At 42.1% G+C, this 144,179-nt stretch overlaps 3 protein-coding genes across 5 annotated transcripts; 1 reads left to right on the top strand and 2 right to left on the bottom strand.

Annotated features, from left to right (window-relative positions):
• Positions 1-3,592: 3,592 nt before the first annotated feature.
• adora1b (adenosine A1 receptor b) lies at positions 3,593-10,007 on the bottom strand. The gene is made up of 2 exons (XM_035158255.2): positions 8,932-10,007; positions 3,593-7,212 (listed from the first exon to the last, which is right to left on the bottom strand). Exons 1-2 carry the CDS (start codon positions 9,270-9,272, stop codon positions 6,411-6,413), a joined length of 1,143 nt encoding a protein of 380 aa, XP_035014146.1. The 5' UTR covers positions 9,273-10,007; the 3' UTR covers positions 3,593-6,410.
• A 28,362-nt stretch (positions 10,008-38,369) lies between these two features.
• dclre1b (DNA cross-link repair 1B) lies at positions 38,370-43,373 on the top strand. The gene is made up of 4 exons (XM_035160217.2): positions 38,370-38,885; positions 40,045-40,210; positions 40,321-40,503; positions 40,679-43,373. Exons 1-4 carry the CDS (start codon positions 38,688-38,690, stop codon positions 41,863-41,865), a joined length of 1,734 nt encoding a protein of 577 aa, XP_035016108.1. The 5' UTR covers positions 38,370-38,687; the 3' UTR covers positions 41,866-43,373.
• A 13,814-nt stretch (positions 43,374-57,187) lies between these two features.
• On the bottom strand, positions 57,188-128,230 carry cpne5a (copine Va). 3 transcript variants are annotated; one of them, XM_035160322.2, is made up of 21 exons: positions 127,752-128,230; positions 113,874-113,914; positions 113,031-113,077; positions 107,823-107,926; positions 106,677-106,716; positions 105,682-105,696; positions 105,430-105,506; positions 92,166-92,229; positions 87,395-87,498; positions 87,032-87,136; positions 83,908-83,949; positions 83,532-83,607; positions 81,009-81,062; positions 80,392-80,453; positions 69,806-69,852; positions 68,735-68,916; positions 67,053-67,180; positions 64,965-65,067; positions 61,944-62,001; positions 61,695-61,768; positions 57,188-60,158 (listed from the first exon to the last, which is right to left on the bottom strand). In XM_035160322.2, the coding sequence occupies exons 1-21, from the start codon at positions 128,030-128,032 to the stop codon at positions 59,970-59,972; spliced, it is 1,893 nt and encodes a 630-aa protein (XP_035016213.1). In that variant the 5' UTR covers positions 128,033-128,230; the 3' UTR covers positions 57,188-59,969. The 3 variants fall into 3 exon arrangements, with proteins under 3 accessions (XP_035016213.1, XP_035016214.1, XP_035016215.1); XM_035160323.2 differs by lacking the exon at positions 105,682-105,696; XM_035160324.2 differs by lacking the exon at positions 105,682-105,696 and having other exon boundaries at positions 105,430-105,491.
• Positions 128,231-144,179: the final 15,949 nt, after the last annotated feature.

The raw sequence follows: 144,179 nt of genomic DNA, 5'->3' as shown, positions 1-144,179 counted from the left end.
CGTGGAGCAAAGCCTCCATAACGTTTTTTAAAGAGTAGTTTTTAAAATCTTCTAGGAAAACAGAGAGCCTGTAAACTAAAACAATTAAAGTGCTGTGTTACAGTTGACGTTGTGTGAGCTGTCATTCAAACAATAATAATAAGGAGGTCATGGTACGCTCCATTCAACATGTTTTTAAAAACAATCTTTCAGAGAATGGGAAGAGGTTGGGAATTTACCCTTGTTGACAAAGGACAAGCAGCTGGTAGCAGGCGGGAAGTGAGTCAGGCTCAGCACTTCAGCTGCCTCTGCACACTCTGGCTCAGACTTGTTGAGGCAGGCACTTATTTCTCCCTCTGATGTGTTTGCTCAAAGTTCCCGCATGTGGGGTTGCCGAGGTTTGAACTCGCACGGACCTTAAATAAATGCAGCATTTTCCCTCCGGCACAATGACGTGGCTTGTTACGTACAAACTGTGTCATTTTCCTGCAATGCAGAAAAACAACTTGTACCTTGACATTACTCCTGGTTGTTTTGTTAGAGGTTGTAAAAATCTGCTAATGTCACTGCAGCTGATAGCAATAAATCCAGCCTAACACCACCCCAGGCATATGGCATTTTTACCTTAAGTTACCTGTTTGAAATGCCAGAGGAGAGAAGCAATAAATAAAACCCAAACTGGTTTCATTGTCTTTTTAGTCGTACGTTATTCTGAAGTTCGTCAGTGGGTCCCTGTGACAGCATGTGAGTGATCTTGATGTGGGAACATTTTCGGGGACCTTCCTTTTAGGATCTTTGTGAGATAATCAACAACTCCAGCCAGCGGTTTGCTGCTTACAAATCTACAATGATAACAAAGTTAAAAGTTGTTTATGATAAAAAGTAGATGATAAACTGTCATTTATACTGTGCAGCCTTTTGAAGTGCAGATTCTTGTTTTGGTGTTTGCTCTGCTGAACAGTATGAAACAGGCCAGTTTAAGCATGTGGTCTAACTGAACAAGAGTGGCTTCAGAGTCTGTCTGAGCACAGTGGATCATGTCAATTAAAATGTGGAACAGTGTTTTTTTTTTAAATTTCTAACTTTTATTCCCATTCCAAGATCTCATTGTAGATATGTCTCTAGGTTATGATTAGTTTTTTTTTCAAGAAGGTCTTTGGAAGTGCCATCAGAAGATTTTGAATAAAAGCCTTCGGATACTGAACTGGTCACCAGGACCAGTGGGAGAAGCTTGATGAAGGAACCAGATGTGATCTTCTTCCCCTTCATCACACAAAGAGCCAGATACACAGTCCTCCTGGCCCTGCTCAGTCTGACTCAGTGGAGCAAAAATCATCTTTACCAGCAGGGGGCCCTCTCTCACAAGCACAGTCAGTGGTGAAATAGAGCTCTGGTACAGGGAATTAGTGTCAGGAGGAAAATGTAGCATCAAGCTTTGACAGCCACATACTGTATGTGGAAAATCTCTCTTTGACCCGAGGGTGTAAATTATGTAGCAAACAAAGCAGAAAACATCGCTGCTCGATTTGTTACATAAAAACGTCCTTTCCACTGAAATAATGTGAACCATTTATTCCAAATTGTCTTCGTCAGGGTTGACGCAGGAGGAAATGTTTCCATATTACAACCTTTCTTCAAGGCTGTGCGCTCAAAATGCCTCCTGAGGCAGAGATTGGATTTAAGACATGATTGATGTTGTTTTAAAAGCCTGTTTGGTGAATGACTGATTGTTTGGGTATATTTGTTTTCTTTGTTTTGCGCCCCGATGCCATTATATTGAAGGGTATTCACGCATGCTGTGATCCGTCATTGCTGTTTTTTGGTTTGTAGAAGACAATTAATCACAGAGTTTCAGCACTTTTAGATTATATTCACAAGGAGGAGTGATGACATTAATCTAATAATGCTTATCTAAGACACGTTGCATATTATCACGTCTTCATCGGCCCTGTTCAGTTGTTACAGCATGGATGCAAATTTCCCATCTGCTGTAAATTGGCATCCACTCGTTTTCTTTAAGTTTTCAGTTGCAGATTCTCATTAGTGACAATGCCAAATGGATGGTCCCACACAAACACAGATGCTCTCTCAGCACAATCGCTCTGTTTTCATGAATGATTGCTTTTCTGTGAAATCACACAGAAGAACGCCAGCAGTCAACCGTATACGTGATGGCGGATGTTGCCCTGCGTTATCTTGTGTAACACCATCATACTGTAAATGCTGATGTGACGTAATCCAAGACAGATGTTGTGGTGGTGCATAAACTGTTCTGACAAGGAGCCTTGTTTCCAGTTGTGCAGCAGCACCGGGGGCACAACACCCTTGCTTATTCATGATGCCTGATCAAAGACCAGGTAGATCAAAGCGCTCCTCCATTTTTTATGAAAAAAAGCCCTGCACTGGGACACAAATATCATTCCTTACATTTTCCCCTCAGCCTGCCCCCCCGTGAAGGAACAGATAGTCGTTGGGGAATTGAAACGTTTTTTGTCTGTTAGAGCTTCGGCTAATGTACATAGCAAAATATTGACCTGAAACATGGTAGATATTGATCCAAATAGGAGTATTTCACCAACGGAGAAAAGGGCAGGCGTGGAGGTCACTTGCATTCTTGTTATTACAACCCTCTGATGTTAATTTACCTTTGTTCCCAAACACATGATTACCACAACACATATTTCTTGTGAATTTCCTTTGCAAACCAAACAAATGCAAATAAACTCTGACATCTTTACTCTGATAACAACAGGCCAGTGCTGTGGGCTCCGCTCCTCCCTTCAGGATCCGCGGTTAATAGCCACGTTAGCCCCAAGGACAGGAGGTTACCACAGGGAAAGGTCACCTCTGCTATATTAGAAATACGCAGCAGTGGTATTTCCTTTCCTCATTTATTTGTAGTTCTTATCTTTAGTCTCCTTCAACCTGATATTCAGTCCTGCCCTGAAACTTTGCATCTTTGCCCAGGAAACTGAGCCAACATGATGAGAATAGCCTCACAGGCTGAATATGTAAAACATTCCAGCAGTTGAACCAGATTATTGATTTGCATTGCTTTCTGGTCAGTATTACATTGCATGAAAGTGCATTCATGTTCAGTGAATTTTTTTTATGGATTCTGGACACGTTATATATGAAAGAGGTGACAGAAGTGAATAAATTGACAGCTTGACTCAGATTACGTGCTCTCTCCAGGAAAATCTTACGTTGCCAGATATTAAAGGAATTCACACACAGAGGAGAGAAATGGGCTGTCAGAGCTGTGACAACTCTCGACTGTTATCCAAGAGCCGCTTTCTGCATTATTGCACCGTGGTAATGAGAATTCTAACAGCGCTGCTGAGCTGCAACAAGGTGCCAATACAAAGTAGAGATATCCGGGGCCTTATGTGTTGATTGCTGTGGGAAAATTATAAATCAGGAAGGGCTTTCTTGTCAAGAGGAGTGAATGGGTAGAAAATATGACTGATATAGTGTTCTGTTTAAAAAAAAACACCTGAATTGATGCACCACGTAGGAGGGTGTTTGTATGAATGAGTGTATCATCAATTTGCAGACAGGAAGTGGTTTTGTAGGAGGGAAAGACTGAAAAGCATTTATCTTTAGACCCGCATTTAATTTCTCGTTTATTCACCTGTGACATGATATCACCTTTTAAGTTAGTATGGCAAAACTGTTTCCAAACAGTCACAGAAACATCAGTACTCATTTCGGAGGCATAATCTTGGGCACCTGATGAATACAAGTCAAATGTTTTCATTGTCTGGCTCTTCATTTGCAAGAGGCTCAAATTTCATCACCAGCCAGAAACAATACACCTAGACTGCAACATGCACCATTGGCAAATGTTTAAGGTTTACCACGTAAACGCAACTTCTACACATCCACTTGTGTAGAACCGTCTGTCTGTCTGTCTGTCTCTACATTTAATGTCAAATAAAGCAACAAACCAAAGCAATGCAGATACATCACTTCAATCGACCCCTTTAGTGAGACCAACTGTTAACATAAAGAATAACAAGTAGTTGTTCTTATGAAATTAGTGCACTCAGAATGTGTCTTCCAGAAGTTGTGTATATCACAACAGTGTCAGGTGAGGGACATTTTTGTTAAATTGTAATAAATACATGTCTGATGCTGAAAATCAGCTGAGACTTTTTCTGTGTTAAACAAGACTGTGTTGTGCCTTAAACCATACAAAGTTTCATAAAGTTGTAGTCACTGCGAGCAGTTACAGTGCAAGATTGGCAAAGAAATACTTGACATCAACAAATAACTTGACATTCTGTATCTACATTTTTACCGGACCAAATGACAACATTTTGAAACCAGGATGTTATTGAAAACATAATCCAACAAGAATGTTATTCAGTAGAGTGGACACCTCCACCAAGGCCCAGCAGTCCTCTTAAATTCAACTGAGCCTCACCAACTTCCACACACTCATTGATATCAGTCCCCACAATGTGCCTGATATGTTACATCAAGATCCATGTATCATTTCCCTGCGAAATGGTGAAAATGTTGAAAGAAGCCCTATGTCGCAATCTTAAAAAAAAGTCCACACAAAAATTGTATGTAATCTTGCTTACAATCAAACAAATCAACCTAGAGACAGGGGTGAAAACATAACCTCTTTGGCAGAAGTAATCAGCATTACGTTTCTTAGCTGTCCAGGGTGTACCCCGCCTCTCGCCCAATGTTAGCTGTGATTGGCTCTAGCTCCCCACGAGACCCCCAAAGGATAAGTGGTAAAGATGATGGATGCATGGATTACATTTCTTGCACATATTTGCTGTTGCAAATTAGCTGCATATAAACAAGATTCCTGGCAGACAGGTTTGGATTGTGTGCTCAGTCCTCACGTTTGCACCACAAGTCATTCATCAAGCTCAGAAAAAACATAAAACAGTGAAACAAATTTGTATTTTCCACTGTCCTATGGGGATCAACATTGTAAAGGATACTTAGAAAAAGAATTAGTTATAGAAAGCACATGATTATCATACATTTATTCATCCACTGTTTTCCTCACATCTGTGATATGTACAGTCTACCTGGCCTGTATGATTTGTAGACAGGTGGTGCGGATTGAATTAAGGTTTCAGTTGACACTGTCACGTCGGTCGTCAAAATGTTCCCTGCTCGTCCCTGACAGAAAGATGTTTGTCAAGACAGCGAGAGAAAATGTCTTACATAAGAGATTGTCACCCACTTAGGAGAACATCAGTGAAACCAGAGCTCGGAGGCTTCACAAGAGACACAACGAAATGACTTTACATTCTTACACAGTCTTTTCTTTTCATGTCAGCGACACTGACCATAGTTTAATCTCTACACACTCCAGTTTGGCTGTATGCAAGAAAAGTTGAGCTTGTAGAGTGGTAAAGATACTCACAATCTTCAGGTTGTCCTTTCTAGTCCAGTCCATCTAATTGAAATACTGAATAAGGCAATGGAAGCCACTGTCTCTAGTGGTCAGTTGTGATAAGGTTATTATCAGTCCACGTGGGGGGAGCAGAAAAAACACAAGAAACAAAAAGCCCGCTCATAGCACCAGCTGGCAAGGAGGCTGGATAAACAGGGGCTTTAAGTGCATCTTGTCTCTCTCCCCTGTGACTTGCTTTCGTCTTGCAGACACGAGTTTCCTGCACGCAGCTTCTAAAAGGTTAGAACCTCCCATTCCCTCCAGCTGTTTGTTTCTTATCCCTGGCCACCTCCGTTTTAATGGATCCTTGCTGTTGGGTGACTGAAGGTCTCCGCTCCAGTGGGGAAGAGTTATGGGAGGAAAAGACATGCACACGGCCTCGCTGCAGAGAAATATATCCCCATAGTGCTACTTGCTCTGCCACTGTTGTGCTATTAAGACCCTGAAGAAGTGATGAGCATTCACAGCTGTGCTGCCACAGTCTCCTATTTACATTATTATTACATTCATGTTCTTCAGCCACTGTCAGTTGAAACACACACACAGTATTACAGTAGTAAGATGATCCTGCTCCACACTGAACTCATGAATGTTCATTCTACAGCAAGTTTGGATAATCTGATACTGAGCAACCACAATAACTTACATTGCACGTTTTTGTAATGTTCACACCAAGTTGTTTCACCAAAAGGAACCAAACTGTTAAAGCTTAATATCTTCAGTCCGTTACTAAGATAGACGCTGTCACTGTCAATACAGCTTCCATTATTGCGAAGGTTTATAAATACCCTTTTTGCCTTGTTTTTCTTTTCTCACCAAACCCTCAGTAAATCCTCTCCTCCTGAGATAAAGATAAATGACCTTCCTGTATTTATTATCCAAGTCCTTTCAGTCACTTCATCGCAGCGCTTCAGACTCCTCACTACATTCAGGTGAGGAGCGAGCCAATGCATGTGTACTGATCATTACTTTTTCAGCCCAGTAATCAGTTCCATCCCTTGGCTTAGACTGTGTTCTGCTCCAGTGAGGGTGGATGCTCTTTGGGCTGCTGCAGTGGTTCGGGCCTCTGGTTCTGCTGCTGCTCCTGCTGCTCAGGTGGAGACTGCAGCTGTTGTGGTGGATCAGACTTAGGGACTTCCTTCTGCGGTGACAGGGCCTGCAGTGGCTCTGGATTGGGCATCTCCTTCCTGTCGCTGGGCTGAATCTCCAGAGCTGGCGTGTCCTTGCAGCAGAAGTACTGATACCAGATTTTCCGGAAGGCTGTGCGGAACTTCTTGATGCGAAAAGCGTAGATGATTGGGTTGACAGCGGAGTTGCCGTGGGTGAGCAGGATGGCGATGTAGATGAAGACCATGGGCTTCTTGCAGTCAGGGCAGAAGAGTGTGATGCAATTGATGATGTGGAGGGGGAGCCAGCTGACAGCAAAGAGAAAGAGGACCAGAGCCAGGGATTTAGCAAGATTCAGCTCCTTGTTGTAGTATTTGTTGGGGTCGGTGTGGCTGGTGGTGAACTTCTTACTGTTCAGTTGCTTGTGGATCATGTAGAAGATCTCTGCATAGATAACCAGCATGAGGAGCAGGGGCGGCAGCACCCAGCTGAAGAAGTTAAAATACACCATGTAGTCCATGCTGATGACATTTTCAAACTGGCAGGTGATAATGAGGTTGGAGCTGTTCAAGCCGTCCTGCTGGAGGCGCCTCAGGTTGTTCCAGCCCAACATGGGTGTGAGGCCCACGATGAAAGCCACCGTCCAGCACACCACCACTGCCAGCCCCGCTCGCCGAGGGGTCACCACCTGCTTGTACCTGCAGGAGCAAACAACACAGCCTCATGTCAGCACTTTCTCGCACAGCACTCCCGGGGAGAGCGAGCTTTCTCTTCTGCCTCGATTTTCATTTTTTGGCAGTGTCCATGTATTGACAAAAAGCGAGATTCAGAGGAAAGAGCTATCATTTAGAGCAAAAACCCCTGGACTCCCTCCACAAAGCTTCTTGCAGGATATTTCCGCTTGAACAAGCCAGCCTCTGAAAACCCTTGTCAGTCAACCTTGCCCTTTTCAGCTCTGCTGGGTTTCATACTTCTTTCGTTCAGAGGAAAACTGAATTATAGTTGGCAAAAGTCAATATCATCTACTAATTTACAACAGCAGCACGAAAAATACAAGCTGCAGTGTTTGGCATGCTACAACCGCCTTTCATTGTTAACAGTGTTTATGGATAAGAAGCAGGGGGTAGAGGAAGGTCGAAGATGCAGAGGCACTAAAATCTTATCACCGCTTGTGACACAGAGGGAGACTCAGCCTTATACTTGCCTACAGCCAGAGAGGAAAACAGTTATCTGATCCGGCATGTTTGGAAAGTGTGAAACAATTAATTCCTCTTGGATAGTGAATGGTTGATATGTTTTAATTGTAAGGGAAACACTAGTAACGATAACCTCAGCTTTGTTTAAGTATAGCCTGAGAAAAAGGCTTTCATAGGTTCTGTGGGCTGGAATATAGTATTGATTAGGGATGCATGTGTTAAGTTGTGTCTACGTCTGAAGATCGTTTTTCACACTGAGCCTGGAGACCGGCCTGCTCGGAAAAAGATCAGATAATGATCTAACAGAGAGTATGGCAAAAAAGAAAGAAAGAGGAACGTTAGTGCTTCGTGAACTGAGAAGCTGATGTTTGATTTGAATAACATGTGCAAGGCATCGTTGTCGTAGTGATGAAGCTTGTTATGACAGACACATCTATATGTACGAAGCTGTTTTATACAAATGAGACTAAAAAGCTAAAATGCATGATAAAAGTGCTATCATGTACCTGGAAGACCTTCTGGTGTCTTAGACATGAGATTAAAGTCTGAGGCCCTCACAGACAATATTCCGAGACAATATATTCCCTCTATTCTACTACAGGCTTATCTGTGGAGCCTTTCAGCTCCACTGCTCAGCCTTTTGTTTCAGCCTGGCATGAGAAACCACCGCTGGTGCTGTGCATCCGATACAGAAAGGGGTAGACTGAACAGCGTTGACAGCAAACCTGACCTCTTTTGTTTCCTCCAGAAACACAAGAAGAGATTCGTGTGAATACAACATCCCTCCCAAACCCCGAAACGTTCTAAATCTGTCACTATCTTACTGTTCCACACATATTAGAGATCCTGAGGAGGGAGGCACTAATCAGAGCTGTTAGGTGATCAGCCATGTTCTGGTTAGCTGTCATGTCAGGACTGGTGAGTCACATATATGTGCAGGTAAAGGGACTGGCATCCTGTGAAGTGAAACAAGACCCATGAGGGAAGCAATGCCTACAGCACAGGAGCTGTGTGTGACTTCTGCTCTGTGTGCTTGTGTGTGTGTGTGTGTGTGTGTGTGTGTGTGTGTGTGTGTGTGTGTGTGTGAGAGAGAGAGATAGAGCGAAGGCTTGCACATAAAATAATTATAATCAAATATCATCATCATCAGGATCATCTTTTCATGTGGCACATCCATGTCTCTCCACATAATGTGCATGTGCTGTGAAGTCCCCATATTACCTGGTCGGGATCTTGACCCTGAGATAGCGGTCAATTGCAATGGCCAGGAGGGCGAGGATTGAACTTTGCGTCAGCACCAGCACCGTGCACGCCACGAGCAGGCAGCTGTAAAAGTGAGTCTGAAGTCCGATGCTGATGGTGATGGCCAGGGGGATGACGAGGGCGCCCACCGCAATATCCGCCAGAGCCAGAGAGACGATGAAGCAAAACGTGTTATCTCGCAGCGACTTGTTAATTTTCACCGCCCAGACCACCATCACGTTCCCGATCACAGACGCGACCGCGATCACCACCTCCATCCCGATGTAGAGCGACTGCGCTGAGAGAAGTGCCCCGGGCATCCTCGCAAAAGCCCCTATGTCCTTAATGATGAGAATAAGATTGATTTCAGTGAAGCCGACTGTGCGCTTTTGTGCGTAAAACTGTTTTCCAAACGAGGTGTGCGTCCATCACTTCGGTTATAAGTTGCAGGGGGAAGAATCCAGTAATTGTTTACAAGGGAATAAAAGCGTTAAGAAGCAGCAAATCTGAGGATGAAGGCTTTTTCCTTTGCAGCAGGTGTTGAGGTCTGCAGGCTGCTGTGTTGTGCGTCGCTCCTGCTTCTCTGCGCCCTGCGTGCGCCTCCGCTTGGCCGAATACACCTGCCCCGTGCACCGAGGGCAGCGTCCGTCCCCCGCGCTCCTGCTCATCCAGTGGAGGGCTTTGTCTTCAGCTGCGGTTTAATTAAAAAAAAAGCAGCTCTTTAGCAAAGCAAATGAGATATAGTGGACAAAAGGCACAGTTGCAGCTCCATGCACGCACAGGCAGACAGGCAGGCAGGCGGGTACTCCCTCCTTCTCTCTCCCCCTTGTTGCGATCTCGGTAAGAACAATGATGCAGAAATAGCAGAAAGGCGATTTTTCTCCTCTCTTTGTATGTTCCTTTCAGATTTGCTGTCTGCGGGACATATAGGCCTCCTCACTAATCCCGGTCCCACTCGATACTGATCTATTTGATGTGGTGGTGGGCGCCACAGCCTCATGTTCGGTGCAGAAATATAAATGGTGCAGCTGGAGCCTTCTGCGGGACTGTCCCAAGGAAGTCAGGTAGTGCCGAGTTCATCCACCTACTCCCACTTGTTTTCACGCCTTACTCCCACACCCTTGCACATGTTTGTGAACCTTGCTCACCATTGTTCAGATAAGAGGCCAGGAAGTGAAGTGCCAGGCAGAACAATAATACAGATAAAGGTATTTAAAATGGCAGCAATCATTGTGGCATAGTTACTGAGTGACAAAGAAATGAGTCAACAGTGGTGCAATTGATTTAACAATTCACAGCCCACTTGTTTTCCTGACTTAGCCAATAACTTACACTTCATTTAATTCAATTCAAAACACCTATAAGAGAAGAAAAAGAGATATTCAGGTGATTCTAAATATATCTTCAAAGACCTCCACTCAGAGCTTGAAGCCTCCAAACTAATGGGAAATCTACAGCAAGGTTTGGAAACCTTACGACGGATATAGACTTATTGATCAGCCAGGTCTGTGAAAAGAATTTCCTGCCTCCGACTCTGAACATTCTGGAACAGGACAGCAGTGACACAATAAGCCATCCTGTCACTCCCTGAAAAACCCCAAATGAACCTTAGGCAACATCCATACTAATACGTTTTGGTTTGAAACCACATTTGAAACCACATTAACAAACGTAAATGTTTGGAAACAATGACTAGTAGACACTCATAACCGCTTGCTGATTGGGTCTTTTTTCCGGACATGACGTGTTGCCTTCCCTGACATGACCCTATCACATGACCCCCTTTCGAAAGACAACAACCGGCATTACCCTTGAATAGCAGTGGAGAATGCAACATGGATGATTAATCACAAGGGTTGCTGACCCTGTTGTCTTTGCTGACAGCTGCTGTGAAGTTAAGTTCTGCCAGTGTCAATGACACAACTGCTTCAATGTGTAGGAGATGGGCTATTATTCGAGCAATTTGTGTGTTCACAGGAACACACCTAACATGCCTTCCTGTTTACACTGGCACGAGCATGCCCAGTGTATGCGAGTGGTCACGTGATAGCTGAGCGTGTCATGGTCGAGGATTAAATCTGATACAGACCCAATACGCCTTTTTTCAAATGAAAATGATGTAGCCTTAAACAGCCAAGTACTGAAAACATACAGGAGAAAACAACAGCACTGGTGTCTTGGGCCTTTTTCCGCTGGGGTTCAAAGGTCAACAACAGGCAGCAGCGTGAGCTCTGACCATGGCATGGATCTCTGTTTTTCACATCCAGGCAGGAATGACTGCTGGATGTAAGGGGGTCCCAGGTGGTGCGTGACTGTGTTCGCTCACTGTTCCTCATGTAAGATGCAGGAGAGGGGAAGTCGAGAGTATCTGCTGAGCGTCGGCATGTGATTCAGAGTGAGACAAAAACAAATGGCGAAGTAGGGTAATACTGTGGTCGTGAGTTCACACCTGCAGGCACTGTGATGGACGGCCAACAGTTAGCAGAAGCTCCAGTGAAGACAGCTTCCATCTGTGGCCAGCGTCACGGTCGGAGGCATTAGCGTGAGGTATGAGGTCAGCCAACATGCACAGAGGAAGGAAGCAGCCATATGGTCTCGTTGCAGTGATTGGCACAGGACCCGCTTTTGACATTTTAATGAGCATATCATTGTTTCAGCATAACACATGAGAAATCTGTCATTATGGAGCAAATGCTGTGAGATAACACACTTGGGCTGAAAAAAACAGAGAGATTTTTAATGTTTTCACCTTAAATTAGGAATCAGTCTTTATGACAGCCACTGTTATATTGAGTCAAGCCTCAGTTGAGAGTAGGCACAGGGTTCTGGAAATAGTATTACTCCATCATCTCAGACTGTTGTTTTCTCAATGTTTCTTTTAGCAGCTTAGAGACTCAGAGCTCGGAGCACGGCCATGCTCTACACGCGGAGAAGCCAATACCTCACGATGCTGTTTGTGCTTGTCAGTTCAACCGGACAATGTGAAAGAAGTAAAACTATCCTAAAATAACTTCATCCCAGCAAGGTTTGAATTTCAACAACCCTGAAGTTCTTCTTAGGCAGACAATTCACTTACAATAGCTGCCTTGTTCACAGAGCCTGGAGATAAGGAAAGGCTTCACTAAATGTTTGTCAGATTTTGCCACTCGGGGCCATTGAGGCCAGTGAAGTGCAGTGTGCATCAGTTTTATGAAACAGATTCTACAGTTCAGTGCTCTTTTCCTGACTGAGCCCAGAATCAAAGATATCTCAGCAACTATACAAATCCACAATTTATGTGTGGCCTTCAAAAAAACCACTATCGGAGCTTTTGATGTGTAAAAAAGACGCTGTTAGGTTATTAGGTTAACTGGCTCTTAGCAAAACCTCTTCATTGAACCTAAATCATCCAGGAAGATGACATAGAAATCCCTCTAATGGGCACAGGCACACTGGGAAATCCTGACAGCTTGTAACGCACATCAACCTTAGTACACTGACAATTTATACGAAGGCCTGAACTGCCTGGACGGAGAAACCAAGCACTGAGCCATGTCCGTATTCAAATGAGAAAAGATCACATAGCGTCCTCCTCCCCAGTGTCTTCTCTGCTGAACTGGCTTAAAGAACTATATTGCTCAGTCATTAGAAAAAAAGCCCCATTGATGAACAGCAGTGGTGTTCTCAGTGGACGGATGAACCAGACGGCAGACAACATTATTAAAACTGACAAAGGCTTGGGACCTCGTCCTATTAGCCAGGACTCCTTCCAAGAAAACAGTTTAAACATTTCAAATTAGACCGGACACACTGAGGAATAAAGGTGCAGCGTTATTATACGGGACACTGCAGGGGGAAAAAACACACATGATGGATAGCCTGGGCTCCGTTGTTTAGAAAACCTTCCATGCAAATCTCAGATAGAGAGCAGAATGTGAGAGCACTCAAGCTTTCGTGTATTCCCTGGACAATCCAACAGGCACCCTGATAGCTGCTAAACTAATACAGGTGCTGGGAATTTGTGGTCCTCTGTAATTTATATTGAGACTGGCTCAAAAGAAAAAAGAGAAAAACAGATATGTTCCAAAGCATATTCATCTTTTCCATACTAATTATTTTCTCAAACAAACAGCAATCAATTCACCTTATTACTTCTACACAACTAAAATAAATTGCTATAAAGGTAATGGTGGATATTAGCAAGATCATCTGTATACACATGGAACATGAGAACAGGAATAATAGATTTCAGTGCTGAATCGATGACTGCATGGAAAGACACATTACTCATTTCATTCCAGGGCAAATACAATTTTTATATTTTCTTCGATATCATCCAGACTGACAAGAATAATAAATACATATTGCTAATGTGGGGTAAAAACAACCGTATACTGAGGAAAGTAATGTTTTCCAACCGTGTGGGCACATGCTGGTGTAAGGGCTCCTCTCAGCGCTGCCAGCTGGCCGCTCCACATCGTCTCACCTGCTCATGGCCCATAATGAGTCTGGGAAATTAAGCACTACACTCGCTTGAAGCTTGAAGGTGAAAATGAAAAATGTCAACAGCTAGTTGTCATTCTGAAGAGAGTCGGCCTTTTTTTTGAGCTCCAGGTGGTTACCTCTTCCTGAGGTGGCTGGCAATGAAAACACTGTGTTCAAGGTGTCCATGGAGCCGAGAGGAGCACTTGGTATGCGTTGCTAAGCAATGATATTATTTTACCCCGTCCTGATGAAAACGCCTGCAGTGTATATAAGCTCATAGATGTTCACGTGCATGAAGGGGCACTGCACTTCAGTTTGAGTTAGTTTCAGGGATTGAAAATATGGTCATCCTCCAATAGAGGCCACGGGCAGCTAGTTAGCTTAGCATAGCAGTGGAAGGGGGGGGAAACAGCTAGCCTGGTGACAAAATCCACTGACCAGGATTACTCAAAAACTACTGAACTGATTTCCATGAGAGTTTGTGAAGGGGTGGGTTATGACCCATGCAGGATAATATTGATGTTTAGGGGGTAGGTATCAATGAGTGTGTGCGATTCCTCGCATTTCCAGATAAATATCTGAATCTAGTGCATTTAAATGTGGTTTTATCTGCGTTTAGGCTATTTTCAGCCACCATATGGTAACAAATAGGGCCAGAAACTGGGAACTACCACCAATATGTAGCTGAGAAACGTAATGTGGCCTTAGCGATGAGGCTTGTTTTAAGGGAAATGTTGGGACTTGGCAGAGGTATGTGCTCTACTGAGTGCAATCCTAGTTCATACTAAAACCAAATACTTTATTATTTAGAAATCACATCCACCCATTCACACACAAACCAATACAGAAATACACTTTCTCTATCACACACCATACAATGTCGGCAAAGCCATCAAGGCCAATTTGGGGTTTGGTATCTGGGATTGAACCACCAACCTTCTGGTTTGTGGAGCTGGCCCCAATACGGTCACTTAATTGCTAGGGATCACACAAGCAAGATGATAATTAGTGAGGTCTATATTGCTGTGTTAGATTTCTGTTTGTATGATTTCTGTTTGTATGACTTCAAGCCAAAGTTTCTTCTCATTTAACTTTTTCAGAGTATAACTTTAACTATATCTGTCCTGTAAGATATTTTCATGTGATAGAAGGCTTGCATGCAATATATCTGTTTGTATGTTATGTCTGTACATATTCAGGTATGTTGCTTCAAGATTATTTGTTCTCCTTCTGAAGGTTTCCTCAGTTGGACATATAAGGGGATTCCCAAGTGTGTTTCCTTCCCCGTGTGCTAAACTGTGAAGAAGAGGGCGACTCCAACTGAAACCCAAACCCCAGAGCTCCCTCATGCAGCTCTGTGGGGAGGGCATCTCTACGTCATCCAACTCTTTGCCCCAAATAAGATTACGGTGCATAAAATACTGAGCCTCTGAAACGTTCCACTGTATCTCCCACGACGCCGCTCTACATCCGTCTGCACACAGAAAAACAGTCGCTTTCTGATTCTCTCAAAGTAAAATGTGTAACACGGCCATACCTTGGATGTTGAGATGTTCAATATTCAGTGAGCGTTGCACTGAGCTGCTGCTCCCACAGATGATTTTGCTGTAGCCTTCAAACCTTTCACAGATTTGCATACAGAGCTATATCTAATTATGTGTTGCTCTGTGCTATTTTTCACATCACTTAAATTTGCCCCCGTGTCCCGGGTACAGCCGATGCTAACCCTGTAGAGAAGATTTATGATTAGCTTCAATTTCTCCTCATGGCTGCGCACATATCGAAAGGGGTCTGGATAATGAGGAGGAATGTTTAATGTCTTTTCCCAACATGTGCTCCTGTTACTGCTGCATAACAATAATTGGAAGCACTTTAACACCAGCATGTACAGTAACGTACCGCCCATGATCACAGCTTAGACATGAAATATTGATGCTTTATGTTATATCAGCCGTTGATTGCCATTTTCTAATTTGTCAACAAAGATGGTAATTAGGGGGAGAACAATGTGTAATGGCACAGGGGCTGCATAAACAAGTCTCACAATACAATTAGATCACTTTGAATTCAGAGGAAGCGAGAGGAATAAAGCTAGACCTGAATAACTGTAGTCAGCGTTGCCCTTTGAAATCAGACTCTTGTTTTGCGCTTCAACAGCAGTGAACTCGCTCTCTGCGCCAAATATGGAGGCAGCACAAAAGAAACTGGTGGAGTTCCAGCGAAAGAGAAGGATAATATAATTAGTTTGAGGAGTAGGAGAGAGGCATCAGTTAGGATCAGATAGATGAGAAAGCAGATGAAAGGAAATGAAGGGAGAGGTGGAAAAATGTGTGGGTTAATGACAAATCTCCGAAACTAATCTATTTCTAGAGGTGTGGTCAATCCAATCAAAGGACTTCCTGTGGCCTCTTGAGCATTTATCTCTTCCGAATGTGTCTTTAAAGCCACGTCCGTTGTCTGCCCACTTTGCTGCGATGTTACTTTGAAAAGACTCTTTGCAAAACTGGATCCTGAGGAGTAAAAAGAAAACTGGGTCAAACGTATAGTTTTGGTTCCCTGTGATGCTCCAGCTCCTCTTTCATGTTGGGTCAGTGATTTTGGAGGTTGTCGGGATCCAGTGGTGTAAAAGACAGGATCAATAATAAAGTCTAATTCTATAGCGGAGTACATCAAGAGGCTTCACTATTCAGTATGCAGTCTGTGTACTGAAGACTGTTTGAATTGTGGACGTTTGTTCCAATTGCTCTAATGCAAAATAAAATTGGGCTGGGACCATGGATTGGTCCGGGTCTATCATGCACAACAGTTTGGCTGCCACTAATCAGACGCTGGCAGACGATGGGGAATGATGGATCATACGCAAACATGTTCTCGTTGCTGCTGATTAGACGGGTTGGACGCATTTTAATCCCCTAAATTACTCTGATTTGTGTGCCTCAGTGTTTGTCTGATTGTCTACAGCTTGTTTCGTGCATGATGAAGTGGATGTCGATGACTTGATTTGGACAAAAAAATCATCCCCTTCATTGCTGTGATCTATTGTTTTCTAAAAACTGCCCTGATTGGCCTAAGTAGGCACAGAAGTGTTTGTTTTTTGAGCTTGGGCGAAGACGTTTTGTTGCCAAAGTGCATCCATTTGATTATTCTGGGAAGAAAACTTACTGTGAATCAAAATCAATTTCAGCCAATGCAGTATTTATTTATCTATTTAGTTAGTGACCCTACCTGTGACCCTCTGCGTTTCCATTAGGTTTCCATTTTTATAGTGTTCATTATCAATACAAAAACCCTATTGAGATCTATTGATTTGTTGACCCCTTGGCCTCAAACGATTTGACTAATCCTGAATAACTATTGCCTCCAGCTATACTGACTATAGAAATCATAGGATTTCCGTTTCTTTCAGATTGAGAGCAGAACCTATTGATTTTGCATTCAGATTTTTTATTGCTTTCACTCAAAACCCAGAGCTCACACTCAAACAGCCACTGCTTGTACTAGGATTTACTCTGCTGGTTGTTTGGACAGATTTCCTTCGCTCAAGCTTAATTCAGCTCCTCTCTTGGTGCTCATGCTGCTTCAGTGCTCTTGGATTATTTTTATGTGTGCGCTTGGATTTGTTGGTCTGTCAAAATTATTCATTGCAAGGTGTAGTGTTGACAAAGGAAATTGCCCCTCCCTCGTTGTGGGTGCGTTAGCTTTACATGAAGAGTCCCTTTAGCTCCTTTAACCGCGTGCATGCCGTTTTATTTACACAGCTAACACGGCAGAAAAAATTAAAGAGCGGAGGAGAAATCCGAGAACAGACGTTTCACGCGCACACAGATGCAACGTGAGAAGCTGGAGCGCAGGAAATCTGTCCAAGCAAGCGCACGATTAGAGCACAAGCAGAGCAAATCTAAGGACAAGCAGGGGCTATTTAAATGCAAGTGCAGGGTTTTGAGTGAAAGCGTTACAAAAACTGAACATGAAATCAATGAGCCCTGCTCTCAAACTGAAAGATCACTCCTAAATAAAGACAGGGAAAAAAACAAAAGGATTACGCTTCCATGGCTTCTTGGGTGGAAATGATTCAGAGTCTCTCTTTACTGCATCTGTCACACATCTGTACATGAGGAAGATGTGTCGCCCATTCTCCTTAAAACAACCCCCCAACAACCCTCGGGGGGATTTGCTGGTGTATATAAGACCCGCCTCAAGACCAACATCTGCACTGCCGACAGAATTCACGAGGCAGGATACTTTTGCTTCATTGAATGTGCGCTGCATTCCCACTGCATGCCAACCTGCATGGGTCACTGCAGCACTTTTCCTCTTCACCACCTCTCAGTCATTAGAATCCTCCGAGTTATGTGGGTCCTCTGAAGCTTTTGATATATCCGACACATGGAGTTAACACTGTGGGCACGACAGCATCTTCTTACGTTTGCAGCCTCCAGCAGTGACAAGTCCCAATGAATAAGACATTGTGTTTTGTGCAAGACGCAGTCCGCCTGCCTTGTTTTTCTACTCCTATTCTCCCAATAAAAACAAAAAAGAGAGAACATAGCTGCATGGTCCAGAACGCAATATTCTCTTTGGTCTCTCCATTAAAATTGAACCGCCTGGGGGAAAGAGAATATTACTATCTGCAATATTTGAAAACAAACCACCACTTGAGTCAGAGAGGAGGAAAAAAGGCGTGCAGATGTAGTTTTACACGACGACACGTTTCCTCCTTGTCAGATTTATACAGCATGTGCATGTCCACCCCCTTAACGCTCCCTGTAAGAGACACTGAAAATTCATCCTAGAGGTTGTCTTTAACTTCTGCCACCCTGAGTTCCTCTCAATCATCTGAGGCCTGAGTGGAGGCAAGATAGTTTATTACTGTGATAAATCCCTGCACTGCAGGGGCCATTTGCCATTTCCATTCAAGTGCAATATTGCCAATTAAGGAAATTGTTGGTTCTGGGATTATAAAGCACCATTTTGGAGAATTACTAGTTGACACAGATGGGAGCGCTAAATATTGGAGCCACAACAGGAAATAATTACAGCAATGTGAAATGCATTAATTCTCACTTATGTGTGTGGATGTGGGAAAACGCCAGGCAATAAAACTTCTGCAATGTGAGCGCTTGTGTCACAGAGTGAGGGGATAGAATCCCAGTGAAATATGAGGATGCATTATTAACTTGCAGAGAGGAGTGAGTACAGGCATCATTTTAGTCTGTCATTTGAACTGTGATGATTAAATTATCAAGGCAATCATGTGGTGCACTGTGCCCTGCATCTTTGAACCGAGATACACTTCACCGGCTTCAGCTTTGACGGATTTAATGTGAGCGGGTTTTCATTAGCTTCATTAACAGTTAAATTGAGGAGTTTTAGCATCAAGGCACCCGAGTGCAGCTCCTGATTAGGATTAGGATGTAAACAATGATGTAGCTGGTCATCATTTAACTTGATTTAGTTTCCACTGATGTTCAAGCCATCCATCAATCCATCCGACCATTGATTTAAATTGATTCTGGATGATTTGTGTACAATTTGCAAGGTTCTCGGTGGCAGTTCTGTGAGCTATTCCTCCTAAGTCACCGATGAATATTCACCAACACGTTGCCCCACATTGAGTGTAGATTGATGTGACTGCTCCCCACTCAGAGGTTACAGTATACATACAGTATGTGTTGCAAGTTGCTACATGGCTTTGCATGTTCATAAGAAATTCTCTCTGATTACTTCTTGACCCACAGTGCTTGTGACAGCCGTGCAAAAGCTCTTGATTAAATGCTTTGTTCAGAGTCAAATGCATTCCTTATGCACTGGTGCATGCGTCCTCCATCATCTCCCACCCTCCATATGGGAATTTGTGTGTTTCTATGGCAACAGATATGGGAACGAATGCATTGTAAACATTTTCAGTTGAGAAAACATTTGCAGTGTTTAGTGATACAATCACTCAAAGAGACTGAAGTCACACTCAGTTCTTATTAACTGCAGTGAAGTCAAGCTGGAGGTTTTCTGTGGAAAGGAGCAGGGACTGCATTTCCAAAACCACTCAGTTTGCATTTTGTCCCTCATTTGCCCCAAAACCTTTTAACCCAGGCATGTGGAGCGTGGCTGCAAACAACTTAAATGTTTTATGCCTGGGCAATCCCAGTCTGTTCACACAGTCCTGGAGAGACTGAGTAAGGCCTGTGAAAAGAAATAAAGTGAGAAGGTGAGGTGGTCTTCAGGGATCAAGACCTCATATTTGCAGGTGTGTATGGGTCCATTAAGAATCACATAGACGGTGGGTTGTTGAAAGAAGAAACCAGGCCAAATATGAGGACTGCTGCCTGGTGGGATACAAAAAAAGCAGAACCTGTCATTAAATGTGACGCAGTGAGGAAAGAAAGGTAAGTGAACCACCTCAGGATTCAGCCAGAACTGCTGTCACTGGAAAAAAAACCAACATTGGCATTTACTTTAAATGACAGCTGAGTTTCCAGTGGCTATTGGAGTGCCCGTGCCTCATTACACAGAGCGAGAGAGAGAAAGAAACAGAGTTTATCGGTCACCACAGAGAGCCGCTGGAATGCATTAAGGACACTCCGCGCCTCAAAACCGATCAGTGTTAACGCTGGCAGCAGACAAACTGCTGACGGACTCAGTGTTCCTAAAGCAGATGTGTTACAAGGCTGTGAAACCAGCCAGTGGCATATTCCTCTCCATTTGCATATTCATGTGCAGGAATTGATTCTGTCTGACACAACAGAACACAGACACACACATGCATGCACACACACACACACACACACACACACACACACACACACACACACACACACACACACACACACACACACACACACACACACACACACACACACACACACCCGCACACTGCAGCTGCAACCTGAGACTCTGTGCTGCATTATGTGATATATTAAATTAATTAACAGGGGCCTGTGTTATATTCTCTGGCCACAGAAGTGCTGAATAACACCTTTACAAAACATTTCTCTTTCCATTCCAGTCTGTTTGTCTTGATATTTATATTAGACCCACTTAGCCAATGTAAAATACCTTCTTTACATTAGTGCATCACCACTTACGGCAATGCAATTTCATCAAGATAAAGACTCTGCTGGCTTGAACTGAACCCCTCAATCACAGAGGAACCGGGCTGACACACATTAATTATACCTGAGACGAGAGTGATAGACAGCCTTGGAGGACCTTTCCCCTGTCTCATCAAATCCAGACACTGCATTTATAATATTGCCACTTATAAAGCTATTTCAAGCATCGTGCTAAAATAAAATGACAAATTCCTTGAGCCACAAACAAGTACAAAGTAAACAAACAACATCATCAGAGGAAATTCATTATTAACCGCGTAGTCTATATGGGCCCAAATTGTAAATCTTTTAGTGCATTTGGCTTCACTCTACAGCTTTGGAATCCCCAGAAAATCTGTATCCGTGCATCTGAAATTATATCGTTTTTTCCACAGAGATATATCAATTAAATAGTGCAAGGTTTGATTTGCTGTGATGTTATTTTACTCTTGGAGACCAGAGGACGTTTGTCCTGTCTCCATTCTAAACTAACTAGAAGTCAGAATAAAGAAGAGTTGATGTGAGATGAAACAAAGTATGTATTTTTATCCAGAACAACATTCACAATAACATAATAAATATCCGTCTTGTTGCTATGACATTAAAAATACAACAGCAGAGTGTAGTTTGCACCCTACACCCACAGATCCACAGCACAAACCAAAACAAGAGTTTGCCAGAGTTATTTTCACACTTGTGTCATCATCTTCTGTCCCTACAGGCATTTTAAATTCTGATAAATGTGCTGCAGAAGTCTATGCTATTAAATGCTCCTTAATTCATGATACATTGTCAGGGTAAGAGTGCACACACGATGAAAATTTGTCAATATTAATATTTGATAAATACATTTACATTCAAATAGGGTGGTGCACTTTCAAGGTTCAGGAGGGCACGGCCAGTATTCCTGCAAACAGTAATGTCCATGTCGTATCATGTGCACTGATAAATATGCATTGCACAGGGCTGTCATTCCTTTTCTCGTTCCTTTACTTTCCCTTGGTTCTGTCTCATTGGACGGAGTTTTACCATTCCATCAGAAATGAGTTACAGGGGATTGCATGAACGCTGACAGAGATTAATTCACGTGTTAAAAACATGAATTTTCACAAGGAGACAGTGGCTGAAACATGACTGAAGATATGAGCTTGATTATCACGACATGTAACATAAAGGTCACTGTTTGAAAACTGAGGGATTGTATTAGTTCACATGATGGATTCCATTCTATCTCAAAGGCATTCAAATGATGTCCAGGTATGTTATACTATCTGTATACTGTTATTATAGAAAAGGCTTTATAACCAACCAAATTTCTGCAGTCATATGTATATTTTGTTGGCAGAAAAGTTTTGACTTAATTACGTTGTAGTTTGTGTTTCTAATATTTTCCTCTCTCATTTGCATCATTGTTAAAAAAGATTACAGGGTACAGGGCTTTCTCTTATTTTGGTCACTCTGTATCTGAATCACTCTTGTCATGAAATCCTGTACAGATATTATCACAGGATGTTTAACAACCCGCTAAAATGTCCACTTTCTGGCTGAAATAAAAGTCATCACATGTTATTGATGGATCACATTGACGATGGATTTTCTCTGGCATCTGGCGATTTTAAGACATTTCCTAAAACCTAAAAAGCCTTTCATTATCATATTGCCATGTAGTAGCTGGATGCTGGGCAGTTGAATTAAATTAATGTTGATCTCTCCATGTAAAATACTTAATGTTTATTCAAAAGGTGCAATATGAATGAAGTATACTGTTATCCATTCATCATTTTATTTATACTTATGGCTCCACTTCAATCGTTTGGTGTTTACATTTTTACATAAAAGGATGTAATACATATTTCAGCCTGTAGGAGCCACCGGTGGAGCTTTATTCCTCTGGTCTCCTCCACTTGAATGTACAGCACTTTGTTGATGAGTCGTGATGCAGATGGTCATCTCTATTCCATTATTTGTTTTGTTTGTTTGATTTGTTTTTCGTGGGTATTTCTTAGCCATATTTCTGCCACACAGAAAGATAAAGATGATCCCAGTTTTATAGATGCCCATTCCTCTCATTGACAGGGTATGGACCAGTTATGTTATAATGCCTTCAAACGTTTCGTTATAAATCCGAAAAACCTCAATGACATGGCACACTGAGCACTTCCTTTTAAGGAGGGATGAGATTGTCTCGGCTGGAATCATGTTGTGTGGTTTACTGACAAACGAGGGCACAGATTAAACACGCAGGCATGTACACGTGCACGCATGTACACGTGCACGCATGTACACGTGCACGCACACACACACACACACACACACACACACACACACACACACACTAACTCATGCCATGCCATGATGGTGGGATCCGGATAATCCCAGTGTTGTTAAGACATCTGCTGAGATACTCTTTATCTGGTCAAGTCTGTCTCAGCCCTTACACTCTGCAGTACAGACTTCTACAACACAATGAAAATCCCTTCCCTTCCCTGTAGGCTGGAGCTGTATACTAAATCTGTGCTCCCATGTTGTAATTGTATACAGTTCTAGAGGTGTTCACAATAAATGCACATGAATAATACATGCCAAGTTAAGGTCATGTCCCTCTATTAATTCTCTCTAAAGGATATACTGAGGGGTCCTTACCCAAGGGCAGGACACCTTGCCTCTGCGCATACTGATCACGAACCAGCATTACAGTGCACAACCTCTGGCACACAGGAGACACCGAGCACAGGTTTAACTCCGTGTTTGAACATTCATACAAGATTATTTTGATACTGGGTCATTGTTCAAATAAAACCCAGCTTGACACCCCACGTTAATCATGTGGCTTTGTGACAAAATGTAATAAACTGTAGCAGTGTTAGAAAAAAATAGTCAAGTGTATTATATATCCAATAGGGACATCAGATTAGATGAAGCGAAATATGTGTAATCCTGAAGGTTGATTAGTATTTTGTTGATATGGCTGAATTAGTTAGAGTGGCAAACAGGGCAGAACATGGCTAAAGGGCGAGATGTCAGCTCATTCAGGATAAAACAAGTCGTGTTCAGAATTGAACCCTTGTTAAATCCTTGTTATGAGCACAGCTGTGAATCTGGCTTTGTTAACCTGCATTTTCCATTAACATGAAGGTTAAACATGGATTTGCTTGTTGGTTCATTGTGGAAGGCGGAAATAGTTCCACCTGCCCTTTTCACAATTTGACAGAAGCTGTTCCAATTAAGCACAGTCGCCATGAATTATTATTTTATGTCCATTTCACATATTTCCAGGAAAAAAATATCTGTGTTAGACTAAGACAAAGGTTTGTCTTCGAAAACCCATAGGTCAAATTGAGTTAATTAGACTCCCCACCCTGAGAGCACTTGAGGCAACACTGGATGTAAAATCAAATCAGCAGCACTTGGCGAGGGCCACTCTGGTTGTACCACAGACTGAGAGAAGAAGAAGAGGACACACACACACACACACACGCTCTAAAGTAAGCAACTCCACGGGACAAGCCTGCTAAATTATACATGACCTGGACAACTGGAAAGGCAGTTTCTCTTAATGGAAAACATTTTAAGTAACACAGCACGATGTGGAGAGTGGGAGCGAGAGGAGCTCTTTTAAAAGAAAAAAATGAAGCTCTGTATTTCAGTAGAGAGAGGTTGGTTAGAGATAAATATTTTATTCTTCCCTCCCTCCAGATCCACTCAGTCTATCTTTCTGTATCTGTTCAAGACAAGATGATTCTGCCTGAGCAGAGTGTCTGTCTTTTCCTGAGATATTTCGTGGCCCTGGCCTCAATCTCAGCCCCTCGCTCAAGTCACACCTGCCTTCAGCTTATGGCCGCCCTGTGCTGACACTCAGTTGAGTCTAAGAGGTTTTTCTGGCCATCTCGTCAAACTGTTCTCTTTATAATCACACAACTACAGTTCCTTTCCTCTTGATGTTTTCTCTTGGTCCTTTTTCTCTTCTGTCTTTCACCTTTTCTCCACCTGTCAAATGATTTTTCTTTCCAGCCTGAGATCTCCACTTCACTGACCCCTTCTTCTTTTCTTTCAGCTCTCCATCTTACGACTCCTGCACTTGCACAACAAACCCCACCTCCCACACTCAGAAAACACACTACTGATGCACTCGTGTGTTAACCCTGTGTTTTTGTGTTTCCCCCGCTGCTGCCACACAGCGTAAGCATTACGCTCACGCTGTCACACGCGTTGTCAATTAGAGGAGAGCTGTAATGTAAAACACTGGGGTGCTCTCAGCAGGAGGCTAAGCACCATTTCAATCAGAATACAATCAGGGATGACACTTAGCCGAGCCATGAAACTGACAGCTGATCCTTGACATGTCATCAGAGAAATGGGGATACTTAATGGGGATGGTGGAATTAACTCCCTGTGTCCTTTTCCATTTTAGATTGCCACATTGTTTTGTTCATTATAATGTGAATGTGTGTGTGTGTGTTTTAATTTTCTCCTTGCACGCATACATCATGTCATGTCACTTGCTTATAGGTATTGGATGACACACACTAACATCGTCAACCTTGACGTGGTGGCAGTTGTAATGAACAGCGGAATTCCTCGGAGAGACTCCATCACTAACAGCTCTGCGAGTTGTCTGGCTTTCTCTGAGGAGCGCTTCTCTCGCTAACCTGGAGGAACCTTGCTTTTCAAAATAAATGTCTCTCCCCCTCGAGGCAGGGAGACATATCAGGGCTGATGAGATGTCAGCGCCTCATTCTGCAACAATTTTTCCCTTTGCAGGTTGTCCATTGGCGGATGAGTTGGCCAGAATTGTTGGAAGAGTTTCTGTATTTAAAAGAGGACAGTCAGTAGAATAACAAGCAGAGTTAGGATTAGCTTCAGTTAAAGTGTAATATTTGTTATATTTCTATCATTTTTGATACAAAAGCCAACACAAGCTGTGCAGCTACAAATGAAACATCTGTATACATAAGATGCATACATACAGTAAGTGCTCTATATCCTCATGAATAATGAATGTCCACTCATGCTGCGCTTAAAATAGTCAACTGTCAACATGCCAGCCTGGCATGACAGCAGAAGGATGTTGAATATTGGATTGCCTCTCTCGTTGCTGTAATCAATAGCTGGTAGGTCAATGTTCAGACAGTATCTGACACACCAAAGGAAAGAGGATATTCAAGGTTATAGAAAGGCTGGAGTGCACCTTCCAAATCCGGCCCACCTCGGAGAGAAACTCGACGGCTTTTCTGAACTCAATCACTCACCGCTTTGATGATGGTGAAGGGAAAAAGGAACAAAGCGTCTTTTTTGCAGACATATGTGCTTCTGCCGTCTCACTGCTCGACTGTACTTCTTACTCTCAATGAGAATATGTGGCCTCAAGAAAAACATTAGAGCAAAGGCAGATTCCTGATGAAGTGAGACTGCAGTCCTCTCTCGAGGGCTCGCTTTCCCCTGACCATTAATTGCACAAGCACTCCTTAATGAGTCAAACGGAGTGAGGGTAGATCTGGGGCTGTGGGAATCTTTTTTTCTCGTTTTCTGCTCACTCACTTTCATATGCAACTCAGAGAACTGTCTAAAAGTCTGTGTCATATTTGAAAAATCTTTCCTGTGCATGACTTTGCACTTCACAACCCCTCCCAAAAACAATTTCTGTTACTCCTGTTTGCACACAGCTCTGTCTATCTGCATAATAAGAGACTCGGTGAGTTTCACACAATCCAACTACATTTTTTGGACACAGGGAAAAGATCAACAGAGCCCAAAGGGCTGAGGTGCTGAGTTTTACAGCAGTAATGGCATTTCCCTCTCTGTTCGAGTGGGCTTATCTTGTTCAGCAGGATAAGCACACATCCCAGTTTATGATGCACTGAAGGCTGCAGCTGATTTGTAAAGTATATCACTGGAATGATTCGTCTTAGTGGTGGGAGTAGGTCATTCAAGTCTAATAAAGACTAAGCTTCCAGGGACACTGAACAAGATTATACTGGACAGCAGCATCTCAGCACACCAGGACTTTTTACTTGTCTTATTAAAATTATTGTTCGAAGTGATTTCATTTTAAAAAGGGAGAGAAATACTGGACTTAAGTTTCACACTTGTATTGATTTTTCCTGCTGAAATCAATAGTGGTTATGTGGTTTTTTTAAACTTGATATCTCGCCGATCCGGAAGCCAGATGTTGTGAATTTAGATCCTGACGTTTTGTCTCTGTAACAGTGAGGAGAAGAGCAATAAAGTAAAAGTCAAACACTCCACAGACTAAAACTTCTCAGTCCTGAGCTGTTATCAGCTCTGCAGGAGAGGCTCCAGCACAGATCTCGAATTTACTGTCTGAGCTCTGGACATTCTGTCCCTGCAGCCTCCTACATTTGCCTGAGATACTAAAAATATCTCAGGCAAATGTCTGAATCCTGTTTTAGGCTTATTCACTGCAACTGAGTTCTTAGGCAAATAGCACTCTGCCAATAACTCTCTGCCAACTGGGCCTCATAAAATGGTAATGCGAGCGCTGCTGTCTGCTGACAATGAGATAGACGCAGAGAACACAAATGCACTGGCAGCAGATCGAGATTGGCTGCTTATTTCACCATTTGAAAAATGCTGAACTCTGGAAAGGAGAATCGTCTTGGAATATTTTTTTGATCGTTTTAACTTTGTCTTGCTGGCTCAGTGTCTACAAATGCAAAGAGCCGCTTCTTTTCACCGACACCTAGCGCTTTGGTTTGGAGAGTGAGCCGTGCGTCCTACTTCTACTGCCGTTGCTTCCGAGAATAATATATATTTGACAGTAGCAAAAAGAAAAAAAAGCAGTAAATTAATTGTCTGTTTAGGAATAGCACATGCGCAAGTGCTCCGTTGGCTCCGATGGGGAGAGCTCCAAAGCACTCTGGCTGCTATTTCTTTAATCTTGCTGCTCTTTGCTGCAGTCCCCAGTGAGTAGCAGACATCTTTTGTTAACACTACGAGCCCGGGTGTAAGACCCCAACTCTCTGGGGGCTGCTGAAGGTATGAATATTTCACTCCCTGTACATAGGATGAAAGTTAAAAGACCATCAAACTGCAGAGTGTTTATCTAAAAGGTCAGGTGACACAACAGATGGAGAAAGATGTGGATCCAAACCTTTTCGATCTCAGAGGCGGAGAGGATGGAAACCTGTCTTTGCTCCTTGTGCAGCAAGATGCCAATGATTAAGTCCCGCCTACTGTGCTAACAACACTCAAGATGCTCTTAAATGTAGAAGGAGTGGAAACTCATAACACTGCTTCATTCCTTTCTGACCAGAGACCAGTCTGTTAAATAAATAATGAAGCAACTCTGTCAATATTTTTTAAAATATAAATCAATATTTTTAACTGGCATTAACAGTTGATCGCATATAAAAGGGTTCACTTGAAGAAATTAACCGTAGAAGGAGAACATTTCCCCTGAGGCCTACTGATCTTTACTGCCTCTGTTAGCTCATATATTTGACCTAACATTTTTATTTCGGTTCACTCTCCATTAACATCATCACGTTAAGCTAAATTAGCTTTGATAATAAACAGTTCCCCTGCTCAGCACCAAACAGAAGACTGACACAATTAGAAACTAGATGGTGAACATACTGTAGTGGTTTATTTAACAGCTTAAGAGCCAGATAATTACTTTGGGTGATGGTGGCGACCAAAGCAGAGTGAAAAGGAAAGTGAATATTGAACCTATGTTCATCAGGTGACCCCTCCAAATGAATGCACACGTCTGCTGTATCTGTAAATAGGCAAGAAGTTTGATGTTTATATGTTTACACCTTTCTGATTCCCCTCAAGTGGCAAGAGCTAATATTCTAGGTTGAATGATTATCAACGATTGTTGTGTGATGCGTTATTATTATTATCATTATTCTTATCAATAATAATAATAATAATAATGCCTTTTATTTATGTGGCGATTTTAACAATTCTCAAAGACACAGTAAAGCAAATAAAAGTAAATAACTAGACATTTAAAATACACATCATTAATCACACATTAAAAGCAGTTCTGAAGAGTAATATTTTAAAGGTGGACGGGTTGGTGCAGTTTCTGATTTATTTGGGGAGAAACTTCCAGATGGAGGAGGCACGCGGCTTTGGAGAGGGCTCTATCGCTCCAGGTGCGTTGCTTGGTCCTGAGTGGAGGTGACAGGGGGTTAGAGAAGAGCGGATGCCGTGTGGTGGTGGAGCAATGTTGGTGAGGTCGGACAGGGCCAGGTTATGGAGGACTGTGAGCGAGAAGAAAGACTTTAAATTGGAGCTGAAGGACAGGGGGTGATTCGGTCACGGGAGCCGGTGCGGGTGAGCAGGCGAGCAGCAGAGTTCTGGATTTTCTGAAGGCATGGATTAGAGTTTCAGCAGCAGAGAAGGAGAGCGACGGGCTGAGGCGAGCTATATTTGTGAGATGGAAATAGTCAGTTCTGGTGATTTGGTTGATTTGATGGCTGAAGGAGAGGTTGCTGTCGAAAAACGACTCCAAGGCTTGTGGATGTGTGGTAAGGGAGAGACAGGAGAGTATCAGTGGTCGGGTGAAGGATTTGGAGCCGACGATGATCATCTCTGATTTGTCACAGTTGAGTATGAGGAAGTTGACTTGTCGGTGACTTAATCAACTGAAGCAGTTGGTGTGAGTGGAGTAGGTGATGAGGCAGTGATGATGGATTTTGTGGAGAGCTGGATGTCATCAGCATGGCAGTGGAGGCAGAGTCCATTACAGCATCCCTCTGTGGGAACTGTGTGGTCTGCTGACATGGGATCACACAGCTGAATGTTGCCTTAGTGGATTACTTAATTTGAGTTCTCTTTAAACTCGGCTAAATACCAGACAAGAGGTAATGAAGACAAATGAACACTCCCTGCTCGGGCTCATTATTGAAAATCAATCTCGTGAATAAATGCTCTGTGCATGTAGACATCGGAGGGAACAGCTGTAGTCATCTGGTCCATCCAGGATGCAGCAATTTGCTTCATGGCTGAGTCACATTTGTAATTTCAGTTTGTCTGATACCACAGCTAATTGGATAAGCAGTCAAATACCATATAATGCAACAACCCTGCAATAAAAACGTTATCCAAAAGAGCTTGATTCTTTAATTTGGTGATGTGATGTCTTTATTATTTTATATAGGGGGGAGAAGGCGGACAGACAGGCGTCGCAAAAAGGCTTATGCTATAAATGCTGTGGCATGTGTGTGTGTGGCATTGGTCATCGTCCATAAACATTGAGTGAAATGAAAACACCTTTCAGAACAGTGCAGTTGAGCCCAACGATACCACTAACTAGAGCTGTAAAAATGACCATAAAGGTGAATCATCACATCTCTATGCACAGTGGTAATAAAGTCTGAACATGTTATCCTCGACACAGATATTATATAATCGCATCAATAACACAGATGTACCCAATGAAGTGTTTATTCTGTAGCTTCAGACACTAATTATGACCACAAAGATTCCAGTACTCGTTTTGGTTCACTTCCTTGTAGCAGGTTGCATTACCATTACCATTAACTAAAGCACTTTATTACTTATTATAAACTTATTATTAGTACTATTATTATGTTATGTCAAAATTCCTTTTTGGGATTGTGGTTTTTGTACTTGCCCCTGATTGGACACTCAGCCACATGCCCTGGATTTCTCTTCCCAATAACACTCACCCCCACACTTTGGTTGTTTGGGTCTGTTGTTGGTTAGTTAGTTGCTTTGCACTTTTACTCTTTTTCTATCTTCAACTTCCAGAAGTCTCTGTCTGTCTGTGGCCCGCATATCTTGAAAATCTCTCATCTTATCAGTTTCACACTTGTGTATTTTTAAGGGCTCAAAGAAGTGAAGCGTTGAATTGACTACAATTTAGAAACGCGAGGACGTTCACTATTAATATTCCTTGAATAAACAGGTGACCAGCGGTCGGTAGTAGCAGCGGCTGGGACCTTATTAGTGTAAGTGACGTTGTCGATCACAACAGCGTGTTCACGACAACAGACAACAACTGACTCTCGAGTTTACAGTTCTGCCTCACTGAACTCGTCGTAAACATGTGAGCAGCTCTTTGTGCAGCAGCAGCAGCTTCATGGCTCTGCAGACTGAGTCTTCACTTGCCACAGCTCAGTTTCTGCAGGTAAAAGTCAGATGAAAACATCCCTGCATCCCCTTTAAAGCCACTGCATCAGCTAACTCGATCTTCTGCGAGGCCAAGTGCACTGATCAAACTCACTTTCCGCTGATGCTGAGCAGGCCATCCGTGAGCATTAAAATATTGGCATCTGGGCTGGGGCACTGAAGAGGGAGCGAGATGAGATAAAAGAGCATTTTTCATTCACTCGTCTCTCTGTGGTGGAAACACTCGAGGATGTTTACCTGAACATGTTTCTGTTTTTTTTGTGTGTGCACATCTGGCTCATTTAAAATCTATGCAAATTTTGTCCAACATGGAGAGTTCAGTTTGAGGGTTACCATCGTTTTCAAGCAGAATTAACAGGGAAGAAATCAAACCTATCACCAGATACTTGAATGTAAAATGTAAATGCATGCAGCTCCTCCGATTTAAACATCTTCTACTGTAGATAGTAGATTTGTGAGTTTCTCTTTAATTTATTCCACTGTGGCAAACACACAAAGCAACAAACACTCAGAGCCTGTAAAATATAAAATACAGCATAATATTTAGCTTTGTGCTTTCATCTTATCAATTACTGCCATCGCTGTCATGATGACATTGAGAGTCATTGTATGTATAAAGCAGTGGGAATATTAAAACCAAATTGGTTCAAGAACTGAGAAAACTAAAGTTAGATGAAAAAGGTTGCTGTTGGAAGAAACAACACACGTATCCAAAAAAGAAAACGAGGGCAAGAACAGAAGCAACCTGGGGGAAAAAAACAACAGGCAGAGATGCCATAAAAGTGTCTTTTATGTCAGCCCAACTGGAGCTGCATGAATAATTTCAGCCATTTTCTATTGCACTATATGAAACCACGATTGTGTAAATGATAGCAAAAGCATCACAAAAAGTGAGTTAGCCGGAAAGCCAACTAAGGGGAAATCCAGAGGTTTTCGTCTTGTTATTTTTGTACGGAAAAACCTTGCTGTTGCTCCTTTCAGCTCAGCCATCTCTCATCAGCCCCAACAAAACACATCCTCTGAGGCTGAAAGAGCTGCAGCACTAATGTGGTGACAGCCCCCATCATTTATACTTTGAAGACACTATTTAACTCGTGTATTAAAATGCAGTGTCCAACTGAGACAGAGGACGTGAAACCCAACATCGTTTAATCTTTCTCGTTTTTTGTTCTCTTCCTGACTGTCTCTGCAAATATACTCAGCTGCCTAATCCTGCAGGGGGAGTTGAGTCAAGCTGCCATCAGAGTGAGTGCTGCTCATCTCATATTTGATATTTACTGACTGAACTTTTCCTCTTTAGAGATTGTAAACCCTGCACACAAAGGTCATGAAGATCACCACTGGAGCGGAACATTTAATAAAGGCTGAATCTCCACAGCATGAAAGGCCTGTTGACAAATGAATCATCACGCAGCCTCACTGCTAATTGTGGCAGAAAAATGTTCTTTCATTGATTATCTGAGAAAATAAAAATGATCTTGTTCCTGCTTCTATACAGGAAATTAATACTGCAGAGACAGTGCATCGATTGTCTTCCCGAGAGAATACAGCTGCCGTTTAATTTACTGATAATCAATCCGGAGTCACGGACAGATGGTATCCAGCAGAATGGCTGTACTGCCACATAGTGCTGATAATGAGGTGGCTAATGAGGAGTTGTTACTCACAGCCTTTTAACATATTGACACGCTGGTACCTGCATTTTCACTAACCTGCTGTTTTGCCCTATTGGCTATAAGCTTACAGGGGGGAACTCACACTTAATGCACTCGGGCTGTGTGTGTGTGAGTGTGTGTACTCGTTTTTGTTACCTTTTTAGGACCTTCTCTGGACCAGCAGACCTCATGGGGACCTCCTAATGAGGCATTTCTGAGGTCCTGGTTAAGGGTTTGAGGTAAGATGTCAATTATGGTTATGTTAAGGTTTTCTTTAGGCTGTCACAATGAATTTAAGTAAGTGCAAAGTCCTAATAAAGATAGAGGCAAAGCATATGTGTGTGTGTGTGTGTGTGTGTGTGTGTGTGTGTGTGTGTGTGTGTGTGTGTGTGTGTGTGTGTGTGTGTGTGTGTGTGCCTCATTAGCAGCTGTGCAATGTGTGGCTCCGACATGTGTCTGCTGTTCCAGCGAGACTGTAATAAGCCCAACCAAGGTTACCCCCTTTTTTTCTGCTGCTGCTCAGTGTCAACCCCTTCAAGGCTGCTGTCAGCAAGAATCCAACAAAACGCACCACACCTCCACAGTCACCCACAATAACAACAGAGCATTTCTCCTGTCTATTCCCATTGGGCGCTATTACAGGGAATGTTTGCAGCGAGAGGGGAAGCAGCCCTTGTAGCCCTAGTGGGTCTTTGGAAAACAATCCAACAGTTCCTCTGCAGTAAATGCAGCTCTGGAACCTGTTCCATATATGCATTATGCACATGGGGGGGGCACTTTGCTAAATGATGAGCAAACACAGAAAGTGTCATGCACATTGATAGAGTAAAGCACATTGCAGCCGTGCGAGCACAGTTTCTTTGTGGCCTTTATGATATATTATTTAGCCCATCTTTTATTACGACTTAGTGTTCTGGGTACTAATGGCACGAATAAGCACTTCTTTAGATCTGTAACATCTGAAAAGCAAAATTACAGTGGTCACATCTGAAAAAGTGGATTCTTCAACACAGCTTGGATATTGATTTTCTCAGACTTTCTGTAACCATCCCACATGAAGACTTGACATATGTGCAGTGGAATCGTGCTTCACTCTAATAAGGCCCTTTGCTGTACTCTGCTCAGCCAGCTTGTGCTTCCACCGGAGCCTGAAGCCTGCAGACTTGAAACTACTTGAAAAACCATTTTTCCACAAGTGAATAGAAGTGCTCCTCTTCTATCTACAAGACTTCTATTCCTCTGACCATCATCCAATCTCTAGTAATGTATGTCTTAAATCACTTCTCCTGTTGTAGACAGAGGGGTTTCTAGGTGGAGGTGTTAAAATGTGTTTTCTTCATGTTTTATTCTAAATGCAACAAAACATTTGTGGAATCACATCCTGATCCACATTAGAAAAGTAATGGCACAGAGTCAACAGAAGTGACACGAGAGCAATTGAAAATCCCTCATCACATCACAGCAGCAATCCATTCATGCAAAATACTTTATTTTTGCATGGATAGACTGAGGCAACGTGTATAAATCTGTTCACTGCATCACTTCACTTTGCTGATGCGGAAAAATAAATGATACACAGCTGGACGTTCTTGTTGTTGTTGACGGTACATTTGTGAGGTGTTGGCCCCGTATAGTTGTATATAATATCTGCTAGCTTCAGCCAAAATGCAACAAATCTTGTGCGTCAACAAAGCAATTTTTTTCACGAAAGCTTTTGTCTAAAGCTCAGGGCAGGAGTATTGGTAATGGCTGCACCAGAGAGAAATGGACTATATTACACACAACATCACACATAATCAATACAACATAGGAAACTGCTTGAATAACCCACTTGGACCTTCAAGCCCTCTGGTCCAGTGCATGTGGGGGCAAAGTGCAAAAATATATGCATGAAAAAAATGTATATTTCATATTTTTTAAACATTTAAGCCCAGACACCACCTGAATATAAATAAAGCACAAAAATATTCCATCATGCTTCTTGTGCAATTTTCATATCGTTGATGCTGTGGCTCATTCCTGTGAGGCAGAGGATTCCTTTCTCCTTCAAAAAGCATGGGTTGCATAAATGGAACCGGGCCGTTGCTTCAGCATATAAGAAAAAATGGATGTCTCCAGCCTCATTCAGCTCCTATGACGCTTATTAAGACGGCTCCATCTGAGCTCTCACTACTCAGCCATGATGCACACGCCCTGGTCCAACCACGAAAATTTCAAAAAGACTTGGAGCCCTCCAGGAAGACAATTAGAGTCGTCTCTCTCCCAGTATGCAGCGTTGCCGTGACAGCAAGCGACGAGCACATTGCTATGCATTATGCAGCCCCTAAAACTGCACCCTTCGCGGGCCCGTGGAGGATCTTCAGCAGGCTCACGCTGCGTGCCACACCCCGCAGCCCAACTCCTGAATTTCTAATGAGCCGAGCTAATCAAATCAGATGAGAGCTCTCGTAACCCACTGTGTACTGTGGCGTGCCATGGCTGGCAACCTGGCTCGAAATAGAGGGTGGTCACCAAAACTGGCAGAAAAGGGGTTTAGACAGTGACCGTGCTGCTGCACTGTGGTAATGTGTGTTTGTGCCAGAGAGAGCGCAAAAAAGAGACATCATGAAAACCCTACTGGGGATGACAGAGTGGAAATGGATAACATCAAGAAAACAAAGCATAGACACATCAGTGCAGAGGAGAGAGAATGTGCGGGGGGGGGAACCAGAGAGTGACACAGAGATAAACAGAGAAAGACAGATGAAATAAGCGAGAGCACATGCCAAAATAAAAAATATGTGTTACTTCTCACAAGCTCGTTACAGCCAACAACTTGCCCTTTGTCCCCGAGGGACAACTTTGGCTTCTCACACACGTCCATAAATGTCTCTGCAGGGGTGTGTGTACTGCGCCGCTGCAGCATCCCTGGGGACAGGAGGCTGTGAGAGGGGTTGAGGAGGCTGGTTGTTATTGGGTCTGTACAAATTTGTTGACTCAGATATGAATGGACCCAATGGAGATGCATCGCTCTATTGTTCAAGTGAGATTGATAAATACTGATACAGCAGATAGAGGCAAAGTCCTCGGAATTAATTACATTTTTCATTTCACTGAGTTTCAACATCACAACATTTTCTAAAAGCTTATAACCAGATTCCTATAGTGTAGAAGAAAATATAGAACAGGTCACTCTGATATACTGAGGCCAGCAGAAGTAAACTAAAAGCAGAGGGGGATCACAGGCTGTGCACCCATCTGCTTTCCGAGCATCACTGCTGCTGTCTGACAGCACTTTTGTTTGCCTCTGCATAACAACATGACAGATAAGACAACTCACCCCCCCCCCCGACCTCAGCAACCTTTGGTTTGACATGTAAACAGAGCTGCTGTTTTCTATTCCCATAGCCTCGCTCATATTCTTATTATTCTGGAGAATGAAGAAGTGCACCTGGATTTTTTGTTTCCAGCCTGTCAGTTTGTCTGTTTCTAAGAAAGATTACACAAATACAAACAAATGGATTTCCACAAAACTTGGTGGAGAGATGTGGTATGGGTCAGGGAAGACATCTTCACATCAAGATGAGGGAGTAGATCCAGGATTTTCTTTCCAATGTCATTGTGGGGTATGGTGTTTTTCCCAGTTTTCCCAGTGAATAATTCATTGATGTGGATTTTAAATAATCAGGCATGTTTAGGGAACTGATGAGGTATGTGCTCTATATGTGCCATTCTAGTTTATAATGTGGTAAAACATGAGCTTTGACTCTGTATTAATGAGGGCACTAAAAGTGTAATTGCTGAATACATTATCCGTGGTATAATACCTATAAATATTACATTTTTTCATATGTGTATTACTACCAAGTCTTGTGGATTAATACGAGGAAGATTTTCCAGATGAAAAATATTTCATGTAATTACCTGGCAACTTGACAGCATAAAGTCACCCAACTGTGCAGTAATCCACAGGGCACTCAGCTGTGTAAGTTAACATAAAGATGTGAATAGTAACAGGGGCTCCACTGATTTCCCTGACTGAACGCAACCCACTCCTCTTCAGTTAATCATCAGCACAATGTATGTCATCTCCAGCACAAGGTTTCAAAGGGTGTGTGTGTTTGTTTGTGTGTGTGCACGTGTGTTTGTACAAACACAAACTAACTCATAGGAATGTCTGTGCCGGGAAAAAAAATGAAGGTCCCCACAGGTACAGACTTCTGAAGGGCTTAGGAGCACATTACCCCTATGGAGACACAAGTTTGTGTCTGTGTGTGAGTGTGTGTAGTGTGTAGTGTGTAGTGTGTAGTGTGTAGTGTGTAGTGTGTAGTGTGTAGTGTGTAGTGTGTAGTGTGTGCTGAGGAGAGACAGATAATTAACTGTAATTCAGAGTGTGATTAATGTGGTTGTGGGTACGTGGAGAGGAAGCTCACTGTGTGATAAGAGGAATGTGCAGTAGTCCCAGGTATAATCCTGAAAAGTGAGCGGTGTGCAAAAGGGAGAGGGGGAGGGGGCTGCAATGGGTCGCCCTCACCATAGCAACGACCCCATTTTTTTAAATATCCCAACACACACATACACCCTTTCTTAAATCAATCCATCATCAAATATATCACAATCAGATAAACACTATTTCATACATTGTACCACGGTTTGTTTATATTTTGGTAGGGAAGCCATGAAGACGTCTTTATGTCACCTTGTCGAGAAAAAAAATAATAATGTTGTGCTTTGTGACTGAAAGTAAATTTTAATTTTTTCCAACGACGGAATAAAATCAAATTGAAGATGAAATGTGTACTTTTTCCTGATTCTGTTGAAAAAAATAAATAACAGAATCAATCATAAAATGTTTAAAATTAAAAGTCCTCCACAGACTGATTTGTCTTTCCTCTAAGATCAAAGTGTCATCAAATAACTGTTTCCTCTGTCTTGGCTCCATCTAGTGGAAAACAGCGAGCAATTCAGTTTCAGTGAGATGTAGTGGGTCGTCATTTCTTGAATTTGGCTTTTGGTATTTTAAGAAAAGGACTTTGAAACAATTTAAAGGACAACAGATTTGTAACTGGTGTCTATAAATCCTACACACAAAAGACTTGTTCCAATGATGTTAGAAACAATTTTAAAGTTCTACCTATATCTAAATTAACATCCATATTTTGTACGCACCTGAATACATTTCACTCAGCAGTTCCTCACTTCAGTGTCTGAGTATCGATAGGTGCTGTATGCTGCTTTTCTTCTTGCTTGTGTTTTATTTTGTTTGCATCCATGAAACAAAATGTCTACTGTTGTTTAAGGTTATTAGGTTTTTTGTCTGTAAAGTCTGTTAGATTCTGAACAATGAAATTAAAGCAAATCAACGTTTAAAATATATGAAAGGCAAATTCTCTCAGGAAAGTTTTTTGTAAATTTAGGAATGATATGATCATGTGATGACAGATAAAGATTAGTAGCTTTCTTGTATTATTCCAACTCAACATTTCATAGTTCAACCAAAGACTATTATTCTGACTTAGCAGCCTCTATTTTTGACTCGCAGTACAGCAACATTTAAACTGATATCAGAATTTATTATTATTTATTTCCACATACATTTGACATTAATTATTTTTAAGTTGGATTTGGTCAGCATTCAGCAAATGATTCTTCTATTTTTTCCCCTTGAATAAAAACATGAATAACGGTTTGTGAATCACAGAATGTGAAAAATCATCTAATACTCCTGATTTTACCAAAAGCTGATTTGATGATATTGCTAAAAATGTTTGAGGAATTCATGTCTGAATCAAAGACTACTCCCAGGTTTCTGGCCTCATCACTGATCTAAATCTAAATGACCTCTAAGTGACTGTACAACACTTTACAGAACTACAACTCTGTTTGTTTTGAATGTGCTTTACAAACAAACATGTCTTCTTGACTTTTACTGTGGGATATTATATAAATATAAAAACAGTCCGGCTGTTATTGCCACTGACTCAGCGGGAGATTTGTAATGCGGCCAGCAGGACGGCTCTGTGCCATACACGCAATGACCTACAGGTGGCAGTGTGGTTCCACAACCACTTTGAGACCGAGGAAGAAGAAGAAAACGCGGAACAAATTGTAAACACAAATGGCGGAGCGTGTGTGTGTCAGTAGGTCAGCCCGCCAATGAACACAGAAGAGGAAGTGTTCAACATGTAACGGCTGAGGAGGTGTGTGTGTGTTCGTGTTGCTGCAGGTTACAGAGAAGATATTTGCTCGCCTCTCAATGCTAGCTCAAGTTAGCTTCCACTGCTTTCTCCTATTTTGTCGTGGACTCAGAAACAGTCTGAACTTTACAACTCGTTGTGTTAGTGAGAAGCTAAAAACAAATATAAAACTCGAAACTCGCCTCCAGTCGTCGCCGAGTGTTGGATTCCCAGTGTGACCACAGACCATGGCCGTCAATGGGAAAGTCATCCCGCACACGCCGCTGGCCGTCGACTTCTGGCAGGTTCGGAAGTGTCCGGGTGCTCGGCTGTTTTTCTTGACCCACATGCACAGCGACCACACGGTGGGCTTGACCTCGACCTGGAGCAACAGGCCCATCTACTGCTCCCCCACCACCGCCACACTGCTCAGGCTGAAGCTGCAGGTGAGGAGGCTCACACGATCTCCACTGGTCGTTCCTCTGCCTCCTCCAGGACAGTGTACTGGGAGCTATGAAGGGACATACCAGTGATTGGTCGCTTGTGTTTGACTGTGTTTTTGCATCCAGATGTGGTTTAAAGTTTTCTACACATCTGTAATATATAGCTTTTGTAGTTTGTTAATTGGATGGACTGGTTTTGGAATCTACGAGAGATGTGCTACATATAAACTTTGCTTACTTACTTAACTTACGTGTGATATTTGTGTCCATTTGTCTGGGTCTACAAAGCCACTCTGGTTTCTAAGTTTAGAAAAGGAATTTTTGACCATCCTCACATATTACTGTATATATGCCACTATATATTATTGTATATTACATTATATATGTACAATAGAGTAGTGTCTGTCTTAATTCCAAAGAGACTCCCTTCTCTCTCTGAGCAGTACCCAAGGTCAGGTTATAGATAAAGGACCAACAAACAATGCATTGTAGTGTCTACACTTAGGGACTTTCAAATCCAGCTCAACTATTTTGCGTATTTCACCAGTGGCAAGACATAAGGACACAATGTGATTTAGGAATGCATACTTTAGGCTTAACTGTCCAATAGGATGCGAACACCTACATGTAACATAGAGAGTGACAGCAATTCTAGCCATTCAGGAGTTCTCATTTCACCAGCTCTAGAAAACTTCCATAACAAAAATCTGATCAGCATTGAACAAGTCCTTTTCAAAACACGTCATGTTCGACAGTCCTCTCGGAAAAAGATGTTTTTTAATATGACAAACACTACAAACTTGTGTTGTTTTCATCTGGTGTTTTGATGGTGGTAGAGAGTGCTAATATCTTGCATTGGTGTTGAGATGAGCTGAGATCTAATGACGGAGGATCACATTATATAAACACATCTTTCATGCGTGTATAAAAATATCTACAATCATTAACTCAAGGTTTTCCTTAAAATGTTCACTTATGTGTTGCTTCACTGAGGAGTTAGAATAAGCAGATATGAAAATACCTTCATATCAGGTGCATCATTTTGGGAAATTAAATTATTTGAAAACTTTTGCTTGTTTTCAAATTATTTAAGGTTAACAATGGCTGTGTGTGTGCTGTCATTTACAGTAACCTGCTGCTGATCATTTCTGTTTCTGCTCAGGTAAAGGAACAGTGGATCCATCCATTAGAGCTGGGGGACCCACACATGCTGCCGCTGGATGACATTGGCAAGGAGAGGCTGACAGTCACCCTGATAGAAGCCAACCACTGTCCAGGGGCTGTGATGTTTCTCTTCGAAGGCTATTTTGGTTCTATACTGTACACTGGTCAGTGTCTGAAGCCACTGGAAGATTAGTTTCATACGATGAAAGCATATGCACAGGTTCTATATTGAGTTGAGCATCGCAGGAATTAATTGTCTCCCTCTTTATTTCAGGTGACTTCAGATATACTCCCTCAATGTTGCGTGAGCCATGTCTGAGGACAAACACCACTATTGACGTCCTGTACCTGGACAACACCAACTGTGACCCCAACCGCACCCTCCCCTCCAGAAAGCAAGCCACTCAACAAATCAAAGAGATCATCCGCAGCCACCCCAACCACAATGTTGTCATAGGTAATTTTGTATAGAGTTCTTCCTGGGGATGGTTTTCCGACAAGAAATTATTACTGTAAAAGAGCCAATACATAATTACAGCCTAATGTTATATGTTATTTCAAAAACATGCTGTTAATTATCATGTTATCCAATGTTGCATTGTTATTTTTGCTGACTTTGGGATGCATTACAGGTTTGTATACACTGGGGAAGGAGTCCCTGCTGCTGGACCTGGCAATGGAGTTCAAAACATGGATTGAGGTGAGTTTTGAGAGGATGGAGACCCTCAAAGCTCTGGAGCTGCCTGACGTTTTCACCACTGACCCGGGGGCCGGTCGCATCCGAGCCGTATATCAGTCAGAGATCGGTTTCGCCGCTTTGAACCAGTGGAACAAACAACATCCCACTTTGGCCATCTTGCCCACCAGCAGGCCCCTGGTCTCCTTCCACCCCAATGTCCATGTGGTGCCCTACTCCGACCACTCCTCTTATCAAGAGCTGGAGGATTTTGTCTCTGCGCTTAAACCTACCTCCCTTTTACCCATTGTAGGAACTCGCGCACCTGGAAATCTCTCCGCTTTACTGCCCAGCAAAAAGCGCCCTGTAATCCTCGTGCCCGAGTCAGTCCGACAGTACATGCTGAGACAGCCTGAGATCCAGCTCGGCTCATCAGCATTTACCCGCCTTCGCAGCAGACACCTCAGACCGGTTGCTCCCAAGGGGGTGATATTTGAGTCTCCTCCAAAGGGGTCCATGACGCCATGTGAAGAAGATGTCTGCGGACCAGAGTGTCCGGAGCAGGATGCTTCTGAGGAGGAGATGGACACAGAAAGAAGTGAAAAGGACTCTGACAGTATCCTTATCGACATTAGCAAGACAGTCACCCCTAACAAAAACAGAGGAGGAGCTGGAGACACGTGGAGCCTCAACATCGTCCAGACAGTCTCAGAAGACGTGCTGGTGGCAGAATCACTGCCACTCAGTCAACATAGCCAGAGTAACCATGCTCCAGTGGAGATTGTTACAAACAGAAGGCCTTTTGAAACTAATGCCAAAATAAAGAACACAGCATCAAGTGGAAATTACAATAGTCCACAAAGGGGACACAGAAATGTTGAGAACAACCACAAACCGTCAGACGAGGACGGCATGAGTCAGCACAGTGGATGTGGAAGTGATTGGGACAGCCTGACATTATTGCAGAACAGCTCCAGTAACATTTCCTGTCGCTCTGCCACGGAGCTGAAGGAGAAGTATTTAGAGGAGTTTGAAAACAGTATTTTAAAGAGTCTCCCCTTCATGGAGGAGGATTTTAAGACCTGGGGCCTCCTGCAGCACAGCTTTGTGCACAGTTTCCCCTCTCCGCTATATGATGCATAATGACATCTCAGTAAATAATGTGACGTGAAGTTTTTTAGCTTGTTTTCACTGTGTGTTAACATAAATACTTTAAAACTGACTATTTTCTGTCCTATATATAATTTTCCTTGTGGTGCTTCCTTTTTGTGGATAGTCTGGAGTTAAGATTTGGGTCTGTAATAGAAATTTATAAATGTAGATTTACCTCTTTTTATAATCCCACTAGTCATCAGTATTTCAGTGCCTCTGTTTGTCTGTTATAATTTTGTTTGTGGAGCACAACTCAGAAACCATTTGGAATTTAGTAATGAAATTTGATGGTGCCTTTTGATATTTGGGGTGTGACAGGGGGTTAAGTCAACTCCTGATGACACGTGTTCAACTCCTGCTTTGAGAACCAGCTGACTTGAAAAACAGTAACATTTTTCCGTCCTTAATTGATGAGCAGTTGAACATAAGAGTTTGGAGGTTTTGAAGTGCTTTGAAATACCAGTGGATGGAGACGTTTTTGCTGCTGCAAAGAGCCGTGAGTTATGAGCCAAAATCTGCATTCACTTTTAGCCTGAAGGTTAAAATAAATTTATAAAATGTATTTGCCATATTTCCAGATCAGCCTTTTTAACTTACACTTTATTCTTTTACTGCATAGGAGTGAATACTTTATAGTAGAAAAGAAAAACTAATGCTTCCATACTGTAAAAAATAAAAATGTATGATTTAACAGCAGTGTTCCTTACTGTATTAGTCTGCCAATGATGGAAAAACTAGAGTGAAACACTGTTCAGAAAAATCTTAAACACTTTCACTCATTTTATTTTTTAACTTTAAGAAAACTAACTGTCTGAGAGATAATTGAATAATTCATTTTATATATTTTGTCATATATTCGTAAATATTTGAGTTTATACTGTCGCTGAAAATATAGATAGGACATTTATTAAAAGTATACTTTGTTTATGTAATGTTTTAAAATGTAATGCTGTTTGAAATAAGGTTAATTGAATGTGTAATGTAAGAAGTCACATGACCATAGCTCAGAGGTTAAGTATGTTAGCGTTGCATTTTGGGATAGAGCTAACAGGGATGCCGATGGAACCCATACAGTCCTGGAATAACCACATTCTGCACATAAGCCCTATGAGACAAATTGTGATTTGTGAATATGGGCTATACAAGTAAAATTTGATTTGACGTGGTTGAAGAAGCGCACACGGTGACTGTATTTCACTTGTTCAAGTCACTTAATTTCACTTGCTTGAGAGACTTTCAGAAAATTATGGAGCGATGTATATTTGAAACCTTGGTTCTTTAATTCTCTTGTAGTTTTTGTGAAAACTACAAGACAGTTTACTGTGTGTTCCATAGTGTTTTTGCTTTCCATAATCTTTTGTACATTTTTGATAAGAGGTGACAGCAGCTGCCTCACAGCTCTGTTGATTATTTTTTTATGTAATACATGTTGCTGTCATATGTATGTTGAATGACAATGTGCCAATTGTTTCTTCATTAAATTACAGATTATTGGTAAAATAACCTGCTTTGGTGTTCAAATGATCTCATGGTATTAAAAGAACTACACACGCTGCAGGACAGAGACACGATGGAGAATCACAGCTTTCTGTTGTTGCAGTGTCGTTGTTTTCCACAAGATGGCAGTAGTTTATTACAGATGTCACCTTTTACTTGAAGCCTTGCTTCTCATTTAATTAGTCTTGCAGGTTTCTGCAGCATGTCTGATTTTTGTAAGAAAAAAACCCTCACGTATATTCAGTAGCCAACGACATGTTGCACTGCAATGAGTCAGCTGTCGGCTGAACACCATGAAGCAGGACCTGTACTTCTAAAGTCCTGCTCAGTGTCCTCACAGCTTTAATAGCCTTGTTATGTCTGAATAGGAAACTAATTTACTGTATTACAACATCTCGTCTTCACCACCTCCACAAAACAGCCTTTGCCTCGAGCGGTGTAATCGCTGCAGACAGCACGGTCGTATAAAGTCATCTTTAGTTGGCTCTGATCCTAGCACGTCCCATTAGACTGCACTCCGGAAAAGTGCCTTATAAAAAGTTGCCTCTGTGTGAGGTTGAGAAACCTCAGTAGTGTCGTGCTGAGACATCGTATAGTCTCCGTCAGTGGGTTGTCAGATTGACACGAGCTGCCAACAGGAGTCTCCTCTTGTGCTCATAAAGGATGAATGATTGGCTGCTGAATGTAGGAGGAGGCAGATCTGGGATTAGCAATCAGCTACAGGCCCAGAGTCGACTGTGCAGCGGAATACTGATGAAGACCAGTGGACCAAGCACAACAACATATTTCAATACAATAAGGCAGTAAAAGTGAAAGTACTCAATGTAGAAAAATCTTGCCTGTGGCTGTACTGCTCTTAATTGTTGAATAATTAAATAATAATTACTGCTATATTCATGTATAAGTAGCATTTTACTATTGGAGACTAAAGGGCAGCATCTTCTCAATAAATCAATCTATTGTTTGTTGGCACCTTTACAGTTTTCCTTTTGTCCACCCATTAGTCCAAACCTGATGACATATAGTAGAATTAAACTATTGTCGTGTAAATAATCCTCACATTTTAGAAAATCATTCTATTTAGTAAACGTCACATTTAGCTCTGTTTGTTTGTTTGTACACAGCATTACGCAATAAACTACTGGGCAGATTACCACAAAACTTGGTGGAAGGAAGTAGTATAAGTCAGGAAATATCCCTTTAAACGTTGATGCGTATACAATGTGAGATAGGGAGTTTTTCAAAATCTGCCTCGATTTCTCCGAGAATAATTTTGGGATCTTAATGTTCAGAAACTAATATTATGCGTACCTGTAATACAGTGTAGATCCAAATAAAAACCTAGATGTAGTAATTTAAATGTGGGTTTAATGAGGGGCTTTTGGAGTGTCTGGATTTTTATATGCAAGAGCTGAAGTTGAAAAATAAAACATGGCAGATTAAAGTCCATTCAAGTAAAAAGTACAAATAACTCTGCACCAAACGATTGCCATCACTCTTGCAACCCATTGCAACCTCAATAGCCTGGGGTATCGGCTCAGCCACTCCACTTTTCTGTAATGCCATCAGGACACAGGTGCAGGTTCAGAAAGTGCAACAGGGCCAGTGCCTGCAGCCATTGCAGCACTTAATAAGATACCCCACCACAAGCCCATCTGTTGTCTGAAGGCCATCTGCGATCTATAAATGTTTATGAGATGCCCACGTTAGTCTGCTACGCATTTATATTGTTGTTGAATGATGTGTGCTGTAGAGTTGTTTTGGTGTTTGTTTCATGGGACGTAATTTGCGAAGATGAATGCACAGTGTTGTGGAGCTAACTAACTGAGTACCATTGTAAACTGAGTAAGAAGTATACTATGCTGTATATCACTGTGTCTACATTCCACCACTGATGATGACTCTACTGCCACGGCAGAGGAGTGCCACAGGGTTGAAGTTTAGGCCTGTGAGATGCTCCTTCTTATACATGACCAGGACGTAACCTGCTCTGTAGTGTCTCCAGATAATCAGTTTCACGTTGATGGATTGTTGTGGTTTGCCGATTTTGCGGTTTACATTATAGTCGGTCGTAATCTTTCTTGAAAGCACTGGGGGACGAACTCTTGTAGTACTGAGCCTTGCTGAATTGTAATCGAGAGAAAACAACACCCGAGACTGGATTTGCATTAAGATTCCTGCATATTTTACACAAGCCTGCGTATTTCCCCCCTCTGCATCCCAGCTCCGATGCTATTTTAAGGCAGTGCACTTGCATTGCAAAAGCAGAAAAACATGTTTGGGATGAAAATAATAATCTGGGAGGAAAGACTGCATTTTCCTTTTTTTACCCTTTGTTACACTTGGATTGAATACAAAGCCCTGGGACTGAGGCTAGGAAATTAAAGGAAATGGAGTGTCACATACCCCTACAAGCTTCACAGCAGGACATAAGGGCTGAGGTAATGGATTCCTCACACACACCATTACCTCAAAGTGGAAATCATGAGGATGCTGCTACCTGCAAGACCAAGCCCTGTTACCTACACTAAAACTGCCTATAGAAAACTCTCCCTTCCATTTCTATTGGGAATGTTGATCTGATTAATGCGGACATAAATGATCTCATCACGCAGATACAATTTTACACATACAAAGAAAGGCTGGCCAAAGTGTAAGGGAACAAAATGCCCCCAGACAGCCCCTGTGAGTCTTTGGATATTTCTCTTTTCTTCGTGTGCTGTAAAAAAGACAGGAGCGAAGGATCCAGCTGTGTAATTTATAGCTCTGTCGCAGCACAAGCTCTCAATAAATTCTTCAACTGTTGCTGGAGACAAAAAAAACAAATTCAGTTTCCCTCAAGACCCACAAATAAAAAAAAGTTAATGCACGTGACAAGCTGGCACACCAAACTTCTGTTCTGAGTACCAAAGCACTAAATCACATGGAGTCCCAGATTGTTATTGGAGACTGGAGACTTTTTTTATTGCAGATTCGCTGCTGCTGTGGCAGAGTCGGGCTCCTTGTATCTGTGAACAGAGTGACAGCAGGATTTGTCAAGAGTCAAGATGTTAAAATGACTGTATTGTTGTTGGTTCTGTATTGTATATATAAATAACTCATTATTTTAACGAATATTAAATCAAGATATGCAGTGGGAAGCACTGTCGCCTCACAGCAAGAAGGTTCCTGGTTTGAATCCCAGTTCTTCCAGTGTGGAGTTTGCATGTTCTCCTCGTGTTTGCGTTGGTTTCCTCTGGGTACTCTGACTTCTTTCCTCACAGTCCCAAGACATGGCGGCACATTGAAGACACTAAACTGACTGTAGGTGTAAATGGTTGTTTGTTGTCCCTGTGATACACTGGCGACCTGTCCAGGGTTTATACCCCACCTCTCCACAATGTCAGCTGGGATTGACTCCAGCTAATCCCTGCGGGCCTCAAAGGATAAGCTTTTGATAATAGATGGATGGATTGTTATTGTTGCTTTTGTGTCACAAAGTCATTTAAGATGTGACCTGACTTGAGATGCTCGTGAATAAAAACAGCTGACTGTCCTTATTTTCATGTTTCTTTTGTGAAAATAACCTCATTCGGATTCAGTCTGCACTTTAACCTCGCAGACCAGTGATTTAAAATGTTTTTTTGTCCGACGTACCCTTTCAACACGTCTAGACGGACTCAAATACCTCACCACTAATAGATGCATGGCCTTCGAAGAATCCGTCAATAGTATTTCACCACAGACCACGAACAGCTTTTGCCATCAGGGTTTTCAAGCATTTATTAATTTGAGCCATCCGTGTTGACTGACTCAAGTCTGACTCACGGTCAAGGTGGAAGAGAAGGATCTCTTTGTGTCACCTTGCTGGAATTGCTTATTTTGATAATGAATAATTTTTGTTTTACATACAAGTATAGAGAGAAAATGTGCAATAAAAATAGCTTGCTAAAACCCAACAGCAAGGTCTTATTAAAATGAATAAAGTGTACAATTAAATTTACAAAGATGTGCTTGCAGTAACATGACCAAAAACTTAAAGAATTTATCATATTAAGATCTGCACCAACAAATGTATAATCTTATTTTGTGTTTATTTACCCCTAATGCAATTATATTTATATGGAAATACTGTATTACCTCCAGGAGGTTATGTTTTCACCCCTGTCTTGAATGTTTGTTTGTGAGCAACACACAAAAACTACTGGAGGGTCAACACAGGGCTTGGTGGGAGGAAGTGGTATACATCAGGGAGGAACCCATTAAATCTATCTGATCAGGAGTAGGAGCCAGGACTTTTTTATCACATTTCTTAACATTGCAAGATTTCATATTTTCTGATTAGATTTATACTGATTTCCCAGGGAATTCATGGATCTTGATGAAATAAATCAGATATATTTAGGAAACTGATGAGTGTGTGGTATTTGGTGCAGCTTGGTGCAGCTTGATTGAATTTAAGGGCTACTTTACATAAACTCATATATCTATTCTTAGTTCAACTAATCTCTCCAAGTCCCCAGGGGGTGCATGTACTGCTGGTGAATAGAATCTTCTCAAATACTTTTTTATTAGATAAAAATGAATAATTGCAAAAATGTTTTCATACAACTGAGCAGTCAGTGTGGGCGTTGGATCATAGAATCCCAGCTGACCTTGGGCGAGAGGTGCCCCAGCTTATCAAGTGGGACATTTACACTCTCATTCACCTATGGTCCTTTTACTTTGGACTGTGGAGGAAACCCGAGGCACGGTTTGCAGGGAGGACATGCAAACACCACACAGAAAGGACCGAGCTAAACCGGGGTTCGAAACCAGAACCCGTTTGTTGTCTTTCAACTAACAGTGCAGACCACTTTACCACTGTTCCACCCTGATTTACTTTCGCCAACTGCAGAAGTACCACTGAAGTACAAATACAACTTCACCATATGCTGAAGTACACAAATACTATGCATGTACTGTGGTACATGCATAGTATTTGTGTCATTTCAGCACCATGGACAGCACCAAGTGAAATCCATTACCATGAATCAACCTCAAACTATTCTAACCAATTCGTCTTCCAAATACATAAATAAATGTAGAAATACAGAAACAGCCTTTTTCATTGAAAACATATTTATTTTTCATTTATTTATGTATGTATTTATACTTATGTCATTTTTTCCCCTCCTTCATACTCTGGGGAGTAAGCTGAGATGGAAAAAAATACCTGCAATGGATGTATTTTTTCGCAAGGTTAGATTTTGGACGTTTGAGACAGTCCATCCATGATGCAGAAGGAGTCCTCCTCACCCCCAGCGAAGCACCACATCTCCGCTGTAAACCAAAGGCATCAACTTGACAGACCGCTTGTCTTGACACAGCTGAAACAAGAACTCTCCTGGAGGCAAAAACCAATGAGCAACGTTTCAGCCTTTTAACTCAGGCCCCAGAGAAAACCTGATTCCTTATTTCCTTTGCACTCTAAAGTCTCAAAACGCTGAGTTTGACGGTTTTCGGCGGCGCTTCAAAGACAACACCTTCCTGACAGCGCTGTGTGGGAGACGAGAGGCGGCTCGGAGCTTAGCATGGGTGATAGCACAGGAGCAGTGTGAGTCCTTCAGCCAGCTGCGGCAGACAGTAATAAAGCAATTGGTTTCTGCACTTTGTAGGGATTTCTCTCAGTCCCCCTTTTGCCTGGTCTGTCGTAGAGAGTTGGAACGACAGAGCTGAACTGTGTCAAACCCACACAGCAGCAGAGGCTGTTATCTTTTTGCTCACAGTCAACTGCTATTTCTGCCAATGTTTTGGTGTGTGGGCGTGCACACACACACACACACACACACACATATGGCAATGTTATGTGTAATTGTGTGTCCTCAGAGGGGGTAACACAAGGCTGAGCAGGAGTGAGAGGGAGGGGAGTTATCACAGCAGTCACAAAACATCGCTGTTGACTGGAGAGAAGACAGAAAGGATGGATTTTGAGAGCAGAGGTTAAAAAGAAATTGGGACATTTCTATTTCCCACAATCCATCATTAAAAACAGATTTTTCAACTCTTAACCGCCGACCGGAGACGTATCAGTCGAGAAGGGTTGTCACTTCATCGTTAAACGTTGTTCGGGGGTTTTTCCGCATAGAACCAGCTTTTTGATTGTCAGTGGAAAACAACAGCGGCGCAGCCTGACAACAGTCGAAGCCATTCATCACAATCATTCACATCAAAAGAGCCGCAATCAGGCAGCCATGAATTCTCTATTTTCTCTTCATCCCAGGAGCAGTCATTCATCACTCCCTCTTTGTTAAGATCCCATAAGACCCCGGGAGGGAGTCTCTGGTTTACACAGGCCCACATCCAGCTATACTTGTGGATGACTGACAGGACATTGATTCCACATGGGGGGGCTCCTCCTCTCTCCTACTGTAGTCCTCATGCTCTCTCTTGCTGATGCTCCTCCTCGCCACACTCTTCCTCCCCCCCTGTGCTCTCTCTAATCCCCTTTTCTCCCTCGCTCCAGCCTCCCGCCCCCTCCTTCTGTCCTCTCTCCACCTGCCAGCTTCCCTTCCCTCTTCTCTCTCATCTTTAAAGTCTCCCCTCGCCTCTTTCCCCTTCATCGCCTCCTGTGCCTCCCGTGTATTTTCTCTTTAACTGCCTCTTCTCCTCCTTCTCCTCCTCCTCCAGCCACAAAGATTACAGACCTGGTTGAGAGTCGAGGAAGGTAATCTAAGGTGTACAGTAAACACATGCAGAGGGCACAGCCGAGAGAGCTGGATGTGATATCTAAAGGCCTGTGTGTGAAACCACCAACCTTCCCCCGCTTTTTTTTCTTTTTCTTTAGAGATCTCCAACTCCTTTTACTGCGTGACAAGGGCGGTCATACCAGGCATTGTGTGCACTTTTCAGTTTGCTGCTAAATGGCACAGATCAACCAGGGAACAGTTCTCAGCGCTGAGATGGTTTATAGCTGCTGGCAGCATCAGCACTCTGAGATGTAACAGCCGTTTGATTTGCGTGAGATGGAGTCAGTGTGGATATCGCACAGGTCTGAGGGGCTGTAGTGAAATGACTAGGGCGGGAGGCTATTACATATTTTATTTTACTGAAGGGAGCATAGTAAGATTTCTTTTCAATAATTCCACACCTTTACCTTAAATCCACCCTTGCCTGGTGAAATTATATGAAAAAAGATCTAAATATAAGAACATGTCAGTCTTTTGTGCAGGAGTTTATTTTATTATTTATAATGATATGGGTATATTTTGAGTGCATGGCCAATTTGACCACACGTCAAATCAATGACAAAAGATGTCCATACCTAGAATGACAGACAGAAGCATTTTCTTATCTGACGTCGCTGACGGGAGGACAAACCTTCACAAACGTAAAATTAGTAATGTTAATGTTTGTTTGGGTTTATAGAAATACTGTGCTTAGGGTTAAATTGACTAAATTACTTAGCAGAGCTTCGTCATCATTTTGACAATAATGAACAAACGGTTCATGTTACGTAACAATCGATGTCATGCTGTAAAAGAAAAACATGAACTGAAAAGGGAAATGAAAAGCTGTCTCCCGTGTTCAATGTTTTATTCACCCATACATCCAAACCACTTCCTCATGTGAACTTTGTCACACTACAACTACATCATCTTCTTCCTCTGACACTCCTGTTATTATTTCTACAGCTGCGAGACGACACGTGAATGTTAACGTATATGGTTTTGGGACAATTTCCTGTCTCCATTTTGAAAACCCTCTATCAGCCAGAGCAACCAGGGCTCAAGGTAGCACTGTCACAACTTCAGGCAGCTCATAGTATTTTCATTGTCTGCTATCCTGTTTTCTGCTTTGCCATATACTAACTCGTTTCAGAACTCAGCCACTCCCCCCTGCTCTGCATCACCTCTTCCCACGGATTCCATTTACCTGACCTGCCCCACACCCGGACTCACCTGCTTTCCATCAGTCAATCACTCACTCAATATATATAGCGGCCCATTTCCTGTGTTCTGTGCCAGATTGTCTAGTGTGTTTTCCTTAGATTCTCTGCTCTGCCTGATTCCTGTTCTGACCTGCCTTCTTGGACCCTGGATTCCCTTCTTTCCAGCTCCCTATTGGATTAGTTTGAACCCTCGTTGACTGTCTGCCTGGTTTTGACCCCTGCTCGTCCATTAAAGCCTAACTTTTGCTACTCCTAAAACCGCTCAAGTGTCGTGCTATCGGGTTCTCGTTTGCCTTTTTGCGCATCTGGACATTACTATCATTATTATGAGACGCTTGTGTGAAGCAACAACCACCTTCTTTCTCTTTAACTCTCAAATATGGATAAATTGTATAAATACAACATTTAATTCACCGGTTTGATCATTATCAAAAAACTGTAGAAAATATCCATGTCTAACACAGACATTCAGGTTATTGTCAACGATAAGAAAACCAGCAAATATTTATACATGATTTTTTATACACAATATTTACTGGTTATTTACCTACATAAACAATTAATTGATTATAGGATTGTTGCAAATTAATTTTCTGTCCTGTGAATAATTAATTCAGCTACTTGTTTAATCTCTGCAGGCAATTAAACCTGTATTGTTATTCAGTTTATTAGGTGCAGACTGGGCTATTTACCTTCTTCTCGTGCTGTGCTGTTTTGCACTGGCAAGTGCAATTAAATAAAATCACTAAACTATGCCTGACATTTTCAATTTCACTCTTGTTTTTGCCCATAATGGGAATGCATTTTTATGGGGAACAGGCTGTTCCAGGGAGAAGCAAACAGTAAACAAGTCTCCAGGAAGTAATGACATTCAGCACATTGGATTTTCAGCATCCTCAGACTGTGGATACTCTGCTCTTTTGTATTTTTTCCCCCTTTTCTTCCTATTTGTTGATGTTAATAATGTGGTCAGTCATTAGCTCTTGTTTTTTGAATTTATTTTATGTCAATTTTCATCATTTAAAATCAGAAGATGTGACATTTGTGATGTGATACACTTGATGTGATTCCAAACTTAATACATCTAAAGAATATCTAATAAAATATGAATAAGTGTTCTTCATTTTAAATAGAAAATGAACATGTCAACAAACATATGGCATCTCTTCTCAGCGAATGGGACACAATGATTCAGATGATTCATCACGATTACTTTCAATGTGCACGGCGAATCTCCAGCACATTATTTCATATGGGCTGTAATGGGCAACCGCCCACTGCTCCACTCTGGCTCCATTACAGTGCTCTGAAAACACATTCATTCATATCATATCATCCTTTATGGTAAACTAATGATGATTTATAGCCTATGCAAGGATGGCCAGTGACCGGTAGTGGTGAGTCCATTTGTGCTGTTGAGTAAGACCTGTGCTGTATCGGCCCCGAGGTGAGTTCATCGTGAGCAGCAGAGCGGAAAGGTTGCCGAAGAGAGCTACACCATTAGTGTGAGTGGTGCGGAGGGAGAAGCTGTAACGATGCCTCCCACTAACTCAAAATCCAAATGTGAAAAATCCGAATATATATTTTCAATTGACCTGAGCTCTCCAAATTGGTGGGTGTTGTCCTGCCCACCATCAGACATGAAGCAGCTCAGCTCGCTGCTGGAGAACCTGGAGTCTGGTGGAGGGCGGAGCTGGACCTGACACAACAGGAAGAGATCTGGTTCTGGTTGGTTCTAAGTGTGGAATAAAAAACATATTTGAAAAAAAGTACAAAAATCCACCCTGAAGCTCCAGGTTAAGGTTTTATTTGTCATAATGATCATTTTTCGAGCACAAGGCTCTTCCTCAGACATTTGTAACTGTTGATCACACTGACTGCTGACCTCAGTAACTCACAAACACAAGCTTCGTTTGTTTAGGTTTCAAAACTGCACAGCAAATTTAATTGAGATTCAACTCGACAGCTTATGAGCTCCGCTGCTATGTTGTATCTTAATTTCTGTGCAAAAACCTTCCCACTCCTGTTTGCTGAATTATATTCAGGATTACCCAGCCCATATGTTTGTGTTTATTTTTGTTTGGATCTTTTTTTTCTTGGTTTTAATACCATTGACTCTCTTGGTGGAAGGAGCAGTCTCCCATTATGTCACTATCATTGTTTACTGGCATTTTCAGACTGGTCTTGGGAGTTCTGGTCTTTTTTTTTTACTCTTGATTTGTTGGGTGCTTCATATTCAGTATTGTGTGTATGTTAGCAATAAAAGAAAATTGCATGGTTATTATTGTTCTTCCAATTTAAATTTACAAGCAGCCGCAAATTGTGTTTAGTTTTCATCTGTAGTTTTATTTGTTGATGCAGTCTAGATATTGAAATAAGCAGAAGCATTACCACACTGCCAACTGCCCAGAGAGACATTAATTCTGATGTGTCAACATTGTGAATGATCAAATATATTCAAAGAATTTGAAAATTCAGAATTAAAGGACAGTTTCCACAGAGCTGTAGATGATAAGACTGATACCACCCTCATGTCTGGAGGATAATTAGGAAGCTGGGTTAGTTTTGCTCAGCATGAAAACAGACAGAGAGAGAGAGAGGAGTCTCTGATAGTGATGACAGGACGGCAGGAGGTAATGTCATCTGGACAAGAAATAGTCCCATAATCTCTTGTAAAACCACAATTTGTGCTTTTTAATCTTTCATCTCTTTGTTAAAATGAAACACACATGATGTAACATGTTAATCATTGAGCTTTATAGATAAGAGATAGATTTTCATTAATCCTGAAAGAAATGGATGTGCCGTATCTCGCTCCAAAGGTACAATAACAAAGAATAATATAATAGTATAATAGGTAGGGTATAAAAATATCAAGTGTAATGAGGAGTAAGAGAGGACCAGTGTCTAAATATATAATAATACAAGTAATATTAATAAGTATAAAAGTGTAAAAGAATAAACTAAAAATTAGACTATAAAAGGAATAGAAAAAGTAGTATTGTACAGCACAAATGTATTGCACATGATTTTGAATTAAACTTTGCACTTGATATAAATATAATTCTGTACATGAAAAGAATGGAAGTAAGGATATGGTAAATGAAATGATAAAAGTAATAATGCACATAAAGCACATATAATAAAAGAGATGTGAGGAGGTTAGTTACGTATAGACAGAACCAGGATAAATCTGCTGTTCCCTTTGTTTCCACTGGTTTTATTGATTGTACAAATACGAGAGTCAATCCTCCCAGTGGACCTTTGGCCGTAGAGTGAACAAGTTTTGAACTAGTACTTTTATTATCTCTGCTGTTTAGTACAAACCAAACTGAGAGTGTTTTTTTTCACTTTCTATTTCCGTTCAGAAAATATTGCCTGCCAGAGGTCCAGAGTAAATTGGTGTAATTCGTTCTGAGCAGCAATTTCTCGTGAATGTCTTCTTTTCCTTTTCTTTGCATATTACACATGTGAAATGTTATATATATATATATATAAGTAAGGTATAATTCTATGTCATTAGCTGTTGATTTTCTTCCTGTTTTCCAGTCACTGGTTATTGTTCGGGCAGTGGGTGGGTGGGTTGGGGAGGTGATGGCTCCGTCTTAAGCTGGTAATTTATGGCTCCAGCTGCTGTCTCCCTCTCCCCAGGTGGACAGCTTGATTTGTCGGCAGTGCATCTTATTATAGGGAGAAAAAACTGTTTCTAAGCGGAACACATTCTGTGAGAGGATGTAGCACTCACTGCTGATTGGACACCAGCCTCTCTAGGGATCTGTTGTGTGTATACAAACCATCTTGTTAAAAAAAAAAAAGGGAATAAAAATGAGATAAAAATCCCAAAGTTAGCAGCATTTCTAATGTATGATGTATGAAAATGAGGGGAAAAAAAGGGAAATGTAGAGCAGAAAGCCGGATTTAAAGAGGAACTCCGTTGGCTTTTCACATCAAAGTCTGTTTACAGGTCTTGGGGAGTAAAGCTTTTTGTGGCTCCAGAGGGAGCTGGATGTTGCTGCTAAGTGGTCGAGACGGAACACTACAAGAAGAATACAAAAGGAAAACTGGGGGTGTGGGGTTGGGGTGAGTTTACCAGTCTGTCGTTTATCTCTGCCTGAGGCTGCACTGGATTAAGGCAAAACCAGCCGCAACTGGCATAACACCAGAATCTCTGACCAGACTCCAGATTGCATTGTGGGTGATGTAATGAAATCACACTGAATAGATTCAAAAGTAATGTGTGTGGTTTTGTATGGAAGCAAATCATTTCCATAATATTAAAATACTGTATAGTAGCAGCTGAAATTGAAACTAAAATTGTCCAATGTAAGTCGCTGGTGTTGAAATTGCATTAATTCTACTACACTAAAATATTTCACTTTAAAACCCTATTTCTGAATTCATGTGGACTGAATTTAATTTAGCAAAATCCTCAATAGTCAACTTCCAGCTGTGCAACTTCAAAAACCATGTGCCAAATGTTCAAAGTTGCTCTTTGTCAATATGAATGTGTTCACAGTTTTGTGCAGCACAACAGATTCAGTGGTATTTGAACTTCAACACTCAGTTGTTGTGGTGAAGGATTATAACCTTCAATCTGCTGCTCCCCATGGCTCCACGGAGCTTTAGAAGGAATTTCAACTCATTATTTAGTTGCCCGGCACAAATCTTTATTGTTTTAGTTGACTCTCACTGGTCTCATAGTGTTGTCCTCGCCTGCAGCAAGGAGAGAAATGATCTAAAAACCCAGTTCACGCTGCCGGCTCAGCACCACACAGCTCACAGACAGTTTTTTTATTTCCATTTTTCCTCAGGTGTTGGTGGATAGGTAAAAGAGAGTGACTATTCTACTCATATTCATTAGGTGGCCAGAAACAAGACACTAATAAATCAGATATTACGCTTGAAGGTGTAAATAATCAACTGTTTGCTAACACATTCAGCATTTGTGTACATTCAAAAATGTGAATGTTTCCCCTGACATTATCCCTGAACCCCTTGAAAATGTTCACTGTGATGATATGTCAGGAGTTTTTCTTGTGGAAGAAATTACTCTTCTTCCATCTTACTTGTGATCAAACACACACACACAAAAAAAACCCATCTTGCATTCTGCCAAAGTTGTCAATATTTTATTAATCTTCAGTTAAGGCAATCCATTACAAAGCATTTCACAAACCACAGTATGACGACAATATCATGTCCAACACCTGGTTTGGAAATTATTCAGCATGCACGTCAGAGACCAAGAGAGGTATGTAAACAACCTGGGATAAAACAGGAGTAGTGGCAAGAACAACCCATACAGTACTGTATGTGTCTCATAGGAACAGAATGGAGAGAACCCAGAGATACAACATGCGAGAAGTGGCTGACATCTCTAATTAACAAACCAAGCACATGGCAGATGCACTAATCAGGTGAAATGAAGGCGGACTACCACACTTCCTGCCGTTTTGGCACAAACATGCACATTGTCTAAGGAGGCAAAGTTCATCCAAACAGATTTGGCACTGAATAGTCTTCATAGGGGCCTTATGTACATAATTAGTGTTCAGCCTCAAAGAAAATTCAAAATGCAGGGATAATCCAAACCTTTCCCACGGAGAGAAAAGAAATAGTTGTATTGTTGGAAAAAACTTCTTTTTGACTGAAAAACATAATAATTGAATGCTTCACAATTGCATAAGTGTCATTGCTGTGCTCATTTCATATTTATTATTTTCTATAGAGGGAAGCAGATTTTTGAGGGTGCTAGTATTCAATGTAACAGGCCTCAGGGAGTAAAAAGACGATAGCTTGTTGTAATCTGAGCCGAACAGCCCAAAAAATGAAATTTTGTCCAACTTTAAGTGATTTTCAATTAGCATTAATTGATTTTCAATGTGTGCACACAACATACAACCCCCATATGTTTCATTTCCTCTTTTCTCACAGTCATTTGCAATCTCACTCAGTTTATGAGCTGCACGCTGACTCGGACTTAAAGGGCATCACGCCTGCCGAATGATAAACTTTAACAGGTTTTTCTGAGTAATGAATACCTTATAATTGTCTTGAAACAAAACAAAAAGTGAAAATAATTAAAATCACTTTGAAAAGTAGAATTTTGCGAAGTACATACATCACATATATATATTTGAATGATATTTAAGCTCGTATAATTCATAATAATTATTTAACTATATTTAATTACAAACATATTAAAAGTATAATAATTATTTATTTTTGGCTTGAATGGCTTTCCATAGAGGTATACTGGTATTTATGAGTGTCGTGTCACGAAACTTAACGGCCTCATTTGGCAGCAGATTAAACGCTGCTTTGTCTTTTGAGGGGGGAAATGTCATCAGTAATAAAAAATTAAAAACAATTAAAAAGGAAGAAATATGGAGCCGGGCCTGTGACAGAGAAGTTCACTGCCACCGGAGTGTAAAGCAGTCAGAGGATGTGAAATGGCTCACGAAGCTCATAAAGCAACATGAATTACATAAACACAAAAGTACAACAGCAGTGAGAAAAACGTATATGTAAGAGCTCCACGTTCTCAGAGAACAAATCTTTGTAAACCTTAGTTCTCCAGCATCATTCAAGAAAACTCTTTATAGGTCTGTAAAAACGGAATAAACCCAACGAATCAAAAATAAACTCGTTTCTTTCCATGAATGTTTACTTTCTCCTCGAGGCAATGTAAATAGCCACAGTTCAATTGTAAACAAGTCTTGACTTTGAATATTGTACAAGGCTCAGCGACACTGTTAATTTTCATCACTTCAAAGATCATTAGCGAAGAGCTGTAAATACAAAAAGCCCACGACACTGGTGGAGACAGTGTGTGTCAGTCACTGAGGCTGTAATCGTCTTAATTTCGCAACAGTTTTATTGTCGCTGACATTTTCTGTGTGCACATCTTGAACATGAGACCTGCTGCTGCCGGCAGAATAACACCTGGGTCAGTGAATTTGGATATGTTTCCATATAATAGGCACATTTGGATCGAGTTATTGAGTGACAGATATTAGTGAATATAATGGCCATTAGAGATAACAGACACGTACACAATGGATGTAACTGTCTTGAAAATATTTAGGTACAGTCAGTTAAAAGAAATTCAGTGAACAAACGTAAAAATATCGACTTGAATTAAGTCGTAAAATAAAACAGTGACATTGTGTCGTAGGTATTGAAATGGTATCCCAGTGTTTTGCTATTAAATGGGCTTGTGAGCATTAGTGTAAAAGAATATTATCTGGGAACATTCAAAGTTAATTCGAAAACGTGAGACGCCGACTGAATCACAAAAGATGGACTCGTGACTGTTCTTGTTTTTGTGCAATCACTTTAGATCCAATTAAAAAAAACATTCAACGCCCGAATATCTCAAACTTTGTGGCGAGATATGTGATTGATCAGTTTTCATTCTGGCTAAACAAACCAGTTTAACGGGGGAGGAAAGTGGGTATTAGTTGATATCAGTCTTTCAAAAGTTTGTTTGTGGGGTCTTTTGAAAATGCCGAGCAAAATCCCAGACAATAAACCACAACAAATATAATGGAAAGAAACACAAATAGAGATGTAACAAATGAGATCGGGCAGCATGACTTAAGCTGTGTAATTTAAGACTGTGCACACTAACAAGGAGAGAAAGTGAGTGCTCTGAATTATGCATCAAATTTTCTGTAAAAATACTTTTCTGGGATAAATATGAGTTCATCTAAATACATCTGTATAATAGTGTTATTATGAATATACTTTAAAATGCGTTAAAATGATAGTGGAAGACTATGTGAAAGCTGCATTGAAAACTCAACGTGGGGTCCTTTCCATTATTTTCATTGTGGTAGCTGCTAAAATAGTGGTTTTATCAGCTTATTACCATTACAACCTTTGTGCTTTTCATTTGGACAGTAACTAGTGCATTCTGTTTGTATAAACATTAGAAATACATATAAGACATGGCGCTGGGAAATTAGTGTGGCAGCAGCTCACAGCGGGTCCTCTACATTACAGCTTGCAATCAAAAATCATCCATCAGTGAAAATGGTCCATAAACTGCTGAATAGGTTTCATCTCATGCTTTTATATTACAGTCTTTATCAAAGTAGAAATGGGTTGGGTTTTTTTGATGGAAAACGACGAGGGAAATACGACTCTAATGCCCGCCCTTCAAACCCCCAAAGGAATAAATTATTTCTGCAATAAATAAATAAATAAATAAATTCATTAGTACACACACAATCTCCTAGTTTCACACACATCAACTCCAAAAGGTATCACAAACATGATACACACTGGCACATTCTAATATATTTATGCCTTCAAACAGGCCCTCTCTACGGGTTTACTTGCTATCCATTACATCACCACTTTGACAGGTTTGACAGCAAACGACTAAAACCTCCTTTTTTTCCACCGGGCTCCCCTCAGCGCTCTCATCCTCAAGCACTGAGAGAGGAGCGAAACCTCCCCAATCATCAGCCGGCTCCCCCCAGAACACTCTCATTGCTCCAGATCAAAATGGAGTCTCATCGCGTTTTTTGTTTAGCTGTTTCAATATCTACGAAAGGGCCTCGGAAAGCATTTCCATCTTCCCCCTTAAAAGGACGGTTGTTGTTGGAGGCGGGTTCCAATCGATCCCGATCACACCCTACCCCAGCTACACTACTGTAAAGTGTGTGTGTGTGGGGGGGGCTCAGACAGGGTTTGTCTGGGAGTTGTCGTCGGGGGGGTAAACTGGTGGGACGGTGTTGGGTTTGATGCCTCTGCTCTTCATGTAGGAGATGAGCTGGTCGGGGATCTCAGCCAGCACGTCTTTAGCCAACCTCGCCATGCTCAGCACATGGTTGCCTGTGCGGTCCATGTAGTCTCTGAACGGGACAAACTGGGGTGACACGAGAGAGAAAGGCGTGACTTCAGGAAAAGTAACGTATCTGCAGTTGTGTGTTGGGATTAAAGGTTCCTTTACACCTTCAGACTTTAGACCACTGGACCAGAATTCAGATTGACCAAAAGAGGTGCTCTCTGTCTGGATCAAATTAATCTCGGTCCAGTTTGTTTGCAATGTGACATTTGTTTGGGATGGTTTTGACGTTTGGACCAATTGCAGGCAGTTGAGACAGCATTAAACAGTAGAAGAAGAAAAAGAAGCCGATTGCGGCTTCGCAGGATTGCAGAGTCTTCACCTCAGACAATATATAGTTTGATATTAATAAAATGTTCCTGTTATTATCATGATATCATAATGATGGCAATACCATAATGATACTACCGTGGGGACTAAATCAAAGAAGTAAACACTTTAACAAAGACCTTGGTTTCGACCTTGGTCTGGACCAAACGCCTTCAGTCTACGTTTTTACTTTAATTAGCTGATGTTACTCTACACTTCCCTAACATGTTGTTGTTCCGTTATTATATTCAACACATTTCTGTGCTTACATTCTTTCATTAACTTACTTATATACAATGCTGCGGGCTACACACCTACTTAAATAACCTAAGTAACATCTAAATATCTTCCATGTGACCTTTATACCCATCATTAAATATATGAGACAAAAACCGCACAGCTGCAGTGTGTATGTTGTGTCTTTCTCCAGTAAATTGAAGGTTTGCAGTGTAAATGACTCAGCACCATTTGAGTCTTCAACTTTCTCAATGTCATCTCCACCCTCAACAAATCCTCGAACAAACACCCCGAGCTGATGACTCACAGTATTTGCTGTCACTACATGGTTGCTCTGTAGTCACTGCCGCCCGACACGTAGTTCAATATTTGAGGAGAGGCTTACTAGGGGATATATACGCTCCGTAATTATTCCACAACCCCTTAACTGACAACTGTAAATCAAGCTTTAGAATATCACCAGTAGTGGGGGCATAAATGTAAATGAATGTCGAGTATGTTGTGTTTTGTTGGCAGTAAAGGAGAAGTGGAGAAGTCACTAAAATCTGAGGTTTACTCTCGTTAGAGCGTGAATGTGTCAATGTGAGTTTGCATAAATGTTCTACTTTTGATGGTGAGTATTTAAGTTGGGAAAGGTTTTATATTTTAGCCTCAGTAAGAGAGGCAGAGAAAAGGAAGATGCAAAATAAGAGCAAAGGAGCAAAAAGGACAAGGAGTGTTTATGCATTAGTTTCTGATGGGCAGTGGAAAGAAAAAACTGATGGGGAGACCAGTTTGGAAAGAGCTCATTCAATGGGGAAACGGTTTGGGAAATGTCATCATCACTGGTATTTAATATTACATGTGCAAAATAATTTGAATAATTACCTTAGTACCACAGCATATTTAAAGACCATGTATTTTCAAACAATGCACACTTCTACAAACAAAAATGTCCAGTAATGATCACAGATGTTGACACAAACAAACCTTTCATTCACCTTAAAAACCAAACGTTAGAAAACGTCTCACCTGTACAATGTCTCTTTCTGCTAACTTCCCTCGTGAGGAGATCCTGATGTCGTCACCGTCCAGCTCCACCATGGCTACAGATAAAAGATGTTTTTTGAAAGAATTATCTCTGGTGTGTCTTCATATCCAAAGGGCACACATTCAAATTTCTGTCATACTGTCAATTGAATAATGTTACAGAAGCTGTGTGTTTGAATAAACCACATTTTTCATCAGGCAATTTTCCCACAGAGAACTTATTTTTCTCACCATCAAACTCCGCTTGACCGACTCCGACAATGATGATAGACATGGGGAGTTTAGCTGCCTGTCATGAACAAGAAAACAGTCCGTTGTCATTCACATACCTGGAAGAACACAAACTGTGTTTTCCTGGAGTTTTTACTCAGAGCATTGATGGGTTAAATCTCCAATTATTTGTGTTGTTCCACCATTTCAATTTTCATCCCGCAGTGTCAGTATTAATCTGCAAGCACATTTCTCCGGAGATTAAAACAATAATGAACAAAACAAAACAAGATAAAAAGAAATGAGACAGAGCAGAGCATCATTACTGGATTGTGTTTCACATCCCATTGTGTTGCACAGTTAAGGTTTCCTAAAGACGGAGAGACAATGCAAAATACATTTTACAACAGCCACCACACTACACAATGTTTCACCTTACTACTACACAGTGTTCACGTTGTAAAGGCTGCTTTGACAGTGTAGAATACCAAAGAGTTAAAGTGCATAAGCTTCCAGTCTTCTTGTACATGATGTTCCAAACGGTTAAGATCACACGTACATACATATAGACTCAAATGCTGTTTTCATAAAATACGATTCCTTCATCCTACACACTTGCATCACACATTAACATTATTTATTAATTGTGTTTGCTTATATAAATATTTCAAATGCTGTCACAGTCAGAACAAGAGATCTGTGTGTCCTCATCACCTCCGATCGAAAAAAAACAACCCAAATTGACGTAATACAGTTGATCTTTGGAGGTTCCTCCGCTGCACGAGTCTGACCACAGTCCTGATGTGGAGAATGTGGAAGCTCAGGCATGAATGAATGATATGAGCTGGTGGTGGAAATGCATTTACTGTACAGGGGTAAAAGTGGGTCAGCTTTCCTGGAAAAAAACCCTGAGGGGGGAGGCCTGACACAGATAGGAGCAAACAGACTGAGGAGGACCACCCTCTCCATGCTCTCCATCATTATTCTCCCTCCATCCCATTCCCTCTTTCCCTCCACTGGGCTCATTCCCCATAACCTTACACTTTGCTCTTCACACAAGAATACATGCCGACTGTTTGCCCCTCTGCAGCAACAGAAACCCCCACAGGTACATAGCTATGATTGCCAGATCCGATTCTGTATCCAGAACTGAATTATTCAGTCTACACCATTTATTACTTTGCCTGTATAGTAAAGTCACTCAGGGGATCTCGCTTCATCAGCCTGTCTGAACACATACTTCGTCCTGTCACTGCACAGAACCACAACAAACGGCTGACAGCAGATGACTGAACTCATGGGGACACTTTTTTTTTTACAATTAAGGACTATGATAACTTTTAAGGAGGATTGGCACTAGAATAATTGCTGTACATTTCCAGTACACATGCTGACACTTTAATATCCTGTATGTTCAGAATTGTTCATGTAATTTAACTCCTAAAAATCTTCAGACACTGTTTTCTATGGCAGCACTGCTCCATCAAAGTGAAATATTTTAGATGTATCATGAATTATTTTAAGCACATTTCCACAAAATCAATCCTGATGTCTCTTGTATGCTTGTAAACTCAAAGATCAGTGGGTTTAAACTGTTTGGTTGCGCAGCACAAATTTTTATTGAGGGAGTGAAGATGTTATTTGTGAGATTTAATTAAATACACAAAAACTCACTGTCTTGATAAAAATAGGAAATAAAACCTCACAAAATCCAGTGTCACAACAATGTGACACAAAATCTGTTCTTGAGACAAATCATCAATCATTTGAATTGTCTATATCATTATTGCTATTATTATTAATTCATTTTTATTTTATTTTTTGTTGTCAGCTGAGTTTCCAGAGTCGAGCGTATATGTGAAAGTTTTGCTCTGTGGATTCAAACTAGGATCATGAACTCTGCCGAACACGATCCCTTAACAGTGGTTTCATTTTAAAATATTAATGGATTTTGCGATAAACTGGCCGAGCTGCCCAGACAACAAACTGACAACCGCAAACATAATCTAATACACGAGCACAAATTTGTTTATTTTTGGTACAGCAGGTCAGAAAGAGAGAGGGAGAGGGGCCCTCTTCTATAATTTATGATCCTAAAATCTAATTTGGTGCTTCAAGGAAAAATATCAAAGCGAGAAGTGGGAGTTTGTATTCACCCCAGAGGCCGTCCTGTTAGATGCGTGGACATATTAGTCACAGAGGGCTAAGCTGAAGCTATGCTGATTTGGGAAACAAGAAAAAGTGGAATAAACATTTTGGTGCAGTTTGGCCAGTAGCAGTAACAATACCAACAGAACTCTGATATCTGCATCAGGGAGAACAAATCAGAAAGCAAAAGTGCAGGGATGAGCGTTGTATGGAACTCTTTCCTTTTGAGAAAAAAAAGAGGAGGCAGGTCCAGACTGAGAAGCGAGAGGCGGCAGGAGGATGCAGCAGGTTGGGCCGGAGCAGCGCAGAGCAGCAGACAAGATCTTAAAAGGAAGGTGTGGCTGTTCGAATGGTTTGATTAACAGTCGCAAATTCCCTTTAAACCCAGTCTGCTGGGGGTCAGAGCACCTGGTCGCCGAAGACTCGCTGAGCGTTACCACTGTCGACATATTCAAATTCTGAATATTTAGAGACACACAGGAAGCATAGGTGAGACAATCACGATTAACGCTTGGAAAATTCGACCAGACAGGTGCTTGAGATGGGCCACTGGATAAGACCCCTGCCTCTAATTAAGTGAACCCGTCGACCTTAGACCGAATCTCAGCTGAGCCCCCTCAGCCTCCCGAGGGGCTTAATAAGGGAAGAAAAATATTGGCCAAACAGAGCACCGAAGCACAAGGAGTGAGACAAGTGGAGCAGAAAACATCCCATAAATCCTCATATCTGCTGCGACTGGCTTATGAAGCCCTCAAAGTAGCAGAAAGCCTGAGAGCTGTGCCACGGTAGTAAAAGCACCTGCAATGCCAATGTCCTGCAGAGAGAGAGAGAGAGAGAGAGAGAGAGAGAGAGAGAGGTTAAACGTCCTGCAGCTCATGTGACAGATGCACTTACATTCACTATGGCCTCCTTGGTCTGCGCCATGTCTGATATGACGCCGTCAGTGATGATGAGCAGAACAAAGTACTGAGATCCATCTTGAACTGCTGCTGCGTAGCTGAAACAGAGAGATCGTCGGCGCACAGTGGTTTAAGACGGGAGCACATAGACAATGTGAAAGCTTAAAAACATGTTCGTGATTTGCATGGAACCCTGAGAACAACCACAGAGAAAGTCTGCGAGCAGCAACCACTGTGCAGAAAGAAAAAAAAAATACGATAAAAAAAACATGTTCTGTGGAAACAAACTTCCCCTCCGCCCAGCATGTGACACAAAAGCTTAATATAGGCCCCTTCACGTCTCAGAGGTCTATCCAGACACTATTACGAAACCCATCAGAGACACCACAGCGAGTGTGGCCTAGTTTCAATAGCCCATCGCTGGCTGCCCTATGAATAATTGATTTAACTGTTTATGCAAGTGCTGCAGTCTTATTCCTACAGAACAGTATTGATTGCCCAGCGCTCAATCGACCAGACGTGAGATGGAAGGGGGGGAAAAGGGTTAGGGTTATCTTGGGAGCCAAGGGCAGTTTGGAGGTGAGCCCTCGCTCTCACGTTCTGTTTAGTCATTTTAAACGTTAAATGTCGTCGTTTGTATCAAAGTCAGCAAGAATGGAAAAGAGCGATGACCGGAATTTAGATGATTAAAGAGACGTTTGACATGTTGTACATCTGGCGTACAACAACGTGGGCAACTGGAGACATTTGACCGTGTTAGTAGGGAGCTAACTGCAGCATCAAACATCCATCCATCCATTATCTCCACCCCCTCTTCTTTGAGGGTTGCAGGGGGAGCTGGAGCCAATCCCAGCTGACACTGGCCGAGAGGCGGGGCGCACCCTGGACAGGTCGCCAGGGAGGCGATCAGCACCGCCACCAAACATCATAGATAATCGATATTTTTTTAACCTTAGGATTTCTTCACAGATGAGAGGAAAGAATCATACATTATAAATTATACTGTACGTCTAGATCGCAGTATGCACTGTGCATCAACACCTTTCGCCCTTTAAAGAGCACTGCCTGCTGCCATTAATTAATCAGCCTCATCTTTGTGACGCATGCGAGGCATAAAATGAGAGTAACCTTCAAACTCAAACTGTTGTAATGTCAAGGTTTGTTTCAGGTCATGCGATGACTCATTATAATCCTTTCTTCACTGCTTTACTAGATAACCTTTTGCACTTGTTCTTGAATCTCTCAAGGTCTGCAACATCTTTGTGATCAATTTGTAGTACTTGAGTTGTACTGCGTCCTTCAGGTAGGCAGGAGACTGTAGATGGTGTAATAATAGAACTGAAGTCTCTAATTGCTTTTTACTCAAGCTAGTCACAGACAGAAGGTTTTAATTAGGTCTAAAATGTTTCTAAGATTTTTTACTACTTAACATGTTTATTTCTTGAAAACATACCAAGAGGGCAGCAGGGGACTCATTTCTTTTTTCAGTTTTTTTGTATTCATTATACCTGTGGGTCTGTGTGGAACAGGACTAGATAAGGTAAGTGGGTGTATCTTATTTTGGAGGAAGGTTTTTTCCTGTTGTAGCTGTTGCTGCTAAATTTCAAATTAACATACAAGGGTGTAGTAGCCTTAAGTTTTGAACAGGGTGCCACATTATTCCACAATTCAAGTGAGACATCAGTCCGTCCATTATTCAATCTAATTTTAAGTTACTAAAGTTAAAATGTCCATTTAAAATTTCAACTTCTCAGTTCTTGAAATACGGAAACCCAAGAAACACATGATCTTCTCCTACAGTTTTCAATTTGCAGTAGCATATTTATTGAATAATGTGACTCATCCACACATGACATGAATACCTAGTTTACCGAACCTCTCTCTCCGAACTCTATGTCTGAAACGAAATGAGTAGCAGCTCTCTACTATGTAGCTTGACTGATTTTTCATCCTTCAACAGTTCGGCTCAATTCATAGAGAAACCATCACTCACTGTCTTAATACCTCCATGGTGAAGATTATTTACAGATGGATTTGACAGAAAAGACGATTGGGCTCCGGTAGGTGCACAGAGTGTTTTTACCTGGCCACATGATTGACAACGGGGGCGAAGTTGGTGGGTCCGTACAGCTGAACCGTCTTAAGGCTTTGGTGGTAAGCGTCAAGAATCCCCTCCATGCCGTTACAGTATGGGTTCTCTATGTTGCCGTTCTGAGGAAAACAAGAATCAGAAGTGTTTGGGACTCAAAACCTGCGGTAACCTTTTTGGACTCTTGATCGCCCCCTGGTGGTTGGCTGCAGTATAGGTAATAAATCCTCTGTTCTACATATTAGTGGATGGGGCATGGATCAAACTAAAAAGTCACGTCAGGCAGAAGACATTTTCAAAAATGGATCCCTGAACCATTTGAGGTATTCTTATCACACTGACGTTTGTTCAAACGCTCATGTTTCTGGTGGTTCAGGTTTTTAATGAGTTATGATTTGATGCAATAAAAATGTGGTGAAACATTTTGAGTGACAGCTGAGACTGACTCATGATCGATCCAGGAAGTGTATCGATGGGACCTCGCAATCCCCTGATTGCTACTGTGCAGACTCTGGCTCTAAATGTACAAGAAGGCAGCTCTCTATCTGGGAAATGTTAGCTTCATTTCTGGATAGTGGGGGGAAGTGGAGACACGTCAACCATCTTTAAATACAGTCGATGACTGTGATGATACATTGCACGAACACACTCCTTCATCCACCTCTACATCTCTGGAGCAAGGTGTAAAGTTAAACCACTGGAAACACTTTGATATTGTATTGAGTGGCTTATTCCCTTTTTGAAATAGATTGATATTAATGTCATCTTTGTACATGTGTGTTGTTAATGGTCACTGGTCAATGGTACTGCCATCATGCATTCAAAAAAGTTAAAACATTGCCGACTACCAGTTGAAAGTTATAACAATGTCCCTATTATGTAATTTTATATACAAATATACAACAGAATGCTCAAAGTGCATGAATAACAGTGTGTTTTGGAGTTGCCCTTTGAAAAAGTTAGGCTTTTAATGAAAGCCAGGCTGAGATGACTAGGTAGCCTGCTCCTTCCACACCCCGCAGCAGTGATGATGCAGCGGGATGTGTTGACTGGTGCCACAAATGCTTCTCTGTAAGGGCAGAATGACATTTTGAAATCATTCGCTCCCTGATCTGCTTGTCAAACTTTAAGGTTAGCTTCCTTATCCTTCAGGGCAAATTCCTAACTAAACATAATATGACAAATATTTCACACTAGACTGTAACTTTACCTTTGAACTCACCTACAAGACTAGAGCATGAGAGACTGAGGATTCAAGTATATGGTGAGATGAATCTCAATTTGCAAATTCCATTGGAAATATGGAGTGATGCAGACTTTACCCTGTAGACAGACTCCTCATTAGGCTGCACTATGCAGCAGCCAACGCACATTAGCTGCCTGAGAGAAGCCAAATTGATTTAAGAATCCTTCAGCCTAATTTGCACTATAAAAGGTAAATGGAATTCTCTCTGAATTATGCATGTCAGAGGTGTAGCAGCATTCACCTCAAAATGCTCACATCCATATTGCAGATGCAAACATGCTCACCCCTGCGTGCAGGAAAGAGCAGAAACGCACAAATAGGTGTTCACACTCTAATGTAAGCCCCACTAGGAGGGTATAAATCATTTTCACATCCGATCAAGAATCCTGATGCTGGAATAATACCTGAAATAACTTCCTAATTCACTCACCAGAGGGAACTCGTGGGAGACCCTCCCATCGGGGGGCAGCTTAGCACCGAATCCCAAGGCGGGGAACATCTTATCACTGTCATAGTCCTGGATGATCTCTCCCACGGCCTTCAGGGCCATGGCATAGGCATTCATCTGGTATGGGTTCATGTAGTGCAGGGAAGTGGACTGGGATGGATTTCCTATCAAGACGAGAGAAGTCAGAGTCAGTGATGCAAACCAGAGGAGTGGGACTGAGCGGACAGCTGCAGCCAGAGACACAAGAGAGAACCAAGTCTAAATTGGATGTTCTGAACCAGAGGTGGGGCTTGGTGGGACTGTCTGGCTTATGAGCGATTGCGGAAATGAGCAGTGCTATGGTGGTAAGTGGAGGTTCATGATTTTGAAGTTGCAATGACGATCTGCATGGATTGGTTTTAAGGCCTGTTCATACAGTGAAGCACCAAGCTGTAAGACAAATCTGACCTGCTCAGTCATTCACTGTTTTTTTTCAGAGTTGGGGCAAGTCAGCAAGGGAAAAATTAAAGAGGGAGCAGATGTATATGGTGGACTTTCCTTACATATCCCTTGTATATTCCTGCATGTGTGTACACATGGATAAACCGGGTCATTTGAAAAAACTATGAACAGTGTAGGATCTCTAGGATTTTTCTAAATCAGGGGCAATAAAGGGGCCCCAATTTACACAGCAGGGGGAATTATATGTCCAACATCAATGCACAACTCCTGATTCAGTAAGGTGTTTTTTAAGTCATTCCTTCCTTACTGTTAGCTCTAAAGCTTAGAGCAAAGCCTCACACCATTGAATACATATTTAAAATACCACCACATAAAGCATTGTTTCATACATTTTCTAAACTCAGTTTCTGATCACCTTCCCTGTTCTCCCTCTCCTCTTAAAAATGATGAAATACGTGTCGTTCATGTTAACGCGTCAATGTAAATGGAAAAATACCAAATATTACATGCAGAGAACAATCCAGTTCCCTCTTTGATACATGAGAAACTCCATAGTCGTACACCAGGTGACAAATGGAGGCAGAGCAGGGCGATGGTAGTCGAAACACTCACCATTTGATGCAGTGAAATCAATGGCCACTGTGAAGTGAATCTGAGTCCTGAAACAGATGAATAGGGGGAAAGATGCTGTGAACAATGCAGTTTAATGAGGCTCTCCCTGTTTCACTGTGCCCTCGGCTCTACCTCTCCATCTATCTGACATGAGGGGGGGAACTAAATAAACCCAAACTGTGTTGAAACTACAATAGTTTAAAGCGTATAGTTCAGTTTTTGACACAGAGGGAGCTAACATTTAATTATGGTCAAACAGCATCCGGACCAGACTTCTGATCTTTTAAAAACACATGGTTTAAAAGATTAAACAGCACGGTGGAAAATTCAGAACCACAAGCACTTCCCACAAAACCTAGAAACACAGATGAAAGCACAGTAATTCCCCCAAATGGTTTCTACAGATAAATAATGAGTTATTATCTGGCTTAGTGCATTCGGCTCAACATCACAGCCGGGAGGGATGCGATTATTTACAAGGCATCTGCGCTGCAAAATGAAAATAATCACAATCACTCTCACCTTCATTACCTTGTTTTTCAAGATATGTGAACAATAACACTGTGCACCACCACATCCATTACAGCCACCAGCATCATCTCTGTCATCATCATAATCACCATTGTTGTCTTTATTTCACTTTCCTGCTTTTGTGTGCGATCAATGAAAAAAAAATGAGGGATTGTATTATTCACTGCATCAGGGTGAGAAAGCAACCGAACAAGAAGACCATGCAGAAATAACTTGATGTGTTTTATTCATGAGCTCGTAATGATACCCAAAACCATGTAAATAAACGAAACAAAGCCAAACTAGTCTACGCCGGATTTACTCGTTTCCCCCGAGAGAGAGAAACGCGGAGCGATGGGAAGGTGAGCCGAGATCAAAGTCTATGCTCTTTCATTGCGATTAACACTGATTGTCTTCTCCGACTTCACCTCCATTGTGAAATTACCAGGAGCGCAGTATGGGAGATGATAGCGGCTTCCTACCGAGGAGAGGCTGACCCCGGCTCATTAATCAGCATTGAGCTGGACTGCTCGGCCGACAAAGGGGAATTGTAACAGTGGCACGCTGCCTCAATTTGAAAGACTCGGCGGATTTCTGTGGTTGGTTTTGAATGTTTGGTTCGAAAAAATCAAGGTGGTGAGTTCGAGTGCAGGACCGTAGAAACAGTCACATGGGAACTGTCAGTCAAACCGCCAATTAGACAGCTACTGTGTGAAGATGAACCGAGAAGTTCATCCTCGCACCGTCGCTACTCAACTACGGTCAGTTAAACAACCAACAACAAGGAGTTAATGGTTTCGTCTGTGTTTGTCAGTAGGATTACAAAAATAAAATACAGGACCGATTGTCAGGGAAACCTGGTGGAATGATGCAATATGGTTCGAGAAAAGAAAAGAAGGTTTTTCAACATTACCGTTGTATCTCAGAGAATAATTCATGGTCCATGGTTTTATAAGGGGGCTGCTGGGCCTTGGCAGAGGTATGCAATCTGAGTTCTCTTCTAGTAATCTTAGATTTTAAAGGAACAAGTACACAGCACTGACCAGAGTTACATTTACAGTCTTAATAACATAATACTGTGTACAACTCTCAACCTTTTCATGAATTTAAAAACAGTGTCTAGTGTTATCGAAAGTAATTATTCTTTTGCTTTATTATGTTTCATATTATAGTAGATTTTATATTTTTTTCTATATTTTCATACACTGATGAACAATAAAGACAATCTTAAAAAGCAGCTTAAAAAAAACTAGACCCTTTTCTAATGCAGGGTTTTGAATCTCTCGAAACGACTGATTGCTTTTTAAAATTGCTAACTTTGGATATAAAATGATCAAAGTTGTGATGCAGTTTCGGTTCAATGGAGAATTCACACAAGAGCCAAGTACAAATCCCCATAAATGCAGCATGAGCAGCAGTTTTCACAAGGTCGGCTATTGTAGACAAGTTGGAAGATTTTCTGGTGAAGGTAAAAAACAAAACATTTTCAGCCTGGTATTCTAGTAATTGAAAAATGTTCATTCCCCAGATGGGGAGAAAGGGTGCTGGATGAAGATATAGCCTGTCTGACTTTTTCTCCTCCACAGTCGTAAACATTTTCCTCACTAAAACAAGGCGTTCTCTAGTGACCTAACCAACCCAATCCATTGCCATAGTTTATTTGCCACTACCATGATATTTCCACTGCAGTTACTATGGCATTGGACAATAAACTTCACAGGTTTTGCTTTTCCCTCAGGATTCACAGGGGGAACAGGTCCAGAAATTAGAGCGTTCTCAGTGATGCCACTTTCTATTAGAGACAAAAAAAACAAGCCAGCAGACCATGAAAACACTCTGCCCTCTGGGGAGCAGTATTTGCTGCTGTCTCTCTGTGGCTCGGTGCAGAAGGAGTAACATACATACATGTATGTCTGTGGTACAGGTTTCACTACCTGCTTTGTATCTTCTATGTTGCAACTTTAGGAAAAAAATCAATATGGATTGATGTTGACTGATGCTGCAGTATTGTCTTTTTTGTAGGTCTTCTTGCAAGCAACCAACAGTTGGTAGCTGGTCTGTAGATCCTATTTGTATCCCTGCAATCCTCCAATAGTCCTCTATAGTCCTTGAAAACAGGCAGCTTTCTTCACTTCCTTGATATATTGCTCTGTGGACAAATTAATGAGGCATCTTCATTTCCTACACTTCATTTACAACTTCATAAATCTGACACCAGCCTTGAAATGACCTTTAAACAACCGGATTCTGTTCAGATCCTTCAGACCGGTAATTTGTCCCAGATATCACCCGTACCTTCCTCAGTTTACCATCTTCTCAGCTAAAATAACAGCTCCTCAACCAGTGTGTGTGTCACCTTGAATTACAGCAAGAGTTTAAATCAGGCACAAATGTATCAGTATCATATCGACTTTCTCCTTCCAGTTACACAAACACCAGATGTCAGGCGTCTTTAATGTGAAATTCCTGCAGTCTTGGCAAACTGGGTTTGGTGGGATATTGTTTGTGATGTAAAACATTGTGACAAGGAACTCAGCTGTATTCGCCTGCACACAGAGCACAACAATGAACAGACTGCTTTTCTTTCTTCAATCAAATACAGACACATACAAACGAGTGTAGCTTGTATTGAGTGGATGTCAATATGGATATTTACAGGGGTTTCTATTATTTTGTCCATCACATCTATATGGGTAAATATAACACCTCTAAGTATAAAGCAGTAGCGTAACAGCACCACAAACTACATCCTACAAAATAATGTTTCAGTCTATCGTTATGAAAAGTACAGAAAGTTTATCATAACAATTAATAAGACCTCTACCATTTAATTAGAAACTCTTAGATCATTTGTCAGAGATTTGGGGATGGTCTTTATAAATCATTCAAATGATCCTGTGGGAATTAACGAACGTAAAAATATAACAAATAACATAACAAAACAGAAAACTTCAGATATTTATCAGATAGGTTATCAATATCAAAATGCATCTCTATGAAACTTTATACATCTAAACACTGATTACAGTCCTAAACCCCCATGGTGTTCTTAATGCCAACTATCTAAGCTAAATGTATATATATGTCCCAATTAGATGTGCAATTATTTGCAGAAAACAAAGAAGTTTCAAATAAATCAATGTTGATAATAATTCAGAAAATCCTCCACCCAGCAATAATTCCATGGGAACTGCTTCAATAATCATTAATGCTATCTAGTGTTTGTTCTTAAATGTGTATTTTCAAAGCAGAATCTAACCATTAATCCCTCCACGTATTCCTCAGCTCACGCACATTACCTGTAATTCTTCATTCCAATAGTACACGTAGTACGAAGCACTGCTAACATGAAGGGTAGTGCTACTGAATTATCAATGAGCTAACCTGACTCAGAGATCCCACAAATATGGACCTGAAACTCTACGATGTTCTTCTTCACTACAAAGAGCACTGTGTGCTTTGAAGCCTGTCTTTGACTGAAATACAGAACAAATGATCTTATTAAACCCTCACAACCAGGAGAGAAGTCAACCTGCTGAGCTGCTCATTAGGCTGAACTGCTGTGAGCTCATGGTAACATCTTGAGTCCCCACTCAGATTTATCATAAATGTATCTTATCAACTGTCTGGACTACGGCGGCCGAGCAGGACAGCAAACATATCTGAAATCATTTAACATCAAGACAACAAAATGTATTTTTGTGAAAAAAAAGAAACCACTGCAGATGCATTAAAATATAAGAATGTAAAGGAAAGATTGTCACAGCCGAGAAATATCTTCGATTTCCAAGGAAATGAAAAAGACAGTGTCTCATTTCAGGACAACACACCATTTTGGTATCAAACTATTAAACCTTAATAAGATCTCCGCACAATACAAGCCACCACACGGCCCATCTCGTTGGAGAATTCATTTTAAAAGAAACGTTTCAACATGTGATGAAAAGAATATAAATCTTTCATTAGCCTCTCTGAGTCAGGACAGTATGTGGCTTCTGGACTTTAATTACCTCTATTTGATCATATCTGTGGCCCAGTTGAATCGTTAATGAAAAGCTAATTCACTGTGAATCCACTCAGGGTGAGATGGTGTATCAGGATAATAAATTCCTTTTCTTACCCTCTGTTGAAACCATCTGAAGTTAGTTTTCATATTTAAAAAAAAAAAGGGAGAAGTAAAGTAAACTCACATGAGAATAATAATCAATAGAAATGTGATCAGATTCACACACACTGCTCATATTTCTCATCATGTCACTGAATGGCAGTTATTCAGGTGCAGCTTCTAGTTTTTCTCAGTTGTATTACATTTGCATGAACTGAAAAAACTCAACTCATTCACTAAGCTACAGTACGGAGGCCAAAATCTATATGTGATCCATGGAGGTGTCTGTGCACTGTGCCATAACTCCTACATCACCATGTGTGGATGTGAAGGCATACGATTTAAACAAGAATAAAGTCAAATCTAAATCTCACTCATTAACAAACTTGTGTTTGCAACTTGTGTTTGAAATGCTAATCAATCTCCAACCTGAAGGTGGAAATAGCAATGAATAAGCACAACAACACACAAATGCATTTCATAAAACAAAACTTCACAAAAAACAACATTTTGGGGAAAAAAACACTTATTATGTTGAATCAAATGTGTTTTTCCGTAATGTTGTTGTTGTTTCTATAACCTCGTTTGTTTGCTGTGATGCTGGCGTTTTCTGTAAAGGTGCGTTTTCTGTAATATTGTGTTTTGTGAAATGCTGTTTTCTGTAATCTTGTTGTGCCTTGTGAAATGTATTTGTATTAACTTAAAGGTTGTTAGCTGATGTTTGAAGTCCTCAACAAAACAAAGAACAAAAAAATGCACCTGCAGAGATCCCTCAGAAGCTCCACCCCCCCCAAACTGATGAACACACATTGCTACGGCAACAACAATATGGAGATATCCACAACATCTCAAGTGGAAATTGATTCTCTCTCATAACTGAAGCAAAACAAACCTTTTAATATTAACCTTCATCAAACAAAAGACATGCACACAAACAAAGTAAAAAAAAAAGTTTAAAGTAAAAACTATGCATTCAATTTAAAAGTAAAGGGTTGTGTGGGTGGTGATGATGAGAAAAACCTTGTGTTTTATCTTAGACGTGTCAAATATTTGAATCAATGTCTTCATTTGTGGCTGCATGACTAAATGTAGGTTGGTTTATGCTGAGCTCTCTGCCTCCAGAGATAATTTGGCACAAAAACCACCACGACAGCTTGCGGAGGAAAACGATAGAGCCTCAATCAAAACAGAAAGAGAAACGCAGAGATATAATGTCCCCAACTGTCTTGTTTTTGATGGTATCTCTGCTGCTCTGTGTGAGAATTTTAATACACAAAGGTTTCCATTGTTGAGAGCACTTCTCACAGATAACATTAGTTCGACACTGACAGCAGAAGGCACAAAGGCTGCAGCGAGTCTCTCATGATGATTTAAAAGACCTTGAGAAAATATCAGAACATCTGATGCTGGAGCAATTTTCTTTCAGGGGTTTCATATTTCTAAAAAAAACTGCCTTGATACAAGATTTATTTTTATTTTTATCAAGCAACAGCCTCTGTCATCAGTCGCTCTACTGGGCGCATGACTGCATCCGTACAAAAGACGTGATGAGCTTTTAACATCTCTAAATGTCTGGAACAAAAAGATGAAGTATACCACTGCATAATGCTTCACTCCCCCCCGCGCTGGGTCACAATAATTAATGGTGTAATCCGTCTCTCATTTCTCTCTAAACAGTTTCATGTGATGATTACCACTTCTCATTTAACACGACGGATAAAAAGCTATTTCACTCTTGAAAACGTCGCCTTTATTCAGAGTTCAAATCAATTCTGATCTTGGAGTGCGGAGATTAAATAACAAAGGATTGGCCTTTAACTACACATTGAGGTGAAATCACTTTGACACAAGCTGCACTTGACTTTATTCACCCTCTAATCACAGTTACAGCACAATGACAATCTTCCTAATACCGCACTTAGAATAAAGCATCATTCATCGTACAGGCTCTTCAGGGAGAAGACTTTCTCTGGGGAAACATCGATGAAAACATAATATTTACTAGTCTACAGATAAACAGAAGGCCCACCTTCTGTTCCGTTACTCCAGCAGTAGTGATTACAAGGAGGACAACACACAACAGGTGCAATAGGAGTTATGTGTCAAATATGTGTAAAACCATCCGCCAGAAACCCAGGGAGGAGAATCAATGGGGACATATTTGATCAGGAGCGTTTCAAGGGACTTTGGGGGCCCTAGGCAAAAGGGACACAGGGGGCCTTCATCAAACCACACTGACCCCCACCACCACCACCACCACCACCACCACCACCCAGATATACATGATAAATGATGGGCATTCAAGTCTTAAACCAACACGATGCTTTTGGCAGAAATCTAGTGGGATGGGGGCTCGTTATAGGGGGTTTCTTCCATGGTGTTGCTGCAGTTTCCTGTACATTGCCCACCAGAGAATTTAAAGAGCACCTTGCGGGTTTTTGTTTGACCTTGTCTGAAAATTCTCATTTAAAAAGTTAATTCAGGATTTGGATGTTCTACAAGACTTAAGGGGGAAATTTCAGAGTGAAAAGCGGCAAATCTCATCAAAGCTCCCACAAATGCTTTTTTTCTTTCCACATCCCGTCTTATTATGCCACTTAAGAGGGTCTTATGTTACACCGCAATGCACAGTGGAGGTTTGTAAGTGAGTCTGAACACTTGTTTTTTTAGTTAGTTGGCATTTATTTCTCATGTTTTTGAGCATTTCACCATTTGTGCTCATGCTGAATTACTGTGTTTGTGAATTTTACCACTGCTTCTAGAATATAAGACATTTCAGAGAGGAGGATTGTGCTCCCGGGGATTCTCACAAAATTTCAGTTTTGGATCAGCCATTCTCGGGGGGGCCCCTCTCTGCTTGGGGCCCAGACAATTACCAGCTCTCTCCACCCTGCTGTAACACCCCTGTCTACAGTTAAGTAGTGGAGTTTATCTCCCTATATTTCAGAAACATTTTAGAATCAAGCCTTTTTAATCGTTTGAAAAAAAAAGGCTTTCATTATTTTATCTTCTCGTTCTTACTCTCCTCTGTGTTGCTATATTTCATCGGATTTTCTCCTCATAAAACCTTTGTATCTGCTCTGATAAATAATTTGCCACATGCCAGCAAAATCCCATAAAATGATACGATGTGCTCCTAAAATCTTTGCAGGCATGTTGTTTATCTAATTTTAAAGTCTTATATTCAAGACATTAATTATAACACAAATTTGTGAGTATGTTATCTCTCACTTCACGCTGCTAAGTTTCTGTTCCTCCAAATGTCATGTAGAAATATGCGTGCACCAAATTCAAGTGAAAATCCATGTCCTAGAATAAGCTCATCCTGGCTCTCAATCTTAGGTCAGTGTTAATCCAGGTTTTTGTGAATATGAAATAATATAAACATCTCACCAAAAACTACAAAGTGTAATACGTATACATGTTTATTTGGATTTTGACCTGTAATGTATTAATACTTAGTGTAGTGTACATCTCCCTACAGTGTTACTTCAATTAGGATGCTGTTACATTAAGTGTATGTGCTGTTACAGTATGTGTGTCCATTTGTGTGAGCCGGGAACAGACCAACCGGACAGATCTGGGACGCGCAAACATCAGTAGCAAAGCAAACTAAACCAGGGCAGCTGCTGATCCACCGAGGAACATTTCCATATGAGACAGGTCGTCCTCCCTTAATTAAACTGTCGGAAATCTTCTCCATATTTTATCAACGGCATCCATATTCATTCGCACTGCAGTTGTGGCTCCGGACAAGATGGTCTCCTCTGGGGCCACACTGAACTCACATGTTAAACATCCCAGGCATCTCAGTAGCTACAGGCAATAACCCTGAAGCGCTTGTGCTGCAGGAGAGGATAAATCAGAGGAGCCAACGTAATGCACGTATTAAATCTCACTGCATTGATTTTCGACCTTATTTTCACGCATTAGTCACAGCCAGAGCATTTCTACAATGCCCACAACATTCACTAATGTTCTCCGTGCTGCTGGTTAACTCCCACTATTGACTGCTATTGTAATGCTGCATCTGTGAAACAGTGAAACTTCAGACAGAGTTCAGCAAAGTGACCTCAATGTCTGTTAGTAATGTTCTGCTAGAAAAGTTTGTGCTCAACCAAACAAAACAAAGAAAAAGATAGAATATTCTTTCCATTCATTTTTTTTTCTTCCAATAGTCTAAAGTCAACAGTTGAGGAACAGATAAGGGAATGACATCATTCAAATTTCTCCAGGTATATATTTACGCAGCAGTAAGTACTTTTCTTACGCCGTTTTCAGACACGACCTCCAGAGGATGTCAATGAGAATCGGGTCCAGACTTTCTCCACAGTTTGCCTTTCACACATGCACGACACAGCAGGTTCTTTAGTCAGACACGTTCCCAACAACACAGAAATCTCCGCAGCGTTCAAGTGAGGGGAGGTGCAGCAGGCAGAGGCAGGATGTAACAGATTTTATTCCACTGTGGACATCACATGTTTTTGGTTACAGCACATCGACACCAGCGTCAGCCCGTATCAGCAGAAGCTCTCTTGACATTTTTTGTCAGTGTCCTCTATGTGTAAGGCTATTTCATCCTTTTTGTTTTCTCATGCTCGTTTCTCACAGCGCCTCCTCCTCCTACAGACTTTCTGCAGACTGTACACCAGGGGACTGGCTGGAGAAAGTCCACAGAAACCCCCGAGACTTTAGACGCCCAGGCCACTGTGATGCACCATGCACAGTATCAAAAAAGCAACGTCAGCATCTTCCAAACACTTGCACCAAGGAGCTAATATATATGTGACAATGATTTATTTTAGATCTGAGTTGTGCTGCAGATGAGTCTCTGCTTTGTGAGTAAACGTGGCACTTCAAACCTCTTTCGAGATGAACAGTCCGTGCCAACAGGGACAGGAGGCCTGTTGGTTACTATAAAGTTGCTGCAGAGCAGAATTTATCTGCTAAATTTTTTATCTGCTCCTCTTCAACAAAAGTGGCCTTTGTTGTAACAGTCAGTTTCTGCTGCGTTTGACAGGCAAACCCCAAATGTGACTTTAGCTTCTAGAGTTTCGATGAAAACACCCATCATTACTTTGGGACAGTGTAATGATGCGATCATGGCACTGGCGGTAGAGACGTTAATAATGTCATCAGGATAACTAGTTGTATGGTTACATGTGGTGCATCCACATTTATTGGATTTCAGGCACATCAATAGTAGTCACAGCGAAGTCAACTATAGCAGAGCTTTCACAAAAATCTGTTTCCCAGTCCTAATTACATTTTGGATGTCAATGTGAATCACACCCTGAAACTTTAAGCATAGCATCGTTTCCTGAATAACCAGAAATACATGATGCTGAAGCGTTTTGACAGACAACAGAGAGCACTAGCACAGAATGGACATGAACAACACCAGCAGCTAAATTTATCTTTCATGAACAACAGACAAAGTGCAGGAATTCCTGTTCTATAATGTAACTAATGATGTTTTTGTGATCTACTTGTTATTAGCATTTCACACAGTATGACACAGTTCAATGTATAAAGACATAAATATGATGAAAAGTGATATTTGTATGTGGCCTACATTTGCTGATTTTTCCAATAAAAAAGTTATCGGTTCTTAAAATGACATCTACTCTTCCTTCGGTTAATTTGTTTCTCAGTGTGTGTACACTGGAAGTTGTGTGGAAGTTGTGGAAGTTGTCGAAGTTGAACCACGGTTGGTTTCCAAACTTGTTGTGATGCCACACAAAAAAAACAACTCAGATGAAGGTGAGAACAAACTCCTAGTGTCAAACTTTGCACATAAATCATTTTGCACAGTGAAGCTCGGGTAACAATAAGAAAAACTAATTTTAGAGCGGAAAATCAAATTATATGATGTCAGACTTTGAGTTATTGCTCAAATTAGGGAGCCTGCCGCAAAGGTAGACAACATTAACATAGCGTGTCCTCATGTAAACAGACGAACTAGACTCACCCTCCTTTAATGTAATCCAGGAAGGTGTGCTCCGACTCCACGCTGAACGACAACAAGGACACCTGGGAGAGAGAAGGTCCAAACAGATAATGTCGTGCTTGGTGATTAAGGAATATCAGAATCTACCAATTTACACAATGACACTGACCTCAGAGCAAACAATCCGCAAAATGACTCGCCCAGGCAGAATGATTCTGACTCCTGAGCCGCGTATAAGCATCGCAATCACTGAGAGCATCAGTGTGACTGCGCACTGATGGATGCTCAGTGTGACGGATAACTAGCCACAGATTTTAATTACAGCGTCAGCCAAACATTAAGGCAGTGACAAAGCTGTGGCTAATATATACATAAAAAAAGTCTTCAGTGACACGACCCAGACGAATGTCACTTTAAGCATTACTGCTGATTTGGTTCTCATCCCGTCTCGGGTCATGAGAATGTTTTTTCATCTACTTAGATTCACTGTCCGGATCAAAAGCTCCGAGACTGGGGAGGGAACAAAAACATTTAACAGAGCTGAACTGCCTCATGCCTCCACTTAGAGGAAACATCCAGCTGAGGAGAGCCGGGGTGTGAGTGTAACAGGGAGTTTGCTCTTATCTTAGAAGTCTCACCGTCCCAGAGTTGATGTATCTCTTTTTCTTTATTTTCTTCTTGGCATTCATCACCTGGTGTGAAGGAAGAATGAAAAAAATGAAATAAAAGGTTAAGGGGAATGTAAACTTGCAGCACAATTCTTTTTATCCGCCCTTGGGCAAGTAATAAAAACATCTTTGTCCTCTTACTCCACGTCTGTGAGGGTAATGGTGCATATGGACTGAATCCAATAACTGCACCGGGTGAGAATGACATAGCATTGATCATGGCCAGCAGCAGATTTTTCTGGGGGTTATTATTATAAGCACCTGTATTGAGCTGTACATTTTACATGCATATTATCAAGCTTGGGGGTGGTGGATCACATGTCCCATATCTTTCCCCAAACCATTTATTTGTCATAAACAAAATGGCAAACCCACACAGACTGAATTATAGCTGTAAAAGTGCAAATTAACAGGTGTGCAATAAAGTGTAATGTGCGCAGAAACATGCACGAATATAGGGGCGATAAGATGAGCTGATAAAAGCGCTATCTGCTGTGACTTAATGATGTGACAGTTAACTATCCGAGTCAAATATCTCTACTGCTCATTCATTCTGTGGGTCTGCACACAAGTCGGAAGGAAAGTGTAAAATATAATATAGATACAGAGTAAAATCCTCCTCTCTGCAGGCTCCACTCCCCCCACTCTGCCTCTGTGATGATGCCTCTCAGCACCGCGGCCGCCACTCGGGCACAACCAGGTTTGCATAATGTCACATAGGCATCACCCCAAATTAAACCAGCCTCCGTTAGCATTAGTGCGCTGTCGTATCGACTCACATAGCTAATGTTTGCAGGGCTCGTGCATGTCAGGTTTGGGTACACAGGGATCTGCAGAGAGGCGAACATCACGGCCTGTGACCTATTCAAAGTCTTTATTTGTCAGCTGTGAAAAGGTGGCTTCATGTAGTCGTTGGCCACATCCTGAAACTGCTTCGAGGCCAATGACCTGGCTCAGAGTGCACAGGGAAACGGCTGTGTTTCATTTTCTGATTAAAATACAGACAGGCCCGGTGAAGGGTAATGGATGCACCTTCTTCTGACCTCCTAGCGGGGCACTCACTCATTCTGCCTTCCTCTCCGTCTGTCCCTCTGTACCCACCATCTTTTCCCCGACTCACTCTGCTCACTGCCCTTTTCTCAAGCCAGCGCCATGACTAATTCAGAGGCTAATGTAACATGGCAAGTGTTTTAATGAGCAGGGAGTGACAGCAGCCTCCCAGCGCTTAACAGTAATACACAATATGACCCTCGGAGGACCATCCCAAAAAACTCTAATCAGCAGTACAGTTCTGTTGCATTCCCATTTGTATTCTCACCACGGCAACACACCCTTTCTCATCTGGTCTACTGCGACACTTAACACTTAATGTTGGGTAGGACAAGGAGAGACAGAAGAGGCTTGCTGCTAATTTCAAATAGGCACAACGAGGCTCAAACAACCAAGGCCCGGAAAGTTTCCATTCATTAAACTTTGGATAACAAGACCTTGCCGAGCCAAAGGGCAAACTGATTTGGTCTAAAGTGGAAGTAGTTTTCTCCCACTGGCACAGAGAAGGTTGAGCATTAGGTGGTTTTGTGCCCTTGCAGGAGAACCTTTGTTCCAAAGGTGCAAGTTGGTTCATTAACTAATGCAGTGCCCGTTTTCTTAAACCTGTTTTCTTGGCCTGTGGTGATGCTGGTCGCTGCTTTCTATCTGAAACTGTGTTGTGCAGTAATTGAGATGTGTGAAGTAAAGACCTGCTGCAGGACGGAAGAATCTTGAAGACGCGCCACCACTGCTGCACAAAGAGCTGTTCAACTGTTTATTCAGTGAAACTTGACTCAGTATGCAGAACCCCGAACTGGAGAATAAATTGTCATTGCAGTTGTTGTGATCAACGTCACTTATGTTGATCACAACAACTGTCCTAGCTGCCACTACTACAGGTGCCAGTTGTCTAATATTGGACACCTCGCTTGTCCAGATCGCATCAAATTTGACCCTGCACTTTCTCATTTAACAATATACATTCCAAGTGTGACGCTGATAAGATGAATGGTTCTCAAGATATGTGAGCACCAACCAGTGCAGTTTCCATCGACATTCATTTTTTTCTAAATTCAAATAAAGCTAGAGTGACCTTTGAGCACTGAATGTAATCAGTTCATCAGTGAGTCCAAGTGGATTGTGCCACATGTAATAAAATATCCTATAAGCAGACCTGAAAAAAAATTTGGATTTTGGACCTTTGACCTATGACCACCAAAATCTAATCAGTTCATCCTTGAGTCCAAGTGAATATTTGTACCAATTTTGAAGAAATTCCCTCAAGGCATTCTTAAGATATCCCCTTTACGAGAATGGGACGTACGGGCAGGGAGAACAAATTGCCTCCAGCCACCAGCTGTCGCAGCCAAAATTAAACGTGCAACATCAATCACTGTTTCACATAAAGCTCATATGTTCTGAGAGGAAACTGAGAGACTGTTGTTTTCCTTTGCCTTCACTCACCTCATAGACATTTAACTGGCTCTGACCTCGACACAGCTCTTTGTAGCTGGTGGTTAATTCACCGATGAAGTCGTGGCTGGAGGAAGGTGAGAGAAAAAACTGCCTCACATGCTGGTCATTCAGATACAGTCACAATACTGTCCAGTAAAATACAATACTGAGAGGAGAACCACCACAACCACTGTAGTGATGTAATAATCAGTTTTAATGAAAAACTAATAGCAATTTAAAAAAGTAAATATTTTGATTGTGGGCAGGGTTTTTATTGTTTCTAAAAAACTGTAAATGTAAATCACAGTTAAAGGAGAAACTCACCAACATGAGAAAAACACCACAAATGGCTTTTTAACTATAAATGTTTGTGTGAGTGCGTTACCTCCCATCTCTGTCCCAGTCATACACTTCCACTTTGATCGTCCTGTAAAACAAATCAAACAGAGGACACGGTTTGTGTGACCACCTTTTACAATGAACACATTTGTCAGCCAGTACCTGAAAGTCCTTGAGGGGAAACTTCCCAGACAACACTTCTGAAATGACCAAGTCTCAAAACACGCTATCAAAGCTCATTGTAAGTGAAGGTTGAATAAAATCAAACGAAGCGAGTCTGCTCTGTCTTGCACAGAAAAGTAATAATATAATGGTTCTGATGATATAATGGGGTTGACAGTTTCATATATCTTTGAAGCTAGACTGTGTTGCGCACTTCTGCAGTTTTTTGTCTCAGTCAGTCTGGCATCAAAAGAGGAAAATCAAGGAAGGTTTGACTTTTTAAAGAGAATGGGTAAACTGGCATCAAGGATTTTAATGAATTGTTGACTTTGTGTGTGTCACAGCGGAGCGAGCACGTTGATAGAGTTGCTAACTTCTGCGCACAAAGCCAAAGATAGAGAACTAACCTCAAGGGAGGGAGCATATTTTACAAGTTCCTGAAATAAGTTGGAATGCGAGATATCAAATAGGAAAGCCTGGGAGAATTCACTGAGAAGGAGTAAAGAGCTTTTCTCTCTCTCTCTCTCTCTCTCTCTCTCTCTCTCTCTCTCTCTCTCTCCTGCTCAATCTGACAGAAAGATCAGTATCTTGTCCCCCAACTCCTACCCCTCCCTCCCCTTGGGCTGCTGTCAATCATGTGTCGATGGCTCCGGGAGGACGCCGGGTGATGGAGGGCTGCCCTGTAAATGTGACCTGAACTCATTCTGTCTGCACTCAACTTATCTATCCTACGTAACACACGTGTGTGCGATCAATGTCGAGCAGAGAGAGATGAGACAAGAACTGTACCGTGAATCTGTGCTTAAAACACTCTGTGCCTCATAAAACTGACAACAAAACACAAATCAGACAGATATTCAGAGTCAGTGACAGAAAATGATCAAAGCCTCCTCCGAGTACTGGTCGACACTTGGGGCTAGTGTGTCAGATGTTTCTCGAGCGATGTGATAGTCACCATCTACTTCTCTGATGTAATTTCTTTACAACTAATGATCTTAGATGCAGCACCAAGACATGATCCAATCTACTGCAGAAGATACGGAGAATTAGTCCCCAGATCAATATCATTTTGCTGCACTCGCAGTGGAAATATGAGCGATTTCACTCCCTGACAAGAGATTTGACTGATTAACATGAGGCAGAGCTGTGATAGAGGAGCGATAACCATACCAAGGAAAAGTGATGTGGAGCACATAACATGAGGCTTCTCTGTGCTGGAGCACCGGCCATCATGTGATCTCCGTCCTTCTGCACCTTGGACATCATGGATCTGGATCTTCATCCTCCCAGAGACTCATCCTAACTCTGTTCTGACCTTGTATTAACTTCTGTCTCACGTGATCACAAGTGGGCAACTCAACGTACTAAGTACTAATAAGCAAAATGCAGATCCGACCTCTCCGGCCACATTCCTTTTCACTGTGAACGTAAGTGATTCCTGGGCCACCCTGAAGAAACGCCTCCTCAGACTTAACTTTCAGAATGAACCAGAAATATATTTTTATTCTTCGCACTGTTTTCCAAGTATTGATTTATTTGTGGCAGCCCGCCCAAATATCAACATTGACCGCCACTTATTGATTTTCAATTTTTTGTTACTATTTCAAATGGATGGAAGCCTTTTTCATTGTAAAGCTGAGCACGGCGTATTGATTCACTCAGCATCTCCTCACCCTGTTCCTTCGTCTCCCTCTAACACAAACAAACACACACACCCACACACACACACATTGACAATGGACTCATCAGTCAAAGTCAGTCTGGCTACAAACAATAACACATTTTGTCTTTGCAAAAAGTAATGATGTACCGGTTTATTTCCTTTACAGCAGGGAAGGGAAATCGGATCACAAGTGGCCATTAGAGACGCCTGAGGAGACACCATCTGATGCCATGTGTGAACTGACGTACTTAGAGCTGTCAAACTGCGACTGGCTCGCCCAAGATGCATGGTAATGGCTGGTATGAACAGAGCTTATGTCATTGATGGATCCACATTCTTCACATCTGTTTCCACTTTAGTCAACTTTTATTCAAGGGAAGTAGGATAGAGGCCAGTGAGGTGGTGATTTTAGACTTTATAAATTAAACTGAAAATATTTAAAGAATACAAGAAAAAACTCAGGAGCTGATTTTTGGAAATTTGCAATATCTTTAAACTGGAGAAGGCTGTGCGTTTGACAAAATGCCTGAGTCAACTGTGGGTCAGAACCAATGCAATGATTTCATGAGCCACAAGAATTTGATTTGCTGCAAAATTTGTTGAGTTAAATCTTGCAGCAACTCATATCAACTGTAGATATTTCATATGAAAACCGGGGAGACGATAAATTGCTATAGATTTCCCTTGCCATCAAAATCCTCAAAGGGAATCAAGCATCTTTCATGCCTCTGCACCATCTGTCTGACCCAATTAGCTTCTGCGGGCAGGTGAGCAGAGACGGGATCCAAGCGAAGAACCTCTGGTTGACACCGAGCGTGGTGAGAGGGGGAGATTTGAGGTGTTGTTTGATAAGTTGTGCAGACTCTCATGGCTGCCTGGGTCAGCACACACACACACACACACTCTCAACATCTATAGAACGACACAAGTACAGAAACTTCTTCTTCCATTCGTCTCGTTTTTTATTTCCCTGCCAAAACTCTCTCTGCTCCTCAGGTGTCCCACGAGGCTCCTTTGCTCTGAACAGATTCAGATATGATAGGAGATGCCATCAGGAGCATGAAACGCTCTCAAAGCCCCTTGCCACTTGAAGGCAAATCAATGAACAACCAGGCCAGGCAGCGTGTACACAGAGTTAGGCCTTTAATAATTCTGTATTTCAGCAGCAGATAAAATAACAGTAGAAAATCAATGCTGTCTAAATTTGACGCACCCTTCCCTACTTTGAAGTAAGTACCCTGCATATTGAAACTTGCCGTTTTGATTTCCATTGGAAAAAAAAAATCAAGCTGCATGCGAGTGTGTGCGGGCAGAACATTTTATTGTACATCATCAGTCATCCTACCTGTTGTAGTCTCCATTGCAGAGCGCTCTGACGGGGATGGAGAAGGGCTGCCACACAGGGTTCAGCGTGTTCTTCATCACCTCGGTCTTGTGGCAGATGGTGAACCTGGAGACTCAAGGTCATCAGGAATTTGAAATCCTAATACGCACAGCTCTAAGAAAATACCCAGCGATAAAAATCTTCCCACTGCCGCCTGCTTTGGATGCACATCTGCATAAATCTATATCTGTATGCAGTTCAAGGGAGCTCAATCTAATTCTCTCATGGGTGCTGCTCCTTTGAAATCCACACCACCCTCCTACCTGGCTTTGATAAGTCAAAATAAAAAAACCACTGAGGAAGAGAAAAGAGATGCAAACTCACGTGCCGTCCTCGTTGCTTCTGTAGAAGACCATGAAGGGGTCCGATTTTCCAAAGAAGTCCTTTTTATCCAGTTTGTTGGCACAGAATTGCATGGTGGAGTAATCCTACAGACAAAGGGCAGGGGGGAAACAAAGAAATTCTCAAAAATGAAAAGCAAATGACATTGTAAATCCACGCTCCTGCCGATGTTGTTTGTTTATACACGCTGTGTGCCAAGATATAAAAGCACTGAAGCACCAAATCAAAGCAGAGTGCTGACCAAATCCTAATGTGAGCAGAGCAAATCCAGCCAGTGGCCCCTATGTTTCCAAAACCCGCAAATGCACTCATTACCATTTCTTTATTATGCAACTGCTGCACAAACGCAGCGGATGGGATAAGGAAAATCAAATTGAAAATACCTTGTTGTGCTGCATGTAATCATAATAATAGTATGAGGGAGCGTGCAGGGGCAAAGTAATGGATTCTAAAACCCTGCCCAGGGAAAAAAAGGGGGGGTTTTAGTAAAAAGGATGTAGAGGGTGTGAGTGCAGCTAATGATACATTAGAAAGGCTAGTATTAGCATAATTATACTCATTTAGGCAGTATTTCAATGTGTGCTTCCATTACAAGGACAATGGACATGCCCTGTAATGCCTTTGGTTCCAGATAGTCTCCCTGTGGTCAAGTTAATATTCTGCATCTGTGTAAAGTGATGAGGCTGCACAGTGGCCACAGACTGGACAGGTAAGAAGCAGGAGAAACTCTGCAAAGTGTCCCTGGAAGCCATTACAGGATATTTTAGAAACTGTCGCCCCGGGAACATGCTGCATCTGCAAGTCAAGTGTGTTAATCATCAAATGCTAAAGCCTGAGATGTGATATCAGAAGACATTCACAGCTCCCGGGCTTTCAGGGATTGAAGTGCAGCCATTAGATGGGAATCAGCATGGTGCCGGGCAGGGCCTTTATCGACTGCTTTGACCCACATCAGTGTGGTGCGTACTGCCTCTGACCTAACACTCACTAACCCCCCATCATGTCACTTTATGCCTTGGACACAGACCAGCTTCTATTTCTGAGGCAATCACCACCAGGGAGGATGGATGACGCTGCACAGATAAACAGTGATTATACTCATCAATTAATTCTACTCACATTCTGCTGAAAATTGAGCTAATTTGATTATGTGCTGTCTCTAATCGTACATTGTTTCCAACTAATACTGTGGAAATATTGGAACAGAGGCAAAGTAACGGGCTGATTAAACTGTCATTTGAGGCTCCAAGTGCTGCTGCATATCTAATTTCATCTCCTACTGTTATTTTCTGTTTCTAACCAGTGTACAGGAAGAAGGGAGCATTTTAATGGATAATTGTTTTCCCCAGTTTGTGCAGTTGGATATGGACCAGCCACGTTATAGAGGAAACAGCTGTGTATTTTGTACGTGAATCTCTTCCTTGATATCTTTCACAGGAACATCTCATTTGCCCAGCAGGGCTTGTTTTGTGGATTTAAAAAAAGGTAAGATATTATTGAAGTGAACTTTGTATAGGTCACTTATCAACGTCTTTTAAAATAGCACCACCCTATAACTGTCCTGCTTAGCCCTGACACAGCCTCCGCAATTACACTATCATGGTAACACGGCGCCTCAAGCCTTCATTAGGCACAGATAACACACACCCGCCTCGGTGCCAAGCAGTGTTCTCTCATTAAGTGGGAAAAAAGGCAGAACATTAATTTCAGCCACTGAGGTTCAGGAGCAGAGGGGGAATACTGAGAGCAGACTGCATCCTCCATGCCCGTCTCTCTGCTCCACCAAGATATCGCCGCATGGGCTACGTGGCAGAGCAATGCACTCCTTTCAGAACGTGGGAGAGAATCCATGTTAGAGGAGCTTATAACAACCTTGAGATCACATAGTGAATCACCAAACGAGGGGCGAGCAAGAGGATTATTGGAATCAGAAATGTACACAATCCCTTTGTATGGATCAAGCTTCGTTCCATTCAGTTGCCTGTAATGACTGTAAGCCTCAGGTGAAGGATTTTTTTGTCCGTCTAAGAAACAGTTTTAGATATATAACAAAAACACAATAATGGGAACTGTAATAAGCTCAACTTCCTTTTCTGAAGGCAGCGATAAACTTAAGGATACATGTTCAACGAAAACACAACATACAAGCCAATACATCAGTGGTAATTGGACTTAGTGTAAGTTGATAGTAAGCTGGTGAGTGTGTATACTGCACATATTCTGCAGAGGCACCTGAATATTTTATATTATTTTTATGGTCGAGTTTTCAGGAGTCTAAAAATAAAGGCTGATATATTGACCATAGACTATAAAGATGGACGACATGTCTCCATTTCCTCCCACTTTCCAGAAACGAAGTTAAAATATATTGGATACGAACGCTGCCATGGTGCACATTTGTCCCCTGAGTCTGCAAAGTAACGATTGGGGGATGGAGCACCATTACTGAGGTCCCATCAATACACAAGCTTGACCAATGACAAGTCAGTCTCAGCTGTCAATCATGATGTTACACCCAGTTTTCTAGCATCAAATAACTCATTAAAACCAAACTAACTTAGCACTTCAGTGTGACAGGACATACCTAAAATGAGTGAAACCATCTTTGAGAAAATGTCTTTTCTTTTTTTGTGTCTATGTCCCATTAATTATATAGAGTAGGCTGGATTTATAACTTATACTTCAAGCAGCCACCAGGTGGCGATCAAGGCGCTTTGACTTCACTTGTGTGCAGCCGTCCTGTCCTCCATCTTTATACACAGTCTATCAACAGATTGAGAAGCTGAGTTTGAAGAGCATTTGTGATTTTGGATTATATAAATAAAGTGTAGTTGACCATGTATATTTTCATATATACTGAACAAGACTTACACTCATCCTAATACATAATCATGAAGGAATAAACCTCTCCGTGGTTCACTACTGTTAAACGTAAAGTGTTAACGTAGATTTAAATCAGCCGGAGCTGCGGCTGGACAGTGAGGAGGATGAGAGAGGGAGCCAGCCTCTGCTCAGCATGTCTCATGTGCCAGAGATAACAGCAGCCAAGAGGCAGATTTTATCCATGTAGAGGCTGCTGCTCAGTCTAATGATACCTGGCAAATCCACCACCATGAGGTGAGAGCCAACCTGCCTCTCAGATAACGCTCCCTGCAGAACTTCCCCTCTGCTGGTTACAGTTTCCTCCAAACATGAGTTACAGTGTTTACCTCAGGTGATGCAGTAACTCTGCTGCCTTCATTTATTGGCCACAGATGGATACGATAAACAGCATCCCGATGAATGGCACCAAATCCAAAACGCTATAATTCACAAGTGTGTGAACGGTACTGACAGTGATCTCTCTTTTCTTTCATGTCATCATCCTGTTCTCTACTCAAGCCGGAGGTTTTTCCCATTCAGGGTTAAACTCTGTAAACAGGGCAGGTGTGGAGTGACACGTCAAGTCTGTGTCTCTCTAATTGAGTCTGGGAGAAAGGAAATGGTCATTTGAACCAGCGATGATCATTTGCATTTATATTACAAAATCGCCTCTTGAAGTGGTGCTTTCAGGGGACAATGCTAACTCCTATCATCGCAGATCCAATGCACCTGATGACTCCCAGCAGCCCCTCAACGACTCTGAGCACTGACGCTTCGATCCTGCAGGACAGAACGAGTAACGGCCATCACTGCAGATTTATTACCAGCACGCCTTTTCTGTCAGGGGACTGTTTTTTTTTTTTTCAGGACACAAAATGATGCTGTTAGAGAAACTTCGATGAATCAAAGTCAAGTTTTTTCAAGTTAAACCAGGTGGATTTTACTCCACATGTAGGACAGGAAGTTACTAAGCTCAGAAACATCAGATAATTACGTGTATTAATGTATTAGAGCATCATAAAATATTAATACACTCATTGCAGCGCAGTGATTTGCTTTACAGCCTCTGAGGGAGGCCAGTTGTTCCAACCAATAAGTCTTGGTACTTCCTCATGCTCCACTGGCAGCACTGCAGTGTACTGTGGTTATTTACTATCTTCATTTAGCAGCGCAGAGAGAAAGCCAATGGACATTAGTGGACACAGGTTATTAGCGAGGACTCAGGGATTAACACACCCAACGCCGGGGGGAAAATGCCCGCTTTAGTAATTGGAATGAATGTGGGCTCATTAAATAGCCATTCAAACTCAGAGCATATTCACTATGTACACAATTTCCAAATGACAAACGCTGCAGCACAGTGACATGGCGTATCCTGCTGGTTTAATGGGGACAGTTATGATACAATAGATATAACTGAAGTCGAAGCTATTAAACAACCCACTTCACTTCAGCAGGCTGGTGAAGAAGATTGCTCAACATGCATTATGCAGCTCACATAAAGTGCACAATTCCCCAAGTGTGTCACATACAATTTCACAGTGATATGCTATAATCTATCACCTATAGCGGATATGCTCAATTAAAGACTAATGCACCATTGTTGCAGGGCCCTTTTCAAATTAGATGAGTGAACATAGGACAACATGTATTATGAAGCGGTCTGTGTAATGCTTATTTGTTGCATTTTCTAGATGACAAATGAAAAATTTGTCAATTTAATTCAATTTGCCAAAATTGCATTTTTCATTCATCAATGTAAATTAAGGTTTTGGAGTTGTTTTTCCAATTGACCAGTTTTTACATGGGAAATTGAAGTGTCAAATTTCCCTGAGGCCATCACAGAAAGAGAATTCAGATATATACTTGTCAAAACTTTTTTTGGACTTACTCTGCAGTTTCCCAGCTCCTCGGCCGACAAGACAATGGTCCCACATTTCTTCCCCGGTATGCCACTGTGAAAACAAAAAAGATATGACTCACTCTTTAAACAAAAGATGTTCACATCACAACCTGGAACATTTCCCTTCATCATTCTGTAGCTTAAATGTCCATACGCTGAGAAGGATTTTAATGTCTTCATGCGAATAATAATTATATTGAAAAAGATTAATGGTCATAAGAACTTTTCTTCTTTCCAATTTTTTCATTTCAGGCTGACAGTACAGGTGAATTTACGATATAATCCAATAATGCAAGACAGAATGAAACTGACACTTTCACAGTCCTAATGAGCACACTATTGTGTTTCTCCTTTGTATCAAAACCATAAAAAAGTTATAAATCCTGCCTTGTGTTTTTTTTTTCAGCAAAATGTGCGACATAACAGCTGAGACACAGAACTCGTCTGATCCCTGTTTTCCATAACCACACAGAGAATGTAAAGGCTCCGCCGGTCTGCGGTTGTTTACCGCCGATTCCTGCTGCAGCAGATGATCAAGACGCGTCGCAGCAGAGCGTCGACACATCTCTGTGTTTCTGCACATTACCTCTTCACTCGCTTGTCATATCAACACAAAAACATTGCGTCTCGACAGAGTTAGTCCGAAACTTTATTTGGCTGTAATTTTCAATCTCGACAACTCTCGGCATCCTCTGAAGCCTTGAGAGGCAGCGAGCCCATTCCACCCAACACAGAACAACATATCTCCTTTCTGGTCGTGCAGCAGCACTCCAGCTGCTGACACTGCTGTCATCCCTCTGGATAAAGGAGGAAATTACACGGCAGTCCTGCTGCGGCCTTAGCAGGAGACCAATCGTGAGAAGGTCAGACTCACTGTTGATCCTCATCAAGCTGTGACAGTTGATCTGACGGGCAGTAATGCTGGATTCCATAATGCTTAATGGGAGGTCGTCTGACTAGAGGAGCAGATGCTTGCATTATTTACAATTTAAAGCTCAAACCTGCCAAGGCTGAACTTGCAGTAATGGATATACAAGGAAACCTCAGCCGCTAGCAGACATGAGTTAGCATTTTCACATATGAAGAACGCAGCAGGAGATTCTCCAGGTCAGACACGTACAGGAAAATGTCCCGAGCGTTCGGGTGAGGGCTGGTGCTGCGAAAAAGCTCTCAAATCTCATTGTTTTCCCAAGTTGACATCTTCATCTGCGTCTTCCACGAATATGACCACATTATTTTTGTTTATTTTTTTCATTTTAGTTTTGCGTCTGTTGCATGTTATAAACGTCATCGATGCACCCACTCGCCCGCGGTGAGTCCTCCGCACAATATCCTGCTGAATCCTCACAGGGACTCATTTGGACATTTAATGGGGAGCTGGCAGGAAAATCTCAGGAGAATGTAAGAGCCACTAACACAGACATTCTCACATACAGCTCCTCTAGAAAACTTTAGGAGAATATCAGGAGTTCCGTGCATGTCTGAAAGCAGCTCTATAAGATACAGCGTCCGTTTCTTTTCTTTATTATCTCCTTTAAGATAAATGGCCTTTAAGATAAATGGCACGGGATGTTTTCCATTAACCTTTACTGGCCACTCTTGGGTTTTACAATCCAATAAGACACAGGGTGTAATGCATCATAAAAGCAACTGTCCACTGATGAATCAATTTCGATCGATGCGTTAATATAAATCCTCTGAGCAAAGCGTCCAACCACAGCGGCTGCATGTGCAAGAGAATTATCACAGTCTTCGATGAGACCAGATTTTAAATGAAGAGGGCGCACACATTTCTTTCTCAGGCTCCATGTTCAGGCTCCATGGAGACCAATCTCAAGGTGAATTAACTGTCCTTGAATTATTGATGTTTCAGTCTGAGTTGCACACCATGCAGTCTGATGATGCCTCAAAGAGCCGTAAACCTCTCACTGACGAGGCCAGTAAACCCAGCACGGCCCACAGGTCTCCCTCAAGCCACAATAACGACCAAATCACCTTTCAAACTGGGAAATGATACCACGTGATTGGTTAAAAATCAGCTCCAAGATGCATTAGCTGCACCGCTCGGCTCTTATCTGCTGCCGAGACCAGAGCAGGTACCAAAAGGGCAAACGGCATTTTAAATGAAGCATGCGTAACTCAGCATGACATTTTCTCTGACAATGACTTAACTTAACTTGAAGAGCAAGCACTGAATGGATAAATACACTCCCTGTCGTTTATCTGTGGCCCTAGCTCCTTTTTATTGCCCAGGCTGGCTTTTTTTTTCCTCGCTCGATCTAACGGCCTCTGTACTGACGTGTGACTGTTGGGGATGAAATGTCCCGCATCAAGAGGCCTCATTCACTCAGCACTCATTCGCTGCCAGTTCCTCAGTGGGGAAAAGGCTTTGATGATGAAACCATGTGAAATGCGGTGCTGTGGTCCTCCTTCCTGCGCTATCAGCAGTGAGCGAGACCTACAGTCTGACTGCTGCGAGAAACTGACTGGCTTTAATCAGCTGCTCGAGTACATTTGTTCCATATTTGTCTCCACTGATCCTGCTGCAGCTCCAACGCTTGGATCTTCAAATGACTACGTTCAAACCACAGCAGGGTATATTGCGATGTTTAACAGTCGGGCAGACCCCAGCTGACCGACTCATGTCAACACAGCAATGTGACAGCTTCAGTGTTTCACGTTACATCAACAACAGTACAAAACACAAACTCTCCCTTTTCAGTATTGTGCTTTTCATTCTTTTTTGTCCTGTATGTGTATATCATTGTATCTTCTGACCTAGAGGGGGACGAGTCACGTATAATCAACTAATGAGTTTTATATCAATAACAAGCAATATTCAAATTATACCCTAAACTGTATCATCATAGAAATCAGTCATTCAGTCAGTCTGTCTGTCTGTTGAAGGCATGTCTCAGGAACCGTTCGTCTTATCGGCTTCACAGTTGTGTATTATTAAAGGCCCCTGGAAGTGCAGTATGAATTTGGTGCGATTCGGCCAATATTAATAAAGTTTGAATAAACAAGTGACCCGCACTGTGGCAGGAGAATGAAGTGGTACTGGCTAAATAAGCACGGCCACAACCTTAAGTGTATCTTAAGGAAGAAATGATGATCTATGCTATTCTGTTATTTAATTTCTACAAGATTAAATGTAATCTATAGTTGAGAGAAACAGTCGCGAAGAGCGGATCATTTTGCAGAAGCAGTAATGACGTCTAAATTCAGAGGTAAATGCAGACATTGAGTTTTGATGAGGTGGTCTTGTTCTGCAAAGACTGATGACTTCCTGTCGGCGTACAAGATTTCTGTGCTTACAGTGAATGATTAATGTGACATAATAAAGGAACTGAGACTTCCAGCATCACAGCAATCCAGGTGAGTAGTGACTTCACGAGCCACATGCCAAGTAGCTATGTGCTTAACACCACACTCAGTAATTCATACAGTCACCTACAGGCTTCCCTTGGCATTCGACTGTTCCGTATGGTCGTAGCCGATCCAATGCCTCGCTCTGATGTGCTCTAATGTGTCTTTGAAAACCTCCGCAGGCCTCGATATTTACAGTCAGATAACCATGTTGTCAGCGAGGCTACCTCAGTGGAGACAGAACTGAAGCAGATCCCCGTGGCACCGTGTCGTCCTTCCCCACGAAGGGGATGAGAGGAAGCAATGCTCTTAGCTCACACTGAAGCAGAGTTAGCCACAGTCGTCTTGACAGATCCTCCTGTTTGATCAGGTCAATGGAAAGAGATCAAGCAGCATATTTCAGCATCACTACAATTGCTGGGCCAAAGTTTCAGATATTGCCGTTCTGCAGAATACCGATGAGAATACCCGGCAGAGGAGAGGCCAGTTGTTTATTCCTGTACAAAAGAAGCATCAAAGATCGTTGTGCATGACATTATATTATGGATATGCAGGCTCAATGTATGGGCTCTATAATTTCCTATCTAGGGACGGTAGCTGTTGCAAAATGGTGATTCACAACGGTCTACGTTCTTCATTACCTTTCGCCACAGAGGTGGGCGGAGGCTTTAAAGATTAAAGTCCGAAGAGGGGGAAGGAAGCGATTGTTGATGCCATTCACATTAGGTCATTAGGATGAGGAATGGTCTTGATATTTAACAACGCTGCAACGTGTCACGCATATGCAAGTGGGGGGAGGTTATCTGCTCGGCAAAATGAATGAGAGCTCAGGCAAAGGAAAAAGAGCTGCTGCAGGGTGGCTGAGCAAATGAGATGAAATGCCTGCAGTGTTACCATGCTAAAGAAAACTGTTATTTTGCAGAGTGGTAGAAACCGTGACACTGTGCCATCTAAACTGATTATCCAGGTTTCTGAACCATCTCATAGTGGCAGAGATGGTGAGAAATGAAGAAATACCTGCAGTCATAAGAAACCTGGATACTGTTATGAATGGGGTTAATTTTCTATCTTTATTCAAGAGCAGGACTCATTGCTTTCATGTTTTCCAATTTTGTAATGTTTTGACTCAAAACCCAGCGCTCACACTCAAATAGCCCCTGCAAGTGCTCGCTCATTGTGGGAACCGTTGGGTTTCTCTACAAATTTTAAGGTCTCGACCTTCATTTCTTATGATTTGGTGCTCAAAATTGAACTGAATTGAATACCTTGTAGGGTAATTCATTCATTTTTTTGCCATGGATTTTGTAAAAGCATTTTGTAACCTCGTTTAGATAAGTGCTCTACAAATAAAGCCTTCATTTTTTTCCCCCTCTGTGATTGGATTTTTTGTCTGTCTATAGTCCGTTCAAAATTCCCCAACCAAGAAGGCCAGGTGTATTGTTGACATGTAAAAAACAGGGATGTGATTAACCAGATTTAACGATTCTAAAATCCTGGTTACTTATATGGACGTACACACACACACAAGTGTATTTTATTGGATCTGGTGTAATTGATTGGAGTAACTGAACCAAACTAGTTGAGTGACGGACCAGCAGAGACGGAGGGCAGGCAGGTAATGGGGCTTTGTGCCACAGTAAACATGAGGGGTAGTAGTTCAACAGAATAGCACAAGGCTGCCAAAACTCTATATGGCTTCAAATGGGATTATAACCTTAATCCCTCTGATCTTCATACACAGTTCACACTTCATTGACTGGGGGAAAAAAGGAGAGCGTTAAAAGTGTAGTGTCTGATTCAGAAGGACACCAGAACACCCAGCTGTATTTCTCAGAGAGGAAAAGAGAACTGCTTCCTACCGGTGCTGCAGCATTGTGTTTAAAGCAGGTATAGCTAAAGGCAACCTGAGCGGAGGCTTTGAAGCTTTGTTAGAAATCAGCACAAAGCCAATAAACAGTGCAGAGAAATGTTCAGAGGAAAAGAATCTGTTTGCTTCTTTTTCTCCAGCGGAAACGTCGGGAGAGCATTTCATCACCGGCATATCATCCCTTTATTTCCCCTCTTGTCGTGTAATCTATAGTTTTGTCTTGTTTGGATACATTTTCTCTCGCTGTTGCACGACGACCATTATCACAACCTCAATGAAAGAAAACTCGTCTGGTTATGCGTTATGTGAATTCTGCTTTGCTCATACGCAAAGAATCAATATGAAATACAACTACATTTTGAGTGTATTCCATTTTTATGAGTGTGTAGTGATGTAATGAGGTCGTTGTTGACATTTTTATTACACAAATCACGGCCCGGGGCTTCAATCAGTATGACAACGTTTGATTTGTTGTGGAGGCCAAATCAATGAGATGTTCATCAACCACCTTCAAGTAAAAAAAAAAATTGCTTTTTTTGACAAAATAGAGAGGATTAGACTTTCTGTTTTTAATTCCATCGCGTACTTTCATCCTTGTGTTTTCTCCTGCCAATGAGGAAACCTCTCTCTGGGGGACGTGACGAGCCCATTTCCCTCCCGCTGCAGCAAGAACAGAACATCCCTCTCTCCGTGAGGCCAGGAGAAGAGCCCACTTGTCTTTGTTATTACACAAATGATGCAAGTTGCATTTTATCCCGTTAACCCGCTGCAGGTGCAGGTGCATGACACCGAATCAAAGCCAATTTTCTGTTTATACCTGTCGGGTCATGAGGCCACGGCACCTTTGGCCCCCCTCCCCCTGGCGTGGCGGGAAGCGAATAATGGAATCCGTATCGCGTTGCGCTGGTCGGCCTGACCTTCTCTGCGGTAGTTACTGCTGAGACTATAGATTGCAAACTCTGTGCCGACAGATTGTTTTCAGCTGCTAAATAGATTAACAACTCGTAGTGTTAAACGTGGGGCAGCGAAGCACTCGTTCAGACTCCTCAAGGATGCTCTCTCCCACCTTTCCAGATGGCACATAGCTATGAAAGGAATGAACACAGTCTGCTCAGAGTGAAAAACAAATTAGTTAAGCTTGTCTACTGTGTAAAAACCTCAGCTGCCCTTGTATACACTTGCACCTGAGGCCTCTATTAATAGTGTGAAGCTAAAAATCCATTGCCTTATTATGTACAGATCTTTGAAGAAAAAAAAAAAACAAGACCTTTACCAAGTGGATAAATGAACTGCCTCTTTTCACGGGAGAAAAAAGGCGAGATTTTTAGATTTTGTCCCTGAGGAGTCATAAACAGATCAATTCACAGTGTGAAGGCCGGGTGAAAAAAAAAAACAGTTTGCTACAAGTGATGTGTTGGTGTTTTTGCCTCTTGTAGAACCCAAATGGTATCTATTAAGTTCCTGTTTCATTAGACAAAAGGGGCTCTCGTACAATCAGCAGAGCAGGAATACGCACAGAGAGAGGGGCCCTTGTTGATGCTCCGTCTCGGGGGCCAAATTGGCATTTAGCGAGGCAGCAGAATCTCCTAATTGTGTGTGATGTCCCGAAGCAGAGGACGCTGATCACTGTAAGCAGTTCGAAAAACACTTCACCTCCCAGTTAAGCATTATTGACAAACACGCGGCTAATCGGGCAAATAAACGCTATAGCTGCGTCTGTCTTTCTATTCACAGTGCTACTTGGATCAGTTTGATGAGTTTCTCTCACTCCCACTCGTTTAAATGTGGAGCACAGATGTTCAATCCAAAAGAACGGCTGCTTTGAAGCCTCCAGTCAGTCAGTCAGTCAGTCAGTCAGTCAGCGAACTACATTAACCAACAACTTTAAAAGAAGTCTCTGAAGTGAAGATGAGTGAACCGATGCCCTCCGCTTCTCCTGAGTGAACTTGTAGTGAGTCACGCAGCTGTGCTACTCGACACACCCAGTTTGACATCCTGGGAAGAGGATGCTATTACACACTCTTTCTTATTAAACAGAGATAAAACTGAAGTCGTTTTGGAGACAAGGTAAAAAGTCAGCGGCTCAGCTTCCACTACAACCAAAACCAGACATTCATTTTTCTGGCCACATTAACTCTATTACAATTGCACTTATTTCCACCTTAAGAAAATACCAAGAATTAAATAACTAATGCCTCATCTACAAGTCTCTCTGAATAAAATTGATCAGACGCTGCAGCTGATTCAAAGCACTGCTGCTCGAGTCCTCACTTAACCCAAGAAAGTGGATCATATCATTACAGTTCTCAGATCTTTACACCGCCTCCCTGTCTGTCAAGTAACTGACTTCAAAATACCGCTGTTGGTATATAAAACACTGGTTAAGGGGCAGGACACATTTCTAGTCTACTGCTCCTTTTGAACCATCCACACGCCGAAGGGGTCTGCTCGGAATCAAAAGTAGACATGAGAGAAGCAAAGCAGTTCAAATGTTATGCTCCACAAAACTGGAAAAAAAAAACTCCCAGAGATTCCTTCAAATCAATTTTGACTTTCCTGTTTGCCACCGCCTTTTATTAATTCAAATAACTGCTCATTTCAAACAACCTTTACTCTTGTTGTTCTTATCATGCGATTTATTGATTGAAATGTGTTAATATATTTATGTTAAATTATGTATTTGATCATTTGTTTGTGCTGTCTGGTGTTTTCACAGCTTGTCAGGACGTCATGTTGAATTGAGTTATCTTCCAAATGCATTTCATGTCAGTGAAATCGAGTCAGCTGGAAAAATTGAAAGTTTACCAAAAGCAGCGTTGTCAGACAACACAATGGTGCTTTAGTTGTTTTGAATTGCATTATTTAACATAGCAAAAACATTGTATAATATACAGTATATGCAATATATTTACTGTATTTAAAAGTATTGCAATACAATATGCTTGTATTTTATAATATTACACAATAATAATAGAATTCTTGTTTTGCAATTGATCTGTAGAAATAAATAAGAGCAGATGCAATGTTGAAATGAGGTGTAGTTCACAGTGCAGACACAAGGATAAGAGTCTTATGGGAGGGTAATACAATATTTCACATCTGTATGATGATACCAAGATTGATGTCATTTCATGCAACCTTGTTTTTCAGAACTTCAAACAGGTTTTCAGATGTCTTACAAAATGTCATATTGGTTTTGGTAGAGAGATGAATCAGTCGAGTCAAGCGTGAATGATTTCATGAGAGCAGCTTCTATGTTCGTCACAACTTCATTATAAAAAAACATTAGCATTCATCACCGGCCACTGTTCCTCATTCAACATCTGCACTGGTGTGAGCAGTCATTACTTAACATTGGTACCAGCCATCGAAGTGAGATCTTAATACGTCCCTGTTGATTGTTCTAACTTTGTTCCCTGAGTCTCCGTCACACAGCCGGATACGACAGACTCCCTGTGGAGCCATTTGAAGCTCAGGTCTCAGCTCACAACAGTGTGAGATGGACGTTTATTGACTTGTCTCCCCAGACTCTGCTGCTTTATTCATAATGGCCGTTTTGACTGGGAATATTTCTTGCGAGCTGCCATGTGAAACTTCATCTACATGGAGAGAGGTTTGTTGGAAAAAACCTCATCAAGTTCTGTATTACTCTGGTACAAAGAGACATTATACCACATCTTATAACTGCTGGAGACAGTGCGGGTCCTGAGAGGCAAATCACTATCACACATTCTGGTCTCGCGTCCGTTAATGATATCTTTCCAGCACGAAGTTCAGAAAGTTTTGCAAAAAGTGTTTCAAGAGGAGATTCCATTGAAAGTGGAGACCGTGAACATGGACGCCCTGGCTTCAGAGCAGGACATTTGTTTCAGATTCTCAGTGCGACTGGCAGTAAAGCCATTACTAGAAAGTGGTTAAAACCAGAAATACCTACAGTTGTTGGATGGATTGACATTATTTAAGATTTATACTGTTTAGGATAGAAATAATCACTTTTTCTATCAGACAGCAAGGAGACAAGTTTTTGAAAAGATAGTAATGTTGGATTGGGAGCATTACAACTGTACTACCATCATTTGTATAATACAATTTTCTGACATTTTTTTATAAATCCTTTCTTTGTGATGTGATTTGATCAATATGAAGGCGCACCCCCATTCCTTTGTTCACTTTGGCAAATTAGGTTTTCCATTTTGTATGTTGCATTTTATTTTTTCATTTTTTTAATCTATAGTATATTTACTATTTGGTCCTTTTGCACACTGTACTTTTCTGTTTTAAGTCGGCCCCACTGTGTATCGCCATGACTGAGTCTTGCAGAAGGCTTTGAGCGATAAGCTTTCACTGCAAAACTGTTTTCATTGTTTATACAGAGCGTGACAAACCCAATTAAAGAAAGTATTTCAGAAAAGCTAGAGGTGATTTTAACAAGGAACAAAGAAGCAAAATATGAGGAAATATATTTATTTATAGCAATGATTTGGAGTAATTAATGGAATCAGAAAGCAGGTTGGACTCTAGCACGACACACTGGTCAGTGCACATATTAAGCCTCGACTTCCCACACTAGAGAAATAAATAATTTACATTAAAGCTCCTCTGCTGTTATCAAATCTGTCATGTTTTAATTAAATATGTTTTTATCAAAAGAAATCAAGAAATCAAGAAAAAATCTATTAGTTTTACTTCACTTTCATCATTTCTGTTTCCATCTTTTAATTTTTGAATCCACCCCTGGGCTCAGTTAAATCAAATTTCTGTTTTGGCCTTTGACGATAAAGAAGAACACAGAGTAAAGACCCGTTTCAGTTTGTGGTGGAGGCTTGAAAAAAAAAAACTGAATCATACATGTCCCACTGATAACAGACCTGAGGGCATAAAATCAATATTACACTAAACTGCCATGTTATCTCGACATCCAAGGTACATTCGCACGTTATGTAACGCTTTCTTTTTATTTTTTACATCTATTCCCATAACTGCAAGTGGAGATAGGCAAAGAGACAAGCTCAATGACACATGAAGTCACTTACTGTACATTATTATTTTCTACATTTACCTTTCCTCCCTTGGCTCCCTTGGCTCCCATGCTCCCACGCCAGCACACCCACGGCAGTCACTGTGGTTTTGCTTACAGTTCATTTCCTGCTTCTATCGTAGGGCAGGACGGCACATTCACAGCTAATGGGTTTAATATGCTAATGTTGTGCTGCATTCGCATGCTCTAGTGTGTGGCATAATTCACCACACCAACAGAAAAGGTTGACGTTATTTGTATAATGAACTTTATTATCATGTTGCGTGTGCGGCCATATTATGATTCCTGCCCACAGGCTATCACATGATCGCGACCACGAGAGTGGCGTGACAGCCGACGTGTTTTCACTAAAAGATGCCATTTACCTGCATCACTCAATCATTTTGCTTTGCATTTCCTCAGCGACAGAGAACTCCGATACATGGCTCTCATTAAAACCACATTATAAACAGAATTGATTTGCACCAGTGTGCACACGTTTACATCTTAATGCAGTCACGTGGGAAATGCCATACATTACATCCTACCCGTTATTATCTCCAAAACAAATAAGTGTGTGGAAACTGGCTCAGGACCAAACACTAGAAGATTATGACCATCCTCATGTGCACTGCTCGTACAAATTTTGAAATGGTTGTGTGTGGTAAATCGTTCAGCCAAGTGTGAGTTGCAAGTTTATGCTAATATGACGGGAAAAGACATGTATGTATAAACAAAATGGTAAATACTTTGTGCACATATACTCCAATGTGTCAAATTTGTGTAATATTACTGTTCTTTTATCGTACTATTTCAATATAATGTGAAATATTTCAATATCCTATACAATATCCCATATTAATTACTACTTTTGCTTAGTATTAGTTTTAGTGTCTGTATCTTGCTTAATTCATTCTCATGTCTGTTTTTTTTAAGCACTGGTCCTGCATTACACTGTATACACTTTATAGTTTATAACTTACAATAAACTTTATATTTTTACCTTTATTTTTAGACTTAATAATCTATTGTTTCATTCACATTCTATTACATATTCTATTTAAATTCATTCCAAAATTCAGTCCCATTAAAGACAATATTTTTGGGGGGGATTAAACCCTGGAAATGTGTCCAAACTGACATGTAGTGACTCACTATCAATGTAGGGACAAAAGTTTGGTCCCACTAATGATATACAAAACAACTGAGGGCCTTTTTTTCAGTTTCTTTTGTGTGTGTGATGTATGATATTTGGGGGGTTTGGGAGGCATTTAGCAATTATGGTTAATGTTCACTAAGACAAGTCAGTACAATGTTCTCATTGTATTGTGTTTGTTTGGGGGGGAAAAGAAAGACAGCGAGTTTTGGGAAATAAAAAGTAATAGAGAACACAATGCAGAGAAATGGGTCAAGCTTGAAAAAAAAAAGATTCTGGTGGAGAGAGAGAATAAATGAGAGATGAAGTGTGGAAAATAGGGAAAGGGGTGCTGATGTGCTTCTTAAGCAGGTCATTGGATGCAGTGTGCCTTGGGAGGGCTTGTTTAAGCATGGCTAACAGATTCCCCCAGTCCCTGCAGGAGCTGTTCCTCAAAACTGCAGTCCAGAGAGGCTCTGTCACGTCAGGATGCATGACAAGGAAATGGAGCACAGAGCCATTAAACAACTTTTGAGCTATCGTCTATGACAGGAGGGGAGGGAAACTCCATTAGCCAACACCGTGGATAAACTATTCCAAAAGGATGGGGCTGAATAAAACCGTGCCTGGAAGTCATTAGGAAGAGAAAATTCAACTAAAGCAATATTTTGTTTTATTTCTGTGTGTCTGAATTACCTGCTAACAAGAAGTATTTTATCACCATTATCCTCAACTGCAGATAAATTAGACGTTGCATCAGAGCAGATTGCAGAGTCTCAGCGGTTACCAAGGTGCCCCGCTGAAGATGGACGATCAATACGTTTGTGCATCATGTCTGCCTGGGGCTCCTGAGCCGCCTGCCTGTTTCTGATGTGCGTCGTGAAGCCCTGCTGACAGCACACTGGTGAACACTGTCTCTTGATCCTGCTCATCCTCTTATTCAGCACCGAAGGGCACCCAGCTCTGTTATCCACCGCCACCAGTCCCTGGCAGAGTTCGTGGTCGACACCAAAGCCCTGCTGTTCACACCAACCCTCCGGTTGCCGGGGCCAGCACTGCCCCACACTTCACATAGATGCCTGCACACACCGCACTTCACATCCTCACACACAAACACGAGATACGTAGTGTCAAAACCTCCTTCTCACTAAAAACAGACAGACGTCGTTCAAAGAGCTACGGTACACACACGGGTCCATGGGTGCTGCCTTCGATCCACTCTCTGTGGTAGATCGGCTACCTAATGACAGTAATTTGCGCTGAGGAAGCTCCCAGTCGTGTTCAATTACCCAGTTCCCATTCATCCCAAGCACATGGGTCTAATCTTGCAGTGTAATGTATGACACAGATGGCTCTGGAAGACAGACATATTTATCACTGCCTCAACTTTGCTGGATCGTGTGAAACACTGCAGGGGAGCTCCACCACATTTGAATGGGCTGAGTGGTGCCACTGAGTTTTCATCACATGAGGATATCTGAAAACCGCAAAGTTAAAACATGTCTCGTTGAGTTGAGTAAAAATCCCTTAACAGTGCTGAGCGAATTATAAAACTAGGATGGCCCTCAGAGAGCACATAGGCCCAACAATTTTCTCATGAAACCACATTTAAATTCCCTAGATCCTGATTTTTATTTGGATCTGCACCAAATTAGCACATGTCGGATTTATTTCAACAATGTCACAATGTTAAAGTGTGGAAAAATCCTGGATCCACCCCCTGATCCAGACACACAACAAAATTAAATGGGTTCTTTCACGGGTCGTGCCTCACGTCTGCAGGAGATTTTATGGAAATTAGTGGAGTGGTTTCTGTGTAATCTTGAAAACTAACAAACCAACACAGACTAGAACATAGACTCACCCCAGAGGCTTCTCCAGGCGACTGGCAGGTGAGCCCACAATCTCTCCCAGTGTACAGTGCACCTGTCCCAGGAAGTCCTGCCATGGAGGGGGAACATAAAGTGGGATGAAGAGAGACACAGGTTGGGGGGGAAAAGGTTGGGGGCATTCAGATGGATCACAGGAGGGTAACAAGGAGAGTCGGTGAGGAGTTAAGCATTGTTTATAGGCATTATACAGTTGTAAATTAGGGACGTCTGAGGCAGACACGTACGTTAAAGTCGGTCGGCTTCCAGGGTGGAGAAGGAGGAGGAGGAGGAGGAGGTGGAGGAGGAGAGAGAGACCAAGCAGCAAGAAGTGACACAACAGAGCATATCATGGAACAGAAGGCACACGACTCAAATACCAGACTGTCATCAACCACGTGCAAGAAAGCAGAGCAAAAGCGGATGTGTGGAGTAGCAGAGAGACAGAGCGGGCACAGTGGAGACGAAGAGTCACGGCGTCTCAGAGAAAGAGAAAATGAGCACCAGAGAAAAAAAAGCAGCAAAAGGTAGAAACTGTTTGACTCCAGCACATGGACCACAATGGGAAAGCATCACAAACGAGCATCACACTGATGGAAGCAGAGTTAATGATAAAAGATGTTGGTCGTATGCAAACCAAGGGCTGTAAACACATTTATTAGGTGTCTGTTTATTATGTGTAGGAGTTTATTTATCAAAGCTTTTAGCATGAATTATGACAATAACATACATTCCCCTTAAATGAGCTGTTTACCTGAATGTATGTTCGTTAACAAAGCACTCTCCCCTCTCCGACTTCCATTTTCAAAATATATGTATATTGTTTCAAATTACTGCCTGCTGTCTTGGAAATGAAAATCTAAATTGCAAACTACACCACGGAGCACGCAGGGAAATGTGTCGAAAAGCTTTGATAATGTGCAATGCTTCATTTCTAATTTAGTAAAAGATAATGAGAGTGTGCCGGGTGCCAATGAAAGTTTGATTGTTATTGCTCTGGAGAAATAAAACACCTCATTTTAGAAATTGAGGCAGATGGGAGGTAAAGAAAAGTAAACATTTTCTTTGGCAGTTGAAGCGTAATTCTCTCATTACTGCGCGACGTGTTTGAGCGTTCGATTGCTACAAAACGTTGGTTTGCACAGAACCTAAATAGTGAAGACATGCACAAATCAAACAAATGCAAAGGTAGAATATTAAATTGGAATCCTGGTCCACAAAGAAAATAAAGGTCTTCACTTACATGCTTCGCCAGATCTGGACTTTTAGAGTCAATATCGTACCTGAAATCAAAAAGGGGCAACGAATTACATGAGGCAAAACAACAGGACCCTCAAGAATGACGACCGACTCAAACAGGAGAGACACTGGCTGCAGCCTGGACAATTTCTGGCTGTCAATCACACACCTGGGTCACTGGGTGAAAGCAAAATGGAGCAACCGAGGGGAAAAAAAACGCAAGCAATAATGTGACAGTTAATTAAGGGAAGTCATTCTATAGTTTATGCATGTAATTTCCGCTCTATGCCGGGGGGGATCGAATTGAAACAATCTTCCGATGCATGAAAAAGTTTTTGTGCATCTGCCAGTCAAACTTAATGTAAAAGTAATTAAGCCTCAGTATGCACTGGCTCCCACCTCTGCGATAAAGGAGAGATGTAAATGAGTAACACTAATTGTAAGGGGATGCTCTCCCTCCTTTGCTGTTCCATGGTCGCACCATGATAGCACGCCAAATTAATTCATTAAGTGTCTTAAACATCCTCAGAGACCCGCGGTGCGATACGTACGGCAGGTCCACCGGGGGTTTCATGCTTGAAGGGAAGAAAAAAAAATATATGGGGATTTTTTTTTTTTAAATCATATCTCTTTTTCTTGAGGAGGGGGGAGGAGGAGGAAATGATGCTGACTCTGTTCTGAGGGATCCTCGAAATGAAAGCGTACCTTCCTGACCCTCTCACTCGTCTGACCTTTTCAAGAGGGAGAAGGTGGCTCGATGTGAAAGAGGGAAAAGACAAGGGGTCTCAGTGAGTTTCATAGGACCTGGTTTGAGACGCTCCCTTTTCTTAGCAGCAGGGAGATTAAGGATAAAACTTTGTATGAAATATTTATTACCCTTATACCAATCTGCCTTCAACGAGCGACTATTGAGACACTGCACCAATGAATAATTCCTCAGGAGAGAGCCAAGCTGAAAAAAGGATTTAGAGAGAGGGGGGGGAGAAAATGAGAGGCAGAGTGGATGAAGAGATGGAAGAGTGAGGAAGAGGATGAGGTGGAAGCGAAAGGAGGAACTGGAGGACCGCGTGAGAAAAAGGGCGGCACATCTGAATCGCACGCACATCTCGGAGTGTATCCTCAGAGGAGCCGATCAGATTAAATCACTTACACATCAAAGCGCAGGTTCTGCTTCTCCTCAAAGAAGTAGTCCAGGATGTACTTCCTGACAAAGTCCGGGTTGAGGGTGTTGTCTATCACCTCCGTTCTGCCAAACTAGATGAGAACCAGGAGAGAGGAGGGGGTGAAAGATAAAGACGAGGAAGATGCAACAAACAGCACAGAGAACACAACACATCATGCAGTCACTCAGAAACGTGACATGTATCGCTCTATTACCCCACCCCACCCCACCCCTAACGTCCATGTGCAAATCACAGCTCAGATCAGATTTGATTAACACACGTCAATGATCTCTCCAGCTCCACCTCTTCTCATTGTGCTGGTGGATGAGCGAGGAAAGCACGAGTCTAATTACACTCATTTAATTAATACCACATTCACACCACTGTCACATCCACTTCAGAACAGAGGGAGAAGGGAACGAGGTCATTTTCACATGTTTCACATGGGGGAGGATGGAAAAGCGTCTCCTGCTCTGCGGTGTCCGGATGGAAATTGGAACCTGCCGGCACAGGCGACCGGAGTAAAGGATTTGTCAGTGTCACAGAGCAAGACCCTGTGATGAGGGGATGTGCTGATAAACAAATCAACAGACACAGAGAGTGTCAGCCCCCTGCACGAGCACACCATCCAGGATGAATAATTCAAAGTCGGACCTGCATAAATAAAATATCCCCAGTAGAAAGTGTTACCATAAACTGACGCAGTGAATGTATAATAGCGGTGGTCGGGGCTTAATGAACAGTTGAAACAGCAGGATTACAGACTAACACCTTTGTGATTACATCCAGTGGAGGTGAAACCATTGGGGGGGGCTGCTGTGTCCCAAATAGGATACTGCAGCTCACGTCAGTTCACTTACAGTATACTCTCTAGTGTAAGTTATGCAGTGGTGGGATGTGGCAAAGTACATTTACTTCATTACTGTACCCATATATTTTCATGTATCTTTACTTAACTGCATTTATTTACAGGTACTTTTCACTTTTATTCCACTATCAGCAAATATCTGTACTTTCTACTCCACTACGCTTTTACAATGCAATGCCTTAAATGTCAACAGTATTTAAATATTATCAATAGTTTGAGTGGAATCGGTCCATTGATCCAATCAAAGCGGGCAGGTAACATTAGACCCCGCCTCCTGCAGCAGCAGCATCGATTCTAAAGAGGAACCACTGAATTCCGAGGGGGTCGACGCTGAAACTCAGCTTTTAATTAATAACCCAATATGTTTTCATCATCTGCAGCATTCTTCATGAATATGTCAGTCTGTACTATTCTTAGATTAAAGAGAATATACAGTAGGCTTAGTTAATGATGTAGCAGCATTAGGGAATAGGCTACACTCTGCAAGTACTTTTACTTTTAATGCATTTAAAATTGAGTACTTAGTTTTACTCAAGTAGAAATGTTGATGCGGTACTTTAACGTCTATTTATTTGTACTTTTACTTTCCATAAAATGTATGAGGGCTTCTTCAACCAGCGGTAGTGAGTGATAACATTGATGGCGACGGTTGAGGGTGAGAGAGAAGAACGGTGTTTTACATTCAACTTTTTGATCGATAGGTGCATATCATTGTATGTGCATACTGCGTATTGCCCTACTTGACAGTGTGAACACACACAAAACACAAAGTGACAATGGAAGAATGCAAATGGTGACACAGCATGGGACAACAGGAGGAACATTACACCAGATAGATGGACAGTCAGGCTGGATTGTGAGGGTGGATTTGCTGAAGTGTGACCTGCCATCGAACATAAAAGTGTGTCTAAGCCTATAAAAGTTTAACTACTGTGTGGCGCTGCCTCTTCTCTCACTCCTCCTGTCAGAAAGGGAGAGAGCCTCGTCGTTCCAGCAGATGCAAAGGAGGGGAAATCTCCACCGAGTCGACAAGAACCTATTTCAGTGACAGGAGATGAATGTGGCGGCAGGGGGCCGGATGGGATATTCACTTTGGTCACAGGCCAAACTTAACAGAGGAAGATGAATCAGCACCAGAACAAAGAACAGCCACCCGAGGAAGTAACAGATCTACCACTTCACATTTTACTCCTACTTTGGCGAGTACACAGTCTGTCTAAAAAGCCAGAGTCGCGAAATCACTACAATTAACTGTCAACTTTTAAAAAATGGGGTAAGTGGATATCTATGCACTGGCAGTATGCACTTCTTCACCTCCAATAACCCTAACTAGAATAAATTGTGAGCTGGAATGTCAGAAAATTCATCTCGGTGAAAGATTAACGTCCATGACTTTGACAGGAAGTGGAAAGGCCAGGACCTGCTTGAATTTAAGGAGGTTATATTGCGTTCCACTGCCCAGCTGAGTGAAAGTGGTGCACGGGGGAAAACCTGTCACGCACCAGGAGTAATAACAAATGAGGGAGTTGAGGATTAAGACTTCGGTGTCATGTGGTAACAGAGTAATGGGTTACACCTACAGTTTTATGTATTCGACCATGGATGCTGACTAAAATTATTCACTGGTGCATGGGTCCTTAGAGGGAGCGGATGATGACATCCCCAGAGAATCAAAATCCAATAGATCCATAAGATTTGTCTTCCTATTCTTCTCTTAATGGAGGAATGTGAGTGACTAGCGGACGATGGAGGTTTGTAACTGGATAACAGATGGTTGGTGTTACAGTGAAAGCTGCACTGACCATATCTACTCTCAGGAGCACAAAAACAAATTACACGATGGAGGCGCAAAAGAGGCTCTTAGCTTCATCAATACACCGGGGGTTGACTGCGGTGCTGACAAAGCTCTCGTCTATTGTCTGTTACAACAACACGGGCCTTTATCTCCTTCAGGGAGACACTTTGAGGCTGCACCCACGGCCCGGAAGCTCGAGGTGGGCCAGTGTAATCAGAGGTGATGCCTGTAGGAGGCTCTCAACACTGCACTGCACCATGCACCAGTACATTTGTATGTTCATCACAGACGCTACCGCCCGGCTGGAGAAGAAGAACACTGTGTTGCACTGTGTTTCAATCAATCACACTATCAACCAGTCTATCAATCTATCAATCAGTCTTTTTAATTGTCCCCGCTGGGAAATGTATAATGCAGTCAGGTTAGAAACAACAGACAAAGACTAATTACACACAAGAGCCAAGATAGTTAACACAAATACACAACTACGACATAGACATTATAATGAAATGAAAACTGAGGCTACATCCATACTCATACATTAGCTCTGCATCAGTTTGAATCCTCCTCCATACTAACACGCCTAACAACACATCACATGACCACTCACATACACTAGGCATGCACATGCCAGTGTACACAGTAATTGCTTGAATAATAGCTCATCTCCTACACATGTAAGTAGATGTGCAGGGTCAGCAATGCTTGTAATCCATTATCCATGTTGCCTTCTAAACTGGTAGCTGAGGATAATGCCGGTTGTTTTCTTCCAGAAGGAGGTCATGTGACAGGAGCCTGACGAATCAGGGAAGGCTACGGTGTGACCGAAAAGACCCGATCAGCAAGCTGCTGTAAGTGTCGACGTCGTCGTTTCCAAACTTCTTAGTTTCTGTCTCTAAAGAGTGAAACGCTGAGCCGGACTTTTCAAACTAAAAAGGGGCCGGCAGCTTTTCCAAACATCTCCCGTTTAGCGGCTGTAAAACTCTGAATAGTGTGGATGCAAGGTGTATTCGTAGAGAATATGTATTTTGCGACAAAAACGTAGTAGTGTGGATGTAGCCATAAAAATGAGTAAGTGGACAACGATTGTCAAGATGAAGATGTAAACAACACTGAGCTGTGAAACCATCCATGACTTCAGTCTAAATGTGAAGCCCTTGGTCTGACTGTGCTGTTGTGCCTCTATCTTCGTGAGAAGCACTTGCTTGACATCTTGGCCCCTCTTCACTCATTCAGGAGGATTATTGGAGGGTTAAAGCAATAGTTTGACATTTTGGCAAAGGCACTTATCCACTGTCTTGCTGGGGATAAGATGAGAACAGTGAGACAACTCTGGAGGAATGTGGACCAGATAACAGGATCCTGGATGTTATTGCTTCTGGCCAAACTGTGACTTGACCTTTCTACACGTCAGTTTTAACGTATGGATCAAACAGACAATATAGATTGTTAATATAAAAGGTTGAGTTTATGAGGATTTAGAGGTGCTGCCAAGCAGATTTCACCTGTTTCCCCCCTTCATTGTCATAATACTAAACTTATGGTCTGCCAGCTGCAGCTTATTAACCGTGCAGGCATGAGAGATATTAATCATCCATCTCTCGACGAGAAGTGCACAAGCCTATTTCTCATATTGTTAATGGGGACATTTTCAATAACATTTAGGTTCAGGCTATGCTGCGGTTCAGGTTTAGGCATTGCATTATGTCAGTGATGGTCCCCACATGTAAAGCAGGTCAAACATTAGTGTGATGCTTGGCCCTATTGAGGTTACAAAATGTCTCTACACTCAAACATGTTAAAACCTTCCTCTATTTCTAAGAACCCACGCAATGGTGAAAACTGAAATTCTTCACTTTGAATTGAGGAAATCTGTTGTGACACTTTGTGCAGCAGCGTGACACCGAGGTCTTTGTGGAGTCAAAAAACATCCTATTCGATCAAAACAACATTTTGAGCGTTAAAGCAGAAGCAAAACATTTTGATCCTACAAAGTCTTTGGCGGCACGTACACACGGTATTAACTGTGTTGCATATTTCTGACTCTGCTGGATAGAGTTTTTGAAATGTGTTCAAAGTATGACTGGGCTGCCTTTGAACAAAAAGAGAGGATTTAAAGTATTCCCCACTGAGAAGTAATTTAATTAGCAATTTCTTTGTATGCCCATCCATTGAGATTATGGGGACAAATAATAATCCCAAAAGGACCCTGTGAAATCTCTTCCTCCCTCCACTTCACCTGCCTCTCTCATCTAATTTAATCCCGGCTGCCGGTGGCCGGGGGGAAGTCAGGCGCAGAGGCAAATCTTTATCGATACGTGTAGCTGTCACCTTAATCGCTCCAATCAGTCACAGCTAACACAGTGCTGACCAGCACATGGGTATTCACAGGGTCAATCAATTGAAAATGATTGGCACTCACAGCATTTACCCTCAGAGGAAGCTGCCAGGGTCTGTAAACAGGGAGCGGGCTGTCATGGTGAGGAGACAGACTGATTGAGTTGTGTTGACAGAAGCGATGTGATCTCTTACCTCCCTCCACTGCTTGGTCTCCACGCCCTGGGTGTACAACACAACCACTGAGAGGAGGAGGAGGAGGAGGAGGAGGAGGGGTAAGAGGTAAATAGAAAAAGAAGAGGATGAGGATGAGCAGGGGGAATACATTGTCACCAAACAATTTAAATCAAGCAGCCCACTTATTCAAACACTGTTTGTTATGTCCCTCCTTTGCTGACATTCGTCATTTATCATCCCGCCACGCCCCGACAGCATAAATGAAGTGCCGAGCTTGATGGTGCCGCGCTGCATCATATTCTGAGTGTGATGTCCACATGCAAAGAACAAAGCCCTGAGGCAAGCAATCAAAACACAGCCCCAATGCTTGGATTCTCCTGATTCCTTTTTGATTTTGCAACGCTAAGGCTACGTGACCCATCATATATCCCAAGGTTCATCTTCAGACGAATACAAAACAGGGCAAGAGTGATATTTCCACAGTAGCCTGTTTATCCAAAGGCCTTGAGCCTCCTCCCTTATTATGTTAAATGCCCCCATCATTCTCTATCCTGCAGGGAGGATCTAAGAAAATTCCTTTATGGCGGCCCCCCCGTGCGTCTCACCAAAAGATACCCATTTGTATTCAAAGGCTGGCGTTTTTATACCCTGCGAGCATAAAGGCACTTTCTGTAGCTCTGAGTGAGCAAAGGTTGTCACATTACTGTGCAGACAATATGCAGATCTTGAAGGAATACTTTGAAAATGAATCAAAGTTAAGCTCAGAAAAGGTTTTTTTTTTTTTAAAGTCACGCTGTGCTGAAAGGAGAGGGGGTGTCAAAGTAGGAGCTAAGCTGCAATTATCATCGTAGAAAAACTTACATGGGTCGGACTTGGTGAAAGTGTCTCGGTCCAAGAGGTTCCTGTGGGAGGAGGAAACAAGTACATATTAAAATCATACTGTCCTTGAGTCCTTTTCATTTGAGAGCAGAACAATGAGCAGGGTGGAGCTCAGGGAAAGGACACCGAGGACACACAGGCTGCGCAGTCCAACACATTCTAATGAGGGAACATGTTTTTTTTCATTTGCATTGATAGAAAATACAAAGAGAATATGGTAAATCATGATATGCACATGGTTCAGGGCAACATTATAACAAGACTGTATAAGACTATGCAGGATTGTGCAGTGATTTTATAGTCACAGACAGAAATGAGCACAGCAATAAAATGAATTAAACAGGTTCATATAAAAAAATAATTTCGGCTGCAACCAAAGTGATAAATCATTTATCAAATAAGAATATTCTATGACAAATATAAGAATTGTTTGCTTTTCTTTGTATTTTATGACAGTAAACTACATATATTTGCATTTTGGACATTGGTTCTGAAATGTATTGAAAAATCAAGAAAATAAATTCCAGATTATTTGATAATGAAAATGATTGTGACATGGGTAAAGAAAAAATATGGGCATCCAAAGAACTTTTGGTCTATCTTAGAACGGAATATCCATTTCAATTCATACATCCATGACAACTAACCCTGCACCATACGGGGAAAATATGTTATGTGCGATAACATTGTTAAACGTTACAATGACGATAAGACTTGTGCTAAATAAACAAATATTGAAGCGTGCAAACTCAGTTGCTATGTCTTCCTCAGCCCGTAGCTGACGGCTAGCGGCATCTAGCTTCATCTGATTAGTCAAATGGTGTGAATGTGTGGCCCGATCCTCCGGGGCTACACATGAGAAGTCAGGGGTTTGCATGCTGAGTGAGTGCATGGGCTCATGTAGGCTGCAGCTGTCATGCAGTGGGGCTTCTCTCATCAGGGTAAATTCATTTCTATCAATACAGTACACACCTTATCTGGTTCTTTATTGATGCTCCTATTGGTTTTTGATTGTTATCTTTTTGAAAACATGACTTAGAATCAGAATAAATAAAATAAGTTTCTCGCAGAGCAGCACAATCAAAAAACTAAATCATATCTCTGTAGTAAAGAAATGTAGGATGTCAATAAACTAAATGATATTCCTGACATGAAAACACTGAGTGAAGCTGCGTGAACAAACACAGACATCATTCAGCATCATCCTCTCCTCTGTCCTCCTCCTCCTCCTCTGTGCTGATGTGGACTCATCCCCTGCAGGTGAAGCTGCATGTGAGGGGGCGGCTGCTGTCAGCCTGTAGCTGGAAGTTTACAACAATGTGCCACATATTTTCAGATATGTGGCACATTAACCAAGCGGTCTACATACATACAGCTTTCCTTTGAGTTCATTCGTAACGTACTTTAACAACCTCTCTGTGGTTGTGTAAAACATATACAGTGGTGTTTGGGGGAGGTTTAAAATATCCCTTCTTTATGTGTTTAAAGCTTATTGAACAGGTGGTGAGATTATTGGCTTTTTACTTAAAGGTTTTACTACCATTTAGAGCTACAGCATAGTCAACTTGAGTGGTCTCTCTGGTCTCCATCACCGCCTGTCTGCTGTCCACCCCTGGTGAGGGGGTTAAGGTTAGGGTTATTAGTGTCATGGTGTGTGATTTGCATGTGTGTACTTGTACAGATGTCTTTGTGAAGACCATTTTGAGCCTAGACCATACGGAGTAAGGACGTTTTGACGTCTTGCTCACACCGCACGGTTTATTCAGGATAAACACAACAGATGAGTATTCACCTGCTCTGTCTGACAGGAATACAGTTGCTGCATTGGACATGTTGCAGAAACACTGGAGGAAGCCAGCAGAAGAGAGGAGAGGAGTAGTACTGGCTGAAGTACCTAAAACTGCTGTGGTGTATGTGTTGTGGGAAACATCGGAGAAGCCAGAGCTGTTGTGTTTGGACCCACAAGCCAATCCAGAAGAGCACACAGCTCAGGGACTTTTACCGGCTCCTCCAGGAGCTGTGTCTGGATGAATGTTGTTTCCAGTGCTACCTGAGGCTGTCCAAGTTGAATCACCCTCTAGCTCCGGTCGGTGCCAGGACCGAGTCCCGTGAATTTTATTGTCAGCTCTGATTGGCTTTCATGACGCAAGTTGTCACGCGAGTTCAAATATTTTAACTTGAATGTTGGAGACGTGTGGCGCGCCGCGATATAAGCGAATTTCACGTTTAATAAAATGTTTGCATTGACTTTGTATGTAATCTCGACGCACCAGGCATTTAGCTGATGGCTTGGTTGTGCTGGTATTGGTGGGTGGATAGGGAATGCATTATGCCAGTGTCAGAGAGGAGAGCTCGCAGTGCAACCATAAAGGACACCAAGGAACATTCAGAATATCTTTTTCCGATTTGTTTTTCTCAGGTGTTGCATCTCAGTCTTATAAAAAATGCATGGTGCAGTTCCATTTTTCATTTTATTTTTTATCACTTTTAAGGTCGCCTTTTATGCAGGGTTTATATATTCATTATCATATCGCGCTGACAAAAATATGTTTTATCCATCAGCACTGACGACAACACAGAGGGAAGTGTGATGTAAAGCTCTGGCAGCTCAGCATCACTGCAGCACGGTGGTGAGGAGTGTAGCTGGTTTGTGCTTTGGTGTCTCTGACCTCGGGGCGGAAAGCATCGAGCCACAACGCACACTACTACATACTGTATGAGGACTTCACCGCTCACTGCAACATGGTACCATCAATACATCGAGCATCGAGCAGGCCCTTCACTATGCATCCCTGGGCTAAATTAGAAGCCCATTTCATATTCACTGCAGCGTCCTGGAGTCACTGGAGGCCAGAGCGTGCTCACGGGTGCCGCACTGTTTTCCCACCTCAGATCCGGCTCTTGTGGAGTTATGTAAGTCACGCTCATTCAGTTCCTGTTACGTCTCCCTCGGTTTTGAACCACAACCAAAGTAAAAACAGGCTACTACAGCCTGCCAGGATCCCTACAACAGCCCCAGCATCATCAAACAAAGCACAAACTTCAGTCACTGCGGAGATATTCAGTTCACCGACACTGATTCATCATCCAACATCTTTTCGAGCCGCCAGACTCTCACTGATTATCTCATTCAAGATAAGAATTGCAATCAGCATTAACATATTTTAATCGATTTTAATTTTTTTGCCTTTTCCAGGCTGGATTTTATCATTTTTTTAGGGGGAAATTCTGAGATATTTTCCCCCAACAACTCTGCTCATTCCTTTTAGTGTCCCCTCCTCTCACTGCAGATGATCTAATCAAACAGACATTACCTTCGAAATATAGGACGAATCCACCATCAGTCACCTTCATTCAACATTTTAGATGACACTTTCCAGATGGCCACAACAAAATTAGCATATCAATGTATTGCAAGAGCCAAGAGTATAAATATGTCTTGTTTCTGGTTGCTGAGCAGTGTCAATAAATAACTTGCAGTTCAGAACAATCCTCATCCCTTTAGGGGACAGCCAGGATTTCAATGAATATAGATTGGATTTCAGGACTGAATCCAAGCAACAGGACATCATTCATGTGCACGTCGATCATGGACATGAAATCTTCTGTCACAGGGGTACGTGGGGGAGATAACAGATGTAGCTTCGGCAGGTATTAGCCTTAAGCTTAACCTGACTAGAGTTGGAACATTATCAGCGTAATTATCGCTGGAGATAACAACTTCATCCGTGACTAACTGCCTCTTTAAATCCACCGGTTACTGTCTGGCATCCGTAACCCTCAGACAATTAGCTCGTCCATCACCGTTTCCTGTGTCTCAGTTCGGAGGAGAGTGCACATGCACATGAAAAATGGGGAGACATGACATCCTATTTCACTTTTGTCTTAGATTACTGTGGAAAACAAGCCTTCAAGTTTGCATGCCCGCGATGACAAGAAGTGATTAGAATTCACGTCTATACACCAACACAAATTAATCCTCCATCTCACCGTGCACATGGCCAGAGACCACTGCAGGATGAGAATTAACATCTCAGATAATCTGTCTGCTTTCACCGGAGTGACGCTGCAGCCTGTTTCAAAAAGTAACCACTTCTCTCCACAAACCTCAGTGGGATAAGAGAAGAAGATCATTATCACGAAAGCTCCTGCTGAGAAAAGTTGGTTGACGAGGATGAAGTTCATTAAAAAAGTAGGACAAAAGTAATAAGACCCAGCTACGTTTCATCCACACATTTCATACACCAACCTGGTTTCAGACCATTAGTGAAAGACGGGAATCGAAAAATTGGCTAACACCACTTTTCTTATTCCTCTTGATGTCCCCGCCTTCATTAAATCTCCATGTGTGATAATCTCCTTTTGTCATATATATATTTTATATTTTGTGGGAAATTCTAGGGCTACGTCCACATTTACACATATGGCCAGCAAGTAACGAGCTTATGTTTTTCAAATGAGTCGATATTGATAATAATCACAACAAATGTCAAATTACTAATTATTTTAATTCTGACTTTCGCTCCTCAATGAGGATGCGATTAGAAAATCTTCCTTCTGAGCAGAGAATGACAAACACTTTGTTATGTAATGTTACACTGAGTTATACCTCCTCACAGTGTTTACACAAGGCATAAGCAATGCACTTATATTAGACTTTTCCTACGCTGCTATTGATGAAAGTCATATTGCGATAGTTATTGATATTGTTTTACTGCCCAGCTCTACTTATACCTTTTAATAACCACTGCACATGAAAATTGATTTCACTTAAAGTTTAATTGCTTTTTTTCCCTATTACCCGCAGCAAAAAATTGTTTATTAATGAGTGCTTTGTTCTTGAGGTTGTTGGTTATGCATACTTAATTAAATTAGTAAGCCAGGACCAGGAAAATCTGTAAAATGCTGAAAGTAGCGCCACTAAATGGATGCATGTGCTCTGCAATCAAATCTGCATTTGGTTGAATAAATGTGAGCAAGTGTTTTGCTTGGTGAAAGTAGTGAGAAACATTTCCATCTCCAGCCAAGCGTGAATAGGGTTTGACCTCCAAAATTGTGGCCGGGCGCTGAGATCTAATTTAAAAGAATATATGAGGAATACGTGCTCCCTCTTAGTCAGATTCATGGAGACATTTTAGCGGCTCCGTCTTCCATCTGATTGACTATTAAATTTTAAAAATGTGGAAAATTAATTCCTGCACCCGCAGTGCCTTATTGTCAGCACTCCTTTAATTCTCCATTTTCTCAAGAGTTGCCGAAATCATAATTGGCACCTTGGAGAAAAAAGCAGTTCATTCAGTGGAAAGCAATTTTCAATAATCACCAATATGGCCGGCTGGGTCCTGTATGAACTGCTGCCTCATTGCCTCTTAAAAGCAAATGGAACCTTGAGAGTCCGTGAGTGGGTTAGAGGAAGGAAGGAAAGTCTCTTTGTCACGTTAGAAACAATAGGAGATGGCTGGGAGCGGAAAATGAAGAATGGTTTCACTCTCATTTCACTCCCCCCCCCACCGCCTGTGGCCCTATACTCTTTCTCTGAAAACACACATTTTCTTTCCACTCACACACCACAGGGTCAGGAGGTCCATTTTTTTGTCGAATACAACCTTAAGCAGCGTCTCAGGGGTCAAAAGGTCAGAGAATAAAAAGGAATACACATACGCTGCTGCAGGGGTTCATCCAGCCTTTGATAGAAACCGGTGGAATTCCTCAATCGAAACCGAAATGTGGAGTTTTCCATGGGGGCATTTTAATTTACAAAATCGACTTCACAATTTGTTTTGCGTGAGAAGTCATCAGATCCAGGCTGAAATTAAAACAAACGATATAAACAACTGATAAAAAACCTGAAGCTCTTGCGCATTTCATTAGTAGAAATGATCTGTATCTGAATTGCATAAGTGAATCCCCACATGGCGACAGATGATGATGTTGTGTTGCTTGTGTCTTGATCTAAAAAAAATGAAAAAAGATGAAATCCACTCCATTACATCCAGTGACAGACCCCATCTGCTGACCTTTACTGGGATGCCACCAGGTGTCTTCTTCTCCTCGTCCATCTGTTTAATTATTCTGTCTCTGTCCAACCTGGGATCCCTGCACCAGGGCGACATCCTCACTGGCACTGACAGAATCTCAGTCATAGAACTGCTCTCCTGCTCGCGTAATAAATGTGAATGTGACTACGATGTGACTCCCTGTTTCCGGTTGGCTTTCGCTGTGTGACTAATGTCTGACCTGGGAATAATATCACTGCTAATTGCACACCGTGACAGCTCGGAGTGCGCGGTGCACTTAGCCCACTATGAATTCATGCCAATTTCATCTCTCTGTTCCACCTGAAAAAACCCCAGGCTGCAAATATCGTTCGCGGGTGGAACATAACCAGTGTACTTGAGACAGGCAACATAAAGCACTAGTACACCATAGGAACAAGTCAGGCACAGTAAAGCAGCCCTAATCTTACTGACGTTTTACTTTGAAATGACAGGAGCTGATGATTAAATAGAGACATGAAGAAAAGACATGGATTCAGTGGAGTGTTGAGCGGGGGGACCCGGGTCGATTTCAAATAGTGATAATGATAATAAAGCATGGAAGGAATTCTCTCTGAGGGTAACACTAATTGAGATTAGTGAGGGATGAGATGACTGCGAGCGGACCTGATGGGATAAGAAGCCTCGATGAGTCTTGACAGGTGACAGCAGACACAGACAGGTAAGCGGACATAAACCTCGATGAGCTCGAACTGACGAACCCCAACTAGCGCTGCGTGTATTCAGAGGTCGATCACTTAAGTTCTATTTTACTTTCTACCTTTTGAGGTAAATAGACTTTGTCCATAATCAGTTTTTGGCAAATTAGGAGATTTTGTGAAACTCACCTGATCACTGATTAAAGTGACAAGTTCCTCTTGTGTTGAACTCTGCTGAGTAGCTATTAGTGGGCCATTACCACCTGGTGCCTGATTGACTCATGAGCAGGGGGTGTGGTCAGCACAGCTGTAGCCAACCATCATCACCTCTGGTTTAAAAAGCAGGAATTGTTTGAAGCGTCTGTGAAGACTCATCGTACGAAGACTCGGAGGATAAAGACAAAGGAGTCTTTCGTTGGAGTCTTCGGGGAGGCTGAGGGGGAGGCAGAGCATAAAGCTGCTGTTTCTTTTTATTTGAATATGTGTATACTTTCCGGGCGCATTACTACTCGTAGATACTATAGGCCTTGCACTCGTTCACACCAATACCTTTCCTCTCTTATCTATCCCACCCGTTCCACACATACCCAACATCTTGTCACAGTGACTTTATGTCACACACTCGACTTGAAATGTAAACACTGGACTGTAAGTAAGTGCTCCAGGAAGTTTCTCAACAGACGACCTGATAATCAGATTATCAGAGAGAACTGCCTTTGTATTTGACTTCACGAAATGGAAGCTGCACTAGTGGATTTTTAAGATCTAGATCTTTATCTAGTGGGTCACCGCTGCTGATAATCGCTGATGATTAATTGCCCTACAGGTGTCCATGTGTTATCAACATGTTTTATCTGTTGACGTTGTATTTTTTTTTACCTCAGCCAAGGAGGTTATGTTTTCATATGCTTTTGTTTGTTTGAAAGCAAGATTACGCAAAAGGTACTGGAACGGATCACAAAACTTGGTGGACGGATTTGGTATGGATCATGGAAGGAACCGTTAAAACCGGATGCAGGGATTTTTTACCCCACTTTCTTTATCATCGTGAGATGGCAAGTTTTTTCAACATTTTCACCAATTTACCAAAGAATAACTCATGGGTCTTGATGAAAAAGAAAATCAGACACATTAAGGGAACTTAATTTTATGAGTGTGTGAAATTTGGTGCAGTCGGATTTAATTTTAAAAAAGGGACTGTTGGGCCTTGGCGAGGTAGGAGCTCTACTGAGTACCATTTTTAACATCTGTTTTAGGATCTATTTTTCTATAATTTTTAAGGGTTCTGATTTTATTTGTTTTTACAAAAAGTCAACTTACAATTTTGCACAACTATGACGATCTCACGTTTCTGTTTTTTGACACTTTGTTTTTCATTGCTGTAGCTTGGTGGCTAGTTATGTAAATAGATTAATCATTATTAACCATTAATCTTCCATTTTGCTTATTTATGATTGTTCAATTGTTTTCTCTAAAGCCACAAGGTATATTTGCAAAACTATCATATAGAGTATGAGGTTTCACTTGTAAAGTGATGGCCACTCACTCACACAGCCTTCAGGTGCACTTTGTGGATCAGTATTTTGGCCAAGGACACATGCGGAATGGAGGAGATGGGATTTGAACCACCGACCTTCCGATTAGTGGACACTCACAAAAAAATCCTCATGGTACTTCATCACACCCTAACTGTCCATATTGGCACTGTCCGTGTAAACTAATAAATCCAAATACTTTCACGTCTGTTTGATTCAGTGGTTTGCGTACACTGTCAATTTCCACATCATGTCTCCTTTCCAGTGTCTGGTAAATGTTCACTCCAGTAAAATGCAGCATTTACACTGTCAGACAGTCAGCAGTAAGTGGAGTAGATGCCATGGACACTACTTTCGCCTTCCACTCTAGTCTGAGTCGAACAAGCCACTGATCTGGTATTCATGATTTCATAAATGGAAATTTTTGGAGAGCTCCATATTTACAAGATGTGACTTTTGTCTGACATTTATAAAGATTTTTTGGAACTTTGCGATGCTTTGTTCTTCAACTTTTCTTTTTAACACTGAAAGGCACAAAATGGATCTATTTTTTAAACACATCTGATGGTTCGGCTCTGCAGCTTTTTTAGCAAAGGCAAACGCTCATTCTCTCCCACAAAGGCTGAAACTGTACAATCCATCCATTATCTACAGTATAATGCTTATCCTTTGAGGGTTGCAGGGGGAGCTGGAGCCAATCACAGCTGACGTTGGGTGAGAGGCAGGGTACACCCTGGACAGGTCAAGCAAGAAACTAGCATAAACACGACAATGACTGTAACTACGACAGATTCCTACCTCAGGTTGGTCTACAGACATGACAAAGATCTGATAACGAGTAGCTTGTTAAGCCCATAAGCTAAGACTGTCAACAAGTAAGAGATCCTGAGCATATGCAACATAATGTGGTGAAATCTTCACCGAGCAACCTGTCTCCCTTTGTACAAATCCACCACCGGCTCTCATATTTCCCAGAGACGCTGTGATCTTGGGTCAAACGTCCCTCGACACAGACATCCACTCACACACTCTGCTGACCCTTCAGGTTCCTCTGGAAATAGTGACAAAAGCAGTTCGATACCTCCAAGCCAAGAGGGACCGCTTTGATTTATTTTAGCAACGCCGCACTATGACTTCTCCTGTCACTCCAATCAACACTTTCAGATGACACAGGCAACATGCAGGGTGTTATAAACCACTGGCACCACAACTGTGCTTCTGCGGGATCCCCCCTCTGCTGTCATACATCCCAAATGAGAATATATTAATAACACTGACACCACCACAAGCCAAGTGTCTGGGATCCAAACTCATTTTCACTGTGTCAGGGGTTCATGCATAATCATCCGCTTCATCGACCTGTGAGACTCGCCTGCTGCAATCTAAACATCCCCAAAATTAGACGAAAAAAGACAAAAAAACCTGTCTCCTCTTGGCACCCTCGTGTCTCTCAGCCTTGATCCCCGAAACAGATGTGACACATCACCCACAGACTCGAGCCGCCATACAAGATAAGAGCTGCGAGGCGGCCTCAGGTCAGGGTTAACCCAGAACGCGATATGAAGACAACGGCAGAGCAAAAACACTGCAAATTTAAACTTCTCTCCGACACAGACAGAGATGTTTTATTCATAATTTAAACTCTTGCGCAAAGCCAACTATTTCCTGCCGGGGGAAAACAAAAGGATGTTTCAACAAGACAAACCAGGTCACAGGGTTTGATTGAATGTGTAGCCACGACTGGATGAGACTAACGGCAACAACAGCTATTAACACAACAACCGCAGCAGAGTTACAGGCCATAACAACACACTCGAATAAACAATAGGTTGGTTACGCAGCTTGAATCCCAATTGCGCTGCTCAAGCTATTGTTTTTGACAGATCGAGCAGCGATGCAACACCCCACTAATCGTCCTGATGATTTCATTAAACTTCCTCCTCTGCTGCAACGATTGCCTGGAGAGGAGCTCAGATGGAGAAGCATGCCCCGAGTTTCCAGACTGACCCCCGGGGGAAGAGCAATCAGTGGCCTCGTGTGCCAGGAACGCTCTCCTGCGAGCATTTGTCACAGGTTGGTGGCAGTCACGTGACCTCTTGTGTGTTTCGGCAGGTAATGAATCCCTCGGGAGCAGAGGGGCCCGGCTGAGTTAGATCCCCGAGCTATGGAATGCATTGATTGGATGCAGTGCTCCTCGAACCAATCTATCACAGCAAATGAACGGTTATAGTGAGCACGGGAGCGACGGCAGAGACAGAGGAAGGAGAAGACATCTTCATCCTGATGAAATGAGCAATCGAGGCTGATAAAGTTTGATGATCAAGCTGTCAGGTGGGAGGCCGAGTGCAGTGGAAGGGAGGGTGGCTTTGTCAGCCGATTCCACTTTTAACAGAAGACATGTGGTCTGCTTTGATGCGCTGCAAAGGACCAATAACTTTTTATAGTACGCCCTCATTGATTTGTTAAAATTTGGATTAAAATTCCAGCTGCATCGTCATCCCTGGTTGTTTTCTTGGAGGTTAAGAGAAAATCATATACTTAAAATGAGACAGTGTCCAAATCATACTGCTCTTTTATTTCCCCTCCCTCCTCTCTTAATGGTTACTATCTATAAGAGATGGCAACATGTAATCTGTCAGGTGAAAGAAATAATTTTGCTCTTTTTGCTGATAGAGTCAGAGTTGTCAGGATTAAATGTCCTGGACAATACTAAAATCCAGGACATGGGTCTGCACTGTGATGATCAAATAAACAGGGGAAAATATTATTTTCCCAAAATGAAAATTCATGTGTCGAGCGTTTAAGGGCTTTGTGAGTTTTTGTCAGTGTGCACATTTTTCCCAGCGTTCATTACTAAAACTGTGCTTCACAGAGCTGGAGCCCCAGCTTCCCTGAAGTCATTGTACATGGGAACTCTGAGACGGTCTGGTAAACTGAGATATAGAAAGGGCACATTCCACAATCCACCAGGATTTATATTTACTACTCTGCACATAAATAAGGCATGATGTAGCAAACTGCATAGACAACTCCTGAAATATTCATCAGAGCTGCTTAAATATTAACTAATGAACAACCTCATTACTGCCACGCAAAAGGTGGGATGACGCCTGTTTAATCACCAGGGGGCCGCCGGCCCTAACCCACTGAACTGTATTTACTGGCATGCGTTCGGTTTCCGCAGATGTCGGAACAGAGGACACTATTGTTTGAAGAGCCGTCAAATGGCGAAGCTGGAGTGCAGCCCCTGCAGCAGAGGAGCAGATGTACTTGGCTCGGCTCACTGGCTGACCTGTGAGTAAAACCAATCACAGCCATAGATGGTGGTACAATGTGCCATCCCGCCGATATACACTTGTTTTGATAAGAGGTTGTCTGCCTCAGTTCCTCCAGTTTTTCATGGGGCGTGCTGCCATATTGGCAGAGGGTTGGGACAATGCCTGTAGGGCTGCACGCCACAATTCAGTTTCATGCACATTGCAGTCTCTGGGCTTTCAGGCTCAGTGAATCAATTACGGAGTTGTAGAGCCTGTGCCGCTCACCCTCGACACCCATTGTTTCCATTTGCTGCTATTGGACTAACACAGTTGCTGATAATGGCTGCATGCATGGTCGTGTATTTCACATTTGTTCATCCTTCGAGCTGTCCAGTGCTTGATCTCTGATTCAGTCCTCACACATGAGCAACTGTAACAATCCCCACGAGTCACAAAGAAGAAGAGACTGGACCTGAAGAATTTCCATGTAAAACAGACCAATGCTTCAAGGCCAAGTGATGGTAAATGGTCTGTATTGATATGGTGATTTTCCAGTCTTAATGACCTGTTAAAGAGCTTTACAGTACAGTTTTGCCGATCACCCATTTACACACTTTCATTCAGTGCATCTTTGCGCAGCCCATTCTCTATCATACATCTATCATGCCATTCCGTTGGAGGCAATTTGGAGTTCAGTATCTTGCCTGAGGACACTTCACCACGCAGAATGGGGGGAGCCGGGGATCTAACCGCCAACCTTCTGGTTAGTGGACAACCCGTCCTATACCTCCTGAGCCACAGCTGCTAAGTGAAAGCAGCAATGAGCTTTTCTTCTGCTATCAAATCGTGTGCTGGAGCAGGTCTTTATTTGGGGAGATGTTAATGACAGACGAGGGAGCTGCAGATCCACAGAGCCTGGAGGCATCAACACAGATTCCAGCCTAAAGTATGAAAAACAATAACAACACTGCGTACCAAGAGGGAAATAACAGTCCAGCTGCAACTCACACCAAACGCCCCGAAATAGATAAAACACACACAAAAAACACGCAACCTTGGCTTCATGCAGCCTTACACACACACTTGCTCTTGCCTTTTTTTCATACAGTGGACCTGGGGAACAATGGTGTTCATCTTCTTTAAACTGCCTCCACACCCCCCCACCGCTGCGCCGTCCTCTCAACCGGCCCACTCTGTATTCTGCATAATTAATGTGCATAATGCATATTCTGTATAATGAATCAATATCCAGGGTGAATTATAAGGTCGCCTACGTGGCAACAGCAACGCTAGATTTCAAAGTGGCTGATGAAGCAGATTGTCACAACTAAATGAACAGTAGAGACAGATTGTCCCTCCGAATCACTGACTTGAGTGAAGGAGAGATTAGAAGAAGAATAGCAGCGGGTGTTTGGTTGATAAATCTCCAGCCTGTGGTTTTGTGTACATTCATTTTTTAAATGGCTACAGGATCACTTTTTCATCATTGTCATTATTTTACATGCATATATAGGACTGATGTAGCCAGGAGGTGAGAACAGCTAAACACTGTGGATCAGGGCCAAGTGACACCCTGCTGGAAGAAACACACATTAACATCAACTTCCATAATTAACACTGAACCAACCAGTCGACCTAACCGACCTAACCGCTGCACTGTATAGGTTGCAGCAGCACAGTGGCTCTACCTGCAACCAGAGCTGCCCCACCCATATCCAGCTCAATGGTAATGTGCTTTTGGGGGAATACAGTTAAACGCCCATGCACAAGCAGAGGGGGCAAATCATGGTCTTCACGTTTCTGCAACAAACTGCTGGCAAACGCTTAGCATGACACGCAGCCGCAGGGGGTAATATCTCCTGTGGCACGCAAAGTGGCGCGCGCACAGCCCTCACGAGACTCAACGGTGGATCAGATGATGATTTATCTAAACAAACAGTAAAACCGCAAATGGCGAAATAAACTGGGTGAAACCAAAAATACGCAAAAGTTCAGAGATGCTCACATTTAAAGCGATTTATTGAGGAACATATAGACATTAGTGCAATGGTATTTGGACACTGTGTTAATTCATTATTTAAAACTATGAGGACATGTCTCTTATTCTGACACATCACAGTGAGGTCTTGTCTTGGTTCTTTGTACCAAAGACAAAATATCTGCGAGTATTTTTTTTAAAGTTTTAAATCTGTAAAATAGATCATCTTTTTTCAGACACAGATATTCAGTCTTTCTGTCTAAACACAAATGTGTAATTGCTCGTTTGCTCTTCTCCTTACAATGTCCAGTCTGGTCACAGCAAACCGCATCCAAAGAGCGCGGAGCTCCCCGAACCATGACGCAGACGCAGCGGCAGAAGACTGGACTCACTCACCTGCAGGACACGGTGATCTCCACTTTGGTGGCCGGGATGCTCCCACTGATGGGGTCGAAGTCATGGACCGTCGCCGTGGCCTCCACTTTGTCCATAACGTCCCCCTCCATGTGTGCGGGAGACCCGGGCCAACAGCAACCCCCGACCCGAGCGAGTCCCTCTGAACCTGGAGAGCCCGGCGGTGGAGAGGTTCGGCGCGGCGCGGCGCACGGGCGAGCAGGAGCGGATACGGTCCAGGCGAAGCTCCTAGGTGCTGTCCATTGGACGGGCAACAACTGCATGGAAAGTTACATGTGGGGAAGCTGCAGCGCCGAGGAGACTGATCTGACTGAGGTGGGATCACATGCCAGGACGCATCAGCGCCAACTCCGCTGTTTCCCAGGCAAAGACTGAGCTCTTCAGCCAGAGGAGCGCTGGAAAAGTAAGCGCTGGGAACTCCACCCCTCCTGTCTGCATTCTCCTGCATGCTGGGCTGCGACTGACACTCGCTGCAGATTCAAGCTATTGATCTGTGGCTGGATGGATCGTTATTTAAAACCAAATTTGGTTTTAAGAGGCTCTAACGGGAAAATAAATAAGCACAGAGGGTCGTGAATAGTTTGCATTTCATCCATTATCCCCTCAGAACAGAGGCATCCCCTAAAGGTGAAATATTATGACTGAATTGATCCAGCTATTAAGAGTGAACATTTCTCCTGTTACTGTTTATATTCAAGAAACCTAAGGCTCAAATTAACGTCTAAATGAAATGTTGAAGCAGAAACTTTGGGTCACATGAATGGATGAATAGTTCATTTTCACAGATTATTAAAATTACACCAGCTCCTGCAGAGCCACCAGCTCTTAACGCTAATTGAAAGGCTGCTTGATGCTCCTTCAGTATCTGGACAGCTCCTCAAACTCCTGCAGCCTCAGTCACACCCTCCTTCCTGTTTATCCTGCCAATACATATTTCCACACACCACACACACACACACACACACACACACACACACACACACACACACACACACACACACCCTGGCTACTGTATATTCATCACCGGGAGACTGCATGGGAGGCTGTGTTCTCCCTGGGGAGCTCCATTTCCGATTCATTAGTAATCCGCCTGGTGAAATGTGAAGGAATTCAAACTGTGAAACGAATAATTCAAAGGTAAACCGCTGCAGCAACTCTGTGGACACTGTGTATGTGTCTATCTGTGTGGTACCGCCATCAGTCACTGCAACCAACTACCGGGAAATCACAGACGACAGGATCAGTGGTCAGAGTGATTGTTTCTCTCCTGCAAAACTGTTTTTAAGAAATCCCTCCCCGTGTCCCCTGAAACCAGCCACTCAGTTATCCGTGGTAAATAGGCAACTTCCTCTCACATGGAGATGGAGAATAAACTCTCAACAAATCATCTGTTTTCGCTCAGAACTGCCTCCGTTTGTGACATCATCATACTCTCCATGTCGCACACTGTGGCACCTTCCATTTTCACACTTGAACACTCGTGCAGCCACAGAAACTGTGTTTATGTGGTCCACGCTACAAGCTATCCAGCATTCTCAAGCATCGTTTCAGAGGGGTGAGCACTGTGGGAGGTCTACGCACATGGGTAATGTGCTGCTGTATGTACAGTTATACACCTGGGAGGGGAACTTAGGCTGATTGGGGGATGAGGGCTGCATATTTTGGACACTGCCTCATTATTACTCATGTTCCCTCTGTAATTAGGCCTCAGGTTGGCCCTAGGTTGGTTGATTTTGCCCACCCTTCAATGTGCTTTTCCTATAGCCGCCTGCTGAGTGGGTCTCTGCTGTTCCCGCCCGGTGCCGCCCGGCTTCCTACAGCTCTGGCAGGAGCATAATTACTGCTGTGTGTGTGTGTGTGTGTGTGTGTGTGTGTGTGTGTGTGTGTGTGTGTGTGTGTGTGTGTGTGGTACCACCAGGACGGCTCAGTATCAGCAGGAGGAGGAGGCCGGGGTTCAAACTCAAACATAGCTGAAGATCTGCGGTTACAACAGCCGACACTGCAACAAGAACAGAAGCTTAAAGTTAAGGACAGTTACAGTGACTCCAGAACTGTTTGTAGCAAACCAGACCCCCCCCTGACCATTACAGGATAAGTGGTATATATATTGTATACATATAATGGATTGTTGGAATATTGGAACATTTAGTCCACTACATTCAACTGACATCTGTTACTCTACAAATACAGATGTATATTTAAATTACAGATCCCCTCCATGCAGACAAGTTTTCTTTGTTTCTATTTGAAGCAGTAAATCATGTCTGATACGACTTTTCATCCCAAAACGTTCAACTATCTGGTTCAAATTACCACAACTGCTACACTCAAAGCACTCATACGCACATAAAAAGATGAAAAAAGAAGTTGAGTGAGAAATTAATCAAAACGAGCCTCAGAGAGGAATAAAAGAGAAAAAATAGTTATAGAAAGATCAGGGCAGGTCCTTCACATTTTCTCACCTTAACACCTGCAGGGGGATTCTGAGGATGTTCATTCAGGTGCCAAATACTTTCAATTACTGAAAATACAGCGAAAGAACAGTTTGATCTGTTGGTTTCACAGCTGTTCTACATTTAGACGGGTGTAACTAGGTGTAATTTGCACCTTTGCATGAGCACCAACATATCACCATGTGTAGTCGAGGTACTGTCCTCGTGTAACAGAAGCTTCTATAGACAGCATGTGTACAGAAGGGAATAAGTGCACACCTCCACCAAGCCCAGTAGTTCACGTAAATTCAATCCAACTGCAACACATTTCATACACACACACATATAGATATCAGTTCCCTTAATGTGACCGATAATTTCAACAAGATGACAGAATATTTAAAAAAGCCCCGTCTCACCAATGTTTACGAAAGTGATAAAAAAAATTCCTGGATCTGCCCCCTGATCTGGATCTGACTGATGCCACATCCTTCAACCAAGTTTCATGGTAATCTGTCCAGTAGTTTAAGCATAATCTTTTCTAGTATTTCTTTTACAAACTGAATGTGTGATAAAATATTATAATCACAGAAGCCTTAAGTATCACAACTTTCGCTTTAAGTATATTTTCCTGGTAATTCGTACCATACATATTTTAACTGCATGAGGCAACATTGTGAATGCAGGAATTTTATCTGTGACAGACCAGTTTTACTTGTACTTAAATGACAAAATAATCTCTGTATCATCTGCTTCTGTATCATCTGCTCTCCATAACAGCTTGATAATGTTAACATCAACTAAAAGTGCTCTAACGCTACGTAAAGCAAAACAAAAATTGTTCCCCAGGAAAATAAGGGCCAGATTTACATAAGACCTCATTTTCTAACATGGCTATGAAATGTAGCAGCACACAATACATGTACAGGGTGTGTTTTACTTCCTCACCTGCAAACATAGAAAAACAACAGCTGTAGATGAATAGAGGGCTTGTTGCTCTCCGCTTCTGAAACTGTCGAAGAAGAGTTTTTCATTAAATAAAACCTAATATAAGGAATGAAGACGTGGACAGATGGCTGCAGTGTTGCTGTTTGACCAGTTCACGAGCTCAGGACTCAGGAAGGTTAATGATTCGGCCTCAAAGCTGTTTTTTACCTGTAGCCGCGCTGCTGCATACCTGAGCCCCCCCCCACTGTTCCCCACAGGCTCTGTATGTACCTGTGAAGGTAGATACAATCACTCAATCAACTCAGAGCAATAAATATTCACCTGTAGTTGTGTGCACTGCAGTAGATTTCTCTCTGTGACCTGCTGCTGCTGCTGTGCACCATGCTGCCTGCAGATGACGCGTTTAGGGAACATGGGTAAGTTGTAGTATCGACCGATAGTCTGCATGTGAGCGTTTAAGGAAAGCCTGCATCTGAAAACTGGGGAATTTAATAATTTGTATTTGGGTTTTGTTTTGTTTTTTATGATACACGTCATTGTTTATTTGCAAACCATCATGGGTTGTCATTTCATTTTCTCCGAGTGTAATTTTGATTTTTCAAAGTTATCAGCTGGTTTTCAGCCTCCCTCTGCACTGTCTACTATTTGTCATTTTACTCTGTATATTTATAAACCTGTGCAAATAAATCAATCAATCAAAAGTTGATTATTTTTTTTTACATGCTGCAGATGTCTGCTGTCAGTGATAATAGTGTTTCCTGGAATCAAACAACATTTAGATCCATAATTTTCATAAAATATGCTGCCATGTTGTTGTTGTTGTTGTTGTTGTTGTTGTCTTCTTCTTTCTTCTTCTTTCTTCTTCTTCTTCTTCTTCTTCTTCTTCTTCTTCTTCTTCCAATTTTAAGAAAAAAATAATACTTTTCATAGCATTAAGGTAGTTTCCATCTATCAAAAGTTAGACATTACACCTGAGTTTTTCAGACTGTGGGGGAGGCAGAGGACGGAGAGACGTAAGGCAAAGACTCTGAGACAAACAGGTGTTTTAAAACAACAGGAAGTCAGTTATTGTAGTTTGACCGACTCATCAGCTCGGTTGCAGGTGCAGGAGCAGTGAGGCTCAGCTCAGGGAGACAATAAGGTCCCAGTTCAGTCCCATATCAACTCACGAACAGGATGCATTTACATTCAGAGTGTCTATCTGAGGAGGCAATCATCTCCAACATCCGCTGAAAATAAACGAGTGTAAACCCCCTTCAGAAATCACAGTATAAACTTCAAACCTCGCTTGAGAATCATCAGGTTGTATCAGTGTCAAACAGGAGAGTTCATCCAGCAATCAGAAAACAGGAAGTGCTATTAGTTCCGACTTGTTTTCCAAAACGTAAACAGATGTATGGATTGTGAATTGAAGTTGGGACTTTAATGTCACATCAAAAGACTTTGTAAGACAAGATATTGAATTATACAAATATTTAACTCAAGGCTCATATTATAAAATCATTTCTTTTTCGATGTTATAATTATATAATGTTATGTGATGTACATATATACACATGGTCAGTCTGTACCTATGATTGGCTGTTTCCCTCTCCCAGCAATCAATCATGATCACTTTAGAGATGCTCGCCTGTGGAAGAACAAATAAGTCACTTCATTTGTCTCTGTGCTCGTTCACTGAAAGGACAGTTTTACTCTTTAATTGAGGACTTTTCTACAGCGGCGCTGCTACATTTACTTCAGTAATCGTGTGAATGCTCGTTCCACCACTTAAGGCGACGACATTCAGAGAATCAGAGAGAAAGAGGGGGGGGGGACATATGAGCATCCACATACTGCTGGCATTTCTAGTTTATTTATGAAAAGACTTATAATAAAGAGAAGCACACTAGATGGTAAAGTCATCTATTTTTCTGTGTGGTCTGAAAGAATCGCATGCATCTAACTCAAATCTATGAAGCAACATCCTCTGAATATACCGTGGCAGAAATATTGTGATTTTTCTAATTGATGCTAAAAGTGAATTTTGTTTGTTTTAGTTTTATGTTTCAGTTTCAACGTCTCAGTGGAAAAAGTACGTTCCAAGGACAAGTGTGCCATCTGTATAGTACCGTATGTTGCAGTGCACAACTACTGACGAACGATACTAGTGTGTTGATGAATAGTATTCAGTTTTTATATATAACCATTTCTTTTATCTGTTTACATTCACTTTGCTTGCTTGTACAATGTTTTGACTCTAACTTTATTTTTTGACTTTGTGTAGCTACGTTTACTATATCTGATGAGACTGTTGGACATTGTAAAGATTGCTTTGGTATATTTAATTCTCCTCCAATGCATTTTTCCTTCAATGCATTTTTCTACTTTTGTAACTATGCAACTTTTTACGTTGAACTTTTAACTTCACTGTAAAAACTTTAGTGTTGAGTCTGAGAATCCTTTGTGGAATTCAGAGGTGTGAAAAAAATGTCCAGGGGCGATACTTTCAGTAAGGTCAGGAAGTGGAGAAAAGTTTTCTGTGCTGAAAATCACTGACGGGTTAATTCTGTGGAAACTTCAGCTTTGTGCACAGCCTCATTAACAAAATAAGGAAGAAAAAAAAAAAATTATCATCGACAAGGAGACCTGTGATCAAAGATCCATCCATCCGTGCTGCTTATCCTTTGAGGGTCAGAGCCAATCCACGCTTTCAATTCAGAGTCTCCAATCAACCTTAACCCAATGTACATGTCTTTGGACTGTGGGAGGAAGCCGGAGCACCCAGAGAAAACCAGAGCAGAAAGGAACTCGATACCGAAAGACCGAGCTTGCGACAGCGTAAACAGTGTTTTTACAACAAATTTCCATCTTACCTTTAATATAACTTTGGTAAATTAGCCTGTTTTGTAAAGTATAAACCTTTTATAATAAGCTAAAACATCCCAAACTACCTTCTTAACAGATTGGGCCAACACACATTATAATACAGGTTGATGTAGAGCTAAATAGTACATTAACCTAGAGGTCAGTCAGCTCTAATAATCGTTGCAGACGCACTAATATAGCCAGATGCATTCAGCATTCGTCAAAGGTAACATCTGTGTCATTCCAATATTCTTATACCTGACAGACAATAATTTAAGAGTTTCAGATTAACCAACCACAACCTGCATGTTGAAAATTCAAAAAGAATTAAAGATTAAAAAAAATAAGAAGAATTACATGAAAAAAAATAGACATAAACTTCTTTTCAGCACCAGCAGAACGTCACACACTGCAGCTCCATGCAGTATCTTTAATACTAACGGTGCAGCCACACTCGGTCTTCCGTGACATATATCTGCGATGTTCCCCTGCCGAGCTGGAAACACATTTGTCATTCTCCATTTCAGATGATTTGATTACTGTGTCAATGTGGTTCCTCTGAGGAGAATGAAACAGGAGCATTAAATCCCTCCAGCGCGCTGATGTTCAAGTTGTAACTGGAGGAGCCGTGTGAGGGGATCTCCAGTCACACATAAGAAAACTGACTTCTACTGAAAAGCAAGGTTTTGTCCATCACTGCGTCACTGCACCAATGTGAGGTGGATGGAGCTCCACAGAAACATGCATGGAGGACAGGGGGGTGAGACATTGGCTCATTTATCTTACTACCATGTGACAGAGACATGGTGAGGTTGTGACCACTACAAGGGACATCACAGGACAGGCTTTCTTTACGTCAGGAATGTCTGTACAGGCGTGACACATATGTAGAGGTACATGTGTGTGCAGCAGAGACTCATCTGTTACAATGATTGAACGCCCAGGAAATGTGGTTGTCGTCCGCCGCACCACCATCATCACTAAAACACTGGAGCGTGGCTGTTTTCAGTGGTGGTGAAGGGACACAGTCGTATTTTGCTGCCAGTTCCCTGTCAGGCAGCTCATTAAGCCGAGGAAGACATACCCAGTCCCACAGTAAAATGGAGGCACTTCTTGTTTCCAATAGAGATGCGGCATTTCCGACTGTCACTTGTGCTGCATGTTCTGGCTGAAAACTGTTTAAGAATTTGCACGTAAATATCTGAGATTTTCCTGTGATAGCAGGTGAAGAAGTGCGGTCACAGTTTCAGCTGCAGCTTTGTAAGTTTGCTTTTAAAAGCTCAGGGTCACAGACTTAGATTTTCAGGGGGCAATTCATTTACAAAAAAAAAATATATATATAAGCTTGAAGAAATCCCAGCGTTTATTGAGAGCTGTCATGCACCACAGACTCATATTACCTCTCATAATTCCCAAGTGTGATTGATAGGGGGGGAAAAAATGCTGGCACATTTTAATAAGAGAAAATAATACTGGGGGCATTTCTCATATCCTCTGAGAGATATGTTGTTGTTACGTGTCTGTGGCAACTCGCAGCCCTCAGATGTGTTAGAAGTCTTTTCTCCTCCCCCTCACGTTCGATGCAAACTTTAACGTCGATCTCAGCTCTTTAGATCGACTGGATTATTAATGCTGACGGTGTAAGACAGAGGAATTTGGTGGGAGCAAAACTATGGGCTGTGAAATTTGTCAGCTGTTGTAATTCCAGTAGTAATGATCCCGGAGAGAACAACTGAAAACATCATTAGCGAAAACTGCACTGCACACAGTTTGCCTCAGAGACCACTGGGGGACCAGGGAGACCCTCATCGTGACAGTTGAAATCTTTAGTATTGATAACGATTTATCACTCAGGGCAGTACGTTGGTGCAGTGGTTAGCACTGTTACCTCACAGCAAGAAGGTTCTTGGTTTGAATCCTGAACTATGAGTTTGCATGTTCTCCCTGTGTTTGCATGGGTTTTCTCTGGGTACTCCGGCTTCCTCCTCCGGTCCAAAGACATGCAGATTGGTCATAGGTTCATTGGAGACGGTAAATCGATGGATCTTATACTCTCCTTTTTAGTAACTAAACAGCTCAAACAACCGACTGTATGTAGGGATGTACAACATGACTGCTTCCCAAAAGTGAATCCAAAGCATCTTAGTCGCCTCCTGGTGGTCGGCTGCTGTATAGGTCATAAACCCTACCTAACTCTACGTGAGTGGATGGGACATTTAAAAACCATTACATTTGGTTTAAATAAGTTTTTTGATGCAATAAAAATGGGGTGAAACGTCATGATTTACAGCTGACACTGACTCACAATTGGTGAGTTTGGCTCCAAATGCACAAGATGGCAGCGTTCATATCTGGGAGATGGATGGATGGATGGATGGATGGATGGATGGATGGATGGATGGATGGATGGATGGATGGATGGATGGATGGATGGATGGATGGATGAATAGATGTTGCTTACAAACCATCTGTAAACCCTGCAGACTATCTCCAGGCTCCGGCGCCATATGACACAGCTTCACCGTGTTTGTATAAATATCTGTTTCACATTCTGTTTGCCAGGGAGTCGATGAGCCAATCAATGCATCCAGTTGCTCGCTTCTTAAATGCCAAGCGGTAACAGACAGGAACGATCCCCAGAGAAGTCATTTAGGGCCTCTCAGCTGGATGAGCCGCCTTCCTCTGAATTCCAAAGAGCCCCATAAAGTTGTTAGAGACGTAATCTGCAAAAGTTAAGGCCCCTCACATCTGCATGCCTCTCGAGGGTTTCGCTGAATAGCTTGGTGTTGCCTCACGTTTCCTTGCTTTACTTCACAGGGAGCTCATCATGCACCAGCATCCTGACCTAGATCCATCCCCGTGCTCAAATCGTATACATATTCATCGGGCTCTCTTAATCATAAGACAGACCCTTGAGCGGAAGAGAAAACTCTAATTAGTTGCTATCATTTGACGGCGGCTCATTGGGCTGCGTTCGTCTTGCCTGCCACATGTTTTTGTCCCCGTCTGCTGCCGCCGCTCTCTGCATGAAAGTGACTCCATGCAAGACTGGCTGTCTTCTGCCATATATGTGGTCACTCGCGATGAATTCCCATGACTCTCATTCTGCTACATTATGTTTGTCAAAGTAAACACATGATGTGTGCTTGAAGCCGCCTGAAGTAGCAGAACTTCAGAGGCCATATTGTGTGATGGAGGTTTGTAGCTTCTCATTCTCAGAGAAATAAATCTAATGCTCACCTTCTGCAGAGTGTATCATGGTTATCTTCTTATTCCAGATACACACCGGTCATTCATGCAAACTGAGGACATTAAGACTTAAACAAACCCAAAAATTATAAACGGCACTTCCCTTTTTAAACTGTTCATAAAATAAAAGTCGTCATTGTAGACTGATGACATTGGTAGCTGTGGATTGCTTCAGATCACTGCATGCATTGACTTTTAAGACCACTGTGTCTGTGTGAGTCTGTAAAGCCCATACTACTATCAAATGTCATAAAGTGTTATTATAATATCAATAAATTCAACAAAGATATTATCATCAAGACACATTTGCTATTAGTGTTTTGTATTCAGTGTTTCTCTTTCATAGATCTGTAAGACAGATGGAAATAAGATGAAATACCCTGAATCCTACACCTCCCATGATGCATCTTGACTTTGTTTTTGTCACACCTTCCCTGACATTCAGGAGGGATCACTGTTCGTGTCCCGTCACTTATTAACTGTGACCATACGTGTGTAGAAAAAGTCGATTTTCAAACACTGACATGCTTGAAATCAATGAGGCTGATCACTCCCTATTACTTCTGAACTGACGACCAAAGCAGCACAATCCGACACATAATTGTCTAGTTCTTAGAAATATAAAAAGACAAAGGGAAGTGGTCTGATAACCTCAATGATTTATTTGTGATGAAACATTAAAGAAAGGTAATTGATATCCTGGAACTGGCCCTTAATCCCCATCCACACAAAGATGTAATGGAATCTTTCTAGGAACAGGCCCCATCCCTCCATCATGTTTGGAGGAAATCAGTTTTGTAGTTTTTGTGTAATACTGCAAACAGAAACAGGTGAAAAACATAACCTCCTGAAAGTGGAGGTAATCCGTTAACGACACCTATAAATTACAGAAATTTGATCAAAATCAGTAAGACAATTTTTAAAAATGAATGAATGAACATGTATGACATTTTTCCCGCTAAAAACCTTTGAGGTCTGACTTTGCAAATTCTGAAGTTAATTCATCTCAGTTGTTTGAGAGGATGGAGACAGTTCTCAAAAAAAGAGCATGTATGGCACAACACAGAAAGAGCCAAACTGTCACCTGCAAAATAAAAGATGATCGTTCTTCTTCCAGTATCACGTTTGACAGCAACAGACAGAAAGAGCTTAATGGAGAAAAGAAAATCCAAATATCTTCAAAGTGAAAGTGTCAGCAGCACAAACAGAAGCAAGGCAAAGTTGACAGGTCCACAGGTTCCTCCTGTTGAGGGAGTGAAAAGCTGCTGAAATGTTCCTCCTGTCAAGGTTTCAAACCGGTCCTTACAAACATGGATAAACAACAGACACGTACACCCACACACATGTATTACTGCACTTGTGGAATCATCATTCAAATCACAACTGCATGGCTAACATTAACATCAAACTAGCCCTCAAATAATGATGACCACTGGTCACAAGAAAATCTCTCTCTTACAAATATAGAGTTAGACTAAACACACACACACACACACACACACACACACACACACACACACACACACACACACACACACACACACACAGCAAATTTGATATGCTTACTGGGACTTTTGCATTGACCCAAACCTTATCCCTAACCTTAACCATGACCAATTCGTACCTTGCCCTAATCTTAACCTAAACATAATTCACAACTCAGCCCTAACTGTAACCAGAAAGATGAAAGATGTTTTGCCTCATTGGTACCAGGCTATAGGTCCTCATGAGGTCTACTGGTCCTCACAAGGTCAGTATTTATGCTGGAAAAGGTCCAAAAGAGGCAACAAAAACAAGTACAAACACACACACACACACACACACACACACACACACACACACACACACACACTAGCTGCCATCGCTTCCAAAGAGTTACAGTTCGTTGTCAGGAGGCAAATTGCAAGAAATTCCTTCATTATTGCCGCCTGCTTGCATGAACCGCGCACCGGCACATCGTCCGATGTCAATCAATAAAAGAAAATGAATTGAATTACTTCAGAAGCAGGGAGCCTGAGAGAAATGTATCATCTGTTCATCCACAGGATCCCAGGCCACAGCATCATCTAAATTTTCCATTTCACTTTCTTCATGCAACAGCAACACACCCAGTCATCATTCTACCTCAGGATGCTAACTGAAGCTATTTAGTTTGTGTCCACTCAAACTCAGGGGCTCCACTATTAATGAAATAGTGATAATTTATGTGCTTGATAAAAAATGATTTAAGTGGCAGTGGCATCATCACCCTGCAGGCTGGTTTACAACCAGAGGCTTTGGCCTCTCCCACATTTTGATCACATCTATTTGTTCAACAAGCAGAGGGTCTCATCTTATATAGATGTAGCCCCCTGCCCCTGCGATGCCAGGAGGCATTGAGACATTTTCCACCCTGATCAAAGTTTGTTTTCTTTATCGGGCAGGAGGGACTTGAATCACAGTGTTATCTCAAAGCTATATCTATGCAAATAATTGCTTTCATCCCATGTGCACCGTGTGAATGAATACTCAGCCGGTGATGTGTGAACATTGCCATGGTAAGGCCAACAGCAGGCGCCGTGCTCCTGCAATGGCTCACTGAGGAGACATAGAAGGATTCCTCCCACACAGTGATCAGATGCAGGTGCAGCAGAGTACCGCTGAGCCCGAGCTACAAAAGGTGGACTATCATTACAGCACACATCCTCAGATATTACCAGGGGGGATCTGCCGGGAAAGTAGAAAAATATAGAGAGCTGTATTCCTGTGGTATGCGTTGAGTGTTGACTCAATGTCCACACTAGTTGTTGCCAAGCGTGTGACGGCAGGAACTCCTGTCTCTGGAGTGGACCCTCACACATGTGACAGGATGATTAATGTGACTCCACTCCCTCTGCATTATTCGACCCTCGTGGCGCTCACATCTAGATAATGAGGAGAGCTCCCCCCGCTCTCTGTGCACATGCCCTCTGGTGCAGCCATCACAGCCGGGGGATGCTCCGTGCAGGATTTGCCATTATGGTTTTCCTCATTACAGGAGCAGCGTGATTTTAGTGAAGTTGATGGGCATCCACATGCTCAGAGGGGCTTGGGGAAGTCAGAGCTGTCTGGGGGGGAGAGAAGGAAGAAATAACAAACAAGGGAAAAAAAGTCATCAGTGGTGAGAGCTGGTAGCAGTACAGGCCTGCTGTGGTGTCTTTAACCCCTTGAGCTATTCCTCACCTCACCTCGGCACCAGCAGCAGCAGCAGCAGCAGCTGTCACTTGACATTTTCCATAGAAGTGACAACTCGCTCACCTCCATTGTACAATCCAACCAGACAGGAGGTGTTGAAGTGAGAGGGACTCATTACCTACTCATATTAATATTCTGCAATCACACAATGTTTACAGTCTGTCCTTCACACTCTTAGGCAGACTTTATACAATCAACATGTTTATGAATACCCTCTGTTATTGACGTATAGCAGTGGTTGATCTACAGGTTTTCTAAATCAGGGGCCAGAAAGGGGCCGCACAGAGGGGCCAATTATATATCCAAAATCCATGCCCAATTCCTGATTCAATAAGGGGCACAAATGAGGTTTTCCATATTAACTGTTTGCTCTATGGCTTTGAGCTAAGCAACAAATCATTGAATGATTGTCATATGTATTGCTATTGTTAGAATTATTAGTAAGTGACTATTCCGACAGGACAGGGGCAGGTTAGGGGCCAATCAGATTTCAACTGGATCCGCCCCTGCTTATAGAGTGTGTTGTATGTGTGTGTGTGTTACTATCAGCCAGATAACAAAACGACACACAACCTGGATGCTGTTATGCTTCATAAAGATCAGTGTGCTGCATCATTGCTCCTAAACCTTGCCTGTCTGTACGTGATTGAAAAGAAGCAGACGAGCTTAACGTTAACGTCTTGTTCAGGGTCGGCAGATGCTCTCGTAAAAATATTTGATCCCCATTCACGCTGTCCAGTATTTAGCCACAGCCACCGCTTTATGTGATGGAACACCTTTGTGGATGACAGAGAAGCACAATGGCTAAACGCCCAGCGGTGTGAAGTGATTTAAAATTCGACTCAGCGAAGTAAGACAAAGTGTAAATCTCCAGAAAAGAGATCTCTGATAGAGGCAAAGGAATACAACATGAAGAGAAGAGAGCAGAACCAAAGTGTATGATAGAAGAAATCTTCTTTGTGTACCCAGAGACCATCTTGAAGCTCGACCCAGTCGCTCTCTGGCATCATCACCATTGTTTCACCTGTAATTGATGCAAATAGTGTTTGTTTGGTTGATGTTTATCTGAACAACCCTCCTGAAAAAGTAAGTGCATGTGTAAAGAAGAGGAGAGAGCGAGACACCGAGGCTGTGGCCCCTGGTCCACCACGTTAATGCATATTCTAAAATGACAACAATAAGTGTGCTCAAAGACATCGACGTGCTCTCTGAATTAATTTCATGCTTGAGCGTGCTGTTGATGAGCACTACACTGTCCCACAATGCAATGCACAAGGCATCATAACAGGTTGCAGCTGGTGCTGAAGCAGCTCCAGTGAGAACACAAACAACAAGAAAACAGAAATTAAACACAATTCAGTCAGGACCACTTTCATCAAAATCAACTTGATTTCAATAATTACAACAAGTTGTATTTGTGGCTCTGTTCTGACGGCACGGTGGTACAGTAAGCACTGACGCCTGTTCCCGGTTTGAATCCAGATGGAGTTTGCATGTTCTCCCCGTTTCTGCATGGATTTGACCATAGGTGTGAATGATTGTCTCTGTGATGATGACCTGTCCAGGGTGTACCCCTCCTCTCACCCGATGTCAGCTGGGATTGGATCCAGTCCTCCCACCATCCTTAAGGGATAAGTGGCGTAGATAATGGATGGATGTGCTCCGACACAGAACAGGAACCAATGACAACTGATTAAGTCAGATTCAGTAGGAAAAGGAGGAGCTGTGGTGGAGGTGGGTTCAAATGAGCTGTTGCCAAGTGAATGCATGGAAGTGGATCAACTGATGTGGGCTGGTATAGATATCTGTGGATGGACTGGATTGGGGCTGAGCTTGTCTTTGCGACCTGAATGAACTGACACTGTTCTCAATTTCCTTAATTCCTCTCAAGACATATATGTTCACTTTCTTGCGGAGAGTTGGAGATTAATGCCGCGCTCATGGAAGCAGCAGCTGGTTAGCTTAGCTTACAGACTGGAAGCAGAGAGCAGCGTTTGTGGACCTGATTGACACCGAGTCACAAAGCCATAATCTGTCATAAATGTGTACTTTGGACACAGTGTCCTCCAAGTTTCCAGTCTACGTGCTGTGATATCAAATATGAGAGTGGTATCAATACTCTCTGAGTAGTGTATTTCAACCAGAAGAGACTGTCGTGGCAATTTTGCAAATCCCACTCTGATTAAGTAACGAGGAATGATACATGATCAATACAGAGGGGAAATGAACATGATTACATTGTGTATGATCAATAGCTACATTTCCCTTATTGAGAAGACTTATTGAGAAACAAATGGAAATGAGTATATTAGAATGAAATTAAAGTTATTGTGAACATAGGAATTCGTTGTGGCACTTAGACATGAGCAGGAAGTGCAGCGCCATGGAAGCAGTCCTATGAATTATGGGCTATGGATATGAAGGAGACTTTCACCAGGAGCCTCGTCACTGGTGGTGGTCATGAGGAATGGAGCATGAAAGATGGGACGACTGATGAAGGGATTCTGATTGGACGGTTTGAATGGAGATGAGCAGGTATCCAGAGTTGTGGTGGTGCAGGGGTGGAGGCGGGTCACTCATTGATCTGACCTGACAGCAGGTGATTGGCTCAAGGGGAGTGTGTCAGCCTGTGATTGGATGAAAAGAGAAGAACTAGCTGGTGGAGCCCAGAGGTGAACTGTGCACGTGCAGGAAGTGTGCGTGAGATAACCTCCACTTATCTTCATTTCCCAGAGTCGTTCTCCAAACGGGCATTTTGCCGGCGCATGTCCTGCATCATTTAAAGTTAGTAGCTTGCAAAAGAGTAAAGCACTGATTACTTGTATAGTAAGAGCAGAAGCTGCAGAGTATGAATATTTCATGGTACACTCTGAATGCGGTTACTGCATGTAATGGGGATGTAGAGGCAGAGAGAAAGAAATTGAGGACGTGCTGTAAACTCTTCTGCAGAGCATGGCGTGAACTTGCAGAGGAGGAACAAAGGTGACATGGAGAGTGGGCTGAGGAAAAAAAAAAATCATTCACAGTTCAATTAACAGCAAGAATACCTCCTCTCTGGCAGCACAGCCTTGTCACATGCACCGACAACCTAAATCACGTCTGATCTGACAGAGAGATGATACATAAAAATAAATGAGCAGCTACCACAAGAACAGAGAGAAGCGCGGGGGGGTGGCTACCTTCGCCTCTGTTCAGGCCTCTTGACAGACATATTGATGGTGACATTTCAAAAGGGCACTGAACATAATGATTGAAATTATAGGTGTGTTCCCTTTAATCAATTGAGGGTCTTTGATATTAGACGACAAAGAGTGTGCACACGCAATCAAAGTTCACAGCCTCGGGTCTTTGCACGCCACCAAATCAACCGGGGGGGAAGTAAGAAGGGAGAGAATAAAGATGAGATAAAATATGCCGCCCTTGTCACGTGTGCCCTTGCATAACTGCACCCCTGATACCTCATGCAGCGTGTGTGAGCTGGAGAGACGGAGCCGGTGTCGTTGCAGCAAGTACAGGGCGAGGCAGCTGTGGGATTTTTCACAGGGATTCAGTCTGTCAGGAGCACTGAATGATGACCCCCCACCTCTCATCGAAGACTCATCGTGTTCACACAGACACACACACACACACACACACACACACACACACACACACACACACACACACACACACACACACTCACTGGGCCTCGGTCCAAGAAACAAAAAAAGGTGCATCTGCA

Source organism: Hippoglossus stenolepis, chromosome 6, assembly GCF_022539355.2.
Source record: "Hippoglossus stenolepis isolate QCI-W04-F060 chromosome 6, HSTE1.2, whole genome shotgun sequence".
Lineage (NCBI taxonomy): Eukaryota > Metazoa > Chordata > Actinopteri > Pleuronectiformes > Pleuronectidae > Hippoglossus > Hippoglossus stenolepis.
The sequence above is the reverse complement of the archived record's forward strand: the minus strand, read 5'-3'. Positions and strand labels throughout refer to the sequence as shown.

What these genes read in the sequence shown, in the direction of transcription:
- adora1b (XM_035158255.2), bottom strand. Translation starts at nt 9,272, where the DNA reads ATGCCCGGGGCACTTCTCTCAGCGCAGTCGCTCTACATCGGGATGGAG. An exon ending in AGGGTCAAGATCCCGACCAG is followed by an intron (nt 7,213 to 8,931) that starts GTAATATGGGGA and finishes TTGCTCCTGCAG; the next exon opens with GTACAAGCAGGTGGTGACCC.
- dclre1b (XM_035160217.2), top strand. Translation starts at nt 38,688, where the DNA reads ATGGCCGTCAATGGGAAAGTCATCCCGCACACGCCGCTGGCCGTCGAC. An exon ending in TGGTTCTATACTGTACACTG is followed by an intron (nt 40,211 to 40,320) that starts GTCAGTGTCTGA and finishes TCTTTATTTCAG; the next exon opens with GTGACTTCAGATATACTCCC. An exon ending in CAACCACAATGTTGTCATAG is followed by an intron (nt 40,504 to 40,678) that starts GTAATTTTGTAT and finishes GATGCATTACAG; the next exon opens with GTTTGTATACACTGGGGAAG.
- cpne5a (XM_035160322.2), bottom strand. Translation starts at nt 128,032, where the DNA reads ATGCAGTTGTTGCCCGTCCAATGGACAGCACCTAGGAGCTTCGCCTGG. An exon ending in TGATTTCACTGCATCAAATG is followed by an intron (nt 68,917 to 69,805) that starts GTGAGTGTTTCG and finishes TCGTCTTGATAG; the next exon opens with GAAATCCATCCCAGTCCACT. An exon ending in TCTCCCACGAGTTCCCTCTG is followed by an intron (nt 67,181 to 68,734) that starts GTGAGTGAATTA and finishes TGTTTTCCTCAG; the next exon opens with AACGGCAACATAGAGAACCC.